General features: G+C 41.6%; 5 protein-coding genes across 12 annotated transcripts in view; 3 read left to right on the plus strand and 2 right to left on the minus strand.

The window, feature by feature from the left end:
- Window positions 1–333: 333 nt before the first annotated feature.
- Window positions 334–48,485, plus strand: ZDHHC20 (zinc finger DHHC-type palmitoyltransferase 20). Of its 5 annotated transcripts, none has more exons than XM_039378660.1 (13): window positions 334–432; window positions 17,242–17,268; window positions 22,146–22,240; window positions 26,250–26,370; window positions 27,730–27,799; window positions 28,944–28,976; window positions 29,794–29,914; window positions 36,038–36,170; window positions 37,757–37,883; window positions 39,140–39,229; window positions 40,094–40,209; window positions 40,704–40,781; window positions 42,929–48,485. In XM_039378660.1, exons 3-12 carry the CDS (start codon window positions 22,181–22,183, stop codon window positions 40,739–40,741), a joined length of 909 nt encoding a protein of 302 aa, XP_039234594.1. In that variant the 5' UTR covers window positions 334–432; window positions 17,242–17,268; window positions 22,146–22,180; the 3' UTR covers window positions 40,742–40,781; window positions 42,929–48,485. The 5 variants fall into 5 exon arrangements, with proteins under 5 accessions (XP_039234594.1, XP_027599197.1, XP_027599199.1 ...); XM_027743396.2 differs by lacking the exon at window positions 334–432 and adding an exon at window positions 1,230–1,430; XM_039378659.1 differs by lacking the exon at window positions 334–432 and adding an exon at window positions 1,233–1,348.
- Window positions 48,486–49,231: 746 nt separating this feature from the next.
- MRPL57 (mitochondrial ribosomal protein L57) lies at window positions 49,232–50,818 on the minus strand. Of its 2 annotated transcripts, none has more exons than XM_027743400.2 (2): window positions 50,726–50,818; window positions 49,232–49,711 (listed from the first exon to the last, which is right to left on the minus strand). In XM_027743400.2, the coding sequence occupies exon 2, from the start codon at window positions 49,704–49,706 to the stop codon at window positions 49,395–49,397; it is 312 nt and encodes a 103-aa protein (XP_027599201.1). In that variant the 5' UTR covers window positions 49,707–49,711; window positions 50,726–50,818; the 3' UTR covers window positions 49,232–49,394. The 2 variants fall into 2 exon arrangements, with proteins under 2 accessions (XP_027599201.1, XP_039234596.1); XM_039378662.1 differs by having other exon boundaries at window positions 49,232–49,708; window positions 50,723–50,787.
- A 28-nt stretch (window positions 50,819–50,846) lies between these two features.
- Window positions 50,847–61,880, plus strand: SKA3 (spindle and kinetochore associated complex subunit 3). 3 transcript variants are annotated; one of them, XM_027743395.2, is made up of 9 exons: window positions 50,847–51,048; window positions 52,488–52,552; window positions 53,488–53,653; window positions 55,617–56,031; window positions 57,751–57,851; window positions 58,650–58,840; window positions 59,046–59,255; window positions 59,391–59,509; window positions 60,363–61,880. In XM_027743395.2, the coding sequence occupies exons 1-9, from the start codon at window positions 50,946–50,948 to the stop codon at window positions 60,394–60,396; spliced, it is 1,404 nt and encodes a 467-aa protein (XP_027599196.2). In that variant the 5' UTR covers window positions 50,847–50,945; the 3' UTR covers window positions 60,397–61,880. The 3 variants fall into 3 exon arrangements, with proteins under 3 accessions (XP_027599196.2, XP_027599194.1, XP_027599195.1); XM_027743393.2 differs by having other exon boundaries at window positions 50,855–51,048; window positions 59,043–59,255; XM_027743394.2 differs by having other exon boundaries at window positions 50,855–51,048; window positions 55,620–56,031; window positions 59,043–59,255.
- Window positions 61,881–69,681: 7,801 nt separating this feature from the next.
- On the minus strand, window positions 69,682–72,973 carry SAP18 (Sin3A associated protein 18). The gene is made up of 4 exons (XM_027743401.2): window positions 72,831–72,973; window positions 72,491–72,600; window positions 70,835–70,957; window positions 69,682–70,168 (listed from the first exon to the last, which is right to left on the minus strand). The coding sequence occupies exons 1-4, from the start codon at window positions 72,942–72,944 to the stop codon at window positions 70,012–70,014; spliced, it is 504 nt and encodes a 167-aa protein (XP_027599202.1). The 5' UTR covers window positions 72,945–72,973; the 3' UTR covers window positions 69,682–70,011.
- A 27,589-nt stretch (window positions 72,974–100,562) lies between these two features.
- LATS2 (large tumor suppressor kinase 2) overlaps window positions 100,563–142,887 on the plus strand; it is a 50,870-nt gene continuing 8,545 nt past the window's right edge. The window contains exons 1-4 of the mRNA XM_027743387.2: window positions 100,563–100,711; window positions 104,843–105,413; window positions 137,714–137,846; window positions 141,217–142,754. Of these exons, the coding sequence (XP_027599188.1) occupies window positions 105,075–105,413; window positions 137,714–137,846; window positions 141,217–142,754 (2,010 nt within the window). The 5' untranslated portion in view covers window positions 100,563–100,711; window positions 104,843–105,074. The remainder of the gene's footprint in view (window positions 100,712–104,842; window positions 105,414–137,713; window positions 137,847–141,216; window positions 142,755–142,887) is intronic.

A 142,887-nucleotide genomic window follows, 5' to 3' on the forward strand; every position in this document is an offset into this window, starting at 1 on the left:
GTGCACCTCCTGGTCCGGGAGGGAAGTGGGGATTTTGGTCGCGGTACGAGCCCTTCCAACCCCGGGATCCCACCGATAGCAATGCCAGAGTGAGGCTAAAGGTTTCAGGCGTTGGAAACGCCCGCGCTCGAGAAGCTGAGCCCCGCATGGCAGCGCTGGTGGTGGCGGTGCCCGCCGAGGTCGCGGCGTGCCCGTGGCTGTCAGGCGCTCAACGCCGTTCAGAAAACAGGCAATAAAACAAATAGCAGTAAGTTATTTATAAATAAATATCATTTTGAGGCACACGACAAGCTGTCTGAGCTCTGTACGTGCTCGGTGAGCGGGGAGAGGCAGCAGCCCTGCAGCGCCCAGACACGACAGCGCGGACTCGTCCTCGCCTTCGTGCCCCACACCGACCCGCCCGCCCGGCCAGGACCGCGGAAAAGAGCAAAAGTAAGCTTTAAGACCAGGTTTTATGGCTGGGGAGGATCCCGCCCCGAAGCGGCCGGGCCGGTGCGAACACCCCTCCTGTGAGAAGGGGGGGGGGGGGTGGCGGGAGCCCGAAGTGCATCGGGAAGTGTGGCGAGCAGGTCGAAGAGGGTGATCCTGTCCCTCTATTCGGCCCGGGTGAGGCCACGTCTGGAGTGCTGTGTCCAGTTCTGGGCTCCTCAGTACAAGACAAGTGGCTACTGGAGAGGGTCCAGCAGAGGACCACACGGATGATTAAGGGACTGGAGCATCTGTCTCTCCTGATCAGGAGCATCTCTCCTGATAGGAGAGACTACGGGAGCTGGGCCTGTTTAGTCTAGAGAAAAGACTTAGAGGGGATCTCATTAATGCAGATCAATATCTCAAAGGCAGGTGCCAAGAGATTGATGCCAGACTCTTCTTGGTGGTGCCCAGAACGAAGAGCAATGGCCATAAACTAAAACACAAAAAGTTTCACCTCAACATGAGCAAGAACTTCTTTACATTAAGAGTGGTAGAGCACTGGAACAGGCTGCTTAGGGAGGGCGTGTAGTCTCCCTCTCTGGAGACATTCAAAACCCACCGGGATCCACTCCTGTGTCACCTGCTCCAGCTGACCCTGCCTTGGCAGTGGGATTCGACTGGATGATCTCCACAGGCCCCTTCCAACCCTAACGACTGTGTGCTCCTGAGACGTTCCGGCGGCCCCGGGAAAGAGGCGGTAGCGGGCGCTGGGGCCGCCCCTCTCCCGCCCACTGCGGCCCGCCCAGGGCCCGCCCGGGGCCGGCTCCGCAGCGGCGGCCGGAGCTGCAGCCGCCGCCCGCCCGTCGCAGCGCCGGCGCTGCCGCGGTGCCCGGCAGGGAAGATGGCGCCGTCCCACGTCCTCAAGTGCTGCCAGAAGGTGCTGGCTTGGGTGCCCGTGGCCTTCATCGCCCTGGTCGTGGCCTGGTCCTACTACGCCTACGTGGTGGAGCTGTGTGTGTGTGAGTGCACCGGGAGGGTGGCGGGCGGCGGAGGGTCCTGCCCGCCCGGGCGGCAGCTCCCGGCGCCCGCCTCCTCCGCTGCGCCGTGGCGGGGTGGCTTCTTCCTGCGCCCGCCCCGGGCTCTCCTCCAGGCGGGCGGGAGGAGACCCCTGCCTCGGGCGTTCCCTCCCTCCGGGGCCGGGTTTACCTGTTGTCCTCCCGCCCTCAGGCGCCTCATGGCGGTGGGGTCCCGGCCCGGCGTCGCCTGTGGAGGAGCGAGGAACAGGTCTGGGGGAGAGAAGGAGGCCCAGGCGGGGAGTCCGGGGCGCTTCCTCTGGGGACAGGGACCTCTCGAAGGCTTCAGCCCTTCGTGTCTCCCCAGGAGGGGTTTCCCCTCTCTGTTTTTCTGTTGTTCATCCCTCTTGCTGATATATCAAATAACTCCTTATGGGTGTATAGGAGTCTTCCCTCCCTCCTCTTCCCCCCTTTAATTAAGATGCCCAGTGTCATTGAAGCATAATGAAGCTGGAAACATTCAACTTAAGCGGGCTGGGGAGAGGATTTAGGGCTTATGGGGTTTTGTCAGGCCGTGTCCAGGCTTTCTGGACGAGGGCTTGTCCTTATATAAATCTGACTTGCAGCCCGTGTCGGTCAGGGTGATATTTACCCTTTACTGCCTTCGGGAGGAAACTTCAATTCGGGAGGATGTTGGCTTTCTCTGGGCAGCGTAAATGGAGTGGAACTGCGATGTGCAGTATTCATCAGACTTGGTAAAACTTGGAAGCAGCATAGGAAAACTAAGGAACGCGTTATTGAGCATTTGGCATGTTTAAGTAAGGAAGCTGAAATGAAAAAAAAAACAAACCTCAAAATAAGAACTATTTTAAGCTACATATAGGTATGCCTAGTATCTGTACGTCCTTGTACTTGCTATTTGTGTAGACTATGTGCTTTGTTATCGCTGGCTAGAAATAAAAGATTTGCATATACTTTATATCTGGGTAAACTTATAGGGACATCAATTAGACATAATCAGTTACTTTTCTTTTTCTGCAAGGAGTGTTTTTAATAACTTTTCTGAATGCTGATGTTATTTCTCAGCCTTTTGTGTTTAGAGATGTGGACTGGAACATGAACCACAGGCAAAAAGTTACTTGGACTTTAAATAGTAGAGATATAGTTGTAAAGTAATGCTTATTGAGATACTCTGTGAAATGTTGACATGAGAGAGTTGTTAATACGTCTGTATATTCAAAAATTGTGCTTAAAACTATAAACACTTGGAACCAAGTTTAAGACAGTCTTCAATACTGGAGGTATGGGTTATTATCGCAGTAGTCCTGAAAGGGGCTCACATTTTACAGGTTTTCTGTACCCCTTACAGTCTGATCAGCATGACAAAAGGCAGATTAGGGCTATTCATTTCTTCTCTTAAGCAAAGAACAAAAACCAAGCTGTTAAGAGACTTGCCTAGGGTTGCACAGGTGGTCTCTGGCTGAACTGGGAGCAGAACCTCAAGCTCCTGAAGTCCCAGCTTTGTGTTTCGATCACAGAGTGGGTCAGGACTGAGTGCTGGTGAATGATTTCTCCTTCGCAAGCAGAGAGAAGCTGCAAAGAGCCCTTCTGAGTTCGTTAGAATGTCACTTGTGTGAAAATTATTGAAAGGGTTGGCTCCTGTTCATGCAAGAACTTTTGCATCTATAAATCTGGTGCTTTTTGCTCACGAATCAGCTTTATTAACGTCTGCACATACAGACTATTAAGAAAAGATGTCATTTAATAAGAAAATGACTTAATGGCTTCTGTTACCGTCACCGAATTTTACAGTTGGTTTGTGTTTTTGTGAGGTCTTTTTGGTGTGATGGGTTTTTTCCTTTGTGTGCTTTTCCACTGCAGTTGAGTTCAAAGTAGCATAAAGAGGATTTATAGTGGAATACAGGATTTTCTGTTTCTCTTGGCAGGTATGTTTACTTTCTCCCAGTGCTCCTTATGTTCTATTTGTTCTGAGAACTACTGCACTACATACTAGGAAGAAGAGCAAGGATGTGCCTTCAGCACACAGCTGATGAATGAGATGATACTGGTCTCTGCAGATGGTCACATAGGGCGGGTGCAAAAGCAGGGGTTGTGGCTTTGGTAAAAGGCTGATGTGTGCCTGGTGAAGGAAAAAGAGATGGAGGAAGGAAAGCTTTAGAAAAGAGAAGACACAATAGAAAGTTTCAAGTAAATACTAAGAGTAAAAGAAAAATTGGAACCTCAGAGACACCAGTACTTTTTCAAAAATTATACTTAAAGAACGGATAAATGTTAAGATGCGAAGCTAACAAGGAAATGGGAAGAGAGAAAGCCTTTATTTCCTCAACTGTTTCTTCTTCCTGCTTTTTTTTTTCCTCCTTGTAGTCCTTGCTCGTTTATTAAAGGTTAAGCATATATAGTCAGTTAGTAAATCAAGTGGGAAGCCAAGTTTACTGTAGTATCATAAAATATTACTAATAAAGTAGAAAATGGTAAAGTTGGGCCTTTTGCTTTCATCACATCACCCTTTCCCTTTCAGTTTTGCTTCTTTGTGCTGCTTGCCCCATCCTCCTCTGCTGGAGCAAGACATATTGCTCAATGTCTTGCTTTTGGTGTCTGATGGACTCAGTCTTACTCTGTAATTCACTGCCAATAGGTATTTACTTCGTTAGGTCTCTTCTATAACCCTAAATTATGTTACTTACATACCAGCTGTGAACACTGAGGAGAATTGGTATGGATAAGATGAAAGGAGACTCATGAGCTCGTCTTTTGTTTTCCTCCCTTGGAAACTGCCAGCGTCATTATCTCTCTCTGAAGCTGTTGAACACTGGCTTATTTAGACCACTGTTGCTGTGTAGTTGTGATCCATCAGGTAAATCAGCTATTAAGCTAATTGGAAAGGTGAAAACAGCCAAATGTGTGTAAGCAAATGTGTGAATGTCAGCAGAGTATAAAAGTTCTGTGAACATGTGTAACTGAAGGAACTGCAAAAGACTCAAGGCAGCATGTCATTCAGAGGTTTAGGTGCTTTGAAGTAGAAAAACATGAACACTTTCGTGTTAGATTATTTCTTCTTTTCATGCATAACTTGCCCAGAGCTCTGTTTGCAAGAAAGCACACCTAGCAATACATAAAGGATGTTGTAAAATAGCTTTTTGTTAGTTTAAAACTATTTCATGTGTTCTTTCTTGTCATCAAAACATGTTTTGCTTGTAACATCGCTTCTGTGAACAATGGCTATACTATGCTGTTGTTGAATTGGACTGATTGTGTCTGCTTACCACATCTCTCAGATGCCCAGAGAGAGTGGAGCGCTGCTCTTGTGGTGCATTTTCACTTATGGCTGACTTGTATTTTGGTTTTGTAGGTGATGGGCTCTAATACGGGCTGGCTGGAGGCTGGAGGGTGGTCAGAAGACACAGTTTTGTCACACGTAGTCGGAGTTGGTGGGTGAAGCCAGCCAGTTTCTTACCCTTTTGCTAAAACACTAGCAGACTTTGGTAGTGCATTCTGCACTGAGAAAAAGATAAAGTTAACTTTGGCTGAATTGTATGCAGATCTTAACTAAAGTGTATTGGCTGGTTTTATTTAAAAAAAAAGTTAATAACTAAAAATCTTGTTCAGGTTAGGTTTTTACTGAAAAACACAGTCCTGACTCTTCTCCTGGGGCAAGAGTTTTAAGGACAATGACTTGTTTTACCTATTTGCTAGGCTTGAGAATGTATGACTGTTTTCATGCATCATACTCTGCTAAGTATGGAAAAATGGGATTTTCAAAGCTGTAGGAGTAACTAGTTGTGTATTCTTTTCATAGCATCTAGTTGCAGAAGGGTTTGCTTTTTTTCTTAATAAAAGGTAATGTCTAATGCGTCTAAAATCCTGGCAAACAAAGCAGTTTGTAATTTAGAATGCATAACTTCATGTTAATAGTTCAAATTACACTCTTTGCTGTTCCAGGAGACTGCAATAGCTCTTGTCAGTAGGGAGATAGCTCTGATTTCCCCAAAGCACAATCCATATGAGAAGCACATGGTGATCTGTTGTAATGCTTCCATCTGAGGAGTCTGTTGCATAAACAGAGGGAAGGTAACTCCATCTGCCTCCTCCAGAAGAAATCTTTACTGAGGATGCTAATGCAGTATCTCCCAAGCAATGGCAAGGTGATACTAACAGCGGTGTCAGTAACTTCTGATTTCAAAGTACAGAAAACGCTGAAGTATCAGCACTGAAGGACAACATTTGCATGTTAAGCATGTAAAAAGCATTCCCGTAGGAAAAGAGGGTTACCTTTGCAAGAAAAGGAAAGCAGATTAAACAGGTTAGATCATTAGTTACATTTAACTATGTTTATGTGCCTCTCAGGAATTTAAAAATACAGACATTGAACCACTCTGAGTACAGTTAGTTGTGTTGTAATGTCTCAATGTAAGCATGCATATTATCATCTTAAATGAGATCCTTTTCTCTAACTATATATAAGTAGAATTCCTGTTGAGGTGCTCAGAGTGGATAGAAATTATTGGAAAACTAAGTGCTCAGCTTGAGTAGAAAGATTATTTTCTTATATGGTGCTTTGCACTGTATTGATCATTCTAGTTTATAGGAACAGGTGGGCATGTGCCTTTTGTATGGCATGAAATCTGCTCTCTTGCCAGTCCTCTAATGAAAAAATTGTTCCAAGTGCAACAGAACTAGTCAGCCTTGTTTCTTGAGGAGTTGTCTTGTGTCAGCTCTTTCTTCTGCCATCAGGACTCCATCCCTTTTTTCCTCTCAGCCTTCTGTCTGCGGTGCCTGCCCCAGCCCTCTGTTGTCAGTTTTCCCCTGCATCTGCTAAACCGTTCCTGACAGCTCTGCAGTAGTTGGCATCTTTTCTTGATCCCTAGTTACCATTTGGTTAAAAAGAAGTGTGATGCAGTGGCCAGTTTGGTGTTGCTTGGCTTGCCCAGGGGACAAGGCAGAGAATGAGCCATCTGAGCTCAGAGCAGCTGTTTGCTAACAGGGAGTGTGAGCTTGTCTCTTCTACCCATCCAACAGCTTTGATGAAACTTACTGGCATATACTTAGTGTGAGACCTCCACTGAGCCTCAACACTTGTCTGAAACTGGTCCATGGGCAGGATGACTTTGGAGTAGGGGAGAGAAGGGACTTAGGAAAAGCAAGGAGCTGAGTAAGTGTCTGAGCTGAAGCAGGAAGGCTTCCTGTGGTTTTACTTTCTTGTAGCTGTGATCACTCATTGCTGCAGCGCTTTCTGATTGCCTTTTAGGTGTGGATTATAAAGCTTTTCTTCTTGCTTTCAAAGGGCTCAGATAGCATGAGTATTTAAGATTATGGAAAATAGGTTCTCTCAAATTTTTCTCTGGTAACAACAGTAGGAGGTTTGTGTATACCTTGAGTTACAGCAGTGATCTAAAAGTCACTTTCATTTTTAATCAGGGGCTTTACGTTACTTGGTCACTTCTCAGTCTCTGTTTTCCTACCAGATGCTGTGGATAAAAGGACCAGAATTTCAAGTGTATGCTTTCAGTAGACGTTACTTTGAGGTCATTGACCCTCTGCATACTCTGAACTTCAGGCTCTGTCTGTCAAAATTTCAATAATTAAAATTTTGTTCTCTAGTGACTCATATTTTTATGAGTTAATGTAGACATGCTTTTCATAACAGAATAATTTTCAGTGTTAAAAGATGGATATCTGAGCTGAGTTCCTGTACACCTGCAACAGATGAAACACTTGGATGGCACTGTACCTACTTTTGGAACTCGAGACTGCCTGTGATGGAAAATGGGAGTAGGATAGATTCTAACTGTCTGTCTAAAATTGTGCCTGTAAATGCTGGGGGTTCATGTCATTCATTTTTCATCCATTCAATAGATCAGTGTTTGTTCGACAGTTTCCTACAACTGTAAGAGTCTGTGCTGGCTTAACATGTACTTTGCTTACAAGTGTTATAAACTATAGGTTCCTGAAACAGCTTTTATGGAGTTTTCAATTCAGTTGTTAACTCCTTCTCAACTGGTGCATAATCTTCCTGTAACAGGATGAGTATCTGTTTTTCTCTCACTAGTATGTTTGAAATTTAATAGAAACATTTGAGAAGTAAGCACAGACCACTTTTTTGGTGTAAGCTGAATCTTCACCAAGGTGTGAATCATGTCTAAAAGGGATAATCGGAATGTAACAAATATGTTTGTTCTTTTAGCCACTTCCCCAATATTACCTCCTTCTGCTGTCACTAAATTGTTTTCTGTGGGATGTGCTTAACTTCGCCTGTTCTGGGTCACAGATTTTTCACCCTCTTCTGCTCCCCCCCCCCACCCCAATCCTCAGTGGAGTGCCTCCTACCTAACCTTTGACTGTCTTATCTGTGCTAAAAATCAAGTTCCTCCTGCAGCATTTCAGGCTTCTGCTTTTCCTTTTTTTCCAAAAGACCAAATGCCTCATCCATTCCTTATTCACATTCCCTTTTGGCTATTAAAATTGTCTTACAAGATTGGCGAGGAGAACTGGATCACAAGAGCAGCAGCTTTGCCTCTGCAGTTTCTGCAGCAGTCTCTCTGATGCTATATATGGTGCAGCATTGTCTCAAATGTGAAGCACAGAAGCATTTTAATCATGATTTGCAGAGAGATCAAGTGAGGGTTTTAATGCAGCAAGGGTTTTTTGTTTGTGGTATTTCACTTGTGCATCTTGATGTGTGTTTGTCTGCAGAGTGGGTGATTTTTATGTGTCTGTTGTGAAGCGCTAAGCATGGAAAGCTGACTTGTTTCTTTTTTTTTTTTTTCTTTTTTTAAGCCTTTTGCAATGAAAAAAATTTAGAGGTGGAAGTAATAATTCGTCTGGAATTAGGCAAGCTGCCGCTGCAGAGAGAATGAAATAAAATATAGATTAAATCTAATCTTGAGAGGAACAGACTTTGTGTTTGAATAGACCTAAACAGATAGTTATTGTATAAGCTGGTTTGCAGTTGTCTGTGGTAGACTTAAAACTTAAGTGCCTCAGTTACTGCCTTGTCATAGAGTGAATGCAGAGAACCTGTTATTGTACCATTTCTGTTGAGAACTAGTCATTGCTTTTAGCTTTGTGTAGTTTGGATTAAAAAAAAACCAGAGAAGTGAAGTGTATGATTGTACCTAGGTTTTCACCTCTCTGGTTTTTGACGTGCAGATTTACCCAAAGGTTGCAAAGGAGCCCAAAACTTGTAGCAAAATTTGGTTTCTCTTATGTTTTCAAAAGCCCTATGTAACTAACATTCAAGTTAGTTTTTTACGGTATCTGAAAAAGGTTGCAAGTTATGAATAGGATTTTTGTGGGAATGTTGTGTGTATGTATATTTTTATCTGTTTAATCTGCTGCTCCTTAAGTTTCATGTTGGGGAGGGGGGTTAAATAATTGTATTTTTTTTAAAAGCTTGAGTTCAGCGTAGTAATTGCATACAGAGATGTTACTTGCTGTGTTTCATGGTGGCTACCTGCTGGCCACACAGTTCCTGATACAGGCCAGGATGCCACTGGCCTTCTTGGCCACCTGGGCACACTGCTGGCTCATGTTCAGCTTCCTGTCAGTCAGAGCAAGAGCAATAAAATACTGAATATTTATTAGGATTTACATGTCCGGTAAGTTGAAGGCAGGAGGTCCCCATCACTCAACTTTCCCACAACTAATATACGTGTTTATAAATGACGTGGTTTTTCGAAACAACTTCCTTAAAGGGCTGTGTTCAAAATCTTGACTTATTAATATCATGATGGGAGTTCCTGTAAATTACATTACTGGCTGCTCTGTTGTTAATGTGTTGCTGGCTGAAAATTAGCTCTTATCATAGGTATGTTTCATATTTAATCTCAAGTGACAAATACCAATCAAACCTGACCAGTGTTACTAAATTAAAACTTGATGTGAGGAATCCAGTGACCTAATGCATGAGAGCTTGCTGGGCAGTTTGGTTTCTTCCATTACTCAATGAATTTGGTGACACCAAAATCCTTCTCTGAGAAAACAGAGTGCCTAATATTTTGTAAGGAGATTTACAAGGAGATTTTCATCCAGAGAGTTTTGCGAGATTTTATTCCAGTATTTGGGGAAACACTTGTTGCAAGCCAGACCAGTAAGTAAGTAAGTAGGCAAATGATTTTGGAAAAGTCTGAAGCCAAACATGAGGAAGGATGCCTGGTGAACAAAGCAGGTCCCTATCATGGGATGAGGGTCCACGTCTGCAGGTCACAGCAGCTGTGTCTGGTGTGTGTGGGGGGGGGGTTGTTTGGTTTGGTTTTTTACTTTAAATATACTGACAGTTTCTAATATCACCTGCAGAACATCAAATCCTGTGCAGGGTGTGTACAACAGCTCTGCCCAACATAATGATGACTAGCAGTCTGTCAACACCAGCTGATTATCCTGTTTGTCACTCCTGTCTCTCGCAAGTGTCCTAGTAGTATCAACTACAGAACCACTGGAGTTATTCCTAACACAGAAAGCACTTTCACATATGCGGATACTTGAGTGTAGTGTTACTATGAGCTTGATCTGGCCGGCCTGAGTATAAATACGCCTCCTTAAAATGTAATTAATTAGTGGTGTGGACATAAGCTAGCTCCACTCACATGCTTCTGAGCTTCCATGCCTTTCTGCCGATTCTGTTTTTTCCTGTTCCCCAGTGTGCCAGAGGGAGCACAACTCACTGACTGGTGCAAGTAAGAACTCTCTTTGTCTTTTGAGAAGAAACCAGGCTTTCTTGTGGCTGTGTCTGATAGCTTAAAGGCAATATTGGAAGCAATTTATGCACAGCACTTCCAAGCTACTGAGCAATAAAGCTGTTACTGTTACAATAAAGCAGAATTTTTGGTAAAGAATTGAATGAAGAAAGTTCAGTAATTGGAGTAAGCAGCTGAGGAAAAGTGTGTAGAAGTAACAGTAGGGTTTAAAATCCATCAAAATGCAAATAGAATGAGCAGTGGCAATAGTGATTAAATAGATGAAGAAAATCAAGTTACATTAGAGGTTTTTTGAGCAATTATGGTAAATTGAAAGTGAATAGTGCTTCCCGGGGAATAGTGTTTTCAGGGACAAACCTGGTACATTGCTGAAGATAAATGCTAACTTCACTTGCAGAAAAAGCCTTTAGTTGTTTGGGCTGATAGATCTCTTAGCACATTATAGTTGGTGCGGACACAAGTGTGAGACTGTGAGGTTAAGACCTGGCAACACTTCCTCCTGTGTGTTAACCAACTGTAACTTTTGATTTTGAAGTCGTTTAAGACGTGCAGGCACTCTTGCTGAGAAGACCATTGGGAGACTTTTGGTATAACTTCCAAGAATATTTTGAAGATGCAGAGATAAGGAACCATCTGTAGGATTTTGTGAGTTCCAGAAGTTAGCTGCCTTTGTAGCTGTGTTTTTGAACTGTGGAAGTGGTAGCATAGAATTTACTGTTCCCAGAATATATGGCAGAAATCTTTTCAGTTGTCATAGCTAAATTCATTGCTAAATGTAACTCAGTACCCAAGGAGTATCTTGCCTTGATTATGCTAATTTCTGCTGTAGCCTGTTTGTATTTATGCACATACTCTTTGCATTAAAACTGAAAAGACCTTGGCTAAATCAAAAGCCCCTTTATTATTGTGGTAAGAGAATGTTTTCTGGGCAGCAAGCCTCTGGCTGCTCTAAATTACTTGTTATAGTGAAAGAATTGTGTTAATATTGTTTTAACCATGCAACAAATTATAACGATGGCTGGTAACAAATAACAGAAAAGTTCTGCAGCGCAGCTAGAACTGCCTTATTTGAAATATGAATTCATTTTACCTGTCCCTGTGATAATGCTTCTCTGAATCCTGTAGCAATGGGTATGGCCATCGTGGACATGGAAAATTTGGTGGTCATAAAACACAGAGCATCCCCCTTTGGTGTCTCTTTCCCGGCTGCATTTTCTTCCTGCTTTCTCCCAACATGTGTCACACACACACATTACCTGCAGTGCCTTTGATCAGGCATCATCTTGTGATCACTTGAAGTCTCACGGTAGCTCACTCGAGTGCTCTTGCTGTGCATAGTGTGTGTGAGGAGTTTAGGCTTCAGCTCATGTGCTTATGGAAACAGCTGCACTGCTTTAGGGCATCAACAGCCCTGACAGGGCTTCTTTTCCCTCTCATGACTGACTGTGCATGACCCAGGACAGCGAGAGGCCATTCACTGCCATTAACCCTTTTTCACTGCAGTTCCCTGCTGTTTGTGGTCATGCAAACTTGCCTTCATTGGCAGTTCAGTCCTGTCCTGAAGCGTCTGGGAAGTGCTCACTTTTGTTATGTTTGTCTGACACAGGGGAGCGGGTAGGTGGTTGAGACGGGTAACTGCATACATCCCTGCAGCAAAGCAAGAGTTGTCCACCACAGGTCATGCCTCTGAGACAAGCGTTGTGTTAACCTGGGGAATGGTGCCCCTTTGCTTCAGATCAGCCCCAGGCAGTGCTGAGGCACATGGTGTGGCAGTGCTTGACTCCTCATGCCAGCACAATAAGAAGGCCTGTGGAGCCCCATCTCCTGCATTGCCGTTCTATAAAATGTTGCTTTCTGAATCACCTGGCAGTGCACTGGGAGGGGGGATACCTGTGTCCTATTCCTGGATTTCTGGAGTTTAAAAAAAAATGTATCAGTCTAGCACCACATGAAGATAAAAGAATTCTAGGCTTGTGCGGCTCAAATTTCTGCAGAAGACGTTCATTCCGGCTGGTGGTGGTTGCGTGTGCAGTTCCTGGGCCCCCATAGCCTTTCAGCATGGACCTGGCAGCATCTTCTTCCTGCGTTGGCTTTTGGCTACATGATGCTGTCAACTCAGTCATCTTGAGTCATTTGTCTAAAAACAACTCCCTGCTGCTTAGGGAGGAAAGCACCTTGTGGGTGCCTGCCAGTTGGGAAATAAGAAATAGCTCAGTGTGGAAAGGTCACAGAATTAAGGCTTTTAGAGAACAGTGGAGAAGTGGTAAGGTCTTCATGCTCTGACACTGCCCTGTAACAGAAGCCAAATGAGTATTTTCTCAAGGAAATTCACTCATTGTCTGTCCCACTTGTGTCAGTAAGTACTGTTTCTACCATCTTCTTGTGGGTGATTAAGGTCTGCATTTGCAAATGGGAATTATGTATCCATAAATCTAAGTTATACTTCCAATAAAATGCCATTTTCTGTTTTTCTGAACAAATGAAAAACTTGAGATGATGTCAGTGGGGCTTGCCTTTGCAGACAGGACAGTACCTGTGGGGAGTTGCCATTGACTTCAGTACTGGTAACTTCTGGAAATATATGTCGTGTGTGTGTGTGTGTATATATATATATATACAGATGGATATATATTATTTTTGTTAATATTTTTAACCCTTTTCCTTAAAAGCTGAGAAAAGTTAAGGCTGTACATCTGGTGAAGGGATGCAATTGCGCATTTATCACTCCTTCTTCCCACCCATGAGGAATGTCAGCCAGAATGTGAATGTTACTCTTGAAATTCGTGGAAAGGCTATAATAACCAAAGTGTGACTCCTGCTGGGAGCCATCGTGGGAGGGGATGGGGAACTAAGCATAGAACTTCAGTAACAAGATCAGTTCTTGTCCTTTTCTATACTTCTGTGTTAGTTGCAGTTGAATTTTTTGCTCTGTAGAAAGAATATCTGGCTTTGGTTGGAGCAGGGCTTTCAGGGGAGTAGGAAGATGTAATGTGGGGGTTTTTTTCCTTCAAGGTTGAAGTGAAATGTCTCATCTTTTAGCATGCCTCTTGAAAGGTCTTGGCAGATCATTGCACCTTTTTGCCTCAGAATAGAGAGGTTTGGCTTTCTGTTATGCAGTGATTTGGAAGATGCTTGAACACTTCCTAGCAGTCCTGAAAATAAGCCTGAAACTGAAAGCAAACCAGCTCTGTAAAGATACTTTTTTTATTCAAGATGTTGTGCGAGGTTTCCTTGAAGCAGCTTAAAAAATTCTCCAAAGTTTTCTGAAGTCGACACCTTTATTAGTTTTTACTCCAAGAAGAATGCTTCCAGCAAATGACATTTTCCTCTACTTTAATTTGTTACTCATCTAACGATGGCCCTATGTCTGCAGGATTGTCTCCTCTGATAATCTATAGGCTTCCACCTCTTTCATTCTTGTGACATAGGTGAGATGAGAGCTAGCGGGCAACAGTATAAGGAGGAGCATCTAGAAGGGTGTAACCAATGACTGCAGTCATGAAGGAAAAAGTGGTTTTGCTGTCAGGGGTGATGCTAGGTCTCTAAATCAAAACTAAGGCAACTGTTTCGTCTGTTACAAGTCAGAACTGCAATTTCTGTTTATCCTCTTAAGCAAACTGAGTTATAAGGTACATTTGAATCCAGCCTGGCTGTAATGGTGTATTTTGGAGGTAGTGTGCTGTAGAATGTGAACTCACATACTTTGTATTGTGTGCTTCATGTTTCAGTGACCCCAAAGCACTGGGAGTCCCCAGTGTGTGAGCTGCTTAGTGGTACAGGACCAACTGACAGTGTGTTGTACATCCCTAGACAAGCTGCAGCAGCATGAAGTTCATTCAGTGTAGGCCTGTTTACCTCGTGTAAAGAGAGACAGGCTTTGCTGAGCTCCTTCCTTAGGCTGATTTTGGAAACCCTGAGGTAGCCAAGGTAAAGCTCTCACTGCAGTCAGACCGACAGGGCTTGTTCACTTTGACTTTGACTTTGACTTGCTGTAACTCTGAGATGTTAAACCCTTTGAAATATGAGGCCATAGCGAAAACTTTGTGTGCCTTAGCCCCCGAGGGCATGCTTCTGAGCTCTTTGCATTGAAGTAAACTGCAGCTTTTCACTGCCTAGTCGTGTTTTATCCTTCCCTTGCATACCTTTCTAGAACTTCGTAAGTCTTCTTGCAAAAAAACCCAACAACTTAATATTAAGAAACCAATCCAAAGAATATTTTTCCTTTTCTAGCTGAGCAGTAGACCGATATGGCAATATATTTTAAAATCATCAAAGATCAGCTGTTTTGCAATACTTACATTTCTGAAATACGGACAAGTTTGTGTTGACTGCAGTACTGAAGGCAGTAACTTGTGCTGATGCAGTGCTGTTGCATCCTGAGGTTAACATCTAAATCATATGCAGTGTTTATTTTGTTCAAAAAAATATCAATAAGCAAAAAGGCAGTGCTGATTTTTTCCCCCATCCCATGCCCCAGACAAGAAACCATGTTTTAGAAATGCTTGAAGATGGTACTAAATTAGTGGAAGCTGGCAGCAGTATCTTAATGGTTAGAAGAAAACTATAAGGGAGAAAAGTGACAGAGAGCTAAGCTACAGGCCAGGGATGGGGAACCACAACGGCAATGTCTTATGTGGTTTTTTTTCCCCCTGAACCAGAGTTCAAAAGCTAGAATTGATTTCTTGATGGTGTAAAGCTGCTTATTAGATGGCCAGCCTAGCTAATATTTAAAGGGGGGTTTTTTGCATAAAGATTGAATATTAACGTATGTGAAGGAAGGCTTTGCATAGTAGTATAAAGATCTTGTGAAACTGTTCATGTGCCATTTGCTGAGTGCATTTGGACAAGTATAGTAGGGTTGCTGTTCGTTTAATCTACCTGATAATGGGCATAACAACAGTGAAAAGAATAGAAACAGAAAGACAACTTCTTCTGAGACAGAAGAGAACTGGACGTCTTTTATTTCATTTGAGGATGATAAGGCAGGATGAAAATCACAAGTGTTTCAGTGTTGGCTTTTACTTCAAACTGCAGGAGTTTGTCAAACGAAAATTGTTCGACAGAGTCTAGTATCTGCATTCTGACCTAAGGGACCTAAGTATGAAAGAGAAATTATCTTCCTGGTGCTGTGAAGCTTTAATTAATTTTTATGAAGGTTTTTTAGGGACTATTTTGATTAAGTCTCACAGATGATACAATATTAAGCTTTCGTTATGTATTGTTTTTACTTGTAAAGCCTGTTCATTATTTTGAGTCTTTAAACATCGAATTTGGCTCATAGTTTTGTTTTGTGCTGAGAGCAGAAATGAGGCTACAGACTAAGGAGTGCTTTAACCAGAATTACTTTAAAAAAATATATTGATGTTCTCCCATCCCATTAGAGGATAATAAAGAACTTTTTTATATGTCTTGTCTGAGGAAATGCATGTTTATCCAGCTGTGTGCAAAGGTGTTTACTTTAGATATGAGGAGTCAAAGACAATGCTTAATCTAAAGTACTTTTAGTATTTTTCTTAAGTTGAGCAAACAACCATACTTGGTGAGTTTATTTTAATTTTCACCTTTTTAATGATTTTTATCTTCTTGCATTGTTGAAAAAGTGTTAACTGGAGAAATAATACATCAGTAAAATTTCAAGCGAAAACACTCACAGGATTTGCTTTAAAAATAATTAGACTTCAGTAGCATGCAGTGGAGTTTGACAGAAACATTGGAGGAGGCTGTGCAAGTGTCCATAACTAATGTGAAATTAAGCTTTTCTTTAGGATTGACTTCCTTGAGTTTGAAGCCAACCGTGTTCTATTCTAAATGATAATTTCTTCCTTCCTTAGGTGGAAAGAACCAGAACCTTTTCCATTAACTTCATAGAGACTTCCATAGACAGAGAGAGTGTGGATATTAAATAAAAGGGGGAGAAAAGGGAGGCAGGGGAGGGGGGGGAGAAAGAAGAAAAAAACCCCAAAACATATCTGAACAAAAAGAGGTCATCTATAAATTGAGATAGCACCTCATTATGTCTCTTGAGGCACAGTTGCATAATATAGTTGCAGACCATTTAACTGTAGATATCTACAGGTAAGTGAGACACATGCCACCTCTGTAACCAAAGTAACCCTTCAGAAGGAAGTCTGCAATACATACTGAAGCCCTGCAGATTTAAGACTCTAGTGTGCATCAGATGAAAGCCCTTTTGAACTGGGGCACTCAGGCTAATGACAGTCAACATGTCAGAGCCGAGAGAGGGGAGACAGTGTGGAGTGAGGTACACTGCAGTAGCCAGGGTGTGCTCTGTTAACCTTTTAGCCATGCTGTTGACCAGAAGCTTATATTTACTGTGTAAGATGAAGAGTCAGGAAAAGATCCTTTCCTCCTAAAATTTCAGTAATTCAGTGTGCAAGGAAGAGATCCAGCAAGAGAAGTGATATCAAAGTAAACCAGTAAGTACAGCAGCTCTCTGTTCAGTGTTGTACATAAACTGATGAACTAAGTGTGAAGGTTTTGGAGAAGCCTGGGGGCAGGAGAATGTAGTAGTCAGGCAGTATACAAGGTAGATTTGAACAATAGAATTTGCTGTTGGCATGAAAGGAGATGAGGCTGTAGGAGATAGGGAAGTGGAGAGGTTTTAACTATGCCTGGAGAATTCAGGTTGGGGAAAAAAAGGTCAAAAATAGTATGTGACAGTAAGAGAGCAGTGATGGGAAAAACTAAGAGAAAGAAGTAGGTAATGTAACAGTTTCAAAAGGATTTCTGTATGAACTTTTTAATTTTCTCTTTTCCAGTGGTACACCTGTTGGCCTAGCTGTTGACTCAGAAAAATGAGCTAGATACATATCTGAAGGGGGATATGCATAAAGTTAGTCTAATGATTGTGGAATGCGCTTGCTTCATTAGTGCAGGGAACTGCATCCACTAACTCACCAAGCATCAAGGGCTGGCAGGAGGAATACTAACTCCTGTTTTACCCCAGTGTTGGATAGGGAGGCTCTACTAACACCCAAAGTATGCTCTGGAACAGATCAACTACCTCATATATCTTGCTTTTAGCCAAACACTTGATTCAATACAGATTTACTTAACACTTTTTTTTTTTCTCTCTCTTCCAGTTACTATTTCTTCAACTGCAGAAAAAGGTAATTTTTTTAAAATTTTTTTTGAAGATGTGAATAGCTGCTTTGCACACAAGTCCTAAAGGACATAGAATTTAAATGTGCTTCTTGATGTGTAAGCTCTGTATAGTGAGTAGATTAGTGCTAAGAAACAAGGCAAATATTGTACAGTTGAGTCTGTTTAGCTTCTAATATCACAAACTTGGTATGATGACAAGACCTGTGACTAATGCAAGTAAGGCAGCTATGATTTAGGTTTGCAAGTATTTTTAAATGGGTACCTTGTAAGAACAGAAAAAGGAGAGAAGGAACTGCAGCAGATCCACAAGTCCATCCTGAAAGACTTCTGGAAGATGAATTGTTGTTGTACTGCTTGCTATTTTCCAAACAGCTTACCAAATTCCTCAGAGCCCCATTCTTTAGGACTAGTTAGAAATGTGCAAAACACAACCATTTCAAAAGTGGCTACACATTATAATTTTAAATGTCCAAGTCAAATGGTTAGGGCCTTGTTTTGAAAAATGTTACTTTAATCTTCATATTGGCTTTGGCAAATATGTGTCACGGTGGGTCGTACTTACAGAGATATAAACTGACTAAAAAAAATTCTAGCGTGTTATTGATGGGGTGTTTGTTTGGGAGTTCATTTCAGCTTATAGAGGAACATGAGTCGTAGATTAAGCATAGATTTGCGCTTTGACTATCCACAGAGGGCTGTTTCAGACTGGTAAGAGGTTCTCACCTCTTAGATATTTTGCAAAACAGCACAGAATTTGAAGCTAATCTAGCAGTTTTCTTCCTGGTGGGGAACATGTACAAGAACACTGTAAAATGAGGGAACCTTGGCAGAATTTGTCCTCTTTCATCTTCTAATGAAGAGCTCAAAGAGTGGGAAAACCTTCAAAGTATGAACTGTAAGCCATTCAAGATGTGAGCTTGTCTTACCCTGGATTTTTACATCCCATTTCACTTCTGGGCTTTACCTAGAGTTCACAAAATTCAGCAAGTTGCTCACAAAATTCAGCAAGTTGCTGCTGTGCTTACTGTTGACCTATATGTGAATAAGTTTTACTTGCTAGTTTCTTCTGGAAAAGCAAAATCCATGTCTCAGTTAAGGAAACCTGGCAGAGCAATGATGTTGGTGTTACATAGTCAGATCTCTGGCTTTATTACAAATGCAGCACCTGTCTCACTGAACCAGGTGCTTCTAAATCTACCACAGAAGAAAAATGCTAGATTAATTAGTGAGAGTGACAGTGTCATTGGAACCTGACTGTTAGGCTTTTAATAGCTGTCACCTGCACGCTTCTTGCACCTTCAATTCTGAATCATGTCACAGGCATCCTGTATGCTTGGATTTCTCAACTATGAAGGTTGATTTTAAAATGAGCTGTGAAGTCTCCTTTCATTTGAAAAGAAAGCTAGCATAAGTTTTATAAAGTTCTTATAAGCTAACTCCCAACAACCAGGAATCAACATCAGAAGAGCCAAAAGGCCAAAGTGGCAGCAACATTGCTGTGTAAATCAATAATGTGCAATCTTAACAAGTGTATTTTGCTCCATATTTCAGTGTACTACGTTCAGATCCTTTTACCCTGGTGCGTAATTGCAACCTTTGATTAAATTAGCGGTGATTTCTTCACCCCATTAAGGCTAATTTTTTCTTCATAATTTTATATTCTTGTCTGGATTTATATCCATTAGGATAGGGGAATAAAGGCAACTCTCAATCTCTCTTAACAATATAATATACTGCTGTTATATTATTACTTCTCTCTAATCTGACTTTGTCTTGGAAGTAATGTTAAGAATGATTCAGAAAAGGATGTTAAGGGCAAATCTTAGGAGGGGCTTAGCATATTTTAGGAGGATTCTGCGAACATGTCTTAAGACATTGTCTTCCTGAGGCCATAAATTACGGTCTAGTATGCATCAATGCCTTTAAAGAGAATTGACTTCACTCGGTCACAGCACGGCACCAAGAATCCTGGTTTGCCTTACCTTAGCCAGGACTTCCTCATGACTCTGAGTCTGGCTAAACTGGCAGATATTGGGGTTTGAGGTTTTTGTTGTATTTTCCATCTAGCTTGTAAATACAAGAAAATGAGCTCACTAGGAATGAACCTGGTTTTTATTTGTACTGGAAACAGATACAAGATGCTTCGGGGAGGAGTCTGCAGAGGAGAGAGATACTGATACCCAAAGTGGAGGTTAGATGGACTGCTAAAGTAAAGCTGTCAAAAATGGTCTCTTCCCTCCCTCTCATTTCTTGGGGAGCACTGATTGTGACCTGTAATCACAGTAGGAATGGCAGCATGGGAGTGGGAAAAGAATCAAGAATTTATTCAGAGTGGGGACAGTATGGACTACCAATTGCAGGGTCTTTCCCTGGGTGGTGCCTGTCACTGGCTACTGAAGTCAGGCCCTTGGCTTTTAATGATGGTGACAGATTGCAAGATCTCAGTTAAATGAAGAATACAAGGGCACTTCAACAGCTGCCTCTTTCTAGTAAATACTGGTATCACTGGCACAGATCTGTACCCTTGCTGCAACCAGACATGGTGCCTGTTGTTCTTTGTGGTGGGGCATTTACAGTCTGTGACAAGACTGAGGTTCTGCTGTTGGAGGTGTTGTGTGTGCACTAAAAATAATCCTTCAAAAGAATCTGGGGGTTATTTTTATGGACAGAATAGAACTGTGGAAGTTAGTGTTGCTGTGCCCTGCTCTGCCCTGTATCTCATTTCCTCTTTCCTTCTATTCAATTCCTCTCTCCCTTTTCTACACCAAAGTCCTGATCTGTGCCACTGATGCCACTCCAGTTTTATGGTCCTTTTCTCCTCTCTTCCAAACCATTTTCTCATGCTTTAATTGCTTAACCACATTGTGTTTGAATGTAGATTATGTTTTTAATAAAAGACAATTTCTAATTTTGCAGTGTCTAGTACAGTAATACACAAGTTCTTTCCTATCAGGATGACAGTTTTAGGATGGCTTTCGAAAAAGGTTTTGCTTCTTGAATTTTCCATCAGCTCCACAGCTGAAAATTTGCCAAATCTGTCTGTATGGTTGGAGGAGTCGTAGGCAAAGGTAAAAAGCATAATTCTCTGAAGAAAGCTCAAATGCAGTTTGTTTGTTTTCATTGTAATAAGCCCCATGAAAATCCCGAAAGGTAATAAATTAAGACCACATCATCTGTGGCTGTGTACAAGGATTTTCTGAGCTGTGTACAAGGAGGTTCCCAAAGTTTGGAATAAAGTTTGGCAGACCCAAATTCTGCCATCCATAAAGTACATCATACACCTTCTTAAAGGACTCTCTTCATCTGCCCAGAAAAGTAGGCCAAGTTTCCTTCTTCTTGCAACAGAAGATAATATAAGTGAAAATAATGTAAATATTTAATATGACTTTTCTAAGAGTTGCTCTTCTGGCACAATTGATCTGTTTCCTCTTGACGAGTGGTAAAAGAAACTGCTAGAGGAAACAAGATTAGAAGAGGCTTCCTGGGTCATAAAGTCTGGTCTTTAAGGCAACCATATCACACACATCCATTAGTAAATTGGTTGAGTTCCCTATTAAAGCCACCCACGTTTTGTTGCCACTGTGACTATAATAGGACTTTTCCAGGTTGTATTGTATTCCTCAGGTGATTTGAAGGAATATAATAACACAATTTTTAACTCCCAGCTAGCATGACTAGATTGCAGTCCTCTCCAAACCCTTGTTTGGGAATTTTTACTGTCATTGATGACCAGTGCCTTCTATAATGGCACAATATTGTGTTGTTTCTATTAGAAGTAGAAATTAAATTGAATTATGTAGGCTAGTAGTCAAATTTATAATCTAGAACAGAATTACAGCATCATCATCTTTATCCAAAAAGGTTAGTCACTTATATGCCACAGGTGAAGCTGTGTTCAGTTCTGGGGGGAGTTTTGGGGGATTTTTTTTGTTGTTGTTGATTTGGTTTTTTCCCTTCAAAATCTGTTTTGGAAAGTTCAGCAAGGCCAGGTACAAAGGCCTGCACAGGAGTCAAGATAATCCCATGCAAAGGTACAGGCTGGGCAGAGAATGGATTGAGAGCAGCTCTGAGGGGACAGACATGGTGTTGGTTGATGAGAAGCCCAGCGTGGCTCACCAACGTGCACTTGCAGCTCTGAAGTCCAGCAGTATCCTGGGCTGCTCAAAAGCAGCATGGCCAGCAGGCTGAGGGAGGTGATTCTGCCCCTCTACTCCACTCTGGTGAGACCCCATGTGGAGTGCTGCATCCAGCTCTGGGATCCCCAGCACAGGAAGGACATCGACCTGTTGGAGCAAGTCCAGAGAAGGCCACGAAGATGATCAGAGATCTGGAGCCTCTCTGCTATGAAGACAGGCTGAGAAAGCTGGGGTTGTTCAGCCTGGAAAACAGAAGGCTCCGGGGAGACCTTATAGCACCTTCCAGTACCTAAAGGGCGTCTACAAGAGACTTGGGGAGGGACTATTTACAAGGGCAGGTAGTGACAGGACAAGGAGGAATGGCTTCAAACTGAAAGAGGGCAGGTTTAGATTAGATACTAGGAAGAAATTCTCCATTGTGAGGGTGGTGAGGCACTGCCACAGGTTGTCTGTAGAAGTTGTGGGTGCCCCATCCCTGGAACTGTTAAAGGTCATTCTGTGATAAAAACATATTATTTTCTTGAGGAATAGCAACCATCACATTTGATGGGGGGTTTTGTTGTGTTTTTTGGGGTTGTTTTTAAGTGAGCAGTCCTAGATTGCTAAGTCTACCCAGGGAAAAGTGATTAACCTAATTGTATGAGGTGATTTGTAGTTTAGTAGTTTAACCCTCCTCAAAGATCGGGGGTTAATTGCTTGTTCCTTTCAGCTATATTCACCAAATTCTTACTTGTGTTTTATTGCAGTTGTCTACCTTGTGGTTTTTCATCTGTCATTTGTCATGTTTGTATGGTCCTATGGGAAGACAATTTTCACATCTCCTGCAACCCCCTCTAACGAGGTAAATATGTTAGAAGAATGTCAATGCCTTTTTTATAAATAGCTGAACTGTATTCAGTGATGAAACTCGTTGGCAGTACCGCATGATTCACCTTTCCCTTCTCATTATCTAAAATAGAACAGCATGACAGTGCATCATGAATGAAAATGATGAAGTTACTCTTAAAATACCATGTACTTTGTGTCATGACATTTCCTGATATGAAATGTGGGTTTAAATCATCACAGGTTTGGCAGTCATGTACAGTGATCTGCTATGAAGTAGCTTGCTCAAAACCTGGAATTTTTAAAACTGATAAATCCAGTGACAATGTTTTTATATTTCCTCTATAGGCAGTTTTGACCATTGTTTGGGTAAGAAAGAGTAGTAATGCAGTGTATACTCATGACCTGGAGGACTGAACCCTTATATTAGTAAGTCAAGGGTTAAAACTTAGGGACAATTGAGAAGTGACTACATAAAGAAGGTTTATATAATAGCAGAAGAATGCATGATGACTGTAAGAAGTTTTGTTTTGAAAAAGAACTGTATTAGTTGCAATAAGCCTAAGATGGATTACCTTGTTTTCTGTTTTCTTTAATGTGTGTGTTTGTAAGGATTAAATACTGGCACCAAATTTAAAATACTTCCCTTTTTTTCCTTGTTTTTAGAAAGTTTTTTAAACTGGCTAAACCGTTTGAGGCTTTGGTTGCTCTGTGGGTGTTGAATTTTTAATCTGTTTTTGGCAAGACTGATGTTTAGTGCTAATGTCAACCTGAAACATTTTTGAGAAGAGTTAAACCCATGCTTCTAAGGAAAAGCAAACACTGCTCTGCAGTGTTTAATTATGGCTTTAAGGTCTTCTGCGTGCTAAAGCTACAGAATATAAAATGTAATAAAGCTAAACACTATTCTGCTGTTAAGCTAAGCACTAAAAGTAAACAAAGCTGTTGAAGGGTCTGGAGCACAGTCCAATGGGGAGCATCTGAGGGATCTGGAGGTGTTTAGCCTGGAGAAAAGGAGGCACAAGGAGGACCTTATCACTCTCTACAACTACCTGAAATGAGGTTGTAGTGGGATGGTGGTTGGTCTCTTCTCCCAGGTAACAAGTGACAAGTCAAGAGGAAATGGTCTCAAGTAGTGTCAGGTGAGGCTTAGATTGGATATTAGGAAAAATTTCTTCACTGAAAGGCTTGTTGTGAAGCATTGGAACAGGCTGCCCAGAGAAGTGGTTGAGTCCCCATCTCTGGAGGTCTTTAAAAGATGAGCAGATGAGGCACCTGGGGACATGGTTTAGTGGTGGACTTGGCAGTACTGGGTTAATGGCTGGACTCGATGATCTTCGAGGTCTTTTCCAACCTAAATGATTCCATTAATTGCTAAACCGAAAAATTCAAAGGGACTTGTCTTCAAGGTGATTGTTTTTGCTTTATCTGGAATGGTTCTGCAAGAAAATTACGAAGTAATTAGTATGTTAGCTAATTAAAATGTGGTTGGAAGTGTGTTATTCCACTTTTTATAAAACTATATATGAACTAGAGCTTCTCATAAAGCTAATGCTTAATAACTTTTAATGTCTGCTTGGATTCTTCATTAATAGAAAACTTCTTCTGACAGTACTTACCCTGTACTTACAGTAATGTTTGTAGCAAGCTTTTCATATTCAGCAAGTGAAAGGGATGGTTTGGGCATATGGCATGCGATGACTTCTTTGTATATCAACTTTGGGGGGAAATCAGATTTAATACAATTTCCTTCTACAACTGGCTTTAAACAGAAAAAAGGAGAAAAAAACCCATCCCACCATAACTACAAAAAAAAAAAGCACACACAATTTTTTTTTTTTTTTAAAGCACAAAACCCAACCAAATTAAAAACCTAGCACCACTTTTTCTGTGTCTGGGCAAATCCCTTCTGTTCATGTACCAGTGAGTAATTTATACTGGTTATACTTAAAAACAAATCCAGACTTCAGAATCTCTCCATTGTGTGAGTGTGTCAACGTATATATTTTTAGTCATTCAAATTAGCCATTCTTGCAAAACAAATAGCATCCTGTGATCTTACTATTGAACTAAAAAAAGATTGTGCAGCTGCTGTTGTCTTGGTGTAATCCCTGTACATTTGTCATAAGAAAGAACAATCAACATTATACAAAGAAAGAGGAAGGAAACAAAGGGATTCTTTCTGTTTTCAATAAGAACTGCTGGAACCTCATTGGAAATTCTGTTTGCTGTGTGGTAACAGACAACCTTTGACGTCTTTGAAGGTGTCCTGCCATTGTCCGAAGAGACTGTGGTCTCATGGCCCTATTAATTTCTGAAATTAAAACAGAAATGTAGCTTTTTGGAAAACTAAAATCCTATCCAGGATTTTTAGAGTAATATTACAATGTTACTTGCACAAATTTTAAAAAGTTTTAAATCTTGCAATTTGGTTCCTTTTCTGTGCATTAACGGTTTGCCATGGAAATGTCATCTAGAAGTAGTACCCATATTTCTTGCAAACTCTACTTGGTTGCAGGGCATAGAGACAGGCATTGGGTCAACTGTCAGACTACAATGGGTAGTAGGTATGAAGGCATATCACAGCACTGTTTGCTGGAATGATGCTTTACATCTGTCTTAAACTTTTGATGTGACCATCTCCAGTTTTCATACTTGAATAAATATCTGAGTGATTAAGATTGAATAATGAGGTCAAGCTCTTGGTGATGACTGAAATGTTAAACTTTAATTTCACCCTTTGCATAGATTAATTCTAGTGTCCAGTTATTAAAAAGGGCATTATTTAAACATGTTTCATGTTTCACCCTTGAAGGGTGGGTAGGTTCAATAACTGAGGTGATGCTATATGTGACAGGAGGCTTAACTAGATTCTGTGAGCTATGAGGCAGCTTGTTTGCGTTCTGGGTTGGGAAATAGCACAGAGAAATTGCAACAGTCTTACTGCTCCCTCTTTTCTGTCAGTGGAGTCTTCATTGTTGCTTGCCAACTGACTGTAATCCAGAAGAGGAAAAACTACAACATGAGGGAAAAATCCATGTGAACTAATCATGCACATGTTTTTGGTAGGACAATACGGTCATATTAAATCACACTGAGCCAGTTTTTGTTCCAGCTGCACACACAGCATTTTCCACTCATTACCATGAATACTTTGTCTATGTTTGCTCATAAAAAGGGCTCTTGTAGTCCATGCAGGAAGCTCAGACATTAGAAGTTCTTTGAAACAGAAAAATACCAAATGAAATAGTGAGTTCAGCCCCCACCACAAGGGGCCTTGTCAGCACACTGGGTTTTGTAGGGCTTACTGGTAAATATTATTTCAGCAGATACCAAACTAAGTGTTTCACAAATGAGTAAATAGTCTCCAGGTTCTTCTGGTAAAGGCTTACATTTCAGTGAGGTTTCAGCAAGAATGCTTGTCAGGCTTTACTCAGAATTGTAACTCACTCTCAAGCTGTACAGGCTTTGCTGAAGTTGCTTTCAATGCAACTCATGAATTTGAGACTAGTCTTGACTACTCCAAAGTAAAAATTTCAGTTTAACTCTTTTAGCTTCTGTGCTGAAGCGATGAAGCCCACCACAACCCCTCTACCTGCCTTTTCCCCCCCCACCTGGTTTGTACTCCTCTCTACATTAGGGAGGAAGTGGGATAAGGGAACTTTTAATGCCTTGTAGCAGCAAGGGACTGTTGCGCCTTCCTCTTGTTCACAGATCACTTAATTCATGCTTATCGGGTACTAAAGGAAAGTTCCCACCTTAGAACTCTCTCTGAGTCTTTACCTTCCCTTGTGTTGAAGAGAAAATGCTATAGATAATGTAACAGAGATAAAGATTATTTTCTTTAAAATACATCCAGGAACATCATGGACTTTTAAGGATCTCCTGTAATTCTTGTAGCAGTCTTTTTTTCTTTATGTGGCACTTTTTGGTCAGTGGGTAAGGGCATCTGAAAGATCTTTTCCTTGGAACACAAGGTAATAATTAATCTCTTCCCTCCATTCCATTTTCTCCATCCCTTCTAGTTCTGCTTGTCAAAAGCTGATAAAGAACAATATGAAAAAGAAGAGAGACCAGAATCCCAGCAGGAGATTTTGAGAAGAGCTGCCAAAGACTTGCCCATCTATACGACAACAGCATCGAGAGGTGAGATACCAAGATCATTCTATGCTCCTGAAGTTACTAGTTTTAATTCAGTGAAATTCATTTATGTCACTGAATGAACAGTCTATTAAGCACATATTGCAAACACCATGACCTTGTTTTGTTATTTATTTGGACCAATGTTTAATTCCCCCAAGAGAAACTGCAGTCCTTTTTCTGGGGATCTCAACATAAAGCCACTACTTGGAATTTTTTTAAAAAATCACCTTCTAGCAAGCTGATGAGGACATTTATCTCTAGTTGTCGCTATTAAAAATAAATGCAGCAAAGAAATATAGCTAACACGGCCAGGGAAAATTAAACTTATTGCTCAATTTTATAATCACTTTTATCCCCACTTTAAACTTCTCTTTCTGAGTTGTTTCGGTTCAGCAGGAGGAGAAATGTACTGAAGATCTTAAGGTACTTTTAGAATTTACAAACAAATAAATGTTGTTTCATTCCCGTCTGTAATTCAGTACAGAATTAGTTATGGGCTATTTCTGTATTTGCCTTTAATACATATAGGCATTTTTATTTCAACTTATATATGAATATCTGTGAAAGTGCTGTCTTATGCATATGTATATTCTTTGAAAACCTATAGCTTTTTCATATATATATATATATATCTTTTTCTAGCAACCCTGTAGAATTTTCAAAAGCATGAACTGTTTGGAATAGCTGTTAGTGAAATTTACTGTGACTTTTCCAACCAAAATCTAAGGACACCTGGCTCTTTCGAATACAAGCCTCCCTTTAAGGGAATCCCAGTCTTAAGTTCCTGGAGTGGTCTGGGAAGCTGTTGCCAGCTCTTATCAATACTGTTCAGCTGTAGGTGTTGGCTTTCCTCCTCCTTTCAAACTGCCTCTGCTGGTGTCTTATTTCCATTAAGAAAAGCCTGAAGGCTTGTTTAAAAATATCCAGGAAAGATGAAGAAGAACTGATTTACTGAACAGTCTACTAGATTGCTGTTTAGTAAAAACGATAGAGAAAGCCATTTGGAAGGTTGGCTTGCTGAAAGAATGTTGTTTCACAATGGGATACCTGAGTACCCGGTGCAGAAGTAAAAGGGGATCAGTGCCAGAAGATGAAGGATGGGAAGACTTGGGAGCCAAAGAGTAAATGAAAATGGACTCAGTACTGTGTAGTCATAGTTTGTTTTAAATGATTTTATATCTTATATTTCTTTAAAAAAAAATCAAAACTACATATTATATGAGAGTAGGCACATGACAGTCTTTGAGAACAGGTGTGGCAGGGAAGGGCAGGAAGCTCTTAAAGATTCAATTCATGTTAAGGGGGAAAACTTTTATTAGATTGAATCAGTTCTAATGACTTGACCCTTGCACTTGAATGCAGCAATCAGATACTGCGATCGATGCCAGCTAATCAAACCTGACCGCTGCCACCACTGTTCTGCATGTGACGTGTAAGTTACTGAATCTGAAGTTATGGAGTTTCTCTCTCCTGCAGTCATCACTTTAGTGTGTTCGTGTCTTCAGTTTGTCAGCCCTTGCATAACAGTTACGATTTGTTCTCTCTCAAACCCTCAATACTTGGATTTCATGAAAGAGCAAAGTCTAAAATGGCAGAACTTTTTAAGAAACCTGCTTGTAGCTTTTTGAAACAGAGCTTATATTAAAAAATAAAGAAACTAAAAAGTAAAAAATCATAGACTGAAACTAAAGGCTTGAGATACCAGCCCCAGCAAATGCGTATTATCCAACTCTTATATCTTGCTTCTGCAGCCTTGAAACAGATGTGTGCTACTAATAACACTAAAAATCTTTTATCTCAAAGATTGACAGTGGAATCACATGCCTTAACCATTCCAAAGACATCACTGCTATTCCCTGTTTTCATTCTGAATCATCAGAGAAATCTGTACAAGCACTGAAAACTGAGGCTATGCATGAGACTTCAGTAGGCTGAACTTGAGGAAATCTAGTTAACTGAGGAACTTAATACACATCTTTTGGCTAAAATCAAGCTTATTAGCAAATACAATGAATGCCTCTGTCTGAAATGTCTAGTATCTGTCCTTACACTAAAACGTGATTAAAATGGCATGTGGACTGTTCAAATTATCCACTGCACTGCTCTTTTCCTCAATTAGCTTTAAAAAAAAACCTACCAAGCAGCAAAAAAAACCCCCAAACAGTAGCAGATACAGCCCTAAGGTTGACTTAGTTGAAGTGAATGCCAGACTAACATACTTATCCACACAGCACTGACAGGTCCTTTGGATTTGTTTCCTCTCAGTGTGCACATAAAATTAGTGTGGCTTAATGAACTGGTACGTGGTGTTGCTCAGTAATGCTCCCCATGCTAATTTAAGAAACTCTCTTCATAATTTTTCTGAATCTCAGTTGGTCTTTTTGGGTGAAAAAATGGCTGCTCTAATATAGAGAATTGGCATTACTGAGAAGTACTTAAAAAAGATACAGTGGGGCAAAATACTTCAAAAAATAAATAAATAAAAACCAACCCCCAAGCCTGTAGAAGCTAAAATTATGTGTCTTAGAAACAAAATGTGGTTTTTGCTTTAACTTGCTGGAAATTATCTCTTTCAGATGTGTACTAAAAATGGACCACCACTGTCCATGGTAAGTTTATTTAAAAAAAAAACAACTCAGTATAATAATAATGAATTAGATGCTGCTTCAAAAATGCAACTGTGAAGTAAAACTTGATTTTCACAGAATTTCTTTAATATTTGAAAATAAATCTTGTTCCTAATGTGTGTTGCAGTGTAGAGTTGTAAGCCCACTAGTCCAAATCATGCAGTTTCTTCTTATGTAGGAGAAACTTTGGCTTTATGAGACCTATGAGAAAAGGCATTTATTTATTTTGTTTGCTCTGGTATTGTTACCAGGAGAGGAGATACCCTCTACAGTGTGAAAATCAGTTCTTGATTATAGATGATACAAATGACTCACTCGGACAGTTACTCTTCTGCAGTTTGTATTCACTGGTTGACACTAAAAATATTATCTGCTATCACTATGAAAAATACTGCTATCAGTAGTTGACTTAGAGGTGGGTTTGTAGCCAAAGCAATATCCATTGAAATTGATGGAGAGGTTTATTTTGCCTTCCACGATGACTGCAGTTAGTTCATAGTGTGAGATACTTCCTGTACAGACTGTATGAATCATAACACTTTGCCAGCTCGTGTCCTGTCCTGTAGAATCATGGGGGCAAAATCTATGTGAAGGGCCCAGATCAGTTTGCTGGAGGAAAGAGGTTTCCTTCAACATAGTGGCTTAAAATGCTTCTGAAACACTAGTGCCAAAATGTTTCGGACATACCACTTGACATCATACACATTATGCTCTGCAAAAGCTGAATGTATTGTGGGGTTTTTGTTTGTTTTATTTTTTGTATATCCTAGTAACCTCTTTCTCTTTCCCCTCCTTCTAGGGTGAATAATTGTGTGGGATTTTCTAACTACAAATTCTTCCTCCTGTTTTTAATGTATTCCTTACTGTACTGTCTGTTTGTTGCTGCTACAGTCTTGCAGTACTTCATAAAGTTTTGGACAGTAAGTTCTAAGGCTTTTTTTTGTTTGTTGTTCATTTGTATAATCCTGCATGTGTTATTGGAGGCTGCATCAGCATGTTGTCACTCACCATTTACTCTGTTCTGTGGTTCATTATCATTAACAACATCAATCAAAGTGACTGAAGCAGAAGAACCTTCCGAATATTAATGAATTAAATGTATTACACTGCCCAGGATGAGTTAACTGGGGGAGAAAGTTTGGATGAGGACACTGTGCAGTTTCTCTGCTCTGTCAAAATTGAGTGGCACAGCTTGGGTTTTTTGAGACTATGGAATATAGATATGTAGATAAAGAAAGAACTGCCCATATCAAAGAATTACATATATATGTGTGTGTGTGTGTGAATCACATGGCTGGGCTTCGCGAACGAAGATTTGGGTGTAGATATATATACATCTATATATAACAATACTGACAGATGTGAAATATAAGTAACAGTTTTATATCTTCCTAGACTTGTCTATGGACAATCCGCTTCCAGATAAGGCAGACTAATTTCTTGGGAACTGACTGAGCTCTGTTTTGGAGTCCCTTCATAGGCATGTCTAAACTTCATTTTAGTAGCGTTTGTTGATCTGATATGGGTAGAATGCTAAGATATGTACAGTGTGAATACTGTACATCTTCCTCGCAGCTATTATCAGTTGTCAAATGATTGATACACATATGTGCATCTTAGTGTATTTAATAACATTTATGTCAAGGGCAGCCATCCTTGTATGTCAGTCTTATTTTCCTCCTATCAGTTTTGTTCCAGTCACATTCCAGGCTGAACAGAGTGTCTTCTGTACTTGTTCCCTTTCATCTACAAAAACTGGTACTGTACCTTCCTATCTCTAGGCTGAAGTGCTAGTGTAGGAATTCCCTTAATCTGTTTCCATTAACTAGCATATGAAAAATTACTCTTAGTGGAAGGGTCTCCATCACATCTTTCTCAGTAAATAACAGCACATATTTCTTAGATGCTAGTTGCTGTCAGAGTAACTCAAAAAAGCAGTCATTGTCTGCAGCAGTAGAAGTAATCTTGATTGGAGCACAATGTTGCTGTTGTGTCAGGGTAAGAGAAGCTTGATCGTGTATTCAGGATAGCTGTACTTTGAGACAGTTGGCATTAGGTAAGACAAATGGTGCAAAAAAGTATGTTTGTGTTCATCTAAGCCTGTGGGTCTGATCTGCCAAAGTACTGTGTTTTTATTAGTCTGTCAGTTCTTTACAGAGACCTGTCACTGGAGAGCAAGGAAGTATGTGGGCATTGAGCTGTCAGTACTGTGAGATGAAAGCCATAAATGTGTTTGTCAGTCTATGCTGTGGCTTGACAGATTCTGCTGTTCAGTCTTGCTTGACTATAAATAGTTAAATTTTTAATTTGTGAATGTGCTATTCCCAAACATCTGCCTGGCTGCTTTCCAGTGCTTTGTATGCAATTTCTAGTGAAACTGTAGATGCGCTCTTACATATTTACCAGTCAGTGCCTTCTCATCTTACTTCATAAGTGTTAGTGCAACTAAAGTCCACAGGACAACTGAGTACAAAGAACATTTAATACCAGCATTTGCAGCAAGACTCTTCCAAAGCCCATCGGACACGACAGTGAAGTGGACTCTTGAGCAGAGGAAGTAAACTTAAGAGGGATTATTTTTTTATTATTGATTTAGTTGTTAGAAATGCTTCCTGCAAGAATGGGCTACTTCTGAAATTTAACAATAGACAATGTAGTTGTGTGCTTGCACTTCTTGCTTTCAGTTCTGGATATTTCCAGTACGGAATCTGGTGATGCCCTGATCTTACCATTAGAGTAGATCTCTGACTCACTTTACTCATATTAAGTCACTCAGTCCACAAAGCCAATATTCCTCTGATCTTATAACCGCCTGATAAAAGTATATTTCCAAAAAGAGACAGCAGCACCATAATCGTGTGGGCTTGCAAAATGTTGTATGTGTCTTGTATGTAAGCTTTTAGGCAAGTGCTGTTATCTGCAGAATACAGTTCTGGAAGCTTCTCTCTACATCTGTATCCAAACCAAAGTAGAATGCTGCTGACATATGCTATCTGTAGACTGCTTCAGTATATTGCTAGTGCTCAGCTTTGTCTGCTACAGCATCAGACAGATTGCTGTTTTGACTTTTGCTGTTGAGTCTCTCTAGATGTTGCTTTTCCCCCTAAACTTGAGTGTCAGAAATGGTATAACTTCAGAAGGTTTTTTGCTTCCTCATAGATGCTTTACAGAGACCGTGCAACAAACTGCTGGATATATTTAGTACTGGGAAGGAACATGGACTGCTTCTTGGGGAGTGTAGCCTTGGTCACTTCAGAACTTTTAATGAGGTTGTGGAGGTGTATGTGCTAACTACACAAATTTAGCAATCCATTGTTTTGCACTGTGGATAATATTTGCATAGAGACATGATGCGCATATGCAGATACTTGGAAATATTGTGAGACGTGCACACCTACTGAACTCTTCTGTTGAAGAAAATCTGTGTGTTTCCCAATGTGCACATGCAAGACTTTTACATAGCACCTTTCATGTTCTATGCAGAAGTGCTGAAAAAAGGTCCTGATGCTGTTCATACAGTGGTGCAGCAACCACACCGGCCGGAAATGTTTACCACAGCTTGCCACCCTAATGCTGCTGTTAAAATCTGTTTTGTAGATCGAGGAAACATGACTGATTTCTTTATTTATACTCATGAGTACTTTTCCTATACTCATGTAACTTTTATTTCTACCTAGGAAATTGTTAAAGATGAGCAGATAACACATCAGTTTAACCAAATGTATTTGACACAAACACCAGCACTGGCTGAACGCCCAGTCCTTGATGCCTTGTTTACATAGTGCATGGTGGTGCTTCCCAGCTTATATTTGTATCTACTCTTATTCTTTCTGCACTCCCTCCTCCTTGAAACTGTTCTATTTTCCAGTTGTTTTCAGTGTCTTTCACTGTCCTCCAAATTAATTTGCAATCCTAAGTTTAGCTAATTCAAGGATATGATATGTGTTCCGGGTGGATGGCACATGCTTCTGCAAAACTTCCATTGTATTAAGAGCGGCACAAAAAAAACCCCTCATTCCTCTTGCACATATACTAAGGACATAGACCACATCTAAGGGTTTAATCAAGCTCAGACAGCACTTTTTTGTTTGGGGGGTTTTGTGGCCTGACACATGCTCAAATGACTCTGTTCTTGTGAAGGGGTTTGTAGGGGACTCTTTACAATAGGGACTGGCTTCAGTCTATTATGTGTGCTAAGTAATTCAAATTTTATTGTGAAAATTGCTTCCTTTTGTAAGCTCTACAGCTCTCTCACCTGCAAGTCTGTGCTTCTGTGCTGCTGCTGAGCATAATGACTTTAAATAACCCATGTGTGAAGTTTCACTCTCTTTTCACATGCTGGGGCATGTGGACCGCTACTAGAACACCACTGTGAATAAGCCTGTTATGCATACTCAAAAACTGCAGGCTTCTCTCCAGGAAAAACTGGCCTTTTTTCAAAGATGCTTCAGTTCTGCAGCTGTCATTCAAGAACTTACAACCAGTGGCTGAAGCGGGGTAGTCAGAAGAGGTAAATGCTCCTTGAAGATCATGCAGATCAATCATGCATGATGCAAAAAACCCTTCTCCAGGTTTATAGAGCTACTGAATTAGGAAGATACAACTGAAATAGATTTTCTGGCCCACAGAAAACACAAAGACTAAGCTGCTGCTGCTCTTCGAGCTTCAAAATCAACTGACCTGAGAATTCTTTGTAGAAAACTATTTTGGTTAAATATGCAATTCCAGAAGAGTCATAGAAATACGGGTCGCAAAAATCAGTTAGGAAATTGAGGAACACCACAGTGTGCTCTGAGGTAGGAAAAATCATTATCGCTTCCAGATGAAGTTTAGGAATAAGCAGTAATTGGAGTATTTTGCTAGCCTGCATTTCAGGGGATCACATAATGCAACATGTCCCTACTGCAGGGGGAAGACAAAAATTGTAAGTAAATAAGTAATACAACAGGCAGTAAATAAGGAGACTCACTTTAGATGGCAGTTTAGAGAGCTGGACTCTGCTTATCATTTGCTTATGTAGCATGATCTGACTGTAGCCAGCATTTTTGAAAACACTGTACGTCTGCCAGACTCCAAGGTCAGTCCCTGGGCTCTCCCTAGGCTTTCTACACAGATTAATGTAGCTTAAAAGCCATACATCTTGCCTACAGCAGATTCACTAAGTGCTAGCATCTTAGCTAGGATGGCTACCACAAATTTAAACTAACTTTTCCTGTTTCTTCCTTTATTTTCTTAAGTACTGGTTCAATTTCAGATGTTACGCTAAAGATACATCCTAAAAACATCTCTGTATTGAAGGAAATTGGGAAGCATTAAAACTGTACTGATGTGTTATGGGTTTTTTTTAAACAAAGAAATATGTGCAAAGAACGGCAATTTATTTTTTATAGTTTTGGCTGAAGTTACATCTAATGGTAATAGATATGTTCTGAAGTCAGAAAAAATTTGTAATTAATAAACCATTACTTTATACCTCAGGAGTATTCTGAGCTTTTCAGACATTTATGAATGGTTTTATCCTACAGAATATTCACATAAATCTTATTTGTGATGGAAACAACTAGCAAAGAAGGCATTTGGTGTAGTTGTGCTGTTCAAGCTGAGGAACCACGTGAAAGTGATCCAGTTACAGTCTGAATAGCAGTACTTCCATGCTTCAGTAGAAAATTTCATGCCTTTGAAGTTAGTAGTGTGCTCTTACCTACTCTTTCCTCCATTCTCTTGGAGAACGGGCTAAAACTGCTGATGGGCGTTGGAACTCGGCACGTCCAAGAGCACATTTGCACACCAGCCATTTTGTTCTTATCAAAGCCTGTGCTGTTTTCAAACGCTTCATCTTAACATAATACTAGTGTTTAATAAATTGTCTTTGTTTGCGCAAAGCTTTGCCGCAGGAAAGCTGCAGAGAATTGTCCAAAGGTAAAATCCAATATTGCTGTAATTATTTAAATGCTGTTCCTACTGTAATTTTTCTAGTCCAGTCATTAATGGTAGCTATTTACACCATCATAGAAGGAAGGAGACTTGTAATCTGTTGCCTGTGATTACAGGCAGTGTACAGGGATATGGATATACCTATGTGCACTTGATCTTAATTGAAATGTATTTTAGTCTAAAAAGAAAGTCAGCCTTAGATAAATGGGTATACTGAATGCGCTAATGGAAAAAGTAATGGCAGTAATGCTAACTAAACAGCTGAATAAAAATAGCCTCTCTGCTTTCATAGTGCTGTTAAAGGTCAACTGCTTAAAAGTATTGTGATTTTGAGGCTATAGAACTGGAATAGTATTGTTGCAAATCCCAATGGCCTTTTGAAAGCAGAAGCCTAAAAATAGTTGGGAGTGGAATCAACTATCTGATATGGGTGTTTTTTTCTGTAGTGATTGTACTGAAATTCTTGTTTTTTACATAGATTTCTGGTGAATCACTTCTACCTGGTCAGACATGGCAAATTTGTTTCACTGCGTGCATGCTCATTGTTGCTTAAACTGTAGAGGTCATCAAAAATTGAAGATCTATTCCATATCTTGTCTAGGACTTGTTCAGTCTTAGAAGCATAATATGACAACCATTTCCTTTTTACATTCATTACACCAGTTCAGAATTAGATTCAGTATTATTACCTTGCCAGGAAAAGGTTTGGATGGGTTTTTTGCCTTTTTTTTTTTTTCTTCAAAGAAAATGATTTTGGAAATATTTTTCCCATGTCTCTGTGGCTGTTACTGCAGTTAACATTGTTTAGTATAGGAAATGTTTTGCCTTGCCCCTTACTGCGCATTTAAAAACCACAGATGAACATATATATGCACTTGTGCTACTGAACTCGAGGGGAAGGAGTACTCGTGAGATTGAAAGGCTGTTGTACACCAGTTTAACATGACATGAAAGGAAAGCTGGGCTTGGTTGTTTGTTTTTTTTTCTATTTGAAAAGCGAGGTGAAAGACCTATAGCAGAGTGGGTGTGGCAGAAAGTGTTCAGCGACAATACTGTGTTACTTGCTGGGAAATGTTAACATATTAACCTCTTTCTCTCTTTCTCCACAGAATGAATTGCCAGATACCCATGCAAAGTTCCACGTACTGTTCCTTTTCTTTGTGGCAGCCATGTTCTTCATCAGCATACTGTCACTCTTCAGCTACCATTGCTGGCTAGTTGGCAAAAACAGATCAACCATAGGTCAGTTAATGGGAATATGGAACTTTTCCTTGTCCAGAAAACAGACAATTCGATGAGAATATGATGCCTACATGATATGCCATCAAATATAAACCAAAATTTTAAATACTGGGCAATAAGAAGCAGATTTGGTGGAAGTAATTAAAGGTGAAGGATACAGGGAAATAAAACCTGTGTAGGGTTCCTCTGCTGGAGCCAAGCATTCGGATTCATGATGACTGTTCATTTCTTTTGTTTGTGTTTTTGAGACCTCTGCAGCACTGTGCATTTTTGTTGGGTTTTTATATCGTGTGAAGTATGTAACCCAGTCGCTACTTGCCACTCTCTTGTTCTAATATTTTGAGTAGCTGGGTGGCCCCAGCCAAGTCGAAGGCTCTAATATGGATATGTACAACATTTTGAACTAGTTCCAAAAGATTATTCTTAAATCCTGTGAAAGAATATGGACCTCATTATTAGGAAGTGGCTTGTAAAAGCAGTGTGATAAAAATGTGCACTGATGTGCACTGATGCACATTTCCCAAATTTCTATGCCTAAATATTTTAAATGGCATTGATTGACATAACCAAGTTATGTGCATTAGTTAAAATATCTGAAGTTCTTGCTAGGAAACACTTGGAAGGGCGTGGTGGGACAGGGACTGATGGATATTTCCACAACTGAATAAGTCAAAATCTTATATGTTTCAATGGAGTTTAAATTTCTAATTTCAAAAATAAGTGGGTTGATTAAAAGTGAAATAATTTTCTGCTTGCTAGAATTTTCTAGTGGGGAAAAAAAGGAATTTTTTTGATTGCTTGACAGGAGACTCAAATTCTTTTTCGATATATCTACAGATAAGGAATATTCACAGTTTCTTTTTTAGCTTTGAAGAAAACTTTAGCATTTTCCTTACCCGAAAGTCAGTGGTCATAATTGGCAACACAGGACTTTACTTTTTGGATCGTGATTGTAAAAAGACAAGCTATTGGTATGGGGAGAGCAGTGAGTGCTCTCACTTCTTGGCCAAGTAGTGGACTGAGTAGAAAAGTAGTGGTGGTTTGCTATAGTTCGTGATGTGTCTGTTTCTAATAAAATAGTTTTCATCTTTCTCTGTTAGCACGGGATGCTCTTAATTCAACTTCAGATCGTGGCAGAAGTGGAAAAACCTCTTCTGTATGGGCTTAGGTCCAGCAGTGCTTATGGTAAATTTTAAAAGAGAAAGTCTTCTGCTCAAAGAAGGTTTCACAGGCCAAAGAGAGAGCTAGTCACCAAGGAATAAGGGATGTGCTGTCTTTGGCATGCAGATGGGACTTAGCTTTGTTTCAGACCTTATGTTAAATGTAGAGAGAGAAAGTTGATAAGGTGTCTGTTCTGCTTACTTGATTTTCTTACCTTTCGTTTCTATTTTTGTCACTAACCTGTGATTTTTTTCTCTCTCATTACTTGAGATTACTTTTTTCTTTTTTCCCCTCCCCCCATAATACACATCAAGATCGTCTCAGCTTGTCCAACAATATTTTCACAGTAGAGAAGTTTGAGTATGTGTATTCATGTTCTCTTACTCCTTACCAGTTTAGAGAGATTCTGTGTTTTTCTTTTACAGAAACATTCCGTGCACCCACATTTCGAAATGGCCCTGATAAAAATGGGTTCTCTCTTGGATGCAGCAAAAATCTGAGGGAAGTTTTTGGAGATGAAAAGAAGTATTGGCTACTCCCTATCTTTACCAGGTATTCAGTTTGAATAGGAATGAATAGGGGAATAAATTGATTTCACAACTTTCACCTTGCTTCCTCTTCTGCTAAAAAATAAAATACAACTGAAAAGCCAACTTGTAAGTCCTGTACAGATGAATACTACTGTAGGGAAAATGTGCAGGAGAAAACTGTCAAACTGCACAGGGTTTTCAGTCCAAGACAAGGAGCTTGTTGACAAGGGCCTTTTAAATACAGAAGTTTGGAAAGCTTTGAGAATTGTATTGCAAAAATTGTACACCTTTTGGTGGTAGTATTAGTATCTGATTATAGAGCAGAAATCTGCAACTCAGAGGAGAGAGAAATGCTTGAACTTTAGCTGCACCAAAACAACAACAATTTGAAAACACCCCCACTTGCCCCTGAAAACACTTGGCAGCTTTCCTTTTGCTGTCAGCTTTCCGTTTCCTTTCAACACTTTCGGTATCAAAAGCTGTCTAAAAAAGTGCAGAGCAAAAGAAAAAATCTGATATGATGCAAAATGCTGGTTTTAAAACTCAGCTGAGCCAGTGTTGGGGAGTCACAGACAAGCTTGATGAAGAAAGACTGACCTGCTCACCACTCCCACCACTACCGGAATTCAGCAGAACAAAGTAGGAGGTGTGTTCCAACACTACTTTTGTGGGGCTGTATATCAGTTTAAAGTGTTGGTGAACCTATTTGTGAAGCTGAGGTCTGGTAGCAAACAGCAGAGGTAATAACAAGATCTTAAGTTGCCGCAGCTGTTTGCTCAGCTACCATGTGATTAAAGACAGAAGCAATCCTGTAGATGAGTCAGTCTGTTTTGCTACCACATTTTATCCTGATAAACTTGCTTTAACAGAAGGCTTAGCTAACTTCAGAATTACGAGTGGAGGGGAAAGTATGGCCACCAAAATGTTATTTATGATACAGCTTCTGGGATTGTAAATACCAGCAAGTCTTACCATGTGTGCACGATGGTTTGGGGGAAGACTGGGGCTACAGTCCACAGAAGTACATTCATGGTTCTGAAATACATAGACTCGTCCTGTGCTCAGCAAGCCATACTGTGTGATAGGGTGGGAATCAATTGAACTCCAAGATTTAATTAACTGATCCTCTGATTTAGTGGTAGAACTGCCTTGCTCAAGTCTGGAGTTCAACACTGCACTCAGGTAATTGATTCAAGTCTGTAGCCTTTTGCATGGGTCCTTGTTCAGTTCATTAAAGTCAACTGCAAACAGTGATTTGAGCCTTTGTTTCTCGTTTAGTTTGGGTGATGGGTGCAATTTTCCAACTCGTTTGGTGATTATGGATCCAGAGCAACTTACTGTCTCAAGCCAAAATGAATCTGCCAAAAGGTAACTATAGCATTTAAGGTGCTGATTTTGTAGTTTTGTACTTCATCTGGAGAAAAAAATAGTTTCCAAGTTTTTTAATTTTTTACATTTCTTGTCATCTTCAGAGTAAGGTACTTCACAGAAGGACAGAATGAATTAATACTAAAAAATTGACAGTTTCTTGGCTTTGCTGTAATAGAGGATATGGCTTTAGGGAAACACTAATAGTATTTTCAGTGTATTTTCAGGAAGCCTGCTTTAGATTCAGAGAGACAGGAGTATGTGCAATTTGTGGGGGTGTTTACATTTGCCATTTTAGAAGTCTTCTGTATAGTTTGGTGAATTCATAGCTGAAGATTGTTGTCAACAGCAGTCACCTGACTTACCAGACATTAGAGGGTTCAAATGCAATGCTGAGAAGTTGCTTCCAGTACAATATAACCTGTGGGATTTACACAAGAACAGGACCCTTGTGCAAATAGCACATTATCCTTTTGCACTCAGAAGATTGTTCAGAAGAAGGCCTGGGCATTTATGTGGGATAAGATGGCATTTGGCTGTTCTTCCAAATGGTACTGGTTAGGTTTTCTTTTTAACTGTGTGGCAGTGGCACTGTTGTCAGTGTGCCATTTCTTGTGTATCAAACTGTGCTTTTTTTTCCATTAGAATTTTGAGGGGCTTATGTGAGGTAAGGGTTTCGACTGATGACCGGAACAAGGCTATAGGGGAATTAGGGTTGGGGAAAGGAGGCTGTTTTCAGTTGGCACTGTAGGGGTTTTTTTTATTTGTTTGCTTTGCTGTTAAGTAACTTCACTACTCTAGAAATGTCTGAAATAAGCAACTACTGGTATTACAGAATTCCTGTTGACTTTGCTTACTTTTCAGCTCTGGATCCAATCAGTCCTTTCCTACTCGACCACTCAGTGAATCACAAAACCGATTGCTAGCCGGTGATTGTCAGTGGGTGGAAAGTGGCCCTGAAGAGGCAAACGTGAAATCAGGTAGCCTGAACTGTAAACATTATGATGATTCTTCTATGGTTTTGTTTGTGGTGGGGGTTTTCCTTTTTTTTTTTTTTTTTTTTAAGGCCTAGATAGTCCTTAGGAATTGGCTGGAGTCATTTAGAAGAAAAGTTGTTCCATAGAATAAAGTCAGCATGTTTAGAACTTATTACTAACTTGCATCCCATACTCTGCTCCAAACTTAGTTATTACATTAAGTAGATAGATAGATAGATAGATAGATTAGATAGATAGATTAGATAGATAGATTAGATAGATAGATTAGATAGATAGATTAGATAGATAGATAGATAGATAATTCTCACTTTTGCACTTCAGTTCTGAGATTTGGGATCTTTTATGTTTGATTAGGGGGAGGAAAATACTTTTGTAAAATAGGCACAACATGGTTAATGTGCTTTCTGGTTTGAAATCTTTGCTATTTGTTATGCAAATCTGCGAAAACACATAATTGAGATTCTCTCACATTCTAGGTGCAAAAAAGCATATTATAGTTTCATTGGAAAGCTGATCTCAGCTTATTACTAACCAACCATCTCAATGAGAAACAGGTAAGACTAACATAATTGATTGCTGTTTCTGTATACATATAAATAACAACAGACATCTTGAAGTCAAAAATCAGCTAGTCATGGAATGCAGAGGAGTCCTCTGATGTTGGATGAGTAATAGAAAAGTCTAAATAAAACTCAGAATAGCTGTCCAGAAGACAAGAATGGGAGTAATGCTATAGTGCAGGAAACATGGGCCGGCTAGGTCTAAGATGAGTCAGACTAATCCTTTAATTTAGATTGTGTAGTGCTGGATTTGTTACCTGACCAGGGAAAAGAATCCAATGTTAATGCAATTTCAAGATGAAGTGCTGTCTTGAGGAAGAGCTATTCTTAGGGAACAGCTCCTTAACTGTCTTTTTTTTTCTTAATCATATATTGGTGGGCCATGCTCTGCTCTTACACTTTAGGAAGCTGTGTGTGCACAGGGAAGGAATAAGTAAGTGAATATAGGTATCTGCATAGAGACTGCTTCATCACGTTTGGAATTGACAGTGATCTTCTGTTTTTACAATAAGGTGCGCCCACTTTGCATTTAGGAAATACAGTGAGTGCTGGTGCATGTGGAAACTTCCCTTGGTGTATTTCCAGTGACTAAATTAGACTTGTTTTATGTTGACTTTGTACTGTGGTGAGCTTATAAGCTGCAATTAATTTTTGCTCTCTGGAAGAGAAATCATATTTGGTCAACTAACAACTGTCGATGCTGAGAGCTGAGTTCTTACTCCCTGCCTTTTTTTTTTTAATTATTTTTGGAGGGAGGTTGGGGGATATTCTTGCAAGTAATTTCCATTTTCATTGGAAAGAAATTTAAGTTTGGTGAGCTCAGTAATTTTAGGATCACTTTTTTTCCTTTCCTTTTTTTTATTTTTTTAGTGAGCCTTCTAACCTAGAATTATTTTTGGGAGAGGTTTGATTTGTTTTGAAGGAAAAAAATTTCTCTGAAAGTCTTTATGGGTGATGGTGTGATATTTGCACCAGTATTGGTCAAACTGCTCAGTGTAAACTCATACAACAAAACCAAAATCAGACTAGTTAGTGGTACTTCTGAAAATCTCTTCAACCATGAGAACTCACTAGTGGTAAGTTTCCCCTTTGCACCTTTTCTTAATACTATATAAATCTGCAAAACAATGTCCCAAGCAAGGGATTCCTTTCAGCCTCTAGCTATATAAAACTTAATCTGATCTAAATAGGTTACTAAGGCTTTTCTGTTCTTCATAGAAAGGAATGGATGTCTTCTGAGAGCAGCTCATCCCAGTAGCCTTTGATACAGGGTATTATAGAGAAGTCTTAATCTTTCTTTCCACTGACCTAGAGAGGGAGCATAAATGACTGGCTTAAGCTAGACAATTAACTGGTAATAGTTTGAGATGAATTTCCTTTCTATCCTCCCTCTCTTCCTTCCAGATTTAATGAAGGAAGAATTTGTACGTTGTGTCACACTTGCCTAAACTGCAGTAGTTTTAAAAGTTGTAGAAATAAATAGTGCATAACTGCACCCAATGCAAAGCATTTTGGGTATATCTTACCTCAGACTAACTCAGTAGCACAATTTTCAGAATTCAGTTGGATTTGATCACAGTTTCTGTAGGCTGAGGTGGTTAATTCCAGTCCCTGCTGTTGTAGGCAACTGTGCAGTAGCTCTGAGATCCAACATCTGTTCAGTGCACTTTTGTATACCCTGTAACAAACTAAGAGTTGTATTTTTCAATTTGAGGTCTATAACATGCAGCAGAAGCAAAGTCATGGCTGACAAGTAAAATGCCCAGACTATTCTAGTGAAAAGAGCTTGATTTGCAGAAGGCCAATTTCCCAGTCTTGCCTAGGCAAATACCATTTGTGTCCTCATATCTATCAATTTAATTCAAAAATTAAATTGTTGATCAGGGTTCCGAGGGACTTTAGCCACAGGTCAGTGGTGATGGATTGATGTTCTTAGCACAGATAATCGTCTAAAACATAAGAGGTTTAAAACAGAAACAAAACAAACCCACACCTCTCAGAATGCTGATTACTTTAACTGCTGTACTCAAACAGAAGTCTGTAAATCACGTTACCCAGCTACATTCATGTAATACGCTATGATCTAGTTTTTTTCAAAACTAATGGAATAATTCTATTTATTACCTTTTTTGTTTCACTAGGTTTCTGCAACACATTTTGAACTTGAATATTACTTAATTTTGTTTCGAAGAAGTTGAGCTGGAAAAAATGGAATATGAACATTTTAGGAAGAGACAAGAAATTCAAGTTTCTGCACAGTACAATGGATTCTTGTAAGCACTATTGCAGAGCAGGGAAGTTAAGACAGATGCCTTAAGATTCTAAATGTGCATTTATGCAACACTGAATTATATACTGCTACCAAAGGGCCAGATCCTGAAGTGCCCTGCTTGGATGCACAAGGTCCAGAGTGGGAACTATGCATTTTTATTATGCTGCAGTGGTGGGGGTAGATTGTAGAGACTCCTACCTCCTCACGGGCAAACTTCATACCTTAGGCACTGCAGAAGTCACTTCCATAGCAGGTCTCCAGAATACAGAAGGAAACATAAAAGGAGAAGGAAGGAAAAAAAACCAAACCAAAACAAGAGAAGAAGAATTAGCATAAAGCATTAGCTGGTGAATCTGAAGTGCGAGTATACATCGTTCAGATGCCAGGTGATGGGGAAGGGACTGGATGATGTCTTCTTCCCTCCTTGTTAACCAGTCTACCCCATGATCATAGCTCTCCAAGTCTTTCAGGACTGAGAGTTCCTTCTACTAGCTGTGCTTTGGAGTAAGGCAATGCCAACAGTGTAAAAGCCTTTTAACTTGGGTGTTGCTTTTTTGCTATAGCATTGAGCCTCCTCATCATTTTAACTTGATTTATTTAACCATGTCAAGAACAGAGCTCAAAGAAGAAAACTTGGGTTTTAGTTGAAAAAAGCATCGATTATTACTTTTGAACGTCTGTCTGTCAGCATACAAAGAGAAGCCAATCCAAAAAGGAATTAATTGTTACATTTGGTGTTACTGTTTGCAGTGTTCCCTGTGAGGCAGCAACAAAATGGTAAAGTACCCCTGAGAAAAACCTTATTGCAGTTGTGTGATGTTAGAAAATGGAACCAGAAGAGTGCTGCTTTTTCCATGGGTCTCTTGATGGTTTATAAATACTGTTTTATACTTTTGTTTTATCTTTTTAATAAAGGCACAAGGTTTTATTGGTTCTAAAGTACCATTTAAACAAATATCAGGTACTTACAAGAAAATCAGTCTCGAATCATATGTCTGTGTTAGCACACTGAAAAATTGCATACTGTAGTGTCCCACTTTCAAGTCCAGTTTAAGTGATACTGGAATTGCTGAAGACTGAGTGCTTTGTGCAGTGATGTACATGTTCACAAAAGGCAAAATGTATTTCCTCTGTATGGAATCAAGTCCATCCATAGCTCAAGACCTACAGCAAACAACATGGGGTTTTTTATTTCCTCACTGCTCTGTAGAGAAGACTGCTAACTCATCTTTGAGTGGTATTGGAATTTTGCACCTGGAAAAAGTGACAAATACTATTTTTCTGTCTGTAACTTTTCTGATGTTCAGCTGATGCTGATTACAAATATACATGAGCCCTTTTGATACAGACTGCAGATAGTAGTCGAGTTGATGATCTAGTCCAAAATAACCTGTTTTGTCTCCCAGACTGATTGCTACTTTCGTTAAATATGTTTATGATGGAAATACTAAGGTATGGAGTATACTCGGAGGTTTAAAATAAGTATTTTTTGTCTTTGGAAATAATAAACTTTTCTTAAATATTCATCTTCTGGAACAAGAACTCTTTGAGAATCTATGAACATGATTTGGTCACTGTTGGATGTTCTTGAGACAGAAGTAATGGTCCAAACTTGCATGTTTTATAAAAGTTGCATAATGTTTCTTCAAATTTGTACAAGAAATTTTGCATTTGCTTATTTCAGAACTTACAAAACATTTGCTACACATTAAACTGAAAGGTTTACCTTTTTTCTTCTCAAATGTCAAGTTAGATGTGCTCATCTGAATATAAGCTCTCAGCAATACTGCATCAGCAAAATTTCATGGGATAGATAACAGAGAGAGAAGACTGCAATTTCAAATGGCTTATTCTGAATACCAAAATTTGCAGCCCCAAAAACTGGTGGAACTGTAATGGAGGGCCTGGGATATCATCTGGCTTTTACTGCATCAGTGTATTATAGGTGAAATAACATCCATGCACAGACATCATCTAGCAGGACTATAAGCAAAATGTATGTCTCATAAGTATCACCGATTCAGCAATATGGTCTCTGCTCCCCCAGCCCCTCCCCAAAGAGCTTGATATACCCCCATATGAATGCATATATACTGTAGGCTAATATCAGTATAATTTGGTTGATTTCTTAAGTCAGGACCACGAATCTACAGGAAAAACTGTAAGTAAACAGAGTGAGCTTAATTCTATGTGCGTTCTCTAGCAAACACTGGTCTTGTGAAACCAGTTTTTTGTATATCTGAGGGACATTTTTGTGGCTTTTCATGAAGAACTGATGCTTCTGACATCTTTATGCAGATCACAGGAATATTTTGTCCTAGATTTTTTTCATATTTGAGGTGAGAAAAGGAGGAGAGCAGGGGCTTTAGGATACTCCTGAGGCTGGAGTTACTGTTGGTGTAAAAGTAGGCATTACTAAAAGTCACTTTGACAAATATGAAACACAGTAAAATAATTCAAATATGATTCTTTAAAATTCACCACCCCCGAGCCCCCCCCTTCTTTTCCCCTTGGGGAACTGGTGACTAAGAAACCCCAGGCTGATATAAAGGATTTAAGTTCTCTAAGGTAATTGTATTGATGAACTCTAAGGGTGTGCCAGAGAGTGGGAGGGGAGTTAGGTTTTCCTGGCAGGCGTGGGCTTTGGAGGAGATATCCTGTCCGAAGCAGCAGAATGACATCTTCTGTCTTAGAGCTGTGTCCTGACAGCTCCCTAGCTTGTGCTGTGTCAGACAGGCAGAATGAGGGAGCAGGATGGCTGTTTGGCTGTGGGGTTGCAAGCAGCCAGGGCACTGCAGCAACAGCAAGTAGGTACTTTTGGCCTGTGCACTGAAGAGCTGGAAACTTCCAGTGAATGCAGTGAGGACAGCTCTACATGTTCAGGAGATTGGAAGGGAGATGGATCCTTAGAAAACAACTGTTCAGGGTATTGGGCCATGTGGCATATGCTGTTTTGTGCTTTAATCTACTCTGTATCATGGAGTCTTGAAAATACCTAGATTGTCACTAAAAACAGCAGCCCTTAAGCTTTTAGATCCATCAAAATATTTACTATTGCAAGCCATACATAGTAGTTACTGTAGGATAGTTGATATTACCTGCAATTAGAAACTGCTTTTGTATTTCTTACTGCTTTTCTCTTTTAAAAAAATCCACACACTCAAAGAGCCAAAAAATGGCATTAAATCCTCAGTGTGAGGACAAAAGTCTAACGTAGGGCAAGATTTCAGTGTGATTTCCCCTCCAGAATTCTGAAATGTCTTGAAATAAACCTGTCCCTGTGAAGATGAGGGGAAATCCATAAATAGAAATGACTTAAAACTGCATAGCTAATACTGGTTTTTTTCTTACTCTTATTTATTCACAGCATGTACAACATACAAATCATTGCTGCACCTACCAAAGCCGTATTTATGGGAGGAGGGCAGGGAAAGGAGTTGGCATGTGTCATAACTGACTTCCTTCAGTGTTACTCTTAGACTGCAGTGACATAACTCAGATGTGTGACAAGCTTTGATTAAAAACCTCCATTTTAAATATTCAGACGGTTATTTAGAGGGAGTTTGGGCACTACTCTTTTTAGTGATTTGAATAGAAACTACAGAAATGTTTTTGTTAAAGCTGCCCTTTGAGAGTGGAATTTGCAGGTACCAAGCTACTTTTGGTGTGCTGTTCTTATAAACCAGTCAGTTTTCGGGTACTGTTTTTTTTCCTTTGTGTGGCTCTTCAGTATTAATTATAAATCATCTTTTGGGTTGGGAGGTTTTGATTAATTTCAGTACCATTCGGTATGCACGCAAAGGCCTTCATGATCTCTCTGAAGCATCGTCCAGTTGTAGCTAACCAGAGCCCCAAGAGGAGGGAAACAGCAGCGTTTGCAAGCAGCGTTTGTGTCTGGCAGATTTACCAAGAGATGTATTGACTCTGATGTGGATTGACCAGAGCTGCCTGGATCTGGAGCACTGACTGACCAGGTTTATTAAAAATATAAAAATAAAAGAAATAATACAAAACAATGACAGCTTTGAGCTTCATAATATATGTTCTCTGAGGACACCCTCTAAAATGGAATCTAGCAGGGGGATTTGGATCTGCATTTAGAGAGGCTGCAAACAGCAACTACTTGAGTGCAGAGCACATCAAGGATGTGTCTTTCCCAGTACCTAAAAAATAGCAAGGTATGCAATGCTAGAGGCTCTTCTATCCCTAAATGGCACCAAAGAGAGCAGCTGCACATGAAGTGATTTAATACTGAACACATTTACTACACTCATTTCTATCAATTTATGTTGTATATATAGCTTTTTATACACATTTTTGTTAATTACGTAACTGTCATAAAACATTATGAAGTTGTAGTTTGTTTTAATGCTGATTAAAACTGGTGTTTGGCTGTTTGTTTTCTGCAGCAATTACTTGAATCTTGTTTCCATTAGGTAGTGAAGTCTGATAATGTTTACAGGATGGTTTTCTTTGGTTTGGGGGGGCTTCCCCATCTTTATTCCCAGCCCCTGCCCCAAGAAACAGAGAGCTCATGCTGAGCAGTCAAGCAGATGTGTCAGGGATGAAGTATTTGGATCACACTTATTGTTACCAAAGCAGTTATGGTGACATGCAGAGTCCCTTACGTTTACATTGCTTAGCTGACCACTACACGCTTAGTGTAATCCTCTGATTTCTCCTGTCCCTGAGCCCGTTGTTATCAGCTTTGTTGTGGGAAACCTAAATCTTTCTGAATGACAATTTACAATCATAAAGCTATCCCAGAAAGAGGCAGCATTCCTGCTGTTAAGTCTGCCCCCTTCTGAACTTAAGATGAATGAAACATCCCTGGGTTATCTCTGCAATTGCTTTTGTATTTGCCAGCAAGGGTCATCAACATTTGCACTAATCACAACGTCCCAGCTGTTCTACTTCCACATGGTTATTTTTAATTGTGCTGCCTAAACTTGTAATGAGTTGTATTTAAGTTTGGGGTGATGTGTAGAAGAGATGTAATAAATACGCACTTACTGTATTTTTTGTATGTTACAGATAGGACTAGTCCTATGCACAGAGAAAACATTGCCATTTATAGTTTAATACTTGAAGTAACTTTTTAAACGGGCTTTTATAAAGGAATTAAATACAAAATCACATTGCTTTGCCTGGAAGTTCCTTCATGTTTTAATTGTATTTGCAATTTCCCCATATGTATACTTTTCCATAGAAGTTCTCTTAAGCCGTTTGTAACCAATGGAAGTGCATTCAAGATTTTGTACATCAGTGTTCAGACCTGTTCATACTTCTCTGAAGTACAGTTCATGTTTAAATAAAAAAGTACCATTTTAAGCCTCTTTTCCAAAGTGATATGAATGGACTTGACACTTGAATTCATTGCTGAATGCAACATCAACTTAATAAAAGTATGTGAAAGAATCTGAAAATTGCTCAGCTCTAGCATGTGTGTATTAGATTAGTGAAAAAAATTGCCTCCCTGGGAAACACTGTGTAACTGTTCTAGTTTTTACACTCCAGCTGCAACAAACCTAAGATTACACTTCTTGACACATCTTCCAGGTCACTGGGTCTTGAGGGGAAATATAAAACCTGACTTGTGGCTAACTATATTCTTTCAGGATGCTAAGCCTGACTTAGAAGTCAGTCACTCAAACAGAAATCAGCCATGTTCCTTTTTGATCAGAAACAATCTGTGTAAAAAGGCAGCAACACCCAAGTTGACACTGACATGACACCGACACTGGCATTTAAATTAAACAATTCTTTCCATAAAGTTTTTAAAAAAGGGAACATTTTATAATATCCTATGAGTTCCAGCCTCCTACCCCCATCTCTGTAACTCTAGTTCACCTTGGTCCTTGCATGCCTGATGGCAATTGCCATCAGTTGTCTCAAGTGTTGCTGTACACAGAAGAATCCCTTTCAGAAGGGAGAGCTACCAGCAAGAATTGTCTGGCCAGTGCCAGCAGAGAATCCCCTTCAACACAGCAGGTGTGCTCCCCAGGCTTTCAGAAGGAAATTAGTGATGCTATATATCTAGGTTTTATATAAATCTTTACCGCTGCACCTGGTAACTCGCTGTTTTGAGCCCTGAAGAACAGAGGACAGGCAGATGGTAGAGAGTCACACAAAGAACTGTCCTTTTCTAAGAAGACAATAATAACAAAATATGCAGTGTTCCACCGGACTACTTTTAATGTAACATTTTGTACACCGTAGCAGTCTTACTTCTCATCCGCCCTAATTACACTGAATTACAAAACCACCATAATAGGTACAAGGGCAGATCCCGTGGCAGTGTATGACATATGCCAAATATAAATATGCTGTGTTATTCAGCATGTCCACTTTTTTGTCACATTTAAGTGGTTTAAATGATCACTGATGTATCTGTGCTCAGGAAACTTGGCTTGTTTCAGGCGTTTGAAAGCTTCCCACTTGGCACGTCTGTGTTCCGTGTTGTGTTTGTACTCCTGCTGCCGGGTCAGGTAAGGCCGGCTCAGCCAATATTCATTCTCTGCTTCAATTTCCAGTCTTCGGACCATTGCTTGCATCATTGAAAGGGTAACCTGTCTTGGTCGCCTGTACTTCCCAATCCATTGGTGTCCAGGAATTCTCTTTCGGAGTAATACTGTTGTTAAAAACATTGTGCCTCAAAACATAAACAGAAACATCAAATACTCATTACCTTAGGAACAAAAATAAAAGTTTGACAAGAAAAATTAAAAGCTCTGAACACTCTCCACTGCTTTTTAGCTGGTTTGAAGGTTCAAGTTCAGAACCTGATACAACCATCACACACAACAGGCAGCACAATGCCAGACATACTGGAAATTTAAGATTAGAAAAAGGAAATCTGAAATATTTATGTATCTTAAGAATTTATTCAGTTACCCTTACACTGCAATTAAAGCATATCCCCCACAGATTATTTAAGAGAAATCCAGCCCCGAGGTACTCCAGAACAAAGGGTTCTTCATTCATGCCCTTTTTGAATAGCTAACTGCACTGTCAAAACGAATTATTTCCAGGTCTGTCCTCTGGATCCAAACCTGGCGTTTCTTCAGTATTAGCTTCTGAACCACAGTCTCTCCATAAACTTACTAGTATGCAGTCACCTGGTTTTGTATTCTGGCTGGGGGAAATCTGGTCAGTAGAGAAAAAGAACAGTCTGCATCAGACCGACTGGCGAACATGGAAAGCACCAAGACTGACACGATACACAGGGTGCAGCAGAGGCAAGAGAGGCCGAGTTACATTTAGACTTTACAGACGTGCTCTTCATTAACCTGTCTGTTAGTCCTAAACACGCCTCCCAGGTCTCTTATTACACTGTACTCCATGAACTCGTATCACAGAATATTATGAGTTGGAAGGGACCCACAACGATCACTGAATCCAGCTCTTCGCCCTGCTCAGGACATCCCCAAGAATCACACCATGTACCTGAGAGCGTTATCCAAACGCTTCCTGAACTGTCAGTCTTGGTGCTGTGACTGCGGAAGTCAGACGAGCAGTTTACGCGGCACAATCAAGCAATGGCGCAGAGAAAAGCCACCCTACCCCGTTCCCCCGGTGCGGACGCGGCCCGATTGAGAAGCGAAACCGCGGGGCTCCGCGGGGGCAGCGCTGCCCCGGGTCCTGTTCCCAGCCCGCCCTCACTCACCTGGAAGCTCCGGCAGCTCCGGCCCCGCGGCGGGAACCAAGATGGCGGCAGCCGGGCGGCGGGCGAGGCGCGGTTCTCGCGAGACGCTCGCGGGGGGCGGGGCCCGGGCACGCCAATGGGGCGCGCGCTGGCGGCAATTCGAAGCCTTTTCGCGGCGCGCGCGGCCAGGCCTGGCTCCCTCAGGGACGTCCCGGCCCGGTACCTGCGGAGCTCCCCCGCCATGGACATGTCCAGGGCCTTCTTCAGCAAGCTGCGGGGCCTGGCCGTCACGCTGGAGAAGGAGGTTAAGCAGCTGAAGGAGGCCTTGCGCAGTGAGGACGCGGGTAAGCGCAGCCCGTGGTGACGGGCGGTACGCCTGGGACCGGTGGCTCTGCAGGAGTTCCTCCGGATTCTTTCCTCGACTTGCTTTCCCGCCTGCCATTGTGCCCCTGTGCTCCTCTGGTGGGTGCGGGGACGAGCCTGGGAATAGCTCGGGAAGGAATTGTTTGGGCTCCTCCCCATGTTGATATATCTCTGAGCTCCTTCGCGGCTGCTGTGGTGGTTTAGCCCCAGCCAGCAACCAAAGACCGCACAGCCGCTTGTCCCCTCCCCCACCAGCGGGATCGGGGAGAAAATCGGAAGGGTAAAAGCCAGAAAACTCGTGGGTTGAGATAAATAGTTTAATAGGGAAAAAAAAAGCCGCGCACACAAACAGAACAAAGCAAGGAATTAATTCACTGCTCCCCATGGTCAGGCAGCTGTTAAGCCATCCCCAGGAGAGCAGGGCCCATCATGCATAACGCTGACTTGGGAAGACAAACACCATCACTACAAACATCCCCCCCTCCTCCTCCTTCCCCCAGCTTTATATACTGAACATGATGTCACACCGTCTGGAATATCCCTTTGGTCAGTTGGGGTCACCTGTCCCGGCTGTGTCACCTCCCAGCTTCCATGCACCCCCAGCCTCCTCACCAGCATGGCAGTAGAAAAGGCCTTGGCTCTGTGCAAGCCCTGCTCAACCATAGCAAAATCATCTCTATATTATCAACTCTGTGTTCAGCACAAATCCAAAACAGCCCCATACCAGCCACTGCAAAGAAAATTAAGTCTACCTCAGCCAAAACCAGCACAGGTGAGGTTTTTATCGCAGAAAAAAAACAGGGTGAACACGACAAAATGAGAATTGCGTTCTTATGCTTCTTTTCATGGATTGATACAGGAAGTTCCTCCTATAATGTGTAATCTAAACCTGCTCCCTCTTAGTTTGAGTCTGTTCCCCCTTGTCCTGTCACTACATGCTCTTGTAAATAGTCTCTCTCCATCTTTCTTGTAGGCTCCCTTCAGGTACTGGACTGCCACCATTAGGTCACCACTAAACCTTCTTTTCTCCAGGCCTTTCCTCTCCCAATTCTCTAGGCCTTTCCTCCTAGGAGAGGTGCTCCATCCCTCCAATCATCTTGGTGGCCTCCTCTGGACTTGCTCCAACAGGTTGATGTCTCTCCTGTGCTGAGGACCCAGAGCTGGATGCAATGCTTGAGGTGGAGTGTCACCAGAGTAGAGGGGCAGAATCCCCTCCCTCGCTCTACTGGCCACACTGCTTTTGATGCAGCCCAGGAGAAGTTGCCTTTTGGGGCTGCAAGTGCACATGGACGAGTCATGTCCAGTCTCTCATCCACTAATACAGGAGATTGCATTCTGATGTAGAATGTACTTGCATGCTAAAACACTAATGCACTCTTTTTATTTTCCAAACCTTTTTACGTGAACATGCATATCAAAGACTCTGAAGATGAATCTTCAGCAAGGGTCTTGCATGACCTTCATTGTGAAATCAAAACTCTGAAGGTAACGTCTTAACTCATTTCCTTCTTGAAAAATTGTGGAAGTGTGTGTGGGGGTGGGGTGTTTTCCATAAATGTATAGTTCTGTTTTGATCAATAAGCCACAATTCTACTTTGTTATTCAGCAGTTATGACCCTTATTTTTGCTCACTTACCTCCAAGTCCTCATAATGGCTGTGGATATCAGGGTAATGCCCAAAAACCTGGGGGTGACCCGAAGTAGTTTAGCAGTGTTGATTAGTTTGCAGCCACTATTGTCACTCAGGTTGTCAGGGGACAAAGGTAACAGGGAAGTCGTAGCTGTGCCAGGGTGTAAGTATGAGAAGGATTCAGGAGCAGAAGGTCCCAGCAGAAGAGGTAAGCTTGCTTCTGTTCAATGACTGGCCCTTAGAATAAAGTCAGTCTTCACAGAAGTGTCAGTACCTTCAGCCATTCAGTTAAACTTGTCAAGAATGTTCTCTGTTTCTTAGACAGAAGTAGGAAAAATGGATTATAGAAATAAGCAAGTGTAGAAATAATTGAGGGTTAAGCTAGGATATAAGCTTGAGGTTCACCTTTTACTCTGCACTAATTCTTTGTACATGTGGAGTAGGAGTCCAAACTAATTGCTGTCATCTCATATTTTTATGGAGTAAAAACATATTTTTGTTTGCAAAGTGAACTGTCATGCTGTGAACCGTCATCATAATTTAACTTTTCTAAGTTTTTATATACTCATGGCCTATACATTCCTGATATTCTGTAGGTGTATATATACTGATAGTTTTCAGGTATAGATAAGACCTAGTTTTCAGGTACAGGTAAGACCTAAATTAGCTGCTTCATCTGAATTGCAGTTGAATATTTACTCCCGAAACGCCCCATGTCTAAACAACTACCGTGTGGTGATTTGAAAACCAGTATTTCTATTTTTTTTGTTTCCCCTCTCTGCCCCCAAAGGAACATGTTAATGCCAGTTTTGGTAAGAGTTGCTCTGAAAACCAAGCAGTTCGTGAGTTTATGAAGGCACATGAAATATTGGTGCAAAGAAATGCAGCAGATCTTGGAAAAATAAGAGAGCTGTTCCGGAAGTATGGCTACAAACCACCTGTCAAAGACTCTACAGGTAATATTTCTTGGCAATACAGAATGTGAAGAAAAATACAATTTTATAAAATGTTTCTCTTTAGCTATGTGAATATTTCTATTAATTAAGAGATCAAGTACATCTATATTATTTGCTTTATAATAATATTCAGAGGGTAAAAGATTTTGTTGTGATTGGTGCCATGAGAATAATTCAAAACACATACACTTGGAGTTAGATCTCCTGGCATGGTTTTATGTTAGTATGTGTTGGTTGTTTTATTTTTTCAGTAATAATTATATTCAGAAAACATGTTAGCAAGACTGGTTTCATAACACAGAGAATTACACTGCTTCAGCTTCTCACACTTGAGAAAGTATTGTAGATGCACCTCGGTTCACATTCATAAGTGGCAGTTCTATTAACTTAAATCACCATAGAGAAAATCTTAAAATAATGTGTTCTTCAGCACAGATGAGACAGTAGAATTATGTACAGGGATTAGGTGACGTGTGACAAGCAGTAGTGGCTTGATCATTAGAGGGGAGGGAGATCCTTAATCCAGTAAGAAAATGCACACACACCTGTCTGAAAAATCCACGTGTGCCAAATGAGTTTAAAATACTACAGCTGTCAGTATGACACATACCTCTTTGAGTATCAAGGGCCCAGTCAGCTTTCAAAAAGCCTTTGGCAGGGCACACCTTCACCTTCTCTCAGCATTATCCCATCATTACAAAACAAAATTGTGGCCATGGACCATATTCTTGTACGAGTTAAGCTACTACAGCTGTTTTATAAAGATAGGGCAGAAGGCTCTGATTGTTATAGTACCTTTCTTCCTGTACTCTCTCTGCCTTTAAATAGCTCCAAACAGAGCTACAAGGTTAATTTATTTTTTAAGATGTATTTTTAAGCTAAGTGCATCTGAATACATGATATCAATGCACATAGAAAGGTATATTACTTTAAATAGCCTCCCTCCCCTTACCCACTTCACAGAATCACTTAGGCTGAAAAAGACCTGAAATCATGGAGTCCAACTTATGACCAAATACCATCATGTCAACTCTACCATGGCACTAAGTGCCATATCCAGTCTTTCCTTAAACACCTCCAGGGACAGTAACTCCACCACCTCCCTGGGCAGTCCATTCCAATGTCTAATCACCCTTTCTGTGAAGAAATTCTTCCTAATGTCTAACCTAAACCTCCCCTGGCACAGCTTAAGACTGTGTCTTCTCATCCTGTCACTTGTTGCTTGGGAGAAGAGACCAAACCCCACCTGGCTACAACCTCCTTTCAGGCAGTTGCAGAGAGCGATAAGGTCCCCCTGAGCCTCTTCTTCTCCAGGCTAAACAACCCCAGCTCCCTCAGCCTCTCCTCATAGGACTTGTGCTCCAAACACTTTCCCAGCTTCATTGTCCTTCATTTATTATATCATGCAGAAATTCATTAATGTTTTGGGGTGTTTCAGTTTATTTAACTCCAAAAATGTACAAGTTACACATTTACATATTTTTGCAGTGGACTCTTGTTATCCAAAAAGCTATCTTCTTTCACAAGTTTTTAGTTGCTGCTTCATAACCTTTCTTCAATACTGATTATCTGAAGAAGAAGCATTCTAGTACTGTGCACCCTTTGCTCTTTCCCCAAAAACATTATCATCTCCATGCAGGGAGATGAATTCTATGAAAAATACTCTTGTGTAAAAATCTTTCAATTTCATCTTTCTTAGAAATAATATTTACCAGCAGAGTGAAATTCAGTAAATGTGTGACTTATATTATAAATATAGCTTAGGTTATTAAATATATATTAAATATACGAGGTTTTGATATGTGTTGCAGTATCAGGTTCAGTCCTTTAAAACAAATGAAGGAATCTATTTTTTACAATAATAAATGAAAAATTTCGAATACTGGGGAATTGTCCCAATTTATTTTATAAATCTTAGAACAGAAATTCTAACATAATTTTTTTCACTTCTTTTCTTAAAAAGAAGAAGAGGAAGGAGTTAACAGTGAATCGACAGTGTCTGCCCAGAATAAATCTGATGAAGAAAAAGCAAATGATCTTCCTGCTTGTACTGAGAAGCCACTGTTGCCCAAAACCCTACTGCGTAGCCCCCAGCTTTCTGATTTTGGTCTTTCACAATATGCTTTCTCCAGGCCTTGGTGTGCAGTGAAAACACAGAACGCAACAAATGCACATCAACAACAGTCAAAGAATGAGACTCCACTGAAAATACAAACCCCCCGTACTTTGCCCAGAACACCAAAATGTAAGCTGAAGATGGATGGTTATGAGTTTGCAACACCAAAACTCGAACATTTTGGCATTAGTGAACATACCATGTGTATGAATGAAGAATTTACGACGTCACTTATTCATAAAACTGCTCAGACAATCAAAAAGTAAGTACGTTACTGAAGTTCAGGTTGTTTCTCTACTGAATTAGGTGTACTAATTTCTTTCTGCTGTTGCCCTCCTCTTTGTCTTCAAGCAGGTGATAGGGTGATATCGACCAGCTGGTTGGTCCTATGTCTTTATTGAACTCTCTACATGTCTTTTCACGTACCCATTGCAGTGCAAACAGTGCCAAATGCTGCCATGAAATGCATCTGATATGCTCCTATGACTGCACCACGATAAGAATCTTCCATACACAATGTATTTACAAAGGGAAAACACGCAGTATGTTTGTGATCTTTTGCTTTCCTTAACCGTGGGTTCAGCTCTGAGGATGTGTTGTCTGCACAGCCAATTGAAAGATTTCAGAAGCTTTAGGAATATAAACACAGTAAACGACTTGCAAAGCACTCAGTAAAATGCCTCATTGTAGAAGCACTGTGTTGTCTCTTACATAAGCCCCACCTTCAAACAGTTTGCTGTTTTTGCCCCAGTCTTCTCTTGAAAAGACATCTCCAGATTTTCAGTGTTCTAATTATGAAGAAAAAAATTGCAGCAGTGAGGTATAAAACATCTTAGCAGTATAACTATTTTTCTATACTTCCGAGGTAATGTAAAGGTAGTCAATAGGTCATGTTTTTATAATTAGTATTAGCAACATGTTCAATTTTAAAAGCTGACAGTAGCTAAATATTTGATATTTAGAGAAATCGCTCAAAAAACAAGAATCGTATTCATGAAAACCACTTTAAAAATTCTACTTATCATTCTTATTGTAGAAACTAAAAATGAGATGGTTTCAAGTATCTATAATACTTCCAAGGCAAAACTGACTTCAAAAGTTACTTTTTTTTTAACCCAAAATTTGAGACATATTCATCTAAGTAAAATATACAAAATGGTTTGTTGGGGGTTTTTTAAGCTTAGGCATTTTGTAGAGAAGCTCTAAATTTGATTCCCATAGCTAACTTTTTAAACACTTAAAATCATTTTCTTGTAGACACACTTTTGCATATAATTTAGGTAAGCTTCCACTCTTTGCCTGGTTATATGCCTCTTAACTGCATATGTCATTCTTCTGCTAGAATATCTTGGATATGAAAAAGTAATTTTAAAAATTTCAGTTTCCAATATTGTAGAATTGATATTAAATGGCTTTTCACTCTGAAGTTGCTACATTTTCTTTTAAAATAATTTTGGGATTTCTTCTTTTTAATAGTTATGTAAATATTATAATTACTCTAAAGCTCCGTAGTACTTGATTAAGTAATCTTATTCAAACTTAAAAATTCATTTAAAAATCTTTTAATGTTCACAATACTCTTACTAGTTTTAAAGCAACAACGATTTCCTCTTCTTGCTTAGAATTTTGTAGGTAACAGGCAATTCAAAATAAAATAGACTGTACACCTAACACAGAATTGGTCATCTGGGACATCTGTCCTACCCTGGACATCTTTTTGTTTGGTTGGTTTGGGTTTAGTTTCTTCCTAATGCCTTGGACTGAAATCTCAGAGTATTTGATAATTTGTGGCTGGACTGAACATTTGCATACTACAAATTGCTGCAGTAGAATCATAGATGAAAAAATAATCTTTGAGAAAATTAATTTTTGACTTGCATGTTGATGAATGAATACTAGAAAAGTGATCAGGCTCACAGTATTCCTTCAATTGTGACTTTTTCATAATATTTGAGAGCTAATTGAGGGGTTTTGTTTTCAGGTTGGTTAAAATAGATGATAATGGAGGGGATGTGCCAGAAATGACAGCCAGGGAAATCATGGTTACTTCTGTGCCAAAATCAAATGTGAGAGCTGAGAATGGTAAGTTAAAAATACGTGAAATAAATATACATATGCACTTTTTTGAGGATGCATGTGTAAATGCATTATAAATACATGGTAAACTTCAATTGTGTTTCAGATTAAATATAGTTAATTCAGGCCTAGTCATTGTATGAGTACTAATGTCTAAAAAATGAAATGTTGATGGCTTCTGTGGGAAAGTTTCTCACTTCAGTATAAATCTTTCCTAAATCTTTCCTCATTCTTCTCATATCCAGCTGGAATTATGCAGAGGAATTAATCATTTTGTAACTGCAGCTTATCCTTATTTGAAATAAATATACTGTTTTGCCAACTTAGCCTTTTTTTTTTTTTCTGAGAATACCCATAAGATCTCTTTAAAGACAGGAAAGAAACCACTCTGAGAGAGGCTAGTGAGACAGTAATTTAGGTCTTTCAAGAGTAATGACAAAGAGCGAACTTCTTTGAGAGGAGAAATATGTTCTTTTAAAAATCTGTGAGAATCTTGGGACAAACAGTGGCAATTGGATACATGAGAAGGTAATGCAATGCTGATTTAAGCTGAGCTTCTTCAGTTACATTCAGTAATGGGACTAGAATGATTACCTTTTTTTTGGCATTTGCTGCTTTTCAGGAATACTGTAATTTGGATGGATCAAACAAAAAAATATCAGCTAAAATGATACAGGCATTTTAGAAGATGCAAATCTATGAAAAGCTTAGACTTAGAAATTAGGCTGGAACTGGTAATATTTATATGTGTGTGTGTGTGTGTGTTTATGTATGTATTTTTATTTATATTTTGCTCACTCTTAGTATCAGCAGCTGACTGGATGGCTTCTCCTATGGTAGTTGTGTTCTGTACTCCTGATGTGAGGGTCTCTTCCAAAACAAACAGAACAGTATTACCAAGGTCACCAGAGACAAAGGAACTGCCTCTTCCCAGTCATACAGCAACACCACAGTGTCCAGATTTTCAAACAGGCTGGCTAAAAAGAGAAGCTAAGGTAGTAAATAGCAACTATGTACATTTTCACACGCTTTGCCATAAGGAGTTTTTAAAAGGTTCATTTGGGATTCTTTTTCAATACTATTTTTTCTTATGTAACTGTAGAAGTTTTTTGTAATGGTAATTTTTTAAGAATATTTACTAAATACTTCACCTAACATAAGTAAATTAACTGAAGGCATTTAATACCTCTTTTGCAGCAGCAGGTAAAGCCAGAGGGAAAGATTGAGTCAGTGACAAAGAGTGATGCAAAAGATAAACAATACAAAGATAGCATTCCTTTTGCTGTGAGCCCTGATGCGTATCTTAAACATCTGGGAGACCCTTCTCCTCCCACAATAAAACACTATGACCAGTTACTCGATACTCCTCCACCTCCAGAAATAACAAGGATACCAGATGATGTTCTACAGGTCAGCTAATAAACTTTTTTCCTAAATAATTTTAATATCAAAATAGTAAAACTAAAAGTGCTTAGTTCTGTATGTAATCCATCTGTTTTGAGTTCTTAGATAATTCTTTTTAATCCCATTTAATGTTTCCTGTAGATTCTGTCCAAATACAATCATAAGGAAGGCTCTTCTAAAGCCAAGGAAATGGAGATCAAGGCAGGAAATACTACGAGATGTGAGAATGATTCCACTGATTACAGCAACAAAGAGAACAGGTATGATTGCATTTTACAGATTCGGTTGCGTAGTTTAATTTGTAGGAGCTACAAAGATGCCTTAATGCATTTAGAAATCAATGCAGCTGCTTGCTCTTCAGCTACCAGAATAGCTCTTGCTTCTGTGACTAAATAACTGGATTTTGGGATGGCATCTGACTGCCTGTTTGTAAAGAACAAATATTGTAGTTGATTGTGTGTTTGAATCTTCACAACTTAAAAAAAAAAAAAAAAAGGAAGGTAGAGTTTTACTGGTTTATCTGTATTTATATTTTACTTGGTGGCAATCAAAGCACCAGCAAATGCTTTCTTCTGAATAAATTTAAGCAATAAAACTAAGAAAATTGGAGAAAAGCACACAAGTGAGAACTGATTTCACAGTTTTGGCAAAGACAAAATTTTTTGAAATGCAAAGCTACAACAAGTATGACTAATCTTTGAACAATGGAACAATAGCTTTATAAAGAACAACACCAGTTTGAATAAAAAGAAGTTTTTATGACAACTTTATCAAGTGTAGATATTCCTGATTGAATGTAATATATATTATGCTTGTTGATTATCTGTTAAACTTGGAGCCTGTACGGATTACTTAGGTAAGAGGTACAAGGAACATGTATGGAGTCAAATAATAATCACAACAAAGCAGAGTGAAACTGATAAAATTTGGTATCTTGCTATACTTGGGAGTTGGAATCCATTTGATTAGTTAAATAGAGCAAAGCTCTCGCTTTAGCTGACCCTCTATTTTTTGTTATCAAGATAAAAAAGACAAGTTTTCAATATTTGTGTCTTCTGCTAATTCAAAATATGATTGAAATAAGCTCATGAACTCATCTGGATATATTTGCAGAGGATATCGTGGAGTTTTCAAGCCAAACATCTGAAATCAAGCTGAAGACCGCATTGAGACTGTTTCATGTTTGTGGATCTTATCACTGAATCATAACAAGTTCAAAAAGCAAAAGGAAATACTGGTGGGAAGAAAGAGCCCAAAAAAGCTTTTTTAAATGAAGAAAAATTCTTTATCCACGATGTGGATAAACTTGTTTGAAATAACAACTTGTGCTTAATTTCCTACTGACGTTATTGGCAAAATGTTTTGAGGGTTTTTAAATATATTATGCTTCAAAGAGGAATGGAGAACGAGGTAGTACTTCAGTTGTTTATTGTGTAGGCTTGCATTGCAGTAGGCTGTAGATAGAGCAGTTGGGTTGTCATAAAGGGAAAGTCCAGTGTATTGCCCCGAAAAGTGGGTATCTCTGGCTGTTCTTGTGACACTGTACATCTTTTCAGGGCTGAGTTTGAAGTCTAGTACTTCAACAGTATTGGGTATCTTCAACAGACCTAAGTCTTTTTTTGTTGGAAGAGTAGCTCCTGCTTTACTGTCTAAAGCACTTCTGTGCTTTCGGTCACTTCTGCAGCGCTGAGACCTACATGACACATTCCTGCACCAGGCTCACTGCTACCTCCCTGTCAGAAGGGCATTTTCCACCTGGCTTCTTCCTTAATATACATTGGCACAGTATCAGGTGCTATGCATCTGGTTACTCTGTAGCTCTAGAGGGTGACTCTGGCTCGAATGTGAATTATTTGAAAATGTATTGTGCAATTGATACTGGTTATATATATCTTCAGCTGCTGGAAGAATTTGCTGGCAGGCATTTGGTGATTGCTTACTCTCCTGCGCTGCTACCATGTGTATTCTCTGACTGGTGGTGTCACTTCTAAAAGAGCACATGTGCTCCTGTAATAGCAGACCAAGCTTAAGTTCTCAGAGCTGTTTGGCCGTCTTTTGGTATCTAGTAATCATAGTAATTAGGATTTTTTTCTATCAGCACTTTTACTGTTGTCCACAAGAAACCCCAGTACATATCCTTGTTTGGAGCCAGGTTGCTCTTTCCAGCATCGGCTGTTCTTCTGAATGACTCCAGGACTGCTCTGACCAGTTGTCTTCCTCTTGATGGCTGAAATGTTGTCATTTATATAAGGGCAAACATGCAACACATGAGAAGAGAGACTGTCCCAGGAGATGAGGATAAGTGTATGCTTTCCAGAACTCAGTCTGCATTTTTTTGAAATCCTCAATGAAATATGCTAACATCTGGAGATGCCCAGAGGTATTTCTCCACTTGCTTAGACAGACTGCCCTTGTTATAACTTAGCAAGTAAAGGTGCCTTTTTCCTGCTATTGTGGTCATTCTCCAGGATAAGCGTACATCAAATTAACTGGAGGTGATTTTCTACTAGTTCTGACCTGAGCACACTGTCATTTTAAATGCTAGTTTCTGTTTAAAAATACCTATGTATTATGTGTCAGTCTGCAAGCTTGATTAAGTTTTGGATACTAAATAAACGTGTCTCAAATGCTTGGTGGCTGCTCTGAAACACTTCTTCATTCTACCCAATTCCTTCAGAGAGTGAAGGCCAAACCTGCTTCCAGCATCTTTAAAACCGCATGGTGGTATGGATTCTAGTCCTGAATTTCGTGGCCTTGGAAAGGTACAAAATATTCTGCGCAGAGCAAGAGTCTTTCAGCCAGACAGATTTACCAGCACTAAGCAGGAAGTGTTTCACAGTCTTAATTCTCCCCCTACAGCACTTCGTGGCTACTTTCTTGCCCTGAAGCAAGTCAGATATTTTGAAAGACTCCTTTAATGTGAAATGGAACAAGCAGCACTACTGTCCTGGACCTTGCTGTATTCCCCCTACCTGCAACTAACAAAATTCACGGAAGGGCTTATAGAAGTCTTTCCCCTAAACTTGAGAACAATTCAGCACTCTGCTGTCTTTTCCTCCCCTAGGGAACCGTGGAGTTGTACCTAGCAGTGCTGGGCTTCTCACTGTAAGCCACTCGCATCATTCTTCTTGCCTATTAACATTTTCTGCTATATTTCATAGCTATTTCGTTAACTAATATTAAAAGGATTCAATTAATACTATGAGAAAGAAATTATCTTCAATATGGCAATTGAAATCTTAAAATCTTCTGATCTGCTCAAGCTATTATAACATGATACAGGCATGAGACTTTCTGGCATCTGGAAATGAAGTTTTACTAGTTGGTTTTGTTTTTCTTGCCTACAATATTACCCTAATACACATAATATTGTTTGTACTTGTATTTTTTTTTATACGAGGAGCATTGCTCTGAGGTAGATATAATCAGAGCAGCAAAACAAAAGCTAGTTTGAGTTTGTCATGCTTCACTTTTTACAACTTTTTAGGTTTCAGGAAGGCCTAAAGAGTAGTTTGAGTACTGGGGGTAGGGGAGGGAAATGACAAGTGAAAGCACTTGAACAGGCTGCCCAGAGAGGCTGTGGAATCTTCTTCTCTGGAGGTATTCAAAACCTGCCTGGACTCAATCCTGTGCAACCTGCTGTAGCAGGGAGTGTGGGACTGGATTATCTCCGGAGGTCCCTTCCAACCCCAACCATTCTGTGATTCTGTTGGAAACTGATCTGTATTCCAAAAAAGCTGGGGAGAGAAAGTTCACTGGATTGCTTTATGTTCTTGGTTTTTTCCTCTCAGGTCAGTTCTCTCACACAGGTGGCCGTCTGATATACTGGAACAACCAAGGATGTAGCCATGGGGCTGGAGGAGGGTAAAACTCCAGTTAAGCCAGTGTTGCTGCTGGAGAAAGGCTTGTCCTGCTGTACACTAAAGTAATAACCTGTCAGAGTGGGAATGATGCAAAAGAACTTAAAATTTACATGTTGGTTTGTTGTAGGATGAACCTCTTAACAGCATTGGCCTGTCAGAAAGTACAGTTTGGATAAACAGTAGCTAAATAAGTAGCAAATGCAGTAGTTCGGTGAGAGACGGTCATCACCTGAAAACAGGCAAAATTGACTCAGTTCTGTGTTGTGCTTTATTTAGTTTAGCTGGGGGCTGCTTCCACTAGAGCCTGTTTCCCCAATTCTTTTGCACATAATCTAGAGGCTGTGCAGTTTTACAGTGGATTTGTTCCATTTGCCAAGAGACTGAAAGGCTAACTGATTTTGTTTTCTCTTCTAGTTTGTCCTTCCCAACAATAATCTCAAGCTCAGCTTCTGCCCATGTGAGTGGTAGATCAGATGGAAGGGAAGGGTGAGAATGGGGTCACATCCTCTAGCAGTAGCCAGCTGTCAGGAAAAACTGAATCCAGTGCAAAATTGCACTTCAGTATTTTAAGGACATCGGGGAAGTAAACAAAAAAGCATTTTCTTTCATTTTCTGTGGTTCTTAATCTTTTTTTATTTTTTTAAAGTATATCAAATGTGTCAGCTAACAGAAGCTTCTCTCCATAATCCCATTTGTTGTCAAAGAATAGTTCTCTCGATAGTTCTGCCAAGGAAGTCCCTTAAGGTGGTCAGTGCTTTTTTATCTGGGAAATACTTTGCCTAAGGTTGAACGCAATTATAGCTCTTGCAGTGAAATGAAACTTCCCAGATGGTTGTCAAAGGGATAATTGACAAACGTTGCTTTCAGTGCTGCCCATTGTGCTTTTATGGATGTTTTTAAAAATCACTGGAGCAATAACTACATTCCAGGCTTCCTTGTTTTTTTAAAGCACCATGGACACTTTAAATTTTCTGTAAAATGTAATATTTGCTTTGTTCCCTCTTTTCACTATTTAGATGTTCCATTACTCATGGTAGTTTCATGAGCTCCATCAACAGCTGTAGCTGATTTTGAATCTGCCTTCTGTTTTGGGAGTACCTTGTTGTTTCCCCATGGGACAGTAATACAGAAATTGTGGCATTTATATGGAGCAATGACAACATCCAGTGGCTGCACTATGGAATCACATGTGTGTTAGTCCACAGGAATACAACTTTCTATCAGGAAGATATTGGTTGGTGCTGGCTATATTATCTATCAACTTAAATGTAAAACCTCATGCTGTCCTTACAGTAATACCTAGTATTACAAAGGGGCAGTTGACATCATGGTAGGGAGCTGACCAGATCCATGAATTTCTTTGATCTTGTTTTGCCTAATTCAAATTGAAGAGTTTTAAGTAGCACAAATGCACATTCATGGGAAATGTCCATGGAAGAAGATGCTGTGTTACATGGGCACTTCTCCTGGGGAGAGACCAAGCAAAGCATAGTTTGCAGAATACCCAACAGGAAGGTGTTCAAATGCTTCCATAGTTTTTGGCACAATGTATTCCTGGCTTCAAGCCCTGTGGTTGTGTTTCCTAATGATTGCTTACGCAATTGTTGTAAGGCAGTCTGCGTGGTCCCACCTTTCTTACCCCAGCTGCAGGTCCCACGCCATAGGTTGTCAGTTGTGTCACTGCAGTTGTGGCTGCAGGGGAATCCATTCCTGCTTGCCCAACCACCAGGAACTAATTACTGTTTTCCAAGATTAAATTGTTCATGGACTGTGCACTGACCCGAATCACTGTCTGCCTGCAAAGGTACTGGCAGTTGCTGAGGCATGAGAAGGGAAAGGATGGGGGAGTGGGAGCCGGGACATCCTCCTTCCCTGCCTGGGTGAATTGTATCCTGTCTGTCCAGCTGCTCTGGAAAGGTTGCCTAACACTGTTTCTCTATGAGCACTTCAGTGGCAGCTAAAGCAATTCCTCTTCTTCATCCCAGCACCCAACATTTCTTCTCACAAACTTCCCCCTCCCTGGGTCAACTGCTTGGGTGGTTGTGCATAAATTGGGCTGGAGGGAACAGAGCTGCTAGGACAAATCTCACCTTGGAAGAGGGCCCTGTAGGTGCAGGGTGGTGTGGTTTGTTCCTGACTGGTGTGGGCTGCTGTGGCGCTGGTAGGATGTATGTGCCTGTGCTTCCCTTCTCTCTTTTGTAGCATAGGCCTCCTGCCCTCCAGTGCAGTGGTTAAGCCAAAGGCAGCAGGAGTGCAGCACACTTTCCAGCAGGCCCCAGGACAGAAGTCCACACAGCCCCAGCTGAGCAGGCAGGTAGCCGGGGGCTGGTGCAGGACTGCCGCGTGCTGGGTGCTGTTCTTCAAATGCCCCACCAACCACTACTGGGGCTCTCCCCTCCTGTCCTCTAAAGCCTGGGCAAGGTGCAGTTTCAGCCCCTGTTAAAGACACCCCCAATCTCCTCAAGTCTGAAGACACTAACTCGTGTTTGCCTGAAACACAGTGTGGAGAACTCACACGTCAGCCAGCACGCAGTGGAGCTCACCCAGAGGCACCCTTGAAGCTGTCACTTGCTGAGTGCACCGGATTTTCTTGCTGAGTGTTGAAGAGGTCAAGTGAGTTTTTGGGCCAGGATGTCTCTACTTGAAGCCTGTCAGTTTTGTGAGACTAGAAATACCCTAGGGAGGGTCCCAAACACCCTAGCCCCTCTGAACCCAGTCCTTAGGCATTTTTGGGCCTTGCCCCAGTACACCAGCCAGGCATCTCCTCCTCACCACTGATGGGTCTTTGTGGCCAGGCACAGCATGGGCTGTGCATGACACCACATGGCTGATTTACAGCATGTTCCTCAGCAGGAACGGATGCTATTTTTTTTTTTAAACCCAGCTGATCTGCTGCTGTAATGTCCAGACACAAGGGCTGAGACAACGACAGCAGGAAATTGGATTGCTTTGGTTTTGGTAGGGTAGGGTGCACCTTAGCTGTTGCATTACTCATAGTAATGTTGTTATTCATTTGCTCTGACACAACAGGATTTTGGAGACCTCCTTGTTTTTCCATGCTTTCCATTACAAAAGTAAGAACTTGCTGATAATGCTTAATATTTTCCTACTGCTTCACACCTGTTTCTGCTTTTGACCAGAGTTGTAAAGGAAAATGTAAGCCTCCACAACTGCTCCAGTCAGAAGGCAAACACAGTGCTGGAAGAAGGAGTGTGCCTGATGCTGCCCAGGTTATTGACAAAGTGTGTGAGTGAGTTGTCCTCACTCCTTAACTAGGGAGGTAATTAACGCCCATACCAGTTCCTCCACCAGAGACACAGGCAGTCTCTCCCTAAAGTGTCACAGAAGAACTTTTAAAAGGCTTGTGCTGCCACTGCAGGGAAGGCCAGGGCTGCGCTTCTGGGGCTGTAGTGCATTCCTGTACATATGTACATATGTGTGACTACACCTGTGGTGGAGAGGTGATGAAATTAGGAGACTATGAAAACAGAGCCCTTAATTTAAGGCCTGAGCATGGGGAAGAGAATCTTTTTTTCCTCACCATCTAACTGAAAAGCCTAGCTAATGATAAACAGCAGGAGCAGTATTCCTGTAAGGTGTGAAAAGGTAACAGTGGGGGGTTTCTTGCTGTGGAAAAAAATAGCATTTTTGATACACCTTTTTTCCTGTTTATTAAATTGAAAAAAGCATTGGTTTAGGTGGATAAAATGAGGGGGCGAAAAAGTAGTTCTAAGAACCAAGTTTGCTTGGGGAAGCATGGCAGAGTCCTTCATGACAAGCCAAACCTGGACACACAGGAAACACACACCAGAGGGAACACAGGAACATGAAGCCCCATCTATGGGAGCAGAGCAGCCTCCAGTAGGTGCTACTGAGGGTAAAAAAGGAGAAATTAGGGGACGTTGCCTCAGTTCCTGTATCTGGGTCCATCTGACTGTGCTGCATCCCACAGGCAGGATGTGCAGTGCTTCTCCTGGCCCTGCCGGGGACCCCAGCTCACTGGTCTTGCTGCTGCAGCCAGAGGTGCCAGGGTACGCAGGGGCTGGAGACCTGCAGGAGTGGTTCAGATATGTGTCACCGGTTAGAGGCAGAGAAAAACAGCCCTCTGAGGAAGGACAGTGATAAGGTGAGGCCTGAAGGGACACCTGCAAGGGAGGTGAGGTAGGTGTGGTATCCCTGGCAGGGCCTGGGCAGGACGTGAGAGCTGTCTTGGCTGTTGTTCATGGGGTTTACTGCTAAGAAATGTCAAAGCCAGGAAGCCTTTTTTTTGAAAGCTGTCATCCTTGTTCTTTGTCTTATGCAGCTGGGAGACAAAAAGCTTTGGAAAGGGTGGTTACTGGTGAAAGTGCAGACATGAAACAGAATTGTGTCTGTTATGCCTTTAAGCATCCAAGAAAAAAAAAAGGGAAAAAGTCATCCAGCTGCCTTGATGAGGAACAAAAATTCCTCATCAAATTGCTGCATACAGAGAAAATCATGTGGATTGACAAATCTGGATGTAATGTTGTCTACACCACTTCCTGGGCATACAAGATTACTCACTGTTAACGAATTTTGAGATCATGTTTTTATTTCCCGAAACCATGCTCTACATATTTTGCTCTTTTTAGGGACTTATATCCTTCAATTTTTATATTAGCTTTGAGAGAGACAAACCCAATTGACTGTGAATTCCCTCCTGTGCAGTAGGAGCTCAGCAGGTGACAGCTTTCACTTCCCATTCACTTCTTGCCACATCTGGATGGTTGTACCCTGGTGCTGTCTGTTTTCACAGCTGCTGTCGTTGGCCTGGATTGCCTAATGGATTTTTGATGTAGGGAACTCCTAACCTGTACTACGCTGAGCTCTCAAGTGTCTTTTCCCACAACAATAGGCACAAAAAGTTGAACTCTCTCCACTTCTGCATCACCTTTCTGTGTGAAGTGCAAGTGTTTGAGGGCAAATCTCATTCCTGAGGTGTTTATCCCAAAGAAGCTGAGGAGATCAGCTGAAGTTTATAGATTCTTGGCAGTCAAGGGAAGGTGAACTCCTCACCTGAACAGTCAAGCTGTAGTATTTGCTACTGAAGGCAGTTTTACATGTTCATTTTCTGGTGAATTTGCTTCACTGGCGACCACATATAAAGCCACCAGGTGTTCTTTTTCTCTGCCAGCTGAGCAGGCACAAGCCTTCACTGGGCCATGTCTCCCATTCCAGCAGCAAAGCCAAGCTGCCTCCCAGAGCAGCTGAGTCACTGACACAGGCTCACTTGCCGCTGTTGCCTTATATAATGACTACATTTCGAGAATTATCCTTAAATGCAATTAAAGCAAAAACCAGGACCCAAAAATGAGGAAATGTCCATATTCCTACATACTCCTAATGGCAGGCCTGTCCTTGCCTTTGATGGGAGCTGTACAATTCTGTAATTATGTGCCAGTTACTGCAGTGCTCACCTCACTCATTCAGCAGGACAGAGGATGCCCTGTGGCAATCAGTGAGGCCACTTGGCAGTAGTCTTCACTCTTCTGTCTGTGCAGGTCTGTAAGGTGCCAAACACCGGACAGCTGAGGCAGCAGGCAGCTGTCAGGGTTCCCAAACCTGACCAAGCCTGCCCCTGGTGACACAGAAGTCACTGAACTGTTCCTCACAGCAGCAGTATCGTGGAGCACCTCTACCTCACACCAGAGGTGACTGTATCCTGGCAAACCATCCCATCCATCCCAACTCTGGCAACACTAGAGCAACTCCATTGCCACTTCCAGGTGCAGTCCTCTATAAGCAGCATTTATAGTGTATTTCCGTGAGCTCTCTTTAAAAAACTGGGGAACACTTTTCAGTCTTCGGGGGAAAGTGACTCAGACACAGGTGATTCTGCGAATGAGAGACATTCATGAAGGCTGAAACTGCAACTCCTTAACTTAGAAGCCAGAGAAGGAGGACAGAAAAGTAAGCCATGGGCAGAACTGAACCTAAAACCCCCAGGCTGTACTGCACCAAGGGACTCCTGAGAGAAAAAAAAATAAATACATATAGATCCCAGCTCAAGACACAAAGCATGCCTTGTCCTCAGCAGACAGAACACTTACTTCAGTCTTACCCTGTGCTCAGGCCTCAAGTAAGGAAGGTGAAGGCTCTAAGGAGCAACTCTGGCTTCTACTCCTGCTCTTGCCTTTCTTTGAGCACACAGGGGCTCAATGTGCAGGAACCATGTGCCTGGCTCTGCTCAGACCACTTGGATGCTCCTGGTCAGCCAAAGACCAGAGGCACCCGTGTCTCAACATCTCCCCCTGCAGGGACAGAAGAAACTGGCAAGCACCGAGCTAAGAAGCCATGGGCCCCATCCTTCCCATACTGCACTGTTTTGCTGGGAAATGCCCCTTCTTCATCCTGCTCCTTTAAGAACATACCAGGCAACACCACACAGACCCACAGCCCAGTTTCTCCATGGACAACTGAGACCCCTGAGCTACCCCCTCCTCCATTTTTCAGATTCTAAAAGCTGACTGCTAAAAACTCTCAACAACCCCCAGCTTCATTGGTAACTTTTAACACAGAACCTTGAGCCTCGATACACCACCACACTATCAAAAGATTAATAACATCAATCTTTATTCCAAACAAGACAGAAGTACAGAACACCTGTAATCCTCCTGGTCATATTTTACGGAAGTCTTGAAACATTGGACACACTAATTTACTATTCAAACTGCAACAATCAGGGACAGGATGATGGCGCTGCTAAAAGTAAGTGTTTCTACTAAACAAATAAACTAAAAGTTAAGGTTTAAGAGTTAACTTTCCTTTCTGATGCTCTGCTTTGTTTTCAGGTGCTTAGCAACAAAAGCTAAAAAAGAAGCCTGCTTTAGAACAGCAAGTAGGAATAAACAGAGTATGTAATCATACAAAGAAGCAATAGTTTAGTAAGGTCTCATGCGGCTTGATGGGGGAGGTGCGCGATTCGGAGGAGTGATTGCTATATCCAGGTAGTCTCCTATCTGGAATTTCTGAGACTGCAATGTCATGGAATCATCTGTGCCCTTGCGGCCCGACATGGTGCTGCCGATCTCCTTCACCCTGTGAGCAGCAGAGGAACGGCAAGTTAGTGATCAGTGGCCAGTCTCTCCAGGCGTCCAAAACAGGAACAGTATTGGCTCACAAACCCCTTCTCACACCACTCTCTGCACCCTAGGTGGCATTTGCTGTGTACACAAGACGCTGGGGTTTTTCTCTGCAGAATCACGTGCACCAAGAAAAGCTACACCAAATTCTCTTTCTGACAGAGCAGGGGGGGGAACCTTCTACCCTGTTATAATACTAGCAAGAATCCCTTGCCCCATACAGACACAGCACAAGACACCACAGATTCCAGAGCAGGGTATATCCACTGGATGCTGACAAAGGTTAGCTCATGCCATTTTGGAAGAGAGATTGCAACAAGATCATTGCTGTAACTCAGTGCAAGACCTACCAGGAACAAAGCATTACCTCCAGTTGGAGGTCGGTGTTCCGGCTGGTCGCCAATACAGCAACCAAAGCCTTCAAGCACATGGATCCACTGTTTTGGGAACACATTAACAGGGATGGTCACCAAGCACAATTTAGAGTTTGTGGTGGTTGTCATACAGAACTTCAAAAGTCTGGTATATCAGTTCTGAACTTGAAAATCAGTGCTAATGAATAATAATTTACTGCTCCGGTGCCCAAAATCTAGTAGTAACCCAGAGAAGAAATGCCATTTACCTATAGCCAGGCCTCTTGAGATCTGTAAAAACAATTGCAAAATTGAAGTGTGTGCCCTTCTTCCGTGCTTCTGGGTAAACTTCTTTCACTAAGCTGGTCAGCTCTTTCAGAGTTGCATCCATCCTAGATTGAACAAACAAACCAAAGTGCTTCATGTTCTCAAAAGCAACAGTAAAAAAAGCTTCCCAAAACATTTAAGATGGAATCAATGTATTGTGACAACCATATATTTCCTTGCCTTTGCACACTCAATATCCACACCTGAAAGTCAGATCTGAAACGTCACTGGGAGCCTCTGCTTTCACAACTGCACCACAGGAGAAACAACACATTTTGATCAAACAATCAAGTCTCATGAAGTCACTCTAGTTATTGGTTATAACACCTGGAGAATTCACCGCCTACTGTACAACACAGCCTAACGCAAATGTAGCTTCTACCTAGTGTCTGATTTACCACGGTATTAAGACAAATCTCTTCACCTTTTATACATTTCAACATCTGCTTTTCCAGTTCTCTAAGAAGAGGTACCATTTAAACAGCAGGAGTCTATTTATTTTTTTAATGCATTAATGCATTTATACAAGGCACACTGTAAGAGTCTCCTCACCTAAGTTGACATCTATATTCAAATAGTTTATTGAATATTAGTGGAAATGTAAAAGCAGAAAGAAATTAACAGTTTTCCATTTCTGCCCTAGCAGCCAGCACTCCTCTTCCCAGCCTTCAACCACAGCAGGGATAAAGCTCATTTCTAGAACTTCAAGTACAAAAGGACTTAATCATCACAACTAAAGCATCTCTAATTATACAGACTGTACAGTCACTCTGAGCCTCAGGCAACCAAGGGGCAGTGTGTTGACAGACAATGCCCATTCTGACTTCTGCAGATGGCAAACAGCTCAGACACCACCAACAGTCTGGACAGAGTCCATAAATCTCACTTAGAAGTAAATTAGAACTGCAAGCTTTAGTAGCCACAAAAATGGATTTATTCAACTACACGATGCACAAGTTATAACCATGCCAGATACCATGAAGGAAAAAGAAGGTTTAAAAATGAGCATAATTCATTTTCAAAGGCATTCTTCAAAACACTACAAACAAAACCTGTGTGCAACAGAGACTAAAGCAGTTCTCCAAAATAAATTTGAAAGTAATAAAAGGCAGCTTTCTGTTAAAGCACTGCTACCTGACCATACAAAAATAATCACATTACTCTGCTCTCAAGACTTAAACCAACAAACCATTCACACATCTGTTCAACTCTTCTGGAACAACTACATGTACTGGAAAAATGGGGCTGCTGGAACAAAATTTAGGCACTAGGGGAGAACCCCTGCGCTGAACAGATTCGTTGCGATAACCAAGGCCACAGCACAAGGCACTGATTTCATGCATCCATAACTGGGCAATTTAGCCACACTAAGCCTCAGTGTGCAGCCACGAGCGCTCAGCCCAAGTTGTGCTCCCAAGGACGCCCCTCTCAGCTGCCAAGGCACAGCCAGAACCGCTCTACTCCAGTGGCAGCGAAACCCTCCCCAACGTTTCCTTCTCCGAGGAAGGAGACCCAACTCCCTCCGGCACCCGAGGACCAACCACGTGAAGCCCCGCTCGCCTCGCACCCTCGACGGGTGTGGATCCGGCGTCACTCACCATGTGTAGATCTGCAGCTCGCTGGAGGGCACGTTGCCGCGGGAGAACTCATCCATGCGGTGGTGCCGCCCATTGTTGGTCGTGAACACGCGAAGCAGCAGCGGGCACGTCTGCGGGGCGAGGCGGGCGTGAGGGGCCACGGGGATGGAGATGAGGGGCCGCTCGCCACGCCCGTCCATCGCCCCGCCCTCCCCCCCCCCCCCCCCGCCGCCTCCCCGTCCCGCGGCCTCACGGCGTCGTCAAACCCTCACCACTCCCCCCCGCACCACCGGTGCCCGCCCCGCCGCGCCCAGGAGCGGCCGGAGAGACGGCGCGGCACCACCACCCCGAACCCGGACACCTTCTCCCGGTCGATCGGCTTCTCTGGCTCCTTCTTGATCTCCTCCTGCGTCACCCGCGACTCCACCGCCATCTTGCCCCGCCGCTCCCGGATGTCCCGCCGCGCACCGCCCATCTCGCGAGAGCAGGGAGGGAGGGGCGGCCCCTGTGGGGCACCGCCCTCAGCCCTGAGGCGCCTCCCTGGGCGTGAGGGGATGGGCTTAAAGGGGTGTCTGAGGGCCGGGAGCAGTGCAATCGACCGCTGTATTTAACAGTCGAATGAAGTAAATTAGGGGTAGATCATATTTAGAATGTACTTTTTTCCCCCCTAATATTGCATTCAGGGAAAGATCAAACGCCCAGGCTTCGCATTTACAGTCTTGTTTTTTTCCACGAGTGACATGATCTATTAGGTTAAATTTGAGTCTGTGGTTGTGTCTCACGAAATAGGTGGGAACATATAACATATATGAAAAAATACATAATACGTGTTTCTAATGCGATAGCTTCTTTTCAAATGTTGAAAGTTGTTTGTTATGCAGAATGGAGGGAAGAGGGGTTCGTTTGTTTCACAGAATTTACACTTAGATTATTTCCTCGGGTGCTGTGAATTTATTTCTCATTTCAAGGGAGACACTAAGTTTTGCTGTAAAATTATGCAGAAGTGTACGTGCTTGCAGGTACAAAATGAGCAAATATCAGGGACTCACGGATTTGCGGATGCTGGGAGGGAGCTGTGGAGGAGGCTGCCTGATCCACACCCCTGTTCAAAGCAGGATCAGCAAGGGCTGGTTGCTCACAGCCGGGTCTGAGTGGATTCTGAGTATGCCCAGGGATGGAGACCCCTGGGCAACCTGCTCCAGTGCTCAGTCACCCTCACAGTTAAAAAGAAAAAAAGAAGTTAATTTGTTTTTCTTATGATGTTTAAACTAAATTTCTAGTATGTCAGTATGGGCCCATTCATTGCCTCTGGTCCTCTGATGGGGCATCACTGAGAAGCCTGGCTGTCATTCTTTGCTCCTTCCCACCAGGTATTCATACACAGTGAGACATCTCTCTCCAGGCCAAACAGTCTCAGCTCTCTCAGCCTGTCCTTGTGCGACACATTTTCCCATCCCTTAACCGTCCCGTTCAGCTGTATTCGAAGCTGTATTATTGCAGTGTTCCTGCACTGCTCACAATGCTCTGTTGGTGCTTTCAGCAGAGTACAGAACAGAGCTATGTGCCGCTGAAGCCGTGTCTCAGGGTCCCCAATGTGCAATGTACTTCTCAGAGTCAGGAGGCTTAAGGGGCTACTTTCCCACGTGCAAGTCCAGCATCAGAAATAAATACAATAAGTTCTGCACCATGAAAAAAAGCAGGTGTTTGTTAAGGTGTTGTAACTTTGAAGCACCTGTGCTCTAAAGGTTGATTTCACATTTCCAAACACTGTAGATAAATGTTTCAAATTTATTATTTATTAAAAAATAGGTAGGGGAGAAAGATATTATAAAACTATATTCCCATATGATGTTTCTTTGTACATCATAAAGAAGAAAAAGGCTTATGAGTCCATACTACATATATGAAAAAAAAGCTCTTGAAGTTCACCCTGATATAACAAACTGCATTTTGTTTAAAATGTTAACTTACGGCTTACCTAATACAAGACAAAAGAACTAACAACCTACTAGAGTTCACCCTCAGCTTTTACTAACTTCCTTTTACAGTAGCCTGGATAATGTTGCATCGCTTTTACTCTATATTAAGTTATAGTTACCAAAGGGAATGACTCAGCCTTGCCATCTTTTTGCAAGATTTCATTTCCCAGGCAATTATACAGTTTATTACACTGCTAAAATTAATTTTATCTGCCCTGATAATACACTTTTTGGGCTAAGTGTATGAACCACCATTTCTGAAACAAAAGAATTCGTGTCTAGAATCAGGTATCATAAGCGAACAGCTGTAACAAATAAAGCACAGTTCTGCTCTGCATCTGAGTATTTCCTTCTGCTAGAAGTTTTGGAGCGGTTTATTTATGTGAAAAATGATCCTAGTGGGCTTGAGTTTTAACAAATTTAAGCATTAATTAATTTATTATTCATGAACTATATTAACAATCACAATTTATTTTTAGTCTAAAATCTTAGATTCTTATGTTACATATTTGGAAAAGAAGGTTGAAAATTATTTGGAAATGAAAATGCAGTTATGTGATCCATAACCTGGACTCTGAGGTGTGGGTTTTACTGGGGAGGGTGCTGTCTGGTTAAACAAGGCATAACACCATAAACTGGGTTCCCACCGGTTTAGGCTGAAGTCCCAAATGTACCTAAGTTAGTCCAAGTGCTTGCTCTTGCCAAAGGCGGGGGATTTAGCTCCCACTGCCTGTCCTTACTCTCAGTCATGCTGAGGGCTTTTCCCCTCCCTTCTGCCAGGTGTGCCCTCACTAGATGCTTTCAAGAATAAGTTACATTCCATAATTTAACATAAAACTTTTCGTTGAGGGGCTGATTTTCCATCAGTTTCTTGCATTTGACACTTTCTAAACTGATTCCATAATTGCTACACCTGGCATAAGGTGAGCAGTGGAAAGTGCATGCCCAGGAGCAGCTGGGAGACAGAGGGAGAGAATAGCAGGGAAATAGGGTATGTCCCTTCAGTGACAGTGAGGTGGTTCATTGCTTTACCCTCCCTTCACATTCTCCTAGGTTTTTGGGGGTGAGGGGTCCCCTCTGCTTGTTAGGGATGCTGTGTTCTGTGCAAACAGCGTATATATGTGCAGTGCAAACACATATATAGTGTATGCTATAGGGAAAACGAAAGCCCCTCACCGAGGTAAGTGAGGCAGAGTTAGACTGTGTATAGGAGCAAGTCTCTAGCCTTTGTTGTTGTGAAGACGACACCCAAAATACGACTCAAACGTTTTCAGATATGAATGCCTGTAGAGCACTGAGACAAGTGGTTCAGAAGTGTGAATTGCCTCTTGAAGAATTGTTAATACACATTCTTATGGAAGTGGTTATTTAAATAGCAAACTGTTAATTGTTTATTGGAGCATCTAGGACAGGTATGAATGAGACAGCATGTTGGTGCAACTAGGATATGGGACTGGGCAAAGCTGACATAGCCACTTAGCAAAGAGCACTGTGAGTCAAGTACCCCATTGGCCTATGAAACGCTTACCATAAGTAAATTGTGATTGAGAGGGAAAAACAAAAGGAGCACTTGATAGGGGATGACTTAAAACTTTCTAGACAGAACAGAAAGATGATAGCAAATAAAAAATGTCCTTGGAAAGATACATAAAGGAATGGCACAGCTGAGTCTGGGATATCAAGCATGGAAGAAAACCTCCAAGGAAATAGAAAAATTGTAGCAGATGATCAGAACAAGTTGCTCCGAACATATCAGATTCAAAAGTGGTCTGGAAAAGACCACAAGAATGCAAGTTCAAATAAGCTGAATTATCCTCAGCCTCTGCAGCACACTATTTCCAGGTTCCCAGGGCTCCCAGGACTTCTGGGTTATTGGCTACATTTGTGAGTTATTTCTAACAAGGACTACATACAGCTCTTCAATTTTTTGTGGTTATATATGTATCCCATAAAGGATATCAAACAGAGAGGACTTGGTCTTTATCTTGATTATGGAAGGCAACAACACAATCAACTTTAAGCACCTTTACAATCAACTGAGTGAGCAAAGTCTCAAATTTGATGGAGCTTCTACTGCAAACCAACTTTAACTGGTGGAGGAAGAACACAGGCACAATTTCTTTGCAAATACAATCACTGGTATTTCCTATATTTTGTGTCATGGTAACATCACAGGTATGTTTTAGGTTCAGAGTGCTCTGTGTGCAGTGGATTTCACTACAGTGTTTTGATTTCTTGTGTTTTGTACCAAAGTTAGTGTGAATTTCAAGAAGCCTGTAGTGCTGCTAAAAAATGGCACTGTTTTCATTTAATCCTCAGCTTTTGTTCACTGTCCTGTTTTGAATTTAAATGACTTGAGCTCAGAAAATGTGCTATAACTCTTGGGCTTCTGTGATCCTATTCAACTTGCACGTGAGTCAGCAGGTGAGTGAGTCAGTGTGGTACAGACTGGCTGAAATGGGCTGTTCCTTTGTGATGTAGAAAAAGACTCTGTCACTGTATGTGTAAAGCATGCAGAGACCCCCCAAGACGGTATCCTAATTCAGGAGCACCAAGACTTGGCTATCTGGGAGGAATGTATACTTCTGTATAAATTATGTATATGTTTTCTTCCTTTTTTTTTTTTTTTTTTTTTTGTAAAGTCATCAGAAGGACCACAAGTTAATAAAAATGCTTTGAAGATTATTTACTGTATACGATCTCACTAAATGATTTAACTGTTAACATGACAGTAGCACCATTCAGTCTGTGCAGCCTTGTGCACACTCCATGGACACAGGCGGAGTGTGCAAGGCAGAGCCACTGCTGTGCCTTGTAAACAAGCTGCCTCCTACAGTGTAAGACCTTGATTAAAGTTGAAAGTTGCTTGTGTTGTTGCCAAACGTTATAATTCTGCCATTCGGCTGGAACTATTCCACATCAGGTGTTTCCTGAAAGAGCATCCTCAGGATGCTTTTTTTTTCAGTTTCAGAAAAAATTATTCTAAGAATAACATATTAGGCAGATGAACATTATCAATTCATATTTCTGTTATTCTTCTTCATTTTAAATACCTACAGCAGTTTGTCAGACAACCTGCAGCATCCACATACTTTTGAGGAAGAAATAAAATTTGGCAGAGATGCTTACTCCTGTGTCAGAAATGTTCTCATAAAGCAAATACACTTAAACGAACTGTCATCGTTTTTTAAAAAAGAACCTGTGATTTCTCTGTAGTCAGCTGAGACTAATATTGTCCACCTGGGCATGTGAGGGATTCAGAAGGATGTCCACAGTGCTTCTGAGCTCTGCGGCAGGCCTGGGCATGGGAGCTGGGAGCAGTGGGGCTCTTCCTATTTTTCCTTAGAGCGCTACTCCCTGCAGTGGGCAGTGACAAGGGATGCAGGCTATGACCCTGTCCACATCCCCTGAGCAGTGTGAGGAGGGAGCTGGAGAGCCACAGCAGTTCAGGCCAATCCAGTGCAAAACTGCTTGCAGTGTAAATCAACACGTATGTGTTTTTCAAGAGAGATCCAGCAAAAATTGTAATGACTGCTTGAATTTTACCTGGAAGAGACCGGAACAAGCTGGAACTTACAGGTGTCAGCAGAGGAAAACACAGTTTCAAGTAAAACAAAAGTAACTCCTGGTCTGTCACGTAAATTTCGTTTCTTTTCTATACAAATATCTATGAAGGTGAGATGGTGAGGTGTACTAAATATTCTATTGATTTTTCCTGGTGGAGTTGTAGACTCAGTTACAAAATATAAAATTAAGGAAGAAATGTTGCCAGAATCTAAACCTGGATTTCATTAAAACATGTTGTCATTCCTCTATAAAATACATCTGCTACAATGTTCCAGAAACTGTAGACACACAATAGAGTAATAAACTGCTTTTATAACTTGGGTAATACTCTACCATAGATTCCTGATTCCCCCCCTACTGTTTGTATGAAATTACCTCAGTACAGAAATGTTCATGCACTGTGAGGGAGGAACAAATGGGTTGTCATTTCAGTAAGTGGAAATTTTTAAAATTGTGTATAAGATATGTTTTATAGAGAGGACAACCAGCATCAGAAGTTGGTCAGCCTGTAATTCACTGCAAATAGGTTGGCAGTGTGGCCCCTGCCAGCGCTCCCTGGTAGCTATGTTTTCTGGTTTTCCTTCACTGGGGCAACTCCACTACTAGGAGCAGTCATGAGAAACCAATCCTGTGTGAAGGTTACTTTCATTGCTGGTGCTTTCCCTGCTTGCAGGTGCTGCTGCCACCTGTTGAGTAAACCAGTTTTCCCTGGGTAATGCAGAGGCTGCTTGACCTGCAGCCCCTGCCACAGCTGCTCTGAGGGCAACAGCACTATTGTCCAAATGCCCTGCAGGGCAAAGCCAGCGTGCCCTCTTGCAACATCATCATCTGGAAGAGATGCCCTTAATATTGTCTTCCATGTTTCCTGTGCAAACAAATTCCTTCCCTTCCTGCTTCCTGGATTAATGTGATCCCATCCTTGAACACGACACAAAAGTCTGAGAAGGGGGTGAGTGTCTCCATCTAATAGACACAGTCCCGCTCATGCTTTGGTGGGAATATTTCCATGAATAAGTGTTAGCAGATTAGCTTGATGGTTCTTTCAGATTCTTCTCCCAAATATCTGTTATTTTTCCTTCCCATGGAAGAATAATATTAAAATACTTAAGCTTCGTCTCCTAAAGTAGAAAATTCCAAGATATCCAACTGAGTGTACCAAAGTATATATATTTTATACACAGCTCTCTGGCTGTGGTTCTCTTCAGCTTTCCATACATCTTTAGAGGTTTTCAGTCTGTGGCACACACTGTTCCTATTGAAAATAGTAGGTGAATAGAGATGCATCCTGCACACTCAGAATAGGTATTTCCTTTTTTTTTCTGCCCCAGTATGACAGATCTTAACACAAAAAACCTCCCATGTCTGTGGCATTTCACACTGATTCTCTAATGATGAGAGAACTGTTGACAAGTAAATCCTCTCTGGGCAGCCACAGTAAGAGGCATGTTTTTTCTGGCTTCGTTCAGGGGCTCAGAGTCCTGCAGAAAGTTTATGAGAGCAGTGCCTATCCTTCATAACAAAGGCTGATGTCGTGTAAGCCATTAACCTGTGTCCTGCCTCCAGAAGCATCATCATAAAGAGTCAAGCAAAACTTTTCTCCAAAATAAGTAGTTCCATGTGGCAAGCCTTGTCAAGCACAAAGCAAAGCCACAGCACCCTGAGACAGCTCAGCTGCCTCACAGAAGTATCTTTTGTGGCTCTAACTTTGTCTCTTTTTCTTTTTTCTTTGTTTTTTTATTGTTGTTTTTTTTCTGAGTGGCCACTTATGACCAAAATGTTCTGGCTGTGATAAATTACATGCAACATCTTGAATAGTTCAGTATAAAACCAAATTGTTTTCTGAATGCTATGTTTTATATATTGCAATATCAATTAACTCTAACAATGTTTTTTTACAGAAAGGAAATGTCCATCGCTAGGAATTTACAATATGTGATGTTTGAGTCCAGAATGAATTCTGACAGCTTGGTTACATTAAGCTCCTCAGAGACACAGAGCTTAGTGGAAACACTGACATAATCTTAATGGTAATGGCAGGAGTAGTGCCTGAATAGGCATAATGTAAGGCGGAATCACTTTGGCTCCCCCAGATCACAGTAACTTCGAAAGAAAAGTTGATAGAAAATTTGTGCATGCCTATTTCTTGAACCAAGAAAGAATAATCTCTCTATGTACCACTGACTAGCGTTATCAGCTGTATCATATTCCATTTTGCACATGGCAGAAGGCGCTGGGGAAATTCAAGGGACATTTTTTGCAAATGTGTGAAGTTTGCTGCAGAGCAATGAAAGCACATTGGGGTTGTAGATGAGCGATTGTAAGGGCTCAGGGAGAGGTGCACCCAGCAGCTGGGGTGCTGGCAGGAAGAAATCAATGCTTTTACATGTCTTGCTGTTCCTTCCCCGTCAGCTCTCTTGGCAGAGCTGGTCATGGTGAGCTCTCCATAGACTTATTACAATGAAACAGCTTAGCAAAGGCTTCATAGTTAAATAGTTTACAGTAATCCTTTGCTCTTGCCTGGAGTGGGTGAGTAGGGGATCACACAAGCAGCTGTGCTGGCACATCCGTGGGCCAGAGGGGATGGTAATAAAAGGCATCCTCCTTGCAGTGGTTCAGCTGGAGTCAGAAGACAACATCTGTCCATAACCTAATGCTTTCAAATGACAAGCTGAATGATGTGACAATTTATGTGACAGCATGACAGACTGTGACATTTCAGATTGCTGTGAGCAGTGCTCTTTGTGTTCACAAGACGTATAAGAAAGTGCAGCACTCCAAAAATTGAATAAGTGCCTCACAGACTTGCTGGGGGAAAATTCCTGCACATGAAGAAAGGGAAAGGAAAGAAACTATTTAAAAAGTTGATAGGAAAAAAATAATCTTAGGTTGATACTACTTCACAGTTAGCTTTGTGCTTTTTTACCCCTATTACAAAGCTGAGAATAACTCAGAATCATTTCTACAAAACTTCAGGGCATGGAAGAGCAGGAGAAATGGCACTTCTACACCTCTTAGATTAGATTTGTTCAATGTGAAGCAGCATAAAATAAGCTCTAGTTTATTTGGGTTTGAGGAATGTAAAGGCATAATAATTACCAGCTGATACACCAATTTAGTGCAGGTGTTAAGAGTTTTAAAAGATAATGAGTGATAATGACTCAAAGTTGTCTTTAAAAAGAGATCTCAGATTTTTCAAAGAAATAAATACTAGAAAAAGAGACTCCTTTATATGAAAGGAAGTGAAAGTCTCAAGGACAAGAAGTGTAAAATTCCATTCCTAGAGGTATGGATAGATTCCCTGCCTGTTAGAGACAAGTGATTACTAAGCATGAAGGTTTGAAAATATAGAAGTGAAATATTACGAACACAGGGCACAGTTACTGCTACATACAGATTCTGATGTATGGGCTAGATCTTAAAATGCTGCTGAAGTTCAGCAGTCTGGCTGCTGATTGCTTCTTTCAGACTTGGCTTTACCCAAAAAAATATGGATCTGCTGCTCAAACATGCTTCAACTATGCTTTCAGAATGAGATTCAAAAAGGATTTTAGACCAAAGATGAAATTATATGCTGTAAAAGTAATTACTTGACTTCTGATTAGAAACCATGAAGACTATTTAGAATGAGAGATTCGTGAGTGTCCATCCATCTTGGGCTGCAAACAAAGCAGGAAGATTTCTGTGTTTGTGTTAACATAGTTGTAGTTCTTCTTTGAACTATGGCCAGTGAACGCAAATGATTTGGTGTACGGAGGGATTACCTGTTTTTCATTATATGTTTAGGTGGCAGATGAAATCTTTGGTCACTCATGGAGAAGTTCTCACTCCATTTGCACTCAGGGGCGCCTGTATTTTGACGAACGCTTTTTCATTCTTAGAGCCTCTTTTCTTAAGTTGTAATTTTTGGTGGTGTCAGCGGTGGAAGACCACCAAGAATGGGCTGTGCATCTGCTTCTGGGAGCTCTGCAGCTCATCCTCCTCCTGCTCTGCAGATTGTGAGTTGTAGGGCTCAGTCAGCTCTGTACACATACTGACAGGTGAACTGCGGGGGATTTTACAGTTTCTTCAGGCTGCTTGAATGAGTCCTGGCTTCTTGCTGGGACAGCAATCCCACAACCCCAGCCACCAGGATTGTAAGTGGCTTTAGTGCAGGCTAGCTAGCAGAGATAATAGATGGTAAAAGGTACTTGAAAGCAGCTGGTCCTTGGCAAGATTGAAAAATGTCAGGTGCAAGTGTTATTGGTCCTACCTGTCTGTCACTGATGGAGCATGAGGAAGGCTGCAGGACAATAAGGAAATGTGAGAATTATATTTTGTGCACACTATTTCCTGGCCCAGCCAGGAGCAAAGCCAAAACTGTGACAAACAGCAATGCAGTCTTTTGCTACTGTCATAGCTTTTAAAAGACTTCCAGAAAATTTGAATCCTGCTTCCCTGAGTATAACAATGTGTATCTAATCCCCAACTACCTTTTTTTTTTGTTGCCAAATTATAAACAAGCCCTCTGACTTCTTAGGGAGGAGCGTGCAGAACACCAGGCTCTCTGCTTGACATATGTGTGAAAACCTTCACTCACTGGAGCACTGTAGCAGGAGAGGGGTGAGATAGGCACAGTGCAGTTGAGGTGTCCTGGCACAGGGAATGTGGCCATGGCAGGTCCCCAGGGAGTTTGAGCCAAGGCACACGCCTGTCAAGCCACACCAGCACCTTCATAGGGGACAAACTGGGACATTAAACTCCTCTCACTGCATAGCTGATTCAGCCCCTGCACTGTCCCCATGCAAGTAAGTAACACATTTCCCCCCTAAAATTATTTTGCATTTCCCTAAAGGGTTCTTTAAATATCCGTGACACAAAGAGCAAAGGAAAAACTGCTGAAATTTGGTCCTGCTTAGGGTAAGGTTACAATATGAAGGATATGAGGCAAGTTATCATTTCATTGTGCTTTACTAGTGCTTGTAATTTACATCTCATTGCTTTCAAGGCCTCTGCTGGCAATATTTCCTTCTTCTAAGAATAGAGCGTAAAGGTATTTTAAGAATTCTAGTTGTCGTACAATTAATAGGGTAACACTTTGTACTGAGTAAAATAATCTGCTTGTTTTGAGCAGTAACAGTATTATGCATGTAAAAAATGGGTAATGGGGAAGAATGTTTTATTGCCAGCACTTTTCCTTACACGGGGATGAATCACTTACATTCTTGGCAACTGAACTCAAATTCACAAGAATGCTCAGTTTGATCAACTTCCTTCAAAACACTAAGCTGAAAGTAAAGAGGAAAAAAGAGAGAAAGAAACTTGGATGGGCTTGGATGAGGAAGATATTACAAGATGGACATCCAAGCAGGAAGACAATAAATCTAGTGTACAAATTGTTTAGCCCAAAGCAAGTCACTGACTTGCTGTTACAGGAGGGTCCAGTCTAAATTAAGAGGGTAGTGGAAGAGGGGAGGGGGGGGAAAAAAACGAGGAGGAAAAGAGCCAGAGCAGAGAAAGAAAACCCTGCTGATCTGGCAGACGTAGCGGATGTTGTGTCAAACATGAGTTTATTTGCTAACAAAACTATGAATTTTCAAGAAAAATTACCACCCTTCCCTTCAGATTGGAAGAGTGTCCTCAGAAAAAAAATAAGAGAATGCGGTTAGTTTAGGCATGAGGAAGGTGCCCATGTTCAGGCCATGGTTTCACGCACCAAAGGCTGAAGGTCCTGAGGGACCTTCTTTGGCAGCAGTGCGAGGTTAGCCAAGCCATCCCCTGGTTGCTCCTCTCCACCTGTACCATGTACCCCACCAAGGTAGGGATGGCACTTAAAATGGTCCCTTTTGGTTTTATTCTAACAGATTATTGTTCAGCTGGATTGGTTCCCTGGGCCAGTTCACCAAGCAGCCACCCATGGCACTGCACAACATACCCAAGTGTCAGTGGAGAGAACGACAGGGGTACAGGAACACGATGGAGAGGGAATGAAGAAGCTGGACAGGCACCCCTGCTGCTACTGTGCCACCTCGGCTGCAGTCTTCAGCACAGCGCTGGTCTAGGGGACGTTTGGCCCTGCTGCTCCTTTCTGCTCAAAGGCAGTCAAATGGCAGCCTCGATGAAACCAGCACAACTGACTGTTGGCTGAAGTAAAAACAACCCAACAAAACCCAAAACATTATTTAGTGTGGAATTTCCCTTTTTCTAGGTCATCCTGTGGTCATGCAAACAGCTGTGCCTCGATATAAAAGCATGACTGCGAGGAGTGGTGGAATCCAAGGAGGGAAGTACTGTTCCCCAAAATAACACACTTCTTCTGTGTATCTGACTTGGTATCTTTTGATTTCCCCCTGCTCTTCACCCCAGTGCTCTGCCACTCTGCACCTGCAGTGCACACGGTGGCTGCAGCACCTCAGGATGCTTAAGATAAGCGTGAGTGTGTCACGTCCTGCAGACAGCATAGGGCTGCAGTGCCTCTGTCCAGGGTGTCCCCCCAAAGCATATTTGGTACTTCGTGGGGAAAAAACAACTGGGGAAGAATGAGAAGGTATAGGTTCAGGAGGGCTGTGCCATGCTGCAAAGGATAAGTACAACTCAAAGCAAGACCCAAGATACTGCAGTAATGTTGGTGTCTAATACCCTTGGCATCACACAATTCCTGTTGTGTGTCCTCAGGATCCCAGTTTCAATGTGTTGACTGCTTCTGTCATGCTCTGTAGTGCCTGAGCAGTGAATCCAGTATTCTTCTCTGATTCTGTAATCAGTTATGTTGCTTATACATGGTAAATCTCACACTTTTGTGACACTGTGAAATTACTATATATTCATCAAGCAACTATATCCCATTCATAGAATAAGATCAGAGCTTCCTGGTCTGGTTTCCTGCACACAGATTGTACAATAGGTCAGCATAGGTCCTGGGGATATGTCCAGGTTTTCCACATGTGTAGCCTTCCTATCCAAGCTCCAGTCCAGACAATACTCAAACATCTCTGCAGACAATTTTTCTGGGCATAAAAAGAAAACACCTAGCAAATTGGACACAGGATAGCCCCAAGTCAGAGCCTCTGACAAACATAAAACACCGGACCAAGCTCCCAAGGCAAAATGTGTGGCATCTATGCACTGGCACTATTGGACAAAAATCTGCCATAATGAAGAGGTACACCCTAAACTAGATCTTTCCCAGCCTTATTCCCTGTAAGGAAGGACTGGTTTGACTCTCCCCAGCATGAAGCACAGTCTGTTCTCTGTTCTGCAACCTGCTCACTCCTTCTCCTGTCTCTCACCGGAATCAGTGTGAAACGCAGCGCAGACGCTGCTCCGAAACCAAGGGGGCTGGGCACTGAGAAAAGGGAGATTTGTATGCAATGAGCCTGTGTGTTCATGCATCAGAGAAACTGTGGTGGCAATGGTGTTCTCTCATAGTAATGCAGAGCGAGACGGAAACGGGATGAAGTTTTTTTCAGGATTAAAATAAGCAGAACAAGAGCGAGTTGTTGTTTTGGGGAAAAGGAAAGCAGTTGATGTCAAAACGTTTCACCGATTTGGCAAAAATGCCAAGCTGGCCCTGCCTGCAGCATACACGGACTTCAAAGGCATTATCTTGAATAAAGATTAGAGAGAGCCAGATCACTGCTTCCGACATGTATTTAGCTGAGGTCAAATGATATGCAAGGCTATACCCCAAGGGTGTGTTTTCCTTCTGATGCCAAGTTGCTGACACCTCTGCCTGCAGGTTTGTGGGTTCAGTCTTGCTTTAGCTGTGTAGACCCAAAGGGAGCTCAGTTCTGACCCAGCACCCACCAGGAAGAGTGGGTCACACTCTCACAACCAGTCACTTCGGGAGCGCCGCCCCACAGTGGGAACACTCTGAAACAGCGGTGAGCCGGTACTCAGGAGGGGCGTGTGGTTCTCAAACAGGATGCAGGCTGAATAACCCTCCATTCCTGAAGAGGGTGGTCCCCGAAGGTCAGGGCTGCCTTCAATGGTGTGGCAGTGTGAGAGGAAACTGCCTCAGAGGGTGCTTTCATAATGCTATGACTATGAATAAATTCAGCTTGTTGTACTCTGGGTTCCCAAGTGTTAGTGATCAAAATTGTGAATAGGAGAATAAGGTTAGGAAAAGAACAATTCTCCAGCTAAATTTTCATTACAGGATGAACAAAGGGTCCTCCTCCCCCCCCGCCCCCCCTTTGTCTGATTTCAGACAAAGGGCTTTACATCCCATGTAGGAGCTTTCTTTGCTGCCTGGGAAGAACATAGGGATTGTAGGTGATACCAACCTGATAGGGCTTGACTCACAGAGTTGCATAATACCTGGGGTTGGAAGGGACCTCTTGATGTGATCTAGTGCAAACCTCTGCTCAAGCAGGGTCACTTACAGCAGGTTGCCCAGGACCATGTCCACTCAGATTTTGCAAATCCCCATTTATGGAGGCTCTGAAGCCTCTCTGGGCAACCTGCTCCAGCTCTGAATGGACAGGCAGTGATCAGAGACCTGATGGCAATCCAGATTATTTTGATGCTTTTCACCTTTACAGTAAATTATTAAAGTACAACCTGAATAAATGTACTTGATACTCATTGACTCTGGTTCTGGTGAGGCTGGGTATAAAACAGTGTGGGACAAGACTGATCCATACTTAACCCAGTTGCATAATTATGAGAAAAAGACAGTCGAAGAGGCAGTTGGGTGCTACATAGGATTAACACACTGTGGCCCCGTGGGAACTCCCCTGGTTCAGAATAGGGGCGACCATTAATCCAGTCAGTGCTGTGCTAATTCAGTGGAAGGAGGACCAAGGGTCTCTGAACCTGTAACAACAACAAAGCCAGAAAAATAATGGAGATTTTTCATCCTTTAAGACACAAAGATTTTTCTGGGAATATTTGTCCCTTAAACTCCAGAAGACAAGGGAACAGACAGGGTCTTGCTTTCTGTTCCCATGCTTCCAAGCCAGCACTTTACCCTGACCGTCACAGTTACCAGGGTATCCTCTCAGTTCTGGCAAGAGATCTTATCTGAAATCTTAACAGAGGCACATTTAGACTATTCAAGGCGGTTTTATATTGCTCAAGCTAAAGTCAGTGAAATGTTTTAATTAGCAAGCAAACACAGTCTGTCACTTTGTGTGATGCACAGAAATCTGTCTGCTTCCTCCCTGAGTACAGCACAGCATGTCTAATCCACTGGCTACTATAATTAGGATAGGGTAAGCATTTATATGGCACTATAAAGGTGGACTGGGTGCTTCGCAAATACAAAAACACTAATCTCATTCCCAAAGAATTCAGAATCAAATGTGGTCAAGAAAAAACACAATTGTCTGCAGGGAAAAACTGGATCCTGCAGAGACCAAGAATCACCAGGGCAGGTCTGAATGACAGATCTGGAGAGGGAGACTTCTGAGCTGAATGACTGGATGCCACTCAGAAACACTAGGGTTTCAAAAAACTTTCTAATCTGCCATGGACCTCATAAGGGACCTTCAGGAGCCAGGGACTCTGTGCAAGTAAATCTCCCTGTAAAACTGGTATTACTTCAACACATTCAGCTTCCACAATAAAGGCAGGCTATGGAACAGAGGCTGGGAGGAGACTAGAGGTACTGTGGCAGGATAGCATCAGGAGACGGGAAGCAAGAGTGGGAACAGGGGTAAAAGAGGGAAAAACCTCTGAAGAAGGAGAAAGCAGGGAACCAGTGGCAAGAATAAGAAACAAGATGGGATCCTTTAAGTGCGTGTGTGTGAGAGAGAATGTAGATTAACAACCTTTCGGTTAGGCTAAAGGGAGTACAGAAAGCCTGAAGAGTAGTTGTCAATGAATTACAGTAGCTGAAACAGGTGATGGCCAGAGCATAGAGAAGAACTGTAGTCATGGTGATAGAAAAGCAAGAACGGCTTCAAGAAGAAGTACTGAGACAGAAACTAAAAGCTTCAGATTGGGTCTTTAATGAGAGACCAATGATGTGAAATAAAAGGAAAGAAAAGAACCCAGAAAAAATAGAGGAAGTAATAAAATCTGACTTGAAAGAATTGATTATTTATATTGAAAAAATCAGCTTGAGGTGTAATTAATAGGTAATAGTGCCAAGGACTTCAGGAGAAGAAATTAAAAAAGCCACAGTGATCTGAAACTGGATAGTCATGGACAGAATAGAAAATCATTTCCCCTCTAGAAAGACGCAAGCAGAAATGGTGAGGTGCAATCAGGGGAGGCAACTGGAACAATCGGCAGTGCCATGTTTCACAGGTCACCAGACAAAAAACTTCAGCTACACCGATACTGACATTTGGTGTCACCCACTCTGTGCACCTCCTGTCACTTGCCAAGATGCGGATTTAGTGTGATGTTTCAAATGGACATGAAGAGACGACATTTCAAGTGGCCAAAAAAGCACTCATTGCACACAAACACAGTCTTTGCTTGCATTTCACAACATTGCACAAGGCTTAAAAAGTAACTTCCAAATTTGCACACCCATATCACTATGTACACAGAGGATGGCTAAAGAGATCTGGTGTGCATTGAAATTCATGTCATAGCCTGAGCCTGCCCTCTTGCTCCATACACACCAAGGGGTTGGCGTTGTGGAGAGTGTTTGAGCATCTGGAATCTTTGAGAAGAGGGAAATAGAGAGAAGAGCAATTAGACTGATCTTTTTAGGCTAAAGGGAGCATGGAGAGTAACTGTGAATAAATTACAGCACTTGAATCAAGAAATGGCCAGAGCACAGAGAAGATTTTTAAAAAGGGAAAAAAGAAAGACCCACAGAACTACAGGCCAGTCAGTCTCGCCTTAGTCCCTGGCAAAATCCTCCTGGAAACTGTGCTAAGGTGTATGAAAAATGAGGTGATTAGTGATGGCCAACATGGCTTCACTAAAGGCAAATCATGCCTGACAGATTTGGTGGCCTTCTGCGATGGGGTGACAGAGTTGGTGGATAAGAGAGCAACAGACTTCATCTGTCTGGACTTGTGCAAAGCATTTGACACTGTCCTGCATGACATCCTTGTCTGGAGAGACACGGATTTGATGGATAGACCACTCAGTGAATAAGGAATTGGCTAGGTGGTCACACTCAAAGAGTTGTGGTAAACAGCTCAATGTCCAAGTGGAGACCAATGACAAGTGCTGTCCCTCAGGGGTCGGAACTGTGGCTGGTGCTCTTTAACCTCTTTGTCAGACACATGGACAGTGGGACTGAGTGCACCCTCAGCAAGTTTGCTGATTACACCAAGCTGTGGGGTGCAGTGACCATGCTGGAGGGAAGGGATGTCATCCAGAGAGGATTGAGAAGTGGGCCCATGTGAATCTCATGAAGTTCAAAAAGGCCAAGTGAAAGGTCCTGCACCTGAGTCAGGGCAATCCCAGGCACAAATACAGACTGAGTGGAGAATGGATTGAGGGTAGTTCTGAGGAGAAAGGCTTGGGAGTGGTCACTGACAAGAAGGTCAACATGTCCTGGCAGTGTGTGATTGCAGCTCAGAAAGCCAACTGCAACCTAGGCTGCATCAAAAGCAGCGTGGCCAGCAGGTCAATGGAGGAGATTCTCCCTCTCTAGTGTGCTCTTGTGAAACCCCACTTCAAGCACTGCCTCCAGCTCTGGGGTCTCCAACATAACAAGGACCTCTTGGAGTGAGTCCAGTGGGAGGGCCATGAAGGTGATCAGAGAGCTGGAGCTCCTCTCCTATGAAGACTGGCTGAAGAGTTGGGGTTGTTCAGCCTGGAGAAAAGAAGGCTCCAGGGAGACCTTATAGCAGCCTTCCAGTATCTAAAGGGGGACTACAAGGGAGCTGGAGAGGGACTTTTTATGAAGGCGTGTAATGACAGCACAAGGGGAAATGGCTTTAAACTGACAGAGGGCAGGTTTACATTAGATATTGGGAAGAAATTCTCCACTGTGAGAGTGGTGAGGCGCTGCCACAAGTTGCCCAGAGAAGTTGTGGATGCCCCATCCCTGGAAGTGTTCAAAGCCAGGCTGGATGGAGTTTGAGCAACCTGGTCTAGTGAAAGGTGTCCCAACCCCATGGCAGGGGGTTTGGAACTAGGTGATCTTTAGGATCCCTTGCAACCATTCTATGATTCTATTATTTGTAGTCATGGAGATAGAAAAACAAGGGCCACTCGAGTTGTTTTGCATGCTGTCATGAGATGCTGCTTTAAAACAATTTGTTGTGACTTCTGTGTCTCTATTCACTTTGATTCACCGTATAACAATATTCCTATTCACGTGTTTTTCACATTCCAAGACTTAAAGAAGACTTTACTCATTTAAGTTACAGACTCATTATAACCAAATTCTGTATTTTTATTATTTGCAAATCACATCCAATCCACAGTTTACAGACTGGTGATGAATAAAAGTTCCACCCTAACATTCAGAGCCTTTTTGCTTTGATTCTGGAGTTAAGATTTTATGAGCTCTAGCACAGTATGCAAAGGTAACATACAACAGAGGGTAAAAGAAAATAGCTAAAAATTGAACGTATGTTTAGGACTGCTGTGATGCTTTTTAGACAAGGACCTGTTTATTCCTGAAGTGAGCTAAAAGCAGTGGCTGGTGTGGGAAGTTAGTTCAAAACAGGTGTGGGTTGAAAAATTGTGTGGAAAACTAGGAGACACGCAGTGATAATGGTAGTCATTAAACATGAACACGTGGTGGTGAAGCATTTTTGGAGGGGAAAGTCTCAGTTTTGATGATGTTTTCATGTTATATTATCCTCTGATGATATTCTAGTAGAGCACTGTGGACAGCTGAGTCCTACTTTCAGTCTCCTACTGTGGTGGATCGACGCTGGCTGGATGCCTGGTGTTCACCAAAGCCACTCTATCACTCTCATTCTCAGCTGGACAGGGGAAAGAAAATATAACAAAAAGCTGAGGGGTTGAGATAAGGACAGGGAGAGATCACAAATTACTGTCATGGGCAAAACAGACTCTACTTGAGGAAAATTAATTTAATTTATTATCAATCAAATCAGAGTAGGATAATGAGAAATAAAACCTAATTCTTAAACTACCTTTCTCCCACCCCTTTCTTCTTCCTGAATTCATTCCTAAATTCTCTGCCTTCTCCCCCACAGTGGTGCAGGGGAACAGGGAATGGGGGCTGCAGTCATTTCACCACATGTTTTCTCTGCTGCTCCTTCCTCCTCAGCAGGAGGCTCCTCACACTTCTTCCCTGCTCCAGTGTGGGGTCCCTCTCACAGTAGACAGTCCACCTCGTACTTCTCCAACGTGAGTCCTTCCCACAGGCTGCAGTTTTTCGTGAACTGCTCCAACATGGGCTCCCCACAGAGTCACAAGTCCTACCAGAAAACCTGCTCCAGCGTTCGCTCCTCTATCCATGGGTCCACCAGTCCTGACAGGAGCCTGCTCCAGCATGGACTTTCCACTGCCTTCTTTGGGCATCCCCATGTTCTGGCTTGGGGTCCTCCATGGGCGGCAGGTGGATCTGTGCTCCCCCATGGACCGCCATGGGCTGCAGGGGTACAGCTGCCTCGCCATGGTCTGCACCACGGGCTGCAGGGGAATGTCTGCTCTGGCACCTGGAGCACCTCCTCCCTGAACTCCTTCTCCTTCACTGAACTTGGTGCCTGCAGAGTTGTTCCTCTCACATTTTCTCACTACTCTCTCTGGCTGCTGCTGTGCAGCTCTTTTTCACCCCCTTTGCTGATGGGCTGAGCCTTAGCAGTCTTGGAGCTAGCTGGCATTGGCTCTGTCGGACATGGGAGAAGCTTCTGGCAGCTTCTCTCAGAAGCCACCCCTGTAGCCTCCCCACTACTCAAACCTTGCCATGCAAACCCAATACATCTATGGTGGTCTCTCAGAATTTTCCCCAACAAATTTTTATGTGCTGCAATCCTGAATCTGATTTCAATAAAACTTTCTCAAAATGGATGTGTGGCACAAGATAAGTCTCAATCTGCAATTTTCTGTTTCTGTTGCAAAGGCCACGTGATACGTAACCCCCATCCTTCCATCCTGCTTGTGATTATACCAATGGAACTGTAGGATTTGGGCCAAGTTACTTTATTTGTGCAAGTCACTCACCTCACAGACAACAGTAAATACCCTCTGTGGGTTTTCTGGTGTCCTTCTGTGCTGATAAGTCTATGTAAACAAGCGCAAAGCACACAGGATCTTGGCTCCCAGAGTACACAGAGGTGTGACTGTAGTTTTTCCTGTACTCAGTATCATTCTCTCTCCCCCAAGAAAATATGTGAGGCTTGTTGACTGGAGCTTCTTATGCTGCTTTGAGATGCCTTGCCAAGTTGTATGTTATCCCACTTCCTTCCTGCAGGCAATCCAAACAGTGGAGGCTTCCCCTGGAGCCCTGCCCCTCACAACTGCACCACACAACTGCTCAGCTCTCAGGCCCTCTCTTAGAGTGCCAGAAATGCGGTAGCTGAGTGCTGGGCTCAGCATGAGCTCTGAGAACCTGCCACTTCTGTGGGCAGAACTTGAGCAGGAGAGTGCTGCAGCCCAGCTGTGCTGTGAGATGCTGTGAGATGGCATGAGCCAGCGGCTGACACCTCACCCGCTGCAGCTCAGCGCCGTCCTGCAGATGTGGCAGGTATGCGACATAAGGCCAGCTCAGCTGGCACGGTCACCATGAAAAGCCAATTTATTTAGGAAAATGAGGTGCGGCAATAGGCTTACAGCACCACTGGAAAATTACTATGTGTCAAAGAGAGGCCTAGCAGTGAGGATCTGAGTTTCTGCAGACTAATTAGGGCAAGACCTAAGTGTTACAGGTTTACTCTAGAGCTTTGTGTCTGGGCAATATCCTGTAACCAAGTACCCAAAACTGAGACTTCCCCTCTGACTCTGTGTTTTGCATCCTTTTGTAATTTTTTTGTTTTTGTTTTTGTTTTTGTTTTTTTAAACTGACAGTATGATCTAGTTGCTGATCATTATTCAGGAGATGAGGATACTAGGATTCTGGTCCTGGCTTTGCCATTGAATTGCTGTGTTCCTTGTGAACATTCGCACTTCTCTCTTCAACTTCTCTGTCCATCTTCTCTGCAGAGATGTAATTAATGTCTGCTCCAAAGAGGTGGTCCCTTATTATGGATTTGGGGTTTTCTTGATAGCAATTGCAGCCTTCTGGTGCACCGTCACATATAGCAAGGTTAACTGATACTTTCCCCATGCCTCTGGAATGTTCTCTTTTAGTAGCTGTTTGACACATGTGATTGCCTTGCTTCAGCATGGTCTTACTTCTATTTCTTTTTTAATTTATGGCTACTTCCGTCACCTATTTCCCTCACTCTTTGATACAAAAGCAGATTTTTTAAAACTAGAGATATAAATAGGGGTTTTTTAAAGAACTCAGCACTTCTGTCTATAGCTGACATCTATCTCTGTTTCCCCGTTTCCACTGAAGTCTTATTCAGTGTATCTAGAATATATGAATGCACATAGTTCAGTCTCCTACAGTTTGACTTCCATGTTTTATATCAGCTCATCCATTTTTCCTTGTGCATTACTGATGTCAGTCTGCAATCTGTCTAGTTCTCTTCCTTTGCACTGTGTCTTTTTCTTATCCATGTACTTCCTTGCCCATCTGTACTATTATTTTAATTGTCTTTGAATGCACATTAATAGTGCTTCTGAACAGATGCCAGTGCCCCTTTTTCTGTCCCATTCCTTCCTTTACTCTGTTTCATGTCCAGTTTCTCTCAGAATTTAATCAGTTGAAAATCATTACTGTTATTTCTTTTCCTTTAGAGCTGACTTAGTCATAATAACAAAGCTTACAGGGACAGATCCAAGTCTTGTTCAAAGATCTTATCCAAAGCTTATTACCATGGTCACTATTTTTTTGATAATCTTCCAACTATACTTCCCTCCTTTTACAGACTCTGGCAGATCCAGCAAAATCTCAGAAGAGGAATGGTTTCCTCTGAGACCCACATGAAGTCCAAACCACACATTAAGCTGGAAACCCAAAATGTGTTCAATTGATATCTAATCTGACACTTTCTTGTCCTTTTCTGAAGTATCGCTTTTCCTTGTATGGTTTTTGATAAGGCAGCCCATTAAAAGTGCTAACTTGTGACTCAATTCTACCCTTTAGCTGGGAGGGAACCATTTGTATGTTTGTAAGCTGAGATGGTTATAGTCTGTTAAGTCTTATTTTCCAAGGATACTGGACTACCAGCCCTCACCGTTGAACTCCTTTTATTAGCATATTTATTCTCTCTAGCCATACCTTATTGTCCCTGCTTAGGACAAGAAGGATCTTGATAAATTTTTAAGATGTCAACACCTTGAGGCTTCCTGAAATGGTCTTGTTTTTTGCTCTGGGAATAGTTAGGAATAATTGTGGTAAAATGTCCATGACTCAGTCTGGTTTGCAGGCAAATGGATGCGGGTTCCTAACTAACCCTCGGGATGTGAGCTGTGTGCATCCCCTGCTGTGACTGCTGCATCTCTGTAACATTTTGTCTTCCTGTTGGCAATTATCCATCAGGTTTCTCTGGTACAGTGTCTAGTAGGTGCCTTTCTAGTGGTGCTTTTGGGGAATATGACTTTTAGCTTTAGTGACCAGGCATTAATTGCAAGATGGTAACTAACTGGAAGTGTCCATTTTCAAGAAAGTTTTGTTCACTGCTATTTTGGGCTTCGTATGAGTAAATTGTGGTGTCTGTCACATAAGTAATTTTTATCTCTTATTCCAGGGTCTTATCTAAAAAAAATCTCAGGTTTCCCTTACATATGAGCTCAATGGACAAAGCTTGTGTCATCCTATACTGACATAATGACTTAATTCTATATTTTCTGTGAAATTAAACACTATTTTTTTCTACTTTCCAGATTTCAGGTTTTCCATTAACCAGCTATATCACAGGAAATAGGAGATTTTCTTCTCCTGCTCTCAAAGCTGATAACAGAAAACAACAAAACAATGGATTCAGGATAACAGTTGAAACATATTAAAGACATCCTTGCCTGCATAAACTCACTTCAAAATATGTCCCTTATTGTAGAGGTAAAAGTATAAATTCCTTATCTGCCAACAGCTTTTAAATTGATAGATCAGTCTAATGCAAAATGCAAATTTGATAGATAGTTAAAAAGTATATGTAATTTTCTCAAGGGTAGAGCTACCTGGGGCTTTAATACCAGGCCTTCTAAATAGGTATAGTACATTATTGGAGAAATGAACACAGCTTTCTTTTAAATTGATGTTAAATTAAGATGCTGGACTTTGAGACGTCAATTTAATGTGACGATAGGTCACAGAAGGACCTATTCATCCAGAGATTTCCTAGCCTTTCCAAGACATGGGAATTATTCCTCTTTCCTTAAAGACAGGGAAGCTCAGGTGGAGAAGTGAAACGATTTGCTGTCAGTCCCAAAGTGGAATAGGGAAGGAGAAAAGCTGATCTCTGTTATCTTCGGCTCAATAGACCTGGCCACCACCTCCTCCTCCAAAATCAACATGAAACATTTCCATAGAGTGCCATTGTTCTGAAACCTTGGATGATCCCTAAAGGCCCTTGCACTGGGGGATGTGGGGGTGTGTGTGCATGGGGCAGGGGGCACTTGTAGTCTCCATAGGCTACATACATGGCTCATTCCTCCACATGTGCTCTGGTGATGCTTTCCCATGCTGTGCTCCTCCTGGAGTTTCCTAGCCACAAATCCTCACCTTCATACCAGTCACTCTAGGAATTCCTTTGTATTTTCTGCTCCAGAGTACCAGAGAAGAAAAGTGCCTCATTTGTTCCCTCAAGGTAGGTGTTCCTCACAACTCCCTCATTTTTTTTCTCCCCACACAGGTATTTTGGGAAATTACCCTTGTCCTCACCAGTTCCAGGGTCTCATTTTCTGCACCAAACCAAGGGCTTTGAAAGCTCATGTGTTCCTCCCACACCATTTCTTTCTGTCCAGAGGATGAATCATTCAGAGCATCTGTGGCAAGAAAGACAAAGCTGTGGTGGAGGTATTGTTATGCTGGGAGATGCTACTGTGCCAGGTCATTGATGAAAAGATAATTACAGGTCAGACTGATGGTTGCTTGATGCCCAGACCAGATGCCAGGGCTTCACATGTCCTGCATTACCCCCTTCTCTTTTGTTCCAGGATCAGAAGGACACTGCCTGAAAACTTTTCCTAAAATTTCAGAATTGGTTGGCTGTGATATTCAAAAGCCATCTGCATTGCATCTGAACAAAGTGATGCCATTATGCTGATTGCAGGGACTTGAAAACTTCATTTATTCATTGCCGAATGAAGAGCACAACTGGCTCGCACCGGTGAAATTCCACACGAAGTCCCGACATTCCTCTAGTCCTCTTGGGCGCTGCTGGGCTCCAGCTGCAGTCAATGATTGATACAAAGTGTGGGGCTGGAAGCAGAGTACATATGAACGCGGGCCCTTGTGAAATTCAGTTTTGAACCTTCTGTGTGAGGGCTATAAAGGCAGTCTGAGCATCCAGGATGCCTTACCCAGTTAACCAAAGTCTGGGTTCATGTTTCTCTGCAAAGCTGAGGCAGCTTCCCTATCAGGTTTGTTCTATTTCACCTCCTTTGTGCTGAAATAAAATGAATTTCTGAAGTACCAGCTCTTATGTTCACTACACCTTTGCCACCCCAAAAGAATGCTGTAATAGATCCCATGGACATACTCCTGAGGAAAAAAAAAAAAAAAAGAAAAAAAAGCGCATATCTAAACCGTACACCCACTGAATTATTGAAGCAGTGAGAATAACTTTGACTGCCACAAATGCAATTTTGCATCATGGTAAAACATATACATTATTTTCACATAGAGGTTGCGTTGTCTGTACTGTGCTGGAGGACTCATAACTCCTGTTTCAAACTGGTTTTGCATTGGTGATTTGGGAAGAATGATTACCCAGTATCATTCTGCAAAGAAAATCAATATGTTGAAACAAGAACATTTCGGTGATTTTGCTAAGTCTTTTTTCCTTACACATAATTCATTCTGTGTTACACTGGTTTGTTCTAAACATGTTTTCCTAGTGAAGGACATCACTGTCAGCAAATTCTTTGTTCCTGTATGCTAATAAACACATATCTTCACATATTCACAATCGTTTCACGTGTGTGTTTTGCTCTTTTTGAAGAAGACTGGCAGAGAACTAGACATTGCTGATGATATTCTTACTTTACCTTCCTTTTTCACGTTTTCTGAATGGGTTCAAGCTTTTATTGGCTACAAGTACTGTGTAAAGAAAAAGTTCATCCCACCCAAATCATAATTATTTGGTTGCTAGGAGTATTTTTAGCAGCACCATTTAGTAATTGTTTCCAAATACAATAGTTTAGAAAGAGTCACACTGTGGCCCAGCAGTGAAATGAGTACTGGGAAACAGTGAAATGAGTACAGGGAGGGAATGAGGCAACTCACAGCATTATATGCAAGGGGATGGAGCTGCACAGATCTCCCACATCCCTCGCTGTTTCAGGTGGCTGGAAGAACGTGAAATGGTGGAGCTGTGGTCTCTCCCACTGTGCCCACACAACAGGGCAGGCAGCTGCTCAGGCAAGTCAGAAGGTGAGTGCTGTAGTCGCCACAGATCCAGCATCTGTCATTCACTGAAGCGGAGCCATGAATAAACACACTGACCCTCACTCATGGTAGATTACTACCTCATAGTCTAGTCTGTGTACAGATTTGCTGCTCGCACAGACAAATGGTATTGCTCTTTTTATGTAGCGTTATTTCCTTCTGGAGATACCTTACAGTGGAAGAAGATAGGTGGGAAGAAAGACTTGACAGTAATCTCCAAAGAGATGACACAGTCATCTCATAAAAAAGTTACAAAAATCAAATCATGTTTTAACCCAGTTGTTGTATCATGCTACAACCTAGCTGATTTCAATTTCCCTAGTATTTTTGAGGAACATGTTTTCTTAAAGTTTGGGTTTCTAAAGGTTAAAAGCAGAAATAGTCTCCTCATCTGTAGCGGACCAGCTGAATACAGGCACTTCCTAGAGAGCTGATGCAACCCATCTCACCTGTTCTTGCTGCTCTGCTGGAGGGAATTCTATCCCAGCAACTCTGTGCAAACACATGAAATTCAGAAAGTGCAGCTGGATGGAACCAGGAAGCGAAATAGTGCAGCTGAGTCTCATTCCCAGATCAACTGGAATGCAAAAGGAAAACAAACCTTTCCAAAGGAGAAAAATAACTGAAAAGATCTGTTTTACCTAGATTTAAGAATGTGGTTGACAAGCAAATCTTACAAAAGAGCATATTAGCACAGAGTAAGCAAATTTTATCTTGATGCTGTTTCTTTAAACTAGCCTGAACTTTGTTGGGAAAAGGTCTCAAACCATTGAGCAATTTCTGGTTTGGGCAATCTTGTTGCTATGCTTCATCGGATAAGCACAGCAGTAATTCAGAAAATGAAGCCATGCTGCATCTGTCATATCATCTAAAATTTACTTCAGTTTTGCAGGTATTTGAAGATTGCAAAATGAATCATGTTATCCTGCAATATACTGCCGACATTGGAATCTGGTCTGAACCTGATGGATTTCTACAGCTTTCCAAAGTCAGAGTCTTTCCCCCCCGCCCCACCCTGCAATATATTCCAGTCAATGACACTATTGAAATTCTGACAGTGATTTATATACAGTAACTGACTGCCTTCAGATGAGGTGCTAAACAATTTCTCTGCATCAGGCTGCATTTTTCTCATGAAATGTAGCGCTCTATTGGCAGTCACTTCTCCTCCCAAAACAGAACTTTTATAAGCACTATTTTTTTATAAGCACTTTTAATTTATAAGCACTATTGACAGTTTTGCGTGGAAGGCATGGAAAAAATTTATGATAAACAATCTCAGAGAAACATCCTTAGATAGGACTGCCCATGAGTAATATTACTTACAAAAATAGTGTCCATGGCTTGGAAAAGGCTGTAAATATAGTTACCATCCTGGAAAGACAGTTATGCACAGACTTCTCTTCATACGTGCTCTCAGTCCAGTTGAAAACACTGGGACTAGTCACATGACTAAAGATAAACATGTGTCTTAAGTGTTTGCAAGACTGACATTTTCCCTGCTGAACAGAGAGACTCTATAATGAGCACCTCTCAGCTTTGCAACAGAACTTTAAGAATTTTGAAGAAATTCAGGACTGCAGGCTACTTCCACGTTAATGATCTAAAGATATATGCATATATATGGGAAACTTTACTTTCTTATTTTCACTCTGTATCAGTACCCCTTGCTAACGGCTAGCATGGGTATCCATCATGCTGAGGGGTCAAAGCCATCCTCCTAGATCCAGACATTACTGTATTTGGGTATGTGGGGATTATTTCTCATGGAGAATTGTCTCTATTAAAGACCACAATATTTCTGCTTTCATGAAAAACAGTCTCATATGGGGGACCTTATCGCTCTCTACAATATCTGAAAAGAGGCTGTAGTGAGCTGGGGGTTGATCTCTTCCCCCAGTGAACAAGCAGCAGGACAAGAGGAAATGGCCTCAGGTAGCACCAGGGGAGGTTTAGATTGGATATTAGGGAAAATTACTTCTCTGAAAGGGTGGTCAGGCGTTGGAACAGGCTGCCCAGGAAAGTGGTAGAGTCACCATCCCTGGAAGTGGTCAAAAGGCATGTGGATGTGGCACCTGGGGACATGGTTTAGTGATGAACACAGCAATGCTGTGTTAATGGTTGGACTTGATGATCTTAGGGGTCTTTTCCAATCTTTGTTATTCTATGATTCTTTTTCCAGGCAGCTACATCCATAACTAGGTCAAACATGAACTTTGCATCCAAAAATCTTTTGCAGCTTGTGTTCCAGACGTGAAGTGCCTGTCTGCCCTTCTCTGGTACCTCATAGCCCCCTTGTCTCCTTACCATGGTGAAACAGCATGAAAACCAAGTAATCCCCCTTAAAAACACCCAAGCAAACCAGAAACCAAAAGGAAACTCCACGTAGGCATTGGTAGTGCTGCCATTTTGTGTGCATGGTTAGTCCAGCATGGAAGGAATAACGGTAGGAATAAACAAAAATGTTAATTGAGTTTGGAGTGTGGGGTAAGTGGACAGGCACCTCCAAGCTGCCTTCCTTGCCCAGAGAGCTGTGGATGCCTTATACCTGAGATATCCAAGGCCAGGTTGGATGGGGCTTGGAGGAACCTGGTCTAGTGGAAGGTGTTGGGGGGTTGGAACTGGATGATTTTTAAGGTGCCTTCGAACCCAAACCATCCTGTGGTTCTACGATTCTACCTCAGCCCTTTTCATCTCAACAAGTGGAGGCAGTGCCATTCCCTCATCACCTCAGCCACCCCATTCTCCCGCCTGAACCCAGCCGGGAGCTGCTGTGAGTGGAGTGGGTTTTGTGAGGGAGAAAAAGTGTCACTTTGCACTGCTTGTAAACCCACAGAAGGGCGCCCCGAAAGGACGTGCGAGCGGAGGGCAGGCGGCCCCCGCCGCCTCGGTCCCCCTAGGGTGCGACAGCCCTTCCCGCCCTGGAAGCCCCTCCCCCCGCTGGAATGCGCCGGGAGGGGAGTGGAATGACGCGGGCGCCGCGGAGTCACGTGGCGCGAATGGAATGCCAACAATGTAGCGAATGTCCCGACTGCGCCCCGCACTCGGCGCCCGGGACGGCCAAGGGGGAGGATGGAGAACGGCCCGCGCCGCCGCGGCCGCCGCCGCCGCTGAGCCGCGCCGTGCCCACCCCAGAGGGGCAGCGGCGGCGCCGGGCGCCCCGGGGAGGTGAGCGAAGGGGCGCGGGGGGCGCGAGTTCCCCCTCAGCCCCGGGTGTGAGCGCTCCCCATCCCCCAAAACTGTGTGCGCGGAGGGGAAAGTCCCGTGGAAGAGCGGGGGGAGCGGAGGTGGGTCGGTCCTCGAAGCGGGAGTGAGCGTCCCGTGTGTGCGTCCCCTCCCGGGGGCAGCCTGGGCGTCCTGCCCGCACCCTCCGACATTTTCCGGACACCCGTGTGACAGCCCGACACGGCCCTGGCGGAGGGGGGTGAGGGTCCGCCTGTCCGAGGCCTCTGCCCCAGCAGGCCGGAGCTGCTCATAAATGGCCGGAGTTTGTTTTGGGAGCTTTCCGCCCGCGCAGGGAGTGGGTTTGGGGCTGGCGGAGAAGGGGCTGGTGCTCCCGGCGGCACGCGGGCGTGGGGGGCGCCCCGCCTGAGCAGAGCCCGCCGGGCGGGTGTCGCGGGGGGCGAGGGCCGGGGGGAGCCGGGCGGGGGCATCCAGAGCCCGCGGGGTCCCGTCTGGCCGCGGCGGGGGCCCCGCTGTTCCCAGTCAGCTGAAGGTCACTGCCAAAATCCAGCACTTCGCCACCCTCGCTGCTGCCTCGTGAGCGGTGTGCGTGTTGAAATACCCCTTTTCCCTGTGAAAGGCACTGGCGCAAATGACGCAAAAAAGGCTCATTTGGAGTGTCCGGGTTCTGCGATCAGTCCCTGCCGGGCTGCTGTGCATGGGGAAGGTGAGCTCTTTCCCACAGCCCTGCGTTGGGCCAGGGCTTGTGGTTGGCGGTGGGACACGGGCACAGGGTTACTTCTGGACAGTTGTGTTAGCAGGAGGAAGGAGAGGAGGAATCGTTTGGGGGAGAATCCTCTTTTCAGTTGTTTTCACTTTTACCGTGTGCCCGTTTACAAAGAGGAGCACGGTTTGTATGATAATGAAATCTTTGAAACGCTTCCCCCCATCACAGACCTCCAATACAAAGTGGACGGTCCCTGCTTCCATGAATTTCTGATCAAAAAAACCCCCAAAGCAATACCCGTAAATTGAGAGAGGGAAGCCTGTTGTAGCAGTTTCTTAAAACTCTTTCCTTCTGCAGTGAGTGCTAGTTCAGCTGACGCCGGTACCCGCACAGGGAAACAGCTCGCTGGCTCAGGCGAGCTTTAGTTTGTTGTCTGTGTCCCAGCTCCACAGAGCCACTAGCACACGCAGCCTGTTGGTGAATTAAGAAACAGGAGAGTGAATAGATAGTGCTGCTGGAACAACAGGCATCAGCATATAATTTCACTGTGGTTGGTTGTTTGCTGCCAGAGCAGCTATAGGTATTTCTCAAATGAAGCAAAATAATCAGTTGCTCAGAAATCGTTTAACTTGATGCAAGTAATGCTGTACTTATTTGAAGTGTGGTATCTTCGGGGTAATGGACAAGCTTCTAATTAGTACAGAACATATAACATTTTGGAAAAGACTTGAACACTGTTTAGTCAGAATGGCTTACAACTCGAAAATAATTCTGAAAAATAATTTCTCCTGATGGTAGGAAGGCTATTGATAGATTCATGCTGTAGGCAAGGTGCAGATTAGATGGATTTGGAGTTATCCAAATCCAGACATACAGTCAGAAATGCTTAGACAGAATGAGACACTCCACATATCTTTTAAAACATACAATCATCTTATTTTTTTGCTAAAAATGCAAATCACAGGAAGATTTTAAAAAGCAGGCAGCTTGTCTTTCTTTGTAAATCATCTGTAATATTTAGTGTTCCAGTTTCTTGGCTTATCTTACATATTTAGTTTAAAAAAAAAAAAAAGCCCTGCAAAATATGAAACAGGTTTGCACTTAGCTCCACTACTTACTGTTGTTGTTGCTCTCATTCATACTGTCTGAACGACCAATGTTTCTTTCTGGTTTAGCAGTATTGTAGATGTAAGCCTAGGAAGTTGCCAGCTGGCTTGACCCAGCATTATTAGACTTGGCCTTAGGCTAAAGGTCGCAGAAGTTCTTTATGTGAAGTATGTGTGTAAGTGGGAATGCAGTCTTTTGCTGCGAAAAGGTGGGGGTCTTGCAAGCTCTCCCAGCGTGTCCGAGGCCTGAGGATTGGCACAGGGACTGAAAAGGAAGAACAACCCAGATGCCTAAACACAGCCATATGGTGCCTGCTGCTGTCAGGAAAAGAAAGACAATTATAGACTAATTAATTGCTCTGTATCTCCTAGCTAGTTATGATGTAATCTGAAGAAGGCTGCAATACTATTGTGTTTTATTTTTTTAACAGGGCTGTATTCTGCCCAAGTAGAAAAAATTCTGTTCTTGGGATCCTTTAGTTGCTTTTGTTTTCACTTAGGACAATGAAAGCTTGATTTGTTATTGACTAATAGCCAATTTGTGAAAACATCAAAACCTAGATGAACAGCTTTAGCACTCCCATTAAAACAAGTGGCAAACCCTTTCCATTGTACGTGTGGGCATTTATGTCACTCTCATTCCTCTATGAGTTAGTGTTGGTGGATATCTGTAGGGAGTACCAAGTGGAGGAGCTCAACACCTCAAATGCATTATAGGTGTTTTTTAGTTAACAGAGCATTTAAATCGTAGCAAAGGAGGTTGACGTGGGTTGATCTCGAGTGGTTAGTCTGTGCTCCTGCATTTCAAACTGGTGAACCATCCCAGAAGAGTCTTGGGTCTGACTTCACTGCTGCATTTCAGCCCTTGGTTGTAGAGGAAAGCTCGAAGTGGACTCTGCGCTGATGAGGAAGTGGTGATGGGCTTCAGAGGTGAATGTGTTTCTCTTGGCCTTCACAGTAGTAAGCTGCTTGCTAGGCAGCGAGAACTAATGGTAAATGTATGGAAATGGTTATTTTGTTGGGAAATGCTATAGCTGTCACAGGAAGGGCTGCCACAGTGAAGTTTTTTAATCTGAGCATGTGAAAATAAAGAACAATACTTTGTGGAGAAGCTCTTTTTCAATTATAAATGTGTATGAAAAGCACCTTTAAAAAAAAAATCCAGTCAACTTCTGAGTGACGGAGAGAAACATGCAGCGTGTTACCATCGGCAGTATTTGCGATTTGAAAACAACTGAGCAGAATTCTTACTTTACCAGGCAGTGGCTGGAGCACCATTCAAAGTCACTTTACAAGTGCTAATGGCAGCAGCAGAAGCAAACTTGCATAGGCAGCATTGCTAGATGACATTTCTGATTAAGCTGTCTCTAATCCTGTTCCAAATGCACCATTATTTAATGTTTCTGATGGTGATGTATGAAAACTTAGTTAAGGTAGAATTCTTGTTGTAACTTTGTGCTTCACAGGGATCACAAGCTGCACAGTAGCTCAGCTACATAGTTGTTCTCTGCTGCATGTCAGAAGAGGTGCATAAAGCTGTCTCAAAGTCTTTTTTTTCTGTGTTGGGATGCTATCTGCTCTGGTTCTTTGTCTTCTGCTGTTACTGTGCAGCTCCGTTTACCCCTCTTTTCCCTTTCTTCCCTATAAGGCACAGCTAATGAAATATCATATACCCCCTCCCCTCCTTTTTTTCCCCCTCTTCGTCCTTCCAGCTCTGGGGAGAATTGTTACCTTCAGGCTTTGCCAAGATATTCATGTGGAAAGGCAAAATATCTTGTCTTTCTGTTATTTGCTTTGTTATTGAAATACTAGAAGTTGCTATGGTTAGAGTCATCAATATTTCCATTATAAATCTTCTTCATAAACTTCTGAATCTAGGCTCAGCTAGTGTAAAACAAACAAAATATTAAGTGAGGAAAAAAACATTTCATGAGCATACTCTTCCCTAATTATGAAATAGCATAGGCTTCTCCGGGATTTGGTTATGCAATTGGATGGGAAACTTGCCACAGTTAGGGTACTGTAAAATTCTTAAATGTTGTAGTTTTTGAAGGTTTTATTTTAATTTATTTTGAAAATTAAACTTAAAAGAAAAATGAATTATTTATTGATTATGTTGAGAAGGCCTTTTGGAATCCTGTTATTGAAAACAGATAAAGTGAAAATCATTAAAGGGTATCCAGCTGTGACATCTTAAGAGGTTAAACTGATTCACTTTCACTTGATTAATTGTCATGCTGTCCCTTCAGAGGCATTCACACTATCAACTTAATTCCATGTACTTTTTGTTTTCTTTTGTTTCAGACACTGTCGGTTTGCAAAATGATGATTCCACAGATTTTCGTTTTCTGTAGGAAATGTGAAGATTTTGAGCTGAAGTAAAACATTGGCAGAAATCTCTTGAGAATTTTGCCTTTTTCTCTTCAAAGGATTATGTTTACAAGAAATTGAAAATATCAAGTGACACTTTTTTGAAATAATTTTAAAAAAACAAAGCATAAAGCTGTATTTATGCTCAGAGAAAACTGGATTAACAATGAGGCCAAAGACTTTTCCTGCTACGACATATTCTGGAAACAGCAGACAAAGGTTACAAGAGATTCGAGAAGGTTTAAAGCAGCCATCCAAATCTTCAGGTCAGGGACTGCCTATTGGACCAGGCAGTGAAACTTCTCTGGACCCTAAGATTTTAATAGGGAAGGATGCTGCAAGGCAGCAGCAGATGAGACAAACGCCCAAGTTTGGACCATATCAGAAAGCTCTGCGGGAAATTAGATATTCTTTGCTGCCCTTTGCTAATGAGTCGAGCACCACAGCAGCTGTTGAAGTGAACAGGCAGATGCTCCAGGAGCTGGTGAATGCAGGTTGTGATCAGGTACGTACCAGTTTGGAGGGGAGGGGGTTGTCACTGCTGTCAAAACAAGTTTACACTCAGGATTGAAGAAAGGACTTTGATGGTGGCTGTCAAAATAATAGAATAATAGACATGCACCAATTCCTCTGGCAGTTGTGTTGCTGTATGACTAGCAGAGTAGATGGACTTCCTTTTGAGAGAAGTGCCTAGTTTGGGATGAATTCATGTTAAAGACAGTCATGGTGACCTCTTTTATGATTTCTTCAGTTGATACATAAGACAGGGTAACTTGCCTTATTTTTTTTATTTCTTCTTTTTTGTTCTTAATTTTTCTCTGCGACAGCTGTGAGTAATAGGGTGGAATTTTGTCTAGCAAATCTAAGCCCTGTTCACTGTCAGAAGCAACTGTAAGAAATGACAGAGACAGTATTTGGTATTTGAAGAAGCTCCCTTTCTGTTGGCCAGAAGCAGGTGGAATTGGCCGGATGTTCAGCAAACAGCAGTGGTTCAGTACACACCTGTTTTTCCTCACCTCTTTCCTTCTATTAAGAGGTGGTAGCCCTGCTCAGGGTGTAGAGGTGATTTTTTTTTTTTTTTTTGGTCATTCTGGGATTGATACTAGAATGTTTTCTTAATTCAAAGACCATTCACTTGGTGCAGAACACAGTCTTTTTGTGTTGATCTATCTTCATCTTGCTCGTGCATCCAGTGTTGGTATTGACTTTCACCTCTGTCCAACAACAGTTCAAAATTTTGCTTTTTAGAGATAAAGTGCTGGTTTGAGTTCAGATTCTGATTGTTGTAGGAACAACTTTTTTTCCATGTCATTAAATGGCAGTTGTTGACAAGCTGAAACATTTCCATTTATAATCCTTGATTTAAATTGGAGAGATTTAAAACCAGAGTGCTTTCAGTGGCATTTTCTGGATTTCAGAACTTAGCCTCCATGTAGTCATAGCAGTGTGAGTCTCTTGACTCTCCTACATTGTGTTCTGAGTCTGTATAACAAAACTAACATCAAGCATTATCGTAAACACGGTGCATTTCCCTGGAGCTACATAAATACTAATTAGTGCTGTTTCTATTCCAAGGCGTTTATGCTATGTGAGGTAATCAGAGCTAGAGTAGGTTGCAGATCCAATGAGAAGGGCTGCAGTATAAGTAAACACTTCCTAGTCCAGTGAACCAAGATGCTGTACTGAATTATTTAAGTGGAGGAACCACGGATTTTCTCTGATCTTAAGTACGCCATGAAAACAGTGTGTTTTAGAACTCTACCCTCTAGAGTTCCCTAGCTGTTTAGGATGAGAACATTCCCTGTGCGTATGAGCCAAGGTTAAATGAGCACAGCTGGATTCTGGATTGGAAGTGCACGTTTGGTAGGTTACACGGACAAATTGTTCACACATAGAACAGGCTCGTTGGACTGAAATCTTGGAAAGTACTTTGAGCACACTACAGCCCAGTAGTGTTAAGCCAATGTATAAAACAGAAATATCTGACCACCTGTTAAATCTCTTGGTTTTTAAGGAGGTGTAATGGACTATAAAGTTTTTTATATATTTAGCTATTTTGACTTCAGTGTTCATACAATGATATTGCTTCTTATAGAGCACTGAGCCCAGTTCTGACTCTGCTGTGGAGATTTTTGATACTTCCTTAAATTTATCTGCACATTTTTGGTTGTTTTCTTTTTTTCCCCTACTCATTGGCCGTGATCCTTCCATCCTCATATTTAGCGTTTCTCCCAAGGTTGACTTGTTGCCTCGAGATGGCATTATTGGGCCTATCCCTTAGGCATGTTTGGCGTTCAGCTCTAGGCATAAGCAGATCGCATTTGGCTGGAGTCCAGATAGAGATTTCGAGACCGGAATCCTGTGGCTAAAAATGCTGGGTTTTCTCATGTGAGTCCAGGCCATATGAAGGTTGGCTGTCCTGAAGGGCTGTGAATGAATGGATTCTCTTGAGATGGTTTGAACGATATCTGGCCCTAGGGATGGCATGGTGTAGGGCGATAGACTTGATTACTCTCTCTAGTTTTTTCGCTTCCTGAGCTGTTTTGAATCAGATGCCGAACTGTTTCAGATCATGATGTCTAGTAAATTATCAATCCCAAGCTACCCTGTCCCTGGTTGTGAATCAAAGCCTTTAAATGCCTACCACATGGACATTTTCTGTAGCCCTGTAGCTAACAGATCTCTGATTTGATGGAGAACTGAAGGCAGCTTCACTTTCTTTGGGGATGGTTTTATATAACTCTGAACCCAATGCTAGTGTGGGGTTGGTAAATGGGCATTGAAGCCCACCTCCCATCTTTGCCCTCAAATCCCAGGAGCAGAGGTTTTGAGGTTAAGGATTTCAGTTCATGAGTAGCTAATGGTCTACTCGAGCCTTCCTCTACTGCAAGTCTGCAGAGTCCAAGATCTTACACCTCCCCGTCCTGCTTCATGGTACACAAGTCAGCTGTTCAGCAGCTGCAAGCCTCCTGAAGTTGGCAATTTGTCATAAGAAGCTCTAATTGTGGGTGTTCTAGGAAGCTGTGAAGAATGAATAGATAGCTATAACATTAAATTTGATCTTACGGGAACTCCATTTTCAAGCTGAATTTGGGCTGATGGTTTTTGATGTTCTAGATGGAACACTGAAAAGTAATCCTAACCTTGTGGGTAATCTGTTGTGGTGAACACCATGCAAGGATCAGGATTTTTCTTCAGTCTGTCTATTAGGCCACAATAAGGATTTTTGGAAGAGCGAAGGGAAGCAGTGGCAATTGAGAAGGAAGACAAATTTTAGAGGCTAGGGAAAGGATACTTCTACTTATTACTCTTACTAGCTCCACTCATATGGTATAGTTAGTTTTTAACAACAACCATTTTACATCTTACAAGAGATGTTGCTTATTAGGGTTTGTAGCAACCTGTTCTGCCTAAATGACTCTAAGTTTTAAGATGAAGTTGAAATTGGTTTAATTAAATAAAAAGGAAACATAACATTTTAATACTTTACTGTTGCTCTGTGAAAGACTCACACAGCCAGGAAATCGGTTATAAACCGCTTGGTAAACTTAACAAGTATATGAAATGCGGTGTAATTCATGAATTAAATACCAAATTCTTGTGTCTTTCAGTTACAGTCGTTGTAGGTGTTACATATGAAAACAGATTTTTTTTTTTTTTAATTGGTTAGAAAGTTGCCAGTGTCCTTTTAAATGACCCATATTCTTTCAGAAATATTTATTTTTCAACCACTGTGCAGTTTATGATTTTATAGTGAGATCTGGTCCCCTGAATTTAATGGGGACTTTGCAATTGATGTGAAAGAAGCCAGAATTGCCCACTTTTTTTAAAAAAAGAGATAAAGAACAAAATTACATGCATAATTAGTCATCGTTTTTCTGAAACAAATGGAGTAACTTGGCTATTGTTTGCTTAAGTCATCTTCTCAACAGTAATTGTTTAGTGAGTTTGAATCAAAAATAATTAGTGCAGCCTAAATAGTTTTGAAACTCGTAGAACATGACTGCTAAAGACCAGATCTTTTTTGTTGCGAAAGCTTGAAGCCAAAAGCACTCCTAATATACCATTCTTTAGTAAATAAAACTCGGTCTTGGAAGTGTAACTTGCAGTCACTGTAGAGGGACAAGAGCATGGAGCATCTGTCCTGTGGGATGGTAAACCGCTGGAATCACCTGGGGCAACTGGATGGTGTTTGGCGTTTGGGGTGTGGTGGTAAATGCAGCTGCTGTTGTGGATTGAATTTTTCTAATGAATAGATGCAATTGAGCATATGATCAGTGACATTCCAGCAACCTGAATGGGCTGTACTGTACTTACTGTACTTCCTTAGAGCATAAACAGCCACTGACATTGTAACTTACAGTGGGCTGCAGCAGTTCTAGATGAACTGTGGAATGTTACACACTTGTCACTTTTGTGGTTTTTTTTTTCTTTCCCTCAAGCAAACTTTCCTTTGAGCAATGGTGCCTTTTCTGGGTGAAGATTTCTAGACGTGGTTTGTTTGGGCAGCTGTTTTTAAGAAAAAAAGTCGTGTTTTAAGATTTTTTATAGGCTGTGTACCTCCAGTAACATGCTATCCACTGTACAACTATGGATATGTGAGGTGAGGAAGTTCTTACACTTCTTTTTTTTCAGAGGTTTTTTAAAATATATCTGTAGTAAAACATGTACACCCCACCTGTGCTAATATCAGGACATTCTGAAGGGGAAGAGCTGTCCATTGATCACTAATCGTATTGTCTTTCAAGGAAGTGGAATGGTGTCTGTGGATACTGTAGTGTGTCTTAAGAATATCAAGTTAACCAAATTGTCATCTGTATTACACTGAATTAATGGGATTCAGTTTGTAGAGGTGGGGTGGGTTGAAATTCTATTCTGCTTTTGCTGTTTTATATAGGATTTTTAGGTCATGCTGGCACCTATGATCCTTGTGCCATCTAGCAGTGTGTTACTGAGCAGTATGACTTTTCATCATATTGTTGGAGTGATGAGAGGAAGTAAATACAATGCAGAGTTTTGTTTTAGTAACAAGTTTACTAAAGGTGTGGTGTAGTACAATATCTGTTGTGATGTATTTGTTAAGAGAACAAGTCTAAAAAGACAGCTTGCGTTCAAGGTGAAGGGCAACAAATTTTGTAACAGCTCTGAGCAAACGGGGGAATTAATTTCATAACATTGGCCTGTCATGTAACAAAATTTTGTGTTCTGCTTGGGTAAACTTTACCTGCATTAGGAGTTCTGCCTGCCCAGCTATTTACCAAAACCTCCGGGATGAATATCTTACTCATTCTCTGGGTGTTTCTGTTCAGATTGTTTTGTTAATGAAAAATGACTGAAGAATGAGCTGTTGTAAGATTGCCTGGGTTATACTGTGGGACATACATTAAAGGTGGTAAGAGTCATTACAAGCTATGTTGTAGGTCAGGAGGATATAAGTATTCTTGGGTTACAGGGAAGAAAAAAGGGATGTTCAAATGAGGGCACTTACTGCTAAATGCAGGAGAAAGGTTTTATTTTAGCAACTGAAATAGATCTGGTAATTCAGGCCAACAGTCTCCTGTGTGTTCCATTTGCATCCCTCATTTGAAGGTAAGTTGTTCACTCTGCCTTCTTTTTACTAGGTGTTTTGAGAGCTTGTTTCATAACCTTTTTCTATACTTTTTTCTTTCTCACCTCCCTTTTTGGTTTCAACCTTCTTCTCATTTCTCAGAAGTTTCCAGTATAATCCAGTGTTCTTCCATCAGAGCATTGTAACGGAATGTGTTTTCCCACTAATATGCCTGAAGTGAGTGCCTTAAGTGATTTCAGTTCTTAGTGGCTTCAGAAAAAAAGTGAGTCATAGCTTTCCAGGGGCTGAAAGCAAGAGGCGAGGATTGCTTTTGAGCTGATACCTGCTGACACCTCTCTCTCCTAAGCCCTTTCTCTTGTCTCCAGACTACCTGTGTTGCTGTCACTTCTTGATGATACTTAGTGAATATACTTAGATTCTCTGTATCGTGTCACAACTCCCACAATGTATTTGGGAAGGGGTTCTTGATATTGTTCTGTATGAGCATGGCTTGGAGTATGCTGGTCCTGCAGAAGGAAGAAAAGTATTTTCCCTCAGAGTTTTCCTAGCGGTGGAAGTATTCCTTAACAGTATAATAAGTGATTGAATGTTCTCCTTCCCTTGACAAGATGTGGCTTTGTGGCAGATGGTCAGTAATATGGCACTGAACAAGACTACATTATGTTTTAAAGTCTGCCCATTATTCCTGTTGGACTCCTTTCTTCTTCATCTAACTGTAGAATAAATTACCTCTTGGTAGTAGGGTTATGTTTGAAATGACAGAACAGGAATCAGATGCCAGACTTCAACTGTAGATAAGTGTGAATCTTAAGTTATGTTAAACCAGTGCTTCCCTATTTCTCATATCAGATAAACATTGTAGAAGCTTGGGAATTAATATAAAAGTCTAAAATTATGTCTTGCTGTAGCAGGGTACAGGATTAACTTGCATTGGATACTTAAATTGTATTTATTAAAATTTAATTGCCAGGAGAATGTTGAGCTGTGGATTTTTTTTTAATAAAAAAAGGAAATGGCTTCTTCACAGTCACTAAAAATTCTACATAAGCATTTACTTCAGTCTGCGAATAAAAAAGCCCTTGTGACCAAAAGTGAAGATTGCCGTTATTATTTTAACAGGAAGTTGATATCACAATAGTAGTAGGGTGTAACTGTTCCTTTTGCAGTTTTTTTTGTTTTTCTCGGCCTAAATCTCTGCTGTTCTTTTCAGCTTGTATCTGAGAGGAACCAATGGGATTTTATAACGAGACTTAAAATAGCATTTCTTCTACTGGGGTCTGAGTGGTTTTTGGTTGTCTGTGGGATTTTTTTTTCTTTCTCAAAAAAATGGAATGATGTTTTTAAACTTAGAGAGATTTCAGTAGCACTGGATGCAAAACTTTTGCATGCTACAGTCTTTAGGGGCAATCCAAGATGTGCATTTAGAACTTATTTTGTTCAACCTAGGAATGCTTTTCTGGTAGTTGCTAAACTAAATAAAAAAATATATTAAAACTGCCAACTGAATATCAGTAGAATGCAAATAAAAGCCCATGGCTACTTTTCATGTGATATGGAGGTACGTGCCATATTTCTGTGGAGTGATTTTTATTATTATTAATTTTCTTTTTCCTAAAGCATGGGCATAAAGTAGCTTACAAGAACATTCCTTTTTCCCCATTTTTTTCTTGCTGTGCCCCCATCTCAAGCAGACCACAACCTGTTGGCGCTCCCAAGGGCCCAGAGTTCAAATCCTGCTCAGCAGCGGCTTGTGTGGTGACTCCTGTGGAATGTCCATGTCCCATGTGTGTTGTCCATTTGTCCCCCTAAACTTCCAAAAATCAGGTTCTAGTACTTACAGTCTTTGCTCCTTGGGGTACTGCCTGTTTCTGTGACTTGCAAATGCATGTGTGCAGTGCTATCTAAAGCAGATGAGGAGAGATATGAGACCTTCATGTCTTTTTTCTTGGTGGTGGAAGCTGCTGTTTTTCTCATGTAGTGGATATGTCCATATGTCCATTAATTCCCCACCGTTGCCTTGAATCTCTCTTAAGAAACAGCTGGGTAGACCCAGGTTTTCCTTTCTTTGACTTAGGAAAGAATTCTGGCTGGATTGCAAGCTGCCTCACTATGGACACAGCTACTCTAGAGTAGATATTCTACAATCAAGTTCTGCTGGAACAAATGCAGTTTGCACTAGTAAAATCAAGAAGGGACAGATACACGATCTGTTTGCTTAAAGCTACAGTTGTTTGTGTTAATTTGGGCCTTATCTTTATATAGGTCATGTGTGTAGTATCTGAAATACATTCAACTTTGCTTATGTTCATAACCTAATTGTGAGTGTAGCTTAGATCTGACATTTTTATGTTGCTTGGGTCTGAGGCTTAGGGTAGGAAAAGCTGGTCCTTAATTCTAAGTTTTCATCATTTGCTATCTTTTTGGAAAAAAAAATAAATTAAATTTAACAATGTCTCTGATTACCAAATAAGAGGCTGAAGTTGCTGTGATATTGTGGTCTGTGGAGTTGCACTAGCAGTAGCGTCTCGTCCAGTCTTGAGAGCGATCCCAATTTCCAGTCTTTAGAAGATGCTTTATTAAAAGCCTAGTGAAAGTCAACCAGTCAAACTCTTGCTGTTTACCTGCTCTACACATCTGCTGCAGGTCACCCAAAATACTGTTGCTGCTGGAATATTTTTGACTTTATATTACTTGGCAGCTTCTCTTGAGGTTGTTCTGTCAGCTTGATGGAGTCTCCCAGCTATGACTGCAGCACAGCAAAACTGGTTTGATTCTAATGGTCTTGTCCTGCCACCTGGACTGTCACTGGTGGTCCACAAGAAACTTCTCGCATACAAATGGACACAGAAATTAGGTTTCACCCAAGAGATGCATATATGCATAAATGTGTTATGATGCCTGCAGTGTCTGCATGGTACCAGCTGTTTGTGAAGAACTTAATCCATAGGATTTGGTACTGCACTGAAGATTTCTTTTTTAGTCTAAGTAAACAAGATTCTAATGATTGAGGCTGTGTTCTGCTTCCCTGCAGAGTGAAGGATGAATTTTTCCTGATGAGAAACTTGTGCTCTTCCTTTTGAGTGAATCCAAGTAATTAAAAATATTTCCCCAGGGAGGCAAAGGATGAAGAGAATGGGAGAGGATATGAAAATACTTTAAAAAAATTTATTTCTAGGTCAGTTAATTTTCAGAAGGCTGAAGCCAAAGAACGCTGTGTACCCCTAACTTTGTGAATCAAGTAATGGCTATGGCAAGGACGGTCTGTGAAAATAACTATATTCTGTGCTGCTTTGTGTTTAATTGTTATCAGTGTATGTGTGCGTATGTGAAACTGTTACTGTGACACACACTGTCTTCTATGCACGTAGAGAAATATAAATGCAGTGTAAATGGAAAAATGTTGAGATTTAAATGTATGTTGCTTGCATGACCAAGCATTTTGCAACTGTTTTCTATATCCTTCATTACTCCAGTGCAAGATTTGTAAATTACTCGTTTAATCTGAAGCATGCAAAGATGCAGTTTCTTACTCCTTACATACATTTGGATTTTATACACCATTTATGAATCCGTTGGATGGGGGTTATTTCAAAACAGAAGAAAATGTCAGCAGAGACTCAGAGATCACTGTTGCTGATCTGCAGTTTGTTTTGTTCTTCCATTCTATCAGCTCTTACATATCTTCAAGGCTATTCAAGTCTATACCTTCCTTTCTTTACCTGTTATGATATGGCATTGTGTTTTCTGCTCCAAAGGTTTGAATGACTAATATTCAACACCTCCTACAGGCCTTTCTCTATGTGCCTCTGAACACCCTAAATGAATTGATTTTTTTAATAATGGCAAACTATTAAGAAAGAAGTCTTTTATAGAATTCAGCATTATATTTTTAGATTTAATGTGGCATCTTGAAGAATTATAGATGCAACTGTAATGGGACTTTGCCAGCACACCCCATATGTTTTCGTTTCTGCATCTTTTCTTCCCTTCAGTATCAGGACTCTGTAGTCTGTGCTTGAACTAGTCACCTGCCCCATTCATGCTTTTCTTCCAGCTTTGCCACAGTCACTGAGTTCATTCCACTATCCTGCCAGATGTCAGCCTGATAAAGATGTATAAAATGTAATTTAAACAATCTATTTGGAACCTTGGAAATACTAACGTGTGGGGGGTATCTTTGTTTACAAAAAAACGCTATCTGGTTTTCCCAATTAAAACTGTAAAAGTTCTGGCCATGTGACAGAGATCTTTGAATCAAAACAAATTCACTCTGTGTTGGGATATTTTTTGTCCTGGCTCCAAACAAGTTCTCAGTAGTTTTCTCCAGAGATGTGCATTCCATCTTGCTGGAACCTCTTTTTTTCTGATTGTCCAGCACAATTTCTTGATTGTCTTTTTAAATGATCCCCTGATTGCCTGTTCGATGTGTTCTGCCTAGACTTGGTAGCAACCAGCTGGCTGTATGCTGGGGCAGGATGGAATTTTTCTTTTTCTTTCAGGTGCTCCAGCAGTTGTTATGCTAGAAACTCACTTCTATTTCCTTTCTATGATCATTTCTTGCACCTTGGCCATCTCTCCCTTTCAGAAAATGTTTTTGTTATATTCTCTAGTGCAAGCACTAGGTTCATTGAGTTCTTTCTTGAAGGTTTTTTATGAAGAACCTGTGAAATGTGTGGTCTTGCAGTCATGCAAATAGTAGAGAGAAGATGTTAGTGCAGTGTTCAACAGTGCAAATCAAAGACCTAGATCCTAGGTCTTTGGGGCAAGTGGGAAAAAGTCATCAGTCTCTGCCAGGGCACATGATGAGCCAGTTCCCCATACTACAAAAGCAGGACCTCGCTGGGAAGTGCCAGAAAATTCAAAAGCTAACCACAAGAATTTTCATTTGCGTTGGTGTGCCTCCTCCCGCCCCTCACCTCTCTGTTTACTGAGAAGCAAACCTTCAGGGCTCTTAACCGCATCAAAGTAACCTAGAAAAAATGTATTTTTCAGTAGTACTTTGGTGCTGTAAAACCTTTTGCAACAAATTTTTCCAGGAACTTCCCTGTGATTTGTAAGGTGGAGGTTGAGAACTTGCTGTTGCAGGCCCTGCTCCTTGCTCAGGAAGAAATGGGTGCTCAGATTTGCTGCCAGGGAGAATCTCTTGCCCCTGAGCCTGGAACATCACTGCTCAGGAGGGAGAGTCTGAGGCACAGCTCTGGTTTGGAGGCAGACTTGCTTTATCCTAGATTCCTGGGAAGGTCAGAACGTCCTGCTGTGTGTTCAGCACCTCCAGGAATGCTATTTTGGGCAAATAGCAATGCTACATGCTTAACAGGATTCCTTAGTTTTTTGCAAAGAACCATTTTCTTCTCTTGCCTTGTGCAGAAGCATTTGTGGTCCCAAGCTCATTGCTGTGTAGCGAAGTATGAACTCAGTCATCACCCTGCCCTACACAGGCCAAAGAACAGCAGCTGTAGCATTAGCACAGCATCTACATCTCACTGGGGGAAGCCAGTTATCCTGTTTTCTGCTGTGCATAAAACTTCCTTCTCTTCCTCTCTCCCATTAATGTGAAGTAGGACTATTGTCCAGCATGAGACAAAACCCTGAGTCAGACTAAGCAGGGCACCATCAGCCCTCCTTGCACACAAGCTGTTGAGGCCATGAATTTGGGGAAAACCCTGCCAGTAGACCACAGATCTAGTTAGTTTTACCATGTTCACATAGTAGTTTTGTGGTTTCCCAGTCTGGGAAGAGGCTTAATGGAACTAACAATGATGAGGGCAAATGGGAAGCGTAACAAGGATGAGGCCCCTGCTAAAAACCAGTAACTGGGTGTGTGAGGAGAGAGTATGATTTTTGAAATTTACTTGGGGGGCTCACAGAGGTGCTAGTGCTGAGCTCAGCCATTAGTAGCAAACTGGTGGTTTTAACTGGAGTATCTGCCTTGAAGGGATCATGCTGGGTGTTGGGAAAGTCCTTTTTCTTCAGCTCTGCTGAAGAAGCAGAAGCCTGAGCCCAAGCTGCTCTCTGCACACCAGGGTTCCCACCAGTGACCCCCACAGTGTGTGCCTGCTGCTTGCAGTAGCTGATGGTCACTGCAGAGGCATCTTCCCCACCTTCCCAGCCTATTGAACTTAAAAGCTCCTGGTTACCTTGCATTCCTCCTCCCCACTATCTTTTCAGTGTTTTTTTGTGCTTTCTGTCTAAAGTCATGCTTAAGCCCTTATTCTGCCCACATGCTCTGTTCACAAGGCTTAATTGCTTTTTGTACTTCCAGGTGACACCCTCCTCTCTTCCGAATACCTGGCTTCTATGCTTGTTGCGATGGCTATTCTTGCCTTTGAGAAAATAAAGGATTTGCTTTTCGTGTAAAAATAGCTTTATTATTTCCATACGCAAGGAGAAATCGGGGCAGGCATGTTTCCAGGTCAGCCTGGAGATGGGGTTTGATAGTGAAATACTCTGTTCCAAAAATGGGCTGGAGCCAGCAACAGTTCTTGATGTGCTGAGCAAAGCTGACTGGCTTGGAGAGAAGTGGGATCCCTTTTTTGGGTGCGTGTGCATCATGCCAGCATTCTTCCGCTAGAGAGGGGAATCAAGCATTGGCATAATGAGCACTTTACTGTGTTAAATACTTAGGTTAGTTTTACAGTTTTCTAATAATCGTGTCCTTTCAGTAATTGTAGGCATGGGTTTTGAATAAAAGATTACAAAGGAAAGTTTCTTAGGGCATAGCCTACAGCTGGAAGTGCTTAGAGTATCTGACCAGAAGGGATGTTTGCAGGAGCAGTCTGTATTCCAAGCTTGTGCTCAGCTGGGTACTGCATAAACAGTAAAGGTGAAAATTCTGGATAATGTTGCTCTATGCTTGATTTAGATAGTCTGTCTTACTTTGGATTTTGTTCTCTGTGGTAACCTTCTTGTGAATCTTATTGCCATGTATTTCTAGATTTATATGAATATGTGGATCTTTTTCATTTTTGTATTTTGCAAGTTCATATTTTTACTTCCTTCAGTCATATTTTAGAGGTCTCTTTAAGCCTTTTAAAACTAGTCAGCTTGAATTTTCTCTTTATCTTCACAAAAGTCACTACAGAAGTAAGAAAAAAGCACAGAAGGGGAATTACAGGCAGCATTAAAAATATTCCTTCAGAACAGAAAAGCAGATTTAACATGAATTAAAAACTCAGCTCTGTTTCAGAGTTGCAAAAGCTCTTTTACTCACCAGAGAACTGTTAAAGCTAGTAATTTTTGGCATAGTCTTGGTCAGGGAAGCGTGACAAAGTGCAGTGGAATGCACTGAGCTGCGATCCGGCTTGTAGTGGTGTATGACTTTAGTGTATGGAGCATTGCAGGAAGTGCTGCAGGGAGTGGGGAGACATTTCATTTCATCAGCTACTGAGTAACAGTGTCCTCCTTCCTCAGACCCCACCTGCAGCAACAGGGGGTCCCTTGGTTGCTTGTGTTAGAAGACAAAATGTGAAGAGCCTGTGCAGTCTGAGTTTCTGGTAGAACCCGTCTCTGTTCCCTGAGCACTGCTGTGCAGAATGCAGTGAGATGAGACAACTGGGAAGAGTGGTTTGGGATTTCAGATCAACTGGGCATATATCTAGACTGGGGTTGTATCCCCCAGCCCCACTGTGCTAAATTATGAAGAGTCTTGAGCTGAAATTCTGCCCTCACTGGAATCAGCAGTAAAATTCCTAGTGATTTCATCAAGCCAGCGCTTTGCTGCTTATTTTGAGCAGTAAAATAGTCCTCCTGTTCCACCAGTATGCACACATGCTAAGTCCATTTACTTAGACTTATGGTTTGGCACAGATTTTGGCCTTAAATGGAAATATGTTCATATCTATTTAATATTTGTAGCATGGATTTCAGATTACACAGAGTTGAACTCAGCTTTATGTGATAATTAATAACCAGTTGAGATATTCCTGTAACTTGTAGCATACCTGGTATTTTCCCTCTTTCTTTGCTAAATTACAATGTTAGTGTCCACAGAATTTTCCATTAATTTCTAACAGCATTATAAAAAACTATGATGGTACCTGTCCTGACAGAACAAGATCTTTGGTGTAGGACCTGCATGTTAGAAATTGGGAAAACCTTGGTGTGATGTGGATAGTGTTACCAGTGTAAATCCGCTAACAGGAGTTTTACTGTTCACTTCGGGTTTCACATTTGCATTGCAGTGATAATCAAATACAAAACCACTGATACGTTCACATTGAAGTGAAGCTGTGTGGTGCAACATCGTTGCAAAAAAAATGAGGTCTCTACCCAGAAGACATTGCAACCTGAACTGATTTTTCTAGCATAGGGATGCAAGAAGGCTGGAGTACAGAGAAGATAAAAGGAAATGATATTTAGTGGTTTTATTGTTTGTGTAAATATCTGTCATTCTTACTGTCTGCTTGCTTAACATTCTTCAAGAGGAGAGCTTGAGGTTGTATTGAAAACATGGGTTCAGAGCAGAAGTAAATGAGTAGTCAGCTGCTGGTCACAGCCCATACACTTCAGGTTAGAGAGAATGCAAAGTTGCTTCGCAGAGAGATCACTTAGATGGGAGCATTGTCATCAGCTCATGGCTGGGCTTCGCGAACGAAGATTTGGGAAGGGCTCTATCCACATTTGTTACAAACACGCTGGTGGCTAATGAGGCCAATATGAGACAGACATATCCGATTGCAAAAGGCACAGCAGAAAGACTCCTTAGGTGGTAAATTCTGCAAGGCATGATTCTTTCTGCATTGTCTTTTCTCCTCGAGAGTGATCCTGCGCGCGTTCTCAAAAGCATCAGCAGCGTTATAGATGGTGTGTCTCCAGGCCTCCCGATTGGAGGCCAGAGTAGACCAGTTATGATGATCAATATGGCTGAGGCTGAGATGTTGTTTCAGGGAGTCCTTGTATCTTTTCCTCGGGGCTCCTCTCTTGCGGCAGCTGGTGGCAAGTTCACCATAAAGCAGGATCTTAGGGAGGCGGTGGTCCTTCATCCTGGAGACGTGCCCTGCTCAGCCCAGCTGTGTTCTCAGCAACATGGAAAACTCCAAAGAAGAGTATGGCGTAATAAACACTTGAAGAAAAGTACCAAGATCAATGTTTACAGAGCCACAGTGCTGTCTACTCTTTTATATGGTTCCGAATCGTGGGTCATCTACCGCCACCACCTGCATCTCCTAGAACGCTTCCATCAACGCTGCCTCTGTACAATCCTAAACATCCACTCAGATTATGTGACCAATACATCTGTTGTAGAACAAGCAGCAGTCACAAGTATTGAGGCCATGTTGCTGAGAACACAGTTGCTGGGAGCATTGTAATACTCACTGAAAGCTCATTTGGCTTTTAGGATATAGATCCTGTTTAAAATGTAGGCTGTCAGATTATTACAGATTAGAGTACTTCTAGTCTAGATTTTTAGTTCTTCCCTTTTGCAGAGAAAAGCTGTAAGTTGAAAACTGGCTATTAAAATTGATATATAAGAATCATTATAGTCATTCAAGTAATGGGCTGCATATGGAAATGCTATGACTATATTACTGTTTGCTTTGCATGGCAGTACTTTGGATAGTTCCAACATCTCAGCTACTGCATGTTCTGAAATGTAAATCCTGCACATTTCATTTGTGGGGAAAAAAAAAAGCTTGAATGCAGGTTTTCAGGCATAATTTTATATGTATGTATGTGAATACATATAATTCTAAGCTTCGATATCATTGGCCTCTGTGGTTAGTCTCTGAAGGTGGTAGCAGACATTGGAAAGCTTGATTAAAAATAATTAATCATAATGTCAACAGTTTTAAATGCTGATGGATGCCTTGGAGAAAAGGAATAGACAGTTACAATGCCTATTACAGGAAGTGAATATTGACCTTGGAACCACTTCTTGAAAACTGCTGTTCAGGAGTCACTGCGTCTGTGATTCTGCATCTCACAGCACTATCCAAAGCAGTGTGCACACAGCTGGAGGCCCAAGTAAGATGCACACACAGTGGAAGTGAGGAAAGATCATTTCTCTGGAGCTGAAGAAACTGTTCCAAGACCATCTCTCAGTGTAGAGTGAATGTGATTATCAAAATATAGGGAACCGTCTCCATGTGTCATTGCCATGGAGGCTTAGCTGTGTTTTGGGTTTGGCATGCTTAAAGTACACAAACACAGATCTTCCCATGAACCTGCAGCGTGGTATGATGCAATGACATATTTAACAGTACTTGGCAATGTGCACACAGGTTAGAAACCAGTAGGAGTACTGTCTCCACCCAATTCTCCTAGGGGAAATTTAGGAAGTTGGAACTTGATTGCCTAACCAGGCATATATCCTTACCTTTGGCAGCTTTGTTGAACAGGTGCAGAGAAACTGTATTTTTTTACTTCATGCAGAAATTGAGGCTCAACAATGTGCAGTAGTCTCTTAGTTTCTGGAACTCTGAATTATGAATCCTGCTTCCCATGTCATGTAGTGTTTTGCTTGTTACTGGTAATGTTACCCCATTAAAGCACATATGGCCAGTTTTCATTCTGCTTCTGAAATATTAAAGAAAAATTTTGCTCAGTGAGATTTTGCTGTAGGCCTCAATTTTAAGAATATGTTTTCTCAAGGAAGGAGTGATCACTTGTCTCTTACTGATTTCTTAATATTTTGCACCCTTAAAGCTCTTAGAAGAAACATTGCTGTCTTTGAATAGCATTCATGGAGCTGAGCATGTGCTGTAATAATAATGATGATGATAAGAATCACAGGATGAGTAAGGTTGGAAGGGACCACGGTGGGTCATCTGGTCCAACCTCCCTTACAGTAAAGAACTTCTTCCTCATGTTTGGTTGGAACTTCCTGTGTATCAATTTGTACCCCTTGCCTCTTGTCCTATTGCTCAGTAATACAGAGGAGACCCTGGCCCCATCCTCTCGACACCCACCCATTAGATACTTGTATACATTGATGAGGTCCCTCTCAACTGTCTCTTCTTAAGGCTGAACAGGCCCAACTCCCTCAGTCTTCCCTTGTAAGAGGGATGCTCCAGTCCCTCAATCACCTTTGCCACCCTCCGCTCGACCCGCTCCAGGAGCTCCATGTTTCTCCTGTACTGAGGAGCCCAGGACTAGACACAGGACTCCAGATGTGGCCTCAGCAAGACTGAGTAGAGGGGCAGGATCAAACTGCTGGAAGTGCTTTTCCTAATGCACCCCAGGATTCTGTTGGACTTCTTGGCCATGAGGGCACACTGCTGCCTCATGGACAGCTTGTTGTCCACCAGGACCCCCAAGTCATTCTCCACAGACCTGCTTTCTAGCAGGTCAGCCCCCAGCCTGTTACTTGTGCATGGGGATATTCCTCCCCAGGTGCAGGATCCTGCATTTGCCTGTGTTGAATTTCAGATAGTTCCTCTCTGCCCATCTCTTCAACCTATCATGGTCCTTCTGAAGGGCAGCACAGCCCTCTGGGGTATCAGCCCCTTCTCCCAGCTTTATGTCATCAGTGAACTTGCTGAGGAGGCTTTTTTACCCAAACAATCCTGGGCCCAGTATTGAGCTTAATAATAATGAAGCCTGAAAAACAGTTGTTCTCCTGTCAAGTGATATGGATTGAGAGCATTGGAAAACAAGTCTTCTAAAAGTCAGAGTAAAGGCTTGAAGGAGAGAGGTGAGGAATACTGATATACTGCCAGCATTACTGGGAACTACTAAGCAAATGTGTCAACACTGACTTGTTCAAGAGAGTATGTCTGTTTGAACCTTCTCAAACTTCCTCTAAGACTTCAGCTGTGAAGGATGAGTGGAATCATGTACTTTGCTCTGCTTTCCTCCCTCTCCTTTGTTTCACTTTAATCAAGTTCAGATTTCTTTATAGTTCAAAATACAGTATTTTTGTAAGAAATATAGTTGTTGTGGAATAGGTCCAATATATTCTAGAGTGTTAGAGAGTTTTTATTGGCTTGATACAGTGAGATTTTTTTTCTTCCTCCTGTGGTTTAAAATTACTTGTCTAACATGTTGATTTATAGCCTGTCATGTAAGACTATTTCCCCTTGGCTATATATTTTTAAATGTTCAAATGTATTTCTGCAAAATGTCCTGTTGTTGCCTTGAAATATTAGGTGATAACTGCAAAAATAAGAGGGAATAGCTTGTTAAACTTAATATGATACCAACACACAAAATACGGCAATTAAAAACTTTCTTAAGGCAGCATAGAGGAAACAAAATAAGAAAAACCTTATGGTCTGAGATATCACAAGCATATTCCATTCACCTGGGAAGTTTGTAGGTTGGTGTGAAGGAAACAGAGGAGACTTCTGGGCTGGGGCTCCTGGAGAGCAGCTTTTGCTGTTGCTGCCAGAGTTGCTGGTCTTCCCTCTTGTTCCTCCCTAGTTCACTCTCGCAAGCTGTGCCAGCACAGTGTTTGCAGAGCTGAGCGGTGACTGATCGGGGAAGTGATCCCACTTAAAAATAACTTCTTGGGGATGAGGGGAGGGACATGAGCACAGTTGAGGGGTACAGCAGGGAGGCACAGAAAGGAGCAGAGAAGTTGAGAGTGGTGGCAGCTGCCTTGGCTGTCAACCACCATTGGAGGAAATGCTGAGAGAAAGATCAGCCTTGTGCTCACGTGCTCTCCTCCTTCCAGCTGTGCTCCAGAGAGGGCCATCTGCTCACTGCTGTCTCATCTTACTCCTCCTCTCACCCAGGTCTTACTGCCCCAGTGGAGCTGCTGCTGGAGTTAACCCTAACTCACTTGGGCAAAATGCTTCAACAGCTAAATCTGTGCTAACCCAGCTGTCTCTGGTGGCAAGTGGGCGACAGGGTGGTCAGGCAAGAGGGAAGCAAATGATACCTTCAGCACAAGGAGCAGTGACAGGCAGCCAGGGACAAGACAGACATTTCTGCCAACACACTTGCAGCTGGAAGATATATATGAATACTAAGTTATGAACGCTGATGTGGTCGTTTTTCATATTGCTGTGCTGATTTCATTGATGGCTAGTGGCAGGTTTGTGAGAAGATTCTAATGTTAAGGGGATGGCATTGAGGAAAATCTTCCCAGAAGATTTATTTTCTTACGACAAACTAAAATACATCTCACAGCTTTTGCATGTAAATGGAGCAGAGCGAGAAAGATGCCTCTTTACTACTGTGTGTCTTGACTATAAAGTGTGCCACTTGGCCAGTAGCCAACAGAAGTAACATCGAGATGAACTGAGTAAAGATACTGCTAAGGAAAAAAACAGATTAAAAAAGGACAAATTGAGAAATAATGTGGAAACCTAGAAAGAAATAGTTTTACACTTTCAAAGTACACTTTTGAAAATAATTACACAATAAAAGCAAAGCTGGATGACTGTATTCCTTTCAGTTTTGTTCAATATTGTCTAATATTTGTCCCCCTACTCTTCTGTGTTGAATTGGACTTGGGTTCCTGCTTACAGCATTCTTCTAGGACATCAATTAAAGTGTGTGTTACCAACTGGCTTCAATTTTATTTATTTATTTATTTATTTATTTACTTATTTTTACACTTCTCTGTTCTCATGGAGCACAGTAAAGGACCAGTTCAAGTGAAGCACTATCATGAAGCAGAAGCAGTCTTTTCTTCACACTTCTTGTCAGTTTTGGGGACCTCAGTGGGCACTTCTCCCTCCCCACAGTAGCTCCCAGTCTGAAGAAGGTGCAGCTGCTCTCTTGGGGGAATTGTTTACCTCTCCATGGAATTTTGTGCTGGTCAGTTATGTACTAAGAATGTGAATAATTTTGCTGCGGCTGCTTTACATGTAAAAAGCTTGACCTTAAGATATTTTATGCAGCTGGGTCTTTTTTTTCTTTCTCTTTTTTTTTTTTTTTTGCCTCTAGCACTGGTAGATTTGAGAGTTTTATCTTGCAACTGCAGAAAGCTACACTGACTTGTAGTCGTATAAAGCATTTAGTACAAAGAGATATTTTTGTAGTCTTAAAAATCATTAAATGCCAGTTAGTGGTGTTTAGCAATTCTTACTTTTGGACCTGTAGTTATACATGTTATTTGATAGAGTCAGTGAAACTAAGTGCTGCGTGGAGACTTCTGGAAAATGTCTAATGAGATCCCTAGTGCTACCGTGTATGAGTATATTGCATTACAAGGTTGAGCATATTGATTTTAAAATGTTAAAAGCTGAATGCCTTTTTATATTTTTTAAAGAGAATTTGGAAAAAAAAAGGAAGATAGCATTACAATTACCACATAAAATTAAAAAATGCCAACAATTTTTTTAAAAATAGTGTTGTATGTAAAAGTTTTGCATTTTCCTACTATGAACAATAAATATGGCAAGTTGCCTTGTGCAGCACTTGCATTCTGTGTATGTGTGTATGTATCTCTACAGAAAAATATTTGAAATCTCAAGATAAAACCCAGATGTTTCTTCAATTACATGAGATATGCTGTGTTGCACTGGGAGGCTGAGAGAGAAGTAGCCTTCATTTGTCTCACAGTGGAGCTATATTTCTCAGATGTATTTTTCTTTTAGACTGTGCATTACTGCTTGATATCACTTGGGGTCCCATTGTGGTACAAATCCTCAAAGGAGAGAACAGTTCAGTGGTAATGCATTCCAACCAGACATCCTGGAGCTCTTATAAATTCTATAAAAGTGCTCCGCAGAGAATAATTAGGGGAACAAAACTCTTGTAAACTTCTAAAGGCCATATCGGGAATATTCTTGAACCTTGTTTGAAACATTATGTTAGTACTTGACTTTGAATATGGATGGGCAGCTTAATTTTACTGTCTTTACTTGATTTTTTCTTGCCTTGGAGGTTTTAAAACAACACTTGAAAGTTCTAGTGGTTTAAAACTGAAAAAAACCCACCATATAATGTTACATAAAATCTTACGAAATATAAGAAAAATGGTAATGCCTTAAGTAGGGAGCACTCAGTAAAAATTACAGAGGCACTGTTAACAGGAATACATGCAAAATTCGATTTGTAGAGTTGGATATGGAGAAATGCAATAAACAGGTCTAAAGCATTGCACATTTCAGCACCATGTGACTTTCTGAGGAACAGCTGTCTTTGGCAGCACAAAACCACTCTTCCAATCTTTGAAACAATTCTTTTCTGTACTTTGGGGCATTATTCCTGGAAAACAAACCTCATAACTCATCTTGCTGAATCTGAATACTCAGTTTACAGGTCCCTTGTATCCAATTTAGCTAAGAAATAATTTGTAAGCTCTGTGAATATTTGTAGAAATCCTCTTTTATACATAACTCAATATGTATGTATCCTTATAGTAGAAGGAAGAGCAACAAGAAGCATTCATCTTGCTATCTGTGGCCACTGAAAAGAAATGCTTTGATACGTGAATGTTGTAAATGTAATGCCAGCCAAATGCATTTTTGGCTAATGCGTGAGCAATAAAATTAGAAAACACATCACTTGCTGCTAATGAAGAGGAATAAGCTCATCATGAAACCTTCACTGAACTGCTATTCTATCCAGCTTGATTTAGGTGCCCTCATAGAGTAAGTAACTGCTGTCTCAGAAAAAAAAAAAAAGAAAAAAGGAAGGGATTGTATTATCATTCTGACAGCTCAGTATGGGAAAAGCAAGTCTGGAGGAGAGCGTGGATGGCCTGCTGCTCTTGCAGCAAATATACCCTGATTACTAATAGGTGTAAAATACTAATACCATAAAATATCCCACCCGAGAGAAAGAACATGAAAGAACCCAATTCCAAGGGTAGACTTGAAGGAGTTTGTATAGTGCTTTTTAAATGACAGCTGGCCTTTGCACAGCAAAGTGATGCTTTGGTGGGAATTGCCTTCTTAATATATTTAGTAATTTAAGATGCATTGTATCAGGAGTAGGTTGGGGTTTGGGTTTATTTTTTAGGACTGGACTCCTTGAGTGTAGGGACACTCACTTGGACCCCCAGAGTGCAGAGTAGCAGGTGCCATTTCTTATTCATGGCTGGATTTCATGTAGGAGGATCCTGGTACGCAACTGGCAATGAAGCAATCCTGGAGCACCTTTCTTTAAGCAACAGTGCTGTTCTGCAGTGTGGTGCACCTGTCCCTTGAGGTTGGATTCAATTCTATGTCAACTTTGAAGATGCCTTCTGAGCAAGGCTCTTTATTATGTTCCATGTGTGTTGAGAGTTTGGCAGATTTCAGTGGAATTGATAAATTCCTGAAGGCAACTTGATATGATTTTTTTCTCCAGGAGCTTGTATTGCCTATTTGATGGGTGCTGCAGTGTTATTAATATTCTCAAATTGGCCTTTAATACTCACATTGATATTAATGTCGGCACTGTTGGCCAAATTTGCAAGTTTCATTAGGCTGGCTGAGTCACATGAGGGCAGAAGTGGAGGAATCAGTGTGGCTGAAGTCTGTCCATTCTCTTGGGTGGAAAAACTTTCTGATTGCATTGGTGACATGCACAGCACCTCTCTTGCTCTCCTAATTACTTCAATACAGTTTATGAAGAAGTGATAGTAAAATGCTTCCTGTTCATGTCTTTTCAAACTGAATTCTGTCTTTGAATGGAGTTTCTTGATTCATCATTGCTTTCTGATTGTAAATCATACCAATCCAGAGGAAAGTTTCAAACCTAGTACTGACTGGATATTTGGAGATTCTTGCTCCATGTGTGTCTTCCTCCTAGTTATAAAGGCTGTAACAGCTGATACTGTCTGCTAATAGCTTTTGGCAAACCCTGCTACCCATTGCTGCTGCTGAAAGGGTTTTCTGCTCCCTACGTCAAGTCAACTGCTTTACTGTTAAGATAAAGAAAATAGAAGACAGGGAGATAGATGGTGTTGCATTCAAGATTCATTCAAGTTACATACAAGTTAGTCTTGTTCAAGTCAAGTTACTTGAATCGAAATCCAGAGGCTTAGTAAAAATCTCTCCACTAGCTTGAACTTCTCTGCTGTGTAGAAAGGATTTGCTTTGGAGTACCAGATGGGTGACTCTCATTCTTTGAGTAACAGCTGTAGGCCTTAGAGTTCACCCAGTGTTGGGCTTGGTATGAAAAGGGAATGAAGTGTTAGGTAACACCTCTAGTTATTAAAAATTGTGAACAGGAACCCAGAAGGGATTTTCAGTGAACATTACAGGAAGATGATGGTGCTTCTTGGTTTGGGACAACTCATTTGCTTCTACTTGAATTTGTTTTCTAATTGCTCTCTGTTTAATTTTCTTCAGAGTTCAAAAGCTATTGTAGGATTTTATCTTACCTTTGTAATATTAAAAGTATTGATGAATAGTGCTGTGACTGCCTTGTGGGAACAGGAAAAACTCCTAAGCTGCGCTAGTTAATGCAAGGCATGTGGCTGAGGCACTGTGTGACAGAATACAGGTCTCTAGAGTGGCTGCCAGAAGGAGTGAACTGGAGCCGAGGCTGAACCTGCTACAGACTGTGTGCAGAGGCTGGGAAGTTCCCTGTTCCTGTAACCAAAGCAAGGGAATTTCAGGAAAGTAAAACAGCACCTTTGGGAAGGAGCTGTGTGCACACTTGCATGTGTGTGCATGTGCATTCATTCGTGCATGAAGTAAGCAAAGCTCTTCCGTGCCGCTCAGTAATGTAAACCTGCCAGTGCAATAATTTGTAAATGCTGTTTATAACATGATTTGCCTCAGTGTAAGATTTTTGAATTAGCACTTAATTGGTTGCTCCCGCTCTAGTGCTGAGGAAAGAATAGGAGAGATTTGTCCAACTTCTTGTCTGTTGATGCACCCGCCATGGGTCATTTGTTAGACTTGAGCTCTAAATAGTTTAAATAGCTCTCCAGTGAGCATACTTAAAGAGTAATGAGTAACAGTTATGGCTGTATATACAGTTGTTTGTTCTGTTTTAAATTAAAAATCCTTTGCAGAGAAGGATTGTTCCCTTGTGTCTGTGTAGGGCTCAGCACAGTGCATGCAAAAAGGCTTTGGGATGCCATCTCAGTAGAAAGGATTTTGTGGAGTTAGGAGGTACTTTGAGCACTGCAGAGGTACCAATACACACTTTCTGCCCTACTTTATTTTGCCGTTAATGTAAACCTGGCCTGTAAGTTTTGGAATATAGATAGTCCTGCAGTACTGCGTGTGTTCAAAATGGAATTCTATGTGCTTACTCCTTACACCTCAGTTCTAATGTGGGATCTGAATGTGTGTATTTTCCATTATGGCAATTTTCTTACTCGGGGAGCTATTACTATTGTCTATTACTATTGGCCAAGTTTGATTGCTAAATGAGGAGTGTGTGCTCATTGAAAAGCTGGGGGAGAGACTGGGTGCCTTCAGAAAAGGCCTGCTAGGTAAGAAAGCCTCTGAGGTAGGCTGCAAGTCACCGCATATCTTGGGTGTATCACTCTCTCCACTAAATATCTAGGGAAACTAATCTTCTGCCTTCAGCTTTTCAGCTACAGATGTGCTTTTTCCAAGGCCAGTGTGACCAGGGAGAACAGGCTCTGTGTCACTGTTCCTCAGGTCTGTCTATTAAGTTGTCTCCATGATGAAGCTCTCCACACCCTGCTCCCTTTTCCTCTCATACCTGTGTTCTGGTTGGGACAGAGCAGCTCAGCTCTGTTCTTCCTTCCCAGCCTCTTTGGAAGAAAAGAAAAAAAAAGTGGTATTCATGGTGGCTCTCGGTTATTTTCACTCTCTTTGTGGTGGTGGTGTTAATACTGTGGTGTCTCTTTCCTTGGCACTTGTTCTTTCATGGCACTTGAGCTTCATGCAGAGCGCAGGTTTGTTGCCTGGGGCAGGACCTCTTCCAGCTTCCTGCGGCCTTCTCCTGGATCCTTTCCAGAGTGCCTGACATGCTTCCAGAAATGCTACAATAAATCTATATATATTTATATATAATGAAATTACTCTTCTTCATTGACTGGTGATACAACTGAGAGCCTTATTTCTTCATGAAAGAAGCTGTTCTGTCTTTTTTTTATATATTGCTTTCAGAGGGCTCACAGGCTTACTTGAAATTAGATTACTTTAAACAAAATCATATACACAGATGTGTGGATGCTATATAATCCCTACATGTGTCAGTACATACACACACTTACTGGGACATCAACAGGAGTTGTCTGATTAAATGTTCTGATTGGATTTGAAAATTAACATTGCAGTGCGTGTGTGTTTTTCCTTTAAACAGATTGCATCTCTTGAATAGTTCATCAGAGCTTCTTGAAGTGTTTACATACACTCTCTTTGTCTGGAGATGCCTTGTTATAAATACTCCCTTCATTTTACAGGCATTCGTTTGGAAATGTGTTGAGCAGCCATGCTTGGTTTATTTCCAAATGTCTTAACTTTGGGACAGTGGATTGGCTCACAGCCTGAAGTTCGTATCTCTCCTTTTCAGGCAAAGAGCCATATTTGAACAGCTCATGGAGCACAAGGACTGTGGTGTAAAATGGCAGGGATCCTCTGTGACCCACGGCCAAACACAGTGTGTCTATGGTGGGGGCATATACCACAGAAGTTCAGTTAAAAGAACAAAAAAACAAGGACAACCCCCCCAAAAAGTTCTATACTGCTACTTAATACGAGTTGCATAGTGCTAAAAAGTATTTTGATGTAACTGGTGCCTTTTTAGGCACCTGACAAGGAGCTCTGTTGTATTTTGAGTTACTGTTCTCAACTCTTTTTTTCTCTCTTACCCTTTCCAAGCTGGTGAAAGTGTTATGGTGGTTGATCTTTACCCTGTTGCTAAATCTATAGAGTATTTTTTTTTCTTCTCTTGGAAGAACTTAAATAGTTTTGATTAGTCATCAACTTAAGGGAAAGCAGCTGGGAAAAAAAGTCAAAAAGTCTTTATTATGATACTTGTGAAAGAACTTTGTATTCACTGTAAGGCTAGTAAAATACAAAAGCTGAAGTGATAAATTTCAAATATAGGTGTCACTTGTCTGGTTCATTTGTTTGCTTTTTAATCATCAAGAGCAGTTTTAAATCTGAAAAGATACTGGAAAAAGTTTTAACAGCTCTAGTCTTGATCCTCAGAAGATGCTCTCTGGGAGAAAAAAAAGCAAGTAGATTATCTTACTTTATTATTACTTTATCTTACTATATTATTACTTTTGTTTTATTAGCTTATTCCATAGCTATAGTTCCTATAGCTATGGAAGGAATATAGTTGGACATCAGGAGCAATTTATTCACAGAAAGGGTTGTCAAGTACTGGAATGGACTGCCCAGGGAGGTGGTGAAATCACCATCCCTGGAGGTGTTCAAGAAACAACTGGATGTGGCATTTAGTGCTGTGTTGACAAGGTGATATTCTGTCAAAGGTTGGACTCAGTGGTCTTGGAGGTCTTTTCCAACCTTAATGATTCTGTGACTCTGTGAAATGTGCCATGTCCTGTGGCTTAGAGGATTAAGGTAATCTTATTTCAGAGTTGTTCTGTGGCGGTAGCAATACAAGGTTTCCTATGCTGGGACCCAGCAGAATTGACATTTCATCCCTCCAACATCTTTTTGCCTACTACTCCAAGTTGCATATTTTGGGCTGGACTTAATTACCTCGCTTTAATAATAGGTTATCATGCTGCCATAAACAGAATAGCAGGACCCCATTGTACTGGATGCCATACAAACATGCCTACCTTCTGTAGGTGACCAGCTAAATAAAGACTACAAGAGCTGGAAGGCAAGCAGAATGAGCAGTGGCATAGCAGTGACTGTCACATTAGATTTATTTTTATTTTTTCTTCTTGTGATAGGAAATTTACCAGAGCACTGTATCATTTCCAAAATCCCCTCTCGATCCTTTGGTCATGCTCCCTTTGTTCTTTAAATATCCCTTGAAAATGTTATATAAGAACCTTCTGCTTAAAGTTGTTCTTACATGTAATTCCCCATTCCTAATTTACAGTCATGTATTTTGTTTCATATGTTGATGTGATTTAACTTGTGAGTCTTACATTTTGTCACCTATCTATATTCTTTTTCTTCTGCCCCGATTTTATGTACTACAGTGTCTCTTTTGCATACTTTAACCCTTAGTAAGTCTGGTATTTAACAAAAAAAAAAAAGAATAAAAAAGAAAAGAACTGCTCTGACAGTGTGAGGGGGGAATACACAGTCAGTGGAAAGCGGGGCTAGAGCACCTGACCAAAACAGAGGATGACCTTCAGAGCTGGAGTGCTACCAGAATTGAAGCACAAAAAGTTAGAGATGCTGTAAGCAAGAACCAAAAGCCAGGATTAAAGCTCCAAACTTAAACTTCCTCTGCTGAAATCAACCAAGAAAAAGGAGTGACTTTACCACAAGGATAACTTTTCTACCACTCTTTGCATGTCATCAAAAATGGTGTGTGCAGCTCTTATCAAAATCATGTCCCAATCTGATCTTTCTTGATAAAGAGATGGGCTACTACAGCTGTAAAGAGAATGAAGATCCTGTTTTGCAAGCGAAAACTAAAAGAATGTGGTTTGTTCACCCAGGAGGCCAAGCTGTAATCATTCCTTGTATGTATATGTATGTATGGCCAGTCTTCGCGAATGAAGATTTGGGAAAGGTCTTTACCCTTCGAGCCTGCGCAGTGGATTTTTTTAGGTGAGACACAGTGTGCGCTGAACTGAGCCCACCCTTTAATCCTGAGGTTCATCTGCCGGGGCCGAGCGAGCTTGGACAGTGGCAGTGAGGTCCTCAGGACGTAGGTTTGTTTCGAGTGACCTTCTCTTAGATGGATGGCCTTACAGGGCTGACGAGCTCCATCTGCCCGGGGGATTTTCCCTTGACTGGGAATTGAACCCGGGCCGCGGCAGTGAGAGCGCCGCATCCTAACCACTAGACCACCAGGGGTCCCCTAATCATTCCTTAGGATGAAGTTAAAAGACAATCAAAACTAAAGGCGGAGGGAATAAACTGACCCTGCATAATTTAGGATGAAAGTAAGACGGAAGTTTGTCACTGCCAAAGCAGTATAGCTTTGGAGGAGTTTGTAACAGGAGCACTGGGGGGCAGAAAACCTCTAACTAGCCATGGGGTAGATCTCCATTAGTTTCTGTTCTGTTCTCCATTTGAATGGTTTATGAATGTTTCAAGTGATACTGCAGCAAACAAATGGTCACTCAGTAGGTTCCTGCCAGCACTAATTTCCTCCTGCTTTTTTTGGTACACTAAAGCTGAAAAGCACTAATGATACTCGGGATAGTTTCTTAATTATGTGGCTAGAATATTGTAATCAAGGTTATAGTAGGCATGGGACTGTGTGTGCAAAATTTAGCCCCTGGTGTTAGCAGCCTGAAAACAGGCAAAACAAAAGTAGAGTACAAAATCGGATGAAGTGCCCCAGCAGTTTATCTGTTCTGTGGGGCTGCAGCAGCTCTGTTGGAGTATATTGTACATCATTTCCTGAACTTCTTGGGGTTTGAATGTTTAAAATCATGAATGAAAAATCCTACAATGTTGGGCTGTTGCAGAAAGGCTCATAATCAATGCTGGATCATCTCTTTTGGCATGAGCTTTAGTTTTTTCCCTTCTGTAGGGAACCTGTATCTGTTTCCTGCATCTGTCTCCCATCCTTCTTTGTGAATGGAAAGCAAGTAATTAATTTTTGTCGTTGTTAGCAATTAATTACCCTTGCCAAATCTTGGAGGACCTATTGTCTCCTTCAGACACAATGTTCTTGGGAAAAAGTCTTACTTATTGTAACCTCTTGTGCAATCTTCGCTTGGATGATAAATACATCTTGGCAACAAGGACCTTTCTGAATGAAAAATGTTGCTGGACAACCCTGTAGTACAGCAAGAACGCAAACCTCTGCCAATGCTGGTGGAGTGCAGCCAGGCGGGAGGGTAAAATGGGGAAAGCCTTTTGCATTGCCTACAGAGCACAGAGTGAGATGAAGTCTTTATATGCACACATCCAGATATCTGTTTACCATCAAACAAGGATTTTCCCTCTTGAGCATCTGAGCTCAAAGGTGGCCTTCCTTTTAGCAAAATCTTGCAATCTGTTGGAAAGCTGCCATCTACCATCGTGAGACTGGGGAAGTAACAGAGAGCATGTGGACCATGCAGTTTAGGTAGACCATTGTAGGAATGAGTTGGGAAACTCCACCCTCCTCATTTTTCTCCATGAATCCACACATTTGGGATCCTGCAGAGTTTCCTCAATCTCCTTTGTGGTTTAGGTTTTCCATTATATCTCTGCAGAACCATAGCTGACCACTGAAACCTTGTTTTAATATTGCAGCTGTAACATTAATTACAGAGTTAATAAAATTAATTGTAAATTCACATTTTTCCCTTGTAGCTTTTCAGCTTTACTTTTTCTGGTTTATTTTTTCACCAATAATTAGTGATGTCTGGAAGCAAAAGATGGATAGAAGCCGTGCACGGAGAGATGTTTGAATCCTCCAAAGGGAATACACAGAACACAAAGAATGAGTTTGGGCCGGGACCACTCTGTTCCTTTGTGGTTTATGAGCGCACTGCCAGTGGCTTGTGTTTCTCCTTGGAGCCTGACAGCTGGCTGTGGGGCAGCAGAACACAGTCAGCAGCCGGGTTTCTCAACCCCTGCTGTAGCTGACAGCATTTGGCCTGGTGAAAAGGAAACGATCTGAAGCAAAGGGCCTGATGCAGTGTACCCTGCAGTTAATGGAAATCTTTGTTGACCTCAGTAGGAGCTGGATTTGATCCTGTGCCTACTTGAGCGTTTTGGCTACAGCTCCAAGTGGATTTTTTTTTTTCCTGTCTCATTTCTGGTCTGTTTTTTTCCCCCTTCTCTTTCTAAGATATACTTACCTTAGAGTGGCATAAAATCAAGACGGCTCTATCTGTGTCAGTGTAGCTGTGCACTCTTATCCTCCCTCGGTGTCTGCCCTCTTATTTCCTCAGCCCTTCTACTGTCTACCGTATCAGTTTGCAATATTTTGTCATTGATTTCTCTCCTTCATGACCATTCTACTGCTTCTCACAAACACCCTCCATCTCACTTAAGCCTCTGCTCTCAAACCAGTGTAATTACTGACACTGCTTAATCCATCTTCTGCCCTTTTTCAAAACAGTCCTTATATTGATTTCTGGCAGATGCAGCTCAGGCTCTGGCCTCTGCTGCCAGTGGGGAGCCAGCTTCCCCTTCAGCAGGCTCCTGGAGGCCAGCCTTTCACTGTCTCATCCCAGCCCTGCTGCCTTACTCAACAGAGGTCATTGCTGCATTGCATATTGGAAGGAGAGAGCCACCATGCCCTGAAAGCCAGCAGCCACCTCGGGCAGAGCGCATCCTCTGTGAGCCCCAGCCACACATTAGCGTGTCCTCCGTCCCTAATGAAAAGGTGCTGGAAGTAAGGGAGCCCTTTTCAGGCGGCTACCAGAGAGAAGAGAGCTGTAGGCATGGACAGTGGCGATGGGATAAACAATGCTGAGGAGGACAAAGGTCAGCTCGAGCTTCTTGTTGCTCTCCACTCTTCTGGAGTATCATGTGCCCCCAGAGGGATTTGTCCCCTGGGTGGAGAATTATATGTGATCTGCCTCTGAGGAAAAACCTTTTCCTTTTTTATGTGGAATGTTTGGGGCGTTTTTTTGTTGGTCACTCTCCATTTGCTTGGAGATGATGTGAGGTTTTTGTGAACCAGTATCAGAAACTGGGGCTATTTTGTGTCTCATGAGAGCTACAGAGGAAAGGGCCAAAGCTACAGGATGGTGTACAGGAGAATCACAGGTGTTCTTTTCAGCCACAAAAAAGCTTACTTCATTTTTCCAGCAGTAATGTAAGTTCTAAGCAAACAGGGTATGTAATGAGGAAACCCTTGGGAGGATGGGAGCTGACCTCATGAAAGATGAGAAGCAGTGATCTGGAGCATGGGGCTGCAGTGCGAGGGCAGGATTGCCAGGGACACACCTGCTGGTCCCAAGCTCTTGCTGGCCTCTTAGGTTATCCAGCAGTGCACAGAGAGATCTATTGTGCTTGTCTCCTCACATTATTCCCGCTGAAGCTTAAATATGAATCCCCTAATATATGTGCTGAAGGTAAAACATCCAATGGCTTCAAGAATACCATTGTAATTTTTACTGTGCTTTTCACACCTAGGCAATGGCAATAGGGGAGAAAGTCCTGCCACAGTATGGGTAGGAAGAGCATTGCTTTCAGAGGTGATATCACCTTGCTGGTGATAAAAAATTATCCTATTTTAGCTCCTTTGAATTGTATACAGCCAACACAGCTAAGAGAGGGAGAAATGGATTATATGGGCTGGTTTATTAATCATTAAGATAATTGCTTACCAAGCATTTATTTTCTTGGTACTCCATTGCAGGCAACACCAAAAAACCCCAATATCCAAGCCAGCACAAATGTGTGTATGGAGCACATTTGGTTTAGGAAACTGTAAGACTTGTGAACTAAAGCTAGATCCAACTGCTGTAAATCACAGAATCGCAGGATCAGAGTGTGTTAGCAGCCCTGTGGAACAGGGCTGTAAAGCCCAGAGTCCCTGAGTGATGAGAATGCTGAGCACAAGGATGCAAATTTGCTAAAACTTTAGAAATGTATCCACAAGAAGAAAAAGAAAGAAAGAGAGGAAAAAACATTGTGGGAGATTCTTTCCTTTATACATAATAGTTTTCGTTGATTTAAAATTGTCCTTAGTAATGTGCTGATGCCAGTGAAGTATTTCAGCTATAGGAAATGTGAAACCAACTACTGCCTTTCTATGAATTATGAATCATAAATTATATGAAAAATATTCAGCTTGCTATAGCTGTTCCCCAGGCAGAACCTCTGAGTAATGGAGAAAATGCTGCCATTTTGGGGGGAGTAGGAGGGTAACGAGCTAAGTGAAGCAAAATGCCAAGTTGCCAGCGTGTGGCTCTGTGCTAAGTGTGAATTAGTGTCATCTGAGATGATCTTCCCTTGCTAAGTAAACAATTAGCAAGTATGTTACATGTACTCGCAGTTCAGTCAAGTGGAGCTGCTCTTTGCTCCAGCTGGGACTACCTGACTGCCAGCCAGTGCACAGAGCTGACCCGTGGGAGGGCCGTGTGCCTGTACCAACCCAGCCTTCACATCTGCAATCAATCAGCCAGGCCAAGGAGGCACAAACTCCATCTGATTCAGTGCTCAGTGGGCAGGTTGCAATGACAGAATTCCCCTAAAAATAGCAGTAAAGTGGCAAGATAATAGGATACTGATGTTTGCCGGCAACTCCTTGGGGCGGAATTCGTTTCATACAGCTTCAGCCATCTAAGAGCTGGGAGTCTAGTTCAAGTTAGTCCTCTAATCACCTATCATTAAAGGTCAGTTTATCTCCTGTTATATCTATTTATGAATTGCCTTTTGAAGGTGATTATAGAAAGGTTCTCAGCAACTGCTTTTGACCAGGTATCTAAGTTTCTGATGGTTGAAGTTCAGTGAGTTCAATTCACTGAATTCAATTCAATTCAGCATTAAAGCTCTGGATTTCAGTTTCTCCATCATTTTAGAAAAGACCATGAAGCCTCATGAGGATTTGTGAATTTTGTTTTGCAGTCATGCAGTGCTAGTCATTGTTGAAAGGTGTTCTTTATACCTGTGCTATAAGTAAAAGTACAAACAAACTGCAGGGGGCTGTGACTTGCTGGCTGCAGAACAGGGGTTACTAGAGTAATTGTGTTAGAGTAGTTTAACTAGACCATTCATATTGGCCGCAGTTTTAGTTTTCATGTTGTGTGTCTGGCACTCACATTAACTGCTCAGTGATGGACATGTGCCCAATAAAGTACAGCTGAAAAGACTAACAATGGGACGTTCAGTTTGGTATGCCTAGTCATTTTCCAAACAAATAGTGAATGATGTCCCAGCTGTACTGAAAACAGCAGTTTTTCTTCCCCATTGACTCTAGTGAGCAGAAATCAGCCCTCACCTAATTAATTAGCTTCTTATGGCATCTGTGAAAGGATAAAGCTTTTACTGTGTTCAGGTGTGACTAAGAGACATGCTCTCAAATACCAAAAGCTAAATATTTCATTTCATTTCATCCAGTGTCAAACTATGCTGCCTTTACCAGACCTGATTCAAAAATTATTTTAAGGAATCTTAAAGCACGCATTTCAATTTGATGCTTCTTTAATTGCCAGACTCTGGGAAGGTTGTGTGTTTTGTTATTTTCTTCTTTTACTTTTTGAGTTGTGTAAGGCATGCAGATGTTTTCAAAATACGAGTCCATTTAGTTTCAGACAACTGTGATGTGATGTTTAAAATGTTTCTATAAATGTAAAAACACTGCTTACTAGCTTGCAGTACAATGCTTGGGTTTTGTCTCGGTGTGATTCAATTCTTGTTTGCTTTATACAGGAGATGGCTGTCCGAGCACTGAAGCAGACGGGCAGCAGAAGTATTGAAGCAGCTCTGGAGTATATCAGTAAGATGAGCTACTTGGATCCTAGAAATGAACAGATAGTACGTGTAATTAAGCAAACCTCACCAGGTAAGCGTGAACTTTTTTTTTTAAATTTGTATTCTTCTTTCCTGCAATAAGCTAGTTTTTAAAGTAGGGTTGTCGCTGGGGAGAAGTAGTGGATTGACAGTGTTGCATATAGTCTTGTAGGAGACAGTAAACTGAATATGGCCCTGCAAGGTGAGCTGGTCTGTAACATGAATACAGCTCACCTGCTTCGAAAGAGTTGTCTACGTACACATTTATAGTCCTTCTTAAACCGAAATCTGTTTATCCTTTGGTGCTAGTCAGCTCAGTCGTCTCAAGTTTACTGCGAGGTAAAAGCTTGTGCTTGTAGGTAATTTCTATGGAGTTGTGAAATAGCTCACTTCCCAGGAATTCCGTTCATGTTAACATCCTTTTAAGTACACAGCAAAAACAGTGAGGGCCAAGATGGCAGAAGCTTTTCCACTCATCCCTGCTGGCTTATGCTGTTTTATGTAAATTAGCAAATTGGAGCGTTTGGGTCCTGCATATGCCTCATCAGCCAACATCAGACCATAGCTGACAAAAGGCCTTGCAAGAGTTAATTTCATTCAGATATTAGCACTTAACTGCCCTGCAGAATGTCTTTGGTCTGGTTTGGATAGACTTTGTGACTTCTTTCAGTTTCAAAAATTGGCCAAGCAGACAGACACCCATCCTCTGCCTCTTGGTCAAATTGAAGATCTTTGTTGGGAAAAGTGTTCAGTTTGGTGTAGCTGATTGAGAGGCATGTCCAAAGATGAGAAAAGCTGAGGAAGAGAAATCCCATTCGGTTTACAAAGAGAAATCCCAGACAGGAGGGGGATCTTCATTAAAGCCACTTCTTTCCTTGGGGGACCCTGAGGGTAGCCATATGCAGGGAAGAATCTCGTTTTTCAGGTGGTCACTCTCAGAAATGAAGCTTCAGATGTGGTGGAAAAGGGTGACAGTTCTGGCTGTATAAGGAGCAGATCAGCTGCCCTTTCTATCAGTTTTAGACTTCCTGTTTTATTATTTGGGGAAATTCTGGAAACCTCTAAGAAAACATTTCTGAGTGTTAGCCTGCAGAATGCCTACATGACAAAGTAGTACTGGCCAATTTGTTATTTGGAGAGCTCTGTCCTAATACATGCTCAAATCTGACCTCAGCTGGGCCTTAAACAAAATTCCAAATAACTTTGATGGAATTACTAAACTGTATTTTGCTTTATATTATAAAGGCTTTTTTCCTTAAACTGAAAGAACACACCCAGTCCTAAAGAGCATACATTTCCCATGAAAGGGTTGAAAAACCTTTCTAGGCTAACATTTTAATTGCTCAGTTGTCTTTCGTTTGCATCTAGTTTTGCTTTCTTATCGTTGCAATGCGTGCAGCTGTTTTGAATATTTAAGCTTTCCAGATGAAGATACACCTTTCCTTTTAGGATACACAGAATACAAAACTTAAATATCATGCAATTGATGTTTGCCTGCCTAAAGTGCCACAAAATCATACTGATGTGTTTGATATGGTGTTGTTTGTGCTAGGATAGCATATGTCTCCTCTGGTTCTTAGGAAGCATGTGATGCTACTGAGCAATTTTTTATTTGCAGTTTGAGAATTTAAATCTTCTAGTTTTGAATTCCATTTACTGGTGTATGGAAATAGACCATTCCTATCCATGTTGGATAGAAGTATGTGGAAAAAAAAAATCATCTGCAGCTACCGCGTTTGGTGTCTTTACAAATCCAAATACTCATCTATCAGACCAGAACAGACTTACTGGTATACAAATCTAGGAGGTGGACATCATATCTCTCTTGACATCAAGATTCTTTGCACAGCTGAATTATGTGTCCCCAAAGAAGGACAATTATTGCTGCTACTTTCCCTCATGGCCTCTGATAGGGGAAAGCAAATTCAGTTTGCCTCTGAGGCTCAGCATGAATCCTACTGACAGAGATTACAAATGGGTCTTATGGCTGCCTCCCACTTCCAGGCCAGAGTACACACTTCTTAGGAGGCCACAGCCTCATCAGTACCTCTCACTGTGTCCCAACAGATGAGCTGTCAGGGGCTGTTGTTTTAAATACAGCCTCGGTAAGCCTGGCCTTTTGTTATCACAGGAGAAAGAGCTGCCGATTATAGATTTCACTTTAAAGAACTCTGATAATTTGTCCAACCTGATTCCATTTCAAAACATTGCACTGTTTATGAAGGTGTCATTTAGTATGGGGGCAGCCTCTCCAGTGTGCAGAGAGGGGGCATAAACCTGTCTTAATAATGTGCACGTTCTTGTGTGTCTATGCAGCAGGGCATGTGTGTCAAGGTGAAGAGTCAGCAGCTGTGCTCAGGGGTGCTATATCTGGCCCAGCTTGGACACACTGTAATGCAAAAAAGCTTGCAATCCAATGCTAAAGCCTGTTAGTTCAGCATGACTATTCTTATGGGCCTTGCGAAGTCAAGATTTTAAAAGGAAATTGTTTGGGCATAAATGGGCCAAATCCTGTGATTTTTGAAAGCTAAAGTATCAGAAGGGAAACAAAAAAATCACAACAGTACAGTGTATCCCCTTGTCTTTTTAGCACAGCCAGTGCTTTGTATACCTGCAATTTGTCCTCAGATCAAAGAACTGATGAAAAGTGCCATTAACACTTCCATTGTAGGCATGCTGCTATCTTGTCTCTGCACATTCTTCGAGCTAAAATTAATATGTTGACACCCTGAAAGATTTTCCTTCCAAACAGATGGAACATGAGTAATATGAGGGGATATTCTGTGTCCAACACATTGGAAATGATACAGGACAAACTGTTTGATGCCTTTGTTTACGTGAAGGAGAGGGAAAGAAGGATTTTTGAGGAGAAAGATGGAACAGAGAGATGTAAACAGATCCCTCGTGTGAGCAGTGGGCTCACCATACAGAAGATGTGGACTATGTGATGACCTAGTAGCTTACAGCAATGTTGACTTTAAGTTGTATTGACAGTCCTTCTGGGAGCTTTTGTCCTCCTGTTGGTGCTGTACTTAACCCCCTGCTCTGTAGCTTCCTTCTGTCTGTGAGTAATAAGCGATAATACTGGTCTAGCTTTAAAAACCAGGCTGTAGTGTAATCTGATGAGTTCATAGTTAGGGAATTTGTGCTTCTATTTTCATGATTTGATAGGACTCCCTGATGATTCCTGGCATGAGCAGTGTTGTGGGCCAGTAGCTCGTTATCAGTAGGAGTACTTGGCACCTATAACTTTAAATGTTCAGAGTACTTAATTTAGATTTTGAAAGTTGTTTTTATAACACATAGCCCCTATGTAGTATGCGTGTGTATGTCTGTATGTATAGATGGATGAGTAATAAAATACAAAGAGTTTCATTCACCTGAATTGTTTCCTAACATTCTTCTGTGTTCTTTTTATAAAGGAAAGGGTATTGTGCCAAATAATGTAACCCGCAGGCCAAGCTTTGAAGGATCCAATGAATCTTTTCCATCCTACCATCAGATCAGTAATGCAGCCTATGAAGGGACAGGCTTTGGAGCAGAAGGTGCAAATATGCTTACTGAAGTTCCAAGGCCATACATGGACTATTTAATCTCTGCTTCGCAGTCTTCAGCTATGAATGCTCCTGTACAACGACCCTCTGGAGTAGGCACTCACAGCACACCGACTAGCCATCAGCAGAAAGCATACCCTACAAATATTGAGTCTTCTGTGATTAATTATCCAGTGGCTAATCACAGCAGTCAGGCCTTGCAGCTGCAGGCATCCCATGGCTCCAACAGCCAACATTACAGTAGGCAGCACATGATGGTGCAGGGGGAGCCTATGGGGTATGGTGTTCAGCGGAGTCCATCCTTCCAAAACAAGATGCAGCAGGAGGGAGGATATGCCAATCTCCCAAATAAAGGGGCAGTTGTTCAGAATAATACTGGTCATGCATTTCAGCAGGCACCGGCAAGCCTGTATATATCACATTCTCATCACAAACAGACGAGTCCTTCTTCTCATCAAATGCATGTGATACCCAGAGGTCCAGCCTTTGCTAATGATTTTTCAGACAGTCCACCACAAAATCTATTAACTCCATCTAGAAATAGCCTAAACATGGACCTATATGACATGAATAATCCTCAAGTTCAGCAGTGGCAGGCAGCAACGCCGTCACGCCGAGATTCTTTACAAAATCCAGGAATAGAAACATCTCCACGGCAACACGTATCCTTCAGACCTGATGCCACAGTGCCAAGCAGAACAAACTCCTTTAACAACCACCAGCAACAGCCACAAGTGACAGTGTCTATAAGACAGGTTCCTCCAGGAAAACCTGATCCTTCAATTACGTCTCCTAATACAATCACAGCAGTCACATCTGCTCATATTCTCCAGCCAGTGAAGAGCATGCGAGTGTTGAGACCTGAGCCTCAGACTGCAGTGGGACCTTCCCATCCTGGCTGGTTACCTGCGCAGGCACCGGCTGTGGATGGCTTGGAGATCATTGAGCAGCACGTGCCACCTGTTGGGGCAGCTAATGCCTATCAACTAGATGTGGATTATGGTAACCAGGAACTGCGGTGTCCACCACCACCGTATCCCAAGCATTTGTTACTTCCTGGTACCTCTGAGCAGTTTGATATCAACTGCTTATGCATGGGTGTGGAGCAGACACTCCGTGTAGTCCCCAGTTCAACGTGCAATAAGGCTGAAGAGAACAGTGAGCGAAATGATAAAAGTAGCAAGAACACTAAAGCTGAAAAACCAAGCAAGGATAAAAAGCAGATTCAGACATCTCCGGTGCCTGTGCGAAAAAATGGCAAAGATGAGGAAAAGCGAGAATCCCGAATAAAGAGCTACTCACCTTTTGCCTTCAAGTTCTACATGGAGCAACATGTAGAAAATGTCATAAAGACCTACCAGCAGAAAATTAACAGAAGATTGCAATTGGAGCAAGAAATGGCAAAAGTAATTCTCCTTGTTTTGTTATAATAAAAACTAGTGGGTCGAATTGATTATTACTATTTTTAATCCATCAAAAAAGTTAAGAGGCAGTCTCCAGTGGAAGTAGTAGGTATCAGACACCTCCCTATACCACCAC

This window comes from Pipra filicauda, unplaced genomic scaffold (assembly GCF_003945595.2).
Source record: "Pipra filicauda isolate LSUMZ 115617 unplaced genomic scaffold, ASM394559v2 scaffold142_size1944046_pilon, whole genome shotgun sequence".
Taxonomy (NCBI): domain Eukaryota; kingdom Metazoa; phylum Chordata; class Aves; order Passeriformes; family Pipridae; genus Pipra; species Pipra filicauda.

Coding starts and splice junctions, on each gene's coding strand:
- ZDHHC20 (XM_027743396.2), top strand. CDS start 1,313: ATGGCGCCGTCCCACGTCCTCAAGTGCTGCCAGAAGGTGCTGGCTTGG. Junction 17,269..22,145: donor TTCTTCAACTGCAGAAAAAG/GTAATTTTTTTA, acceptor GTTTTATTGCAG/TTGTCTACCTTGTGGTTTTT. Junction 22,241..26,249: donor CTGCAACCCCCTCTAACGAG/GTAAATATGTTA, acceptor CATCCCTTCTAG/TTCTGCTTGTCAAAAGCTGA.
- MRPL57 (XM_027743400.2), bottom strand. CDS start 49,706: ATGTTTTTAACAACAGTATTACTCCGAAAGAGAATTCCTGGACACCAA.
- SKA3 (XM_027743393.2), top strand. CDS start 50,946: ATGGACATGTCCAGGGCCTTCTTCAGCAAGCTGCGGGGCCTGGCCGTC. Junction 56,032..57,750: donor ACTGCTCAGACAATCAAAAA/GTAAGTACGTTA, acceptor TTTTGTTTTCAG/GTTGGTTAAAATAGATGATA. Junction 57,852..58,649: donor AAATGTGAGAGCTGAGAATG/GTAAGTTAAAAA, acceptor GCTCACTCTTAG/TATCAGCAGCTGACTGGATG.
- SAP18 (XM_027743401.2), bottom strand. CDS start 72,944: ATGGGCGGTGCGCGGCGGGACATCCGGGAGCGGCGGGGCAAGATGGCG. Junction 72,601..72,830: donor AGCCGATCGACCGGGAGAAG/GTGTCCGGGTTC, acceptor CTCGCCCCGCAG/ACGTGCCCGCTGCTGCTTCG. Junction 70,958..72,490: donor GAGCTGCAGATCTACACATG/GTGAGTGACGCC, acceptor TGTTCAATCTAG/GATGGATGCAACTCTGAAAG.